This window comes from Eublepharis macularius, chromosome 3 (assembly GCF_028583425.1).
Source record: "Eublepharis macularius isolate TG4126 chromosome 3, MPM_Emac_v1.0, whole genome shotgun sequence".
In the NCBI taxonomy this organism is placed as follows: domain Eukaryota; kingdom Metazoa; phylum Chordata; class Lepidosauria; order Squamata; family Eublepharidae; genus Eublepharis; species Eublepharis macularius.
Genome location: NC_072792.1, coordinates 51588013 through 51710333, shown reverse-complemented (window position 1 = coordinate 51710333; position 122321 = coordinate 51588013). Strand labels below are relative to the sequence as shown.

Below are 122321 nucleotides of genomic sequence, written 5' to 3'. Positions count from 1 at the left end.
TTCTTACAACCCACTGTTATGTTAATAATCTGACATTTTCGGGGGGGATCCTCTGGATCCATTCTCCTAGCAGCGGTCCATGGAGGAGCCTCTTGCAGCAAGGGAAGGCCTTTTCCATCCCATAATTTCCATTTCCATAATTTTGAATCATTGGAAGTCCAGCTGATTTTCACCAAATAGCAAACAAATTGATAGCTATTTTCTATGCAGGTATTTCCCTGTTAGGAGACACAGTACTCCAAGACAAGAAACGTGATGGAAGATACTCCTCACAGTTTTGGAGCTGCCCTTTATCTGTATCTCTGTCTTTCATATCCATTTCTCATCAAAGTAAAAATGCAAAAAAAAAGTTTGGAAACTCTTTGCAAGATATATTTTCTTCACTGCAACTTTTAGAGAGATAAGAACAGGAACTTCCTGCACTATTCAAAAAACTAACTTCCACTGTTGGCTATGAATAGTATGATCAACATGATAATGATTTCAAAACTTCAGTCACAGACTAAGCTGGTTAATATTTTGTTGTCAGATTCAACAACAAGATGTTTCTTTTGTACTTCGTCTTGCTCTTGGCTTTTTCCTCATTTTCTGATGCATACAAAAACTGTAAGTCTTACTCTTCCTTAACTTTATTCACAACAATACCTTGAAATGGAATGGTTTCTCTTTTACTTTCTGCAGACTTCCACTGAGCCCTTAAATAGGGATTAACTAGATATCTATCACTATTATTTTGGTTTCGTAAAATGTACATTAGGACACCTGTCCAACCTGTGTTTGGCAGAAGCCTAGCAAATTTGATAAGGAGGGATTTAAACTAAATCCTGTGGGGGAGGGAGGAAAAAAACCTATACTAGTATGATATCAATTATTGGTGATAAGAGCACTAATAATCAGCAGGTAAGGACAAAAGTGACGCACTTGGGGCACATAAACCACAGATTCCAGTGCCTCTACACTAATGCACAATATATGGGAAACAAACAAGAAGTCTTATTACAGAAAAGGAATTATGACCTATTAGGCATTACTGAAACTTGATGGGATGAGACACACAACTGGAATATTAGGATTGAGAGGTACAACTTGTTTAAAAGGAATAGACCAATAAGGAAGCATGGAGGAGTAGCACTATATGTCAAGGATGTATATACTTATGAGAAAATACTTCAGTTGAGAGCCTCTGGGTAAAAATACAAGGAGAAATAAATAATAGTGATATTATGGTGGGGGTCTGCTACAGACCATCAGGCAGGCAGAGGACTTGGATGAGATACTCTTAGACCAGATTACAAAATTTTCAAAGAGATGGAACATAGTCATCATGGGAGATTTCAATTACCTTGATTTCTGCTGGAAGCCAAACTATGCTAAAAACATAAGGTGTAAGAAATTCCTGACTTGTCTTGCTGACAACTTCATCTTCCAGAAAGTAGAGATGGAAACAAGGGGGTCTGCTATCTTGGGCTTGATTCTCTCCAACTGGGAAGAGCAGGTTGATGAGATGAAAGTAGCGGGCACCCTGGGTAGTAGTGTGACCCATGTAATTTTGGAGTTAAGATCTTGAGAAAGGGGAAAGCTGAACATAGTCAGAAGTATACGTTGGATTTTAGAAAAGCTAAATTTAACAAGCTCAAAGTCATGCTGGGGAGAATCCCATGGTCAGAAAAAATCAAGGAGAAAGGAGTTCAAGATGGATGGGAGTTTCTTAAAAGTGAGATATTGAAGGCACAATCAAATTATTCCAATGAGAAAGAAAAATGAGAGGAACCTAAAGAAGCTAGGGTGGCTCCATAAACAGCTTTCTAAAGATGTGAAAATTTAAAAAGACACATTTAAGGAATGGAAGGACTACTGTATAACCAAGAAAAAAAACTTGCCAGTGTTTGTAGAGAGTGTGTTAGAAAGGCTAAAGCTCAATATGAGCTTCGTCTAGCAAGAGATGCTAAACACAACAAAAAAGGGGGTTCTTTGGTTATGTTTGGAGCAGGGAAAAGGATAAGGAAGTGTTGGGTTCACTGAGGGGAGAGGAAAGTGAGATTTTAACAAGTGATAAAGAGAGGGCAGAACTGCTCAATTCCTACTTTGCTTCAGTCTTCACTTGCAAGGGGAACTGTGCTTACCCTGGCAAAAAGGGAACACACGAGGAAGAAATGGAATTGCAGCCTAGGATAGACATCAGGGTAGTACGTTAACCCCTAGCTTCTTTAAATAAATTCAGGTCCTCAGGACTAGACATGGGCACGAACAGCATTACGGATGGGAAAAAACCACGAACAGCCCATTTGTCTGTTTGCGAACAAGCCGTTCGTGAGGCTCCACTCTAAACGAACAAGTGGACATTGCAAGCCTCGTTCATTGCCTTTGTCAGCCGTTCATCAAGCCAGACAGTCTGGGGCCTTTCAATCAGTTCCCCTGGCAATGGCAGGGACTGAACTCTGAACTCCTTCTGGCTTTAACCCTTCAAAGTACTTCCAGCAGAGAGCCCCGTTTTTGCCACTGTGAACAGAAAATGACAACAAAGGGAAGGACCCATGGATCATGCCTTTCCCAGGGTGCAATCTCTCTGAAACTTGGAGGGGGGGGGGTCTTCGGAGGACAGTGAGGACTATGTCCTCTGCAAATTTGGTGGGTATTGGATATTGGGAAGGTCGGTTTGTAACCCCTCAAAGTAGCTTCCACCAGAGAGTTCCGTTTTTGCCACTGTGAACAGAAAATGACAACAAAGGGAAGGACACATGGATCATGCCTTTTCCGCAGTGCAATCTCTCTGAAACTTGGGCGGTCTTCGGAGGACAGTGAGGACTATGTCCCCTGCAAATTTGGTGGGTATTGGACATTGGGAAGGTCAGTTTGTGGGGTGTTTAAAGGGCCCTGCCCCTTGCACGTGGCAGGAAAGTTTAAAGGGATCTTTAAGGGGGAACATGTTTGTGAATAGTGTCATGTTCGTTACTGTTCGTTGTTCGTGGATGGCAACGAACAATGAACAGCTTGTTCGGGTTTTTTTCCTGTTCGTGCCCATGTCTACTCAGGACCAGATGAATTGCTCCCTAGGATACTAAAGGAACTTGCTGATGTAACTGTGGAGCCTCTATCTATCATCTTTGAGAATTCATGGAATACAGGTGAGGTGCCAGAAGACTGGAGATGGGCAAATGTTGTCCCCATGTTCAAGAAGGGGGAGAAGGAGGACTCAGGTAATTATCAACCCATCAGCTTGATGGGTTGATGGCTGGAAAGGCCCTGGATCAAATCATCAGTCAGTCCCTGGACATTTAGAAAGGACAGCTGTGATTAGTAAGAGCCAGCATGGGTTCCTCAAGAACAAGTAATGTCAGACTAGCCTTATCTCCTTTTTTGAGAGAGTTGCTATTTTGGTGGATCAGGGGAATGCTGTGAACATAGTTTATCTTGATTTCAGTAAGGCTTTTGATAAGCTTCCACATGATATTCTTGTTGACAAGTTGGTAAAATGTAGTTTGGATCCTATTATTGTTAGATAGATTTATAACTGGTTGACAGATTTTACCCAAAGAGCACTTGTAAATGGTTCCTCATCTTGGAGAAGAGTGACATGTAGAGTGTCTCAGAGATCTGTCCTGGGATCTGTGTTGTTCAATATCTTTATAAATGACTTGGATGAAGGACTAGAGGGGATGCTCATTAAAACTGCATATATTACTAAATTGGGAGGATCCAGAGGAGTTAGCCGTGTTAGTGTGTAGTAGCAAAATCAAAAAAAGTCCAGTAGCACCTTTAAGACTAACCAATTTTATTGTAGCATAAGCTTTCGAGAATCAAGTTCTCTTCATCAGATGCCTGATCAAAACTGGGCAGATACAGAAGAGGAGGGGAGAAGAGAGAGAGGAAAGAACATATATCACAAAGAGACAGAATGCAATTAGCGTGGAGGCAATCAAAACGTTCCTTTGCTTGGAAATGTAAACATCTCCTTTTGGTGTGCAGTCAGTTTGCCGTATTAGTTTGTAGCAGTGAAGGTATCCAATTCCTCCTATCGAAGGCTTATACTACATAGGAATTCTGTATCTGCCCAGTTTTGATCAGGCATCTGATGAAGAGAACTTGATTCTCGAAAGCTTATGCTACAATAAAATTGGTTAGTCTTAAAGGTGCTACTGGACTCTTTTTGATTTTGCTACTACAGACTAACAATAAAATTGGTTAGTCTTAAAGGTGCTACTGGACTCTTTTTAAATTGGGAGGGGTTGCAAACACAGTAGAAGACAGAAGCAAGATTCAAGGTGATCTTGATAGACTGGAAAACTGGGCTAAACCTAACAAAATGAATTTCAACAGAGATAAATGTAAAGTTCTACATTTAGGTAGGGAAATTCAAAGGCATACTTATAGGAAGGGGAAGACTTGTCTTGGCAGTAGTGCATGTGAAAAGGATCTAGGGGGTCTTAGTAGAACATACACTGAACATGAGTCCACAATGTGATGCTGTAGCTAAAAAAGCAAATGCAATTTTAGGTTGTATCAGCAGAAGATCATGTGCGATGATGGTCTTGCTTTATTCTGCTGTGGATAGATCTCACTTGGAGTACTGTGTTCAGTTTTTGGCACCACAGTTTAACAAGGATGTTGTCAAGCTGGAACGTGTCCAAAGGAGCACAACAAAGATGATGAGGGATCTCGAAACCAAGTCTTATAAGGAAAGGTTGAAGGAACTGGGAATGTTTTGCCCGGGCCCTTTTCACACTACTTACTGGCTTCCGAAACATCGTGAAATGTAGCGCAAAAAGCACGGAAGATAGCTTCTTCTCACAAGAGTTTTGCGTGATGTTGCATGAGTTTTGCGTGATGTCTTGCAAAACTCTCGCAAGAAGACACTATCTTCCGCATTTTTTGTGCTACATTTTGCGATTTTTCGAAAGCCAGGAAGTAGTGTGAAAAGGGCCCTGGAGAAGAGGTGACTGAGAGGTGATAAGATAGCCCTATTCATATATTTGAAGGGCTGTCCTGAAGTTGTTTTTTGTTGCCCCAGTGGGTCAGACCAGAAACAATGGGTTAAAATTAAATCAAAAGAGTTTTTGGTTAAAAATTAGGAAGAACTTCCTGACAGAGCGGTTCCTCAGTGGAACAGGCTTCCTTGTGGGGTGGTGGGGTGGTGGGGAAAGTGTTAGAGATTATGGTATTTTATATATTTAGTTTAGTAACTTAGCAGAGTAACATATAGCAGAGTAATTTAGTCAGAAGCGTTTAAACCCTCACAAACCTGCATTAATTAATCCTCAGACAAAATTCATAGAAAGATAGAACTTACAGTTTATTGTAGCAGATTTCTCCATAGCAATATATTCTGGTAATAACAAGGGAAAGATCCTATCTAAAGAGTTACATTCTCTAGGCTAATACCACAGCCTGAAACTAGGCAGCAAGGTTGTAGGTGCAGGTTTGTGGACAAAGAGAAGGGCTCCATGAGAAGCATGGCGGCTTTACATCTTTTTCTCTTGGAAGAGCATGAGGGAAGGTGTGAAATCTCCCAAGAAGCACAGAGGCAAGAGAGGAGGAGTCAGTAGGCTTTCCCACCTGAGACAAGAGAGTGGCAGATTGCTAGACTTATACATTACATTCAAAGAGACATACAGTGCCCCCCAGTGTCCAAAGGCAGGCTGAGTCGCCTATTCCAACACTCCCTCTCGACTCAGAATGCAGTCAGCGTTCACAATGTTCAGGTCACTTCATAGACCTTGGTACTTGTCTCTGGGCAGCGGCTTGGTAAAGATGTCCGCTGTCATTTCTTCAGTGGGACAGTAGTGCAGCTTCACAATTCCTTGTGCTTGAAGTTCCTTCACGAACTGCTGTCACGTCCCAATATGTCTTGTGCGCGGAGTATTTCCTTCTAAAAGAGAAAGGGCTATACAACTCTGGTTATCTTCTAGCATGTTAACTGGTAAAGGTTCTGTAATGCCAAAATCTTTAAGTAACATTAAAAGCATTTGTACATCTTTGCATGCTTCTGAAGCTGACACAAGTTCTACTTCAGTGGATGAAAGGGCCTCAATTTCTTGTTTACAACTGGCCCAAATTACAGGTCCATTCCCATAGAAAAACACATAACCAGTAGTGGATTTCCAATCTGAATTATCTTTAGCCCAATCTGCATCAGCATATCCCAATAGTGTGGGATTTTTAATAGCTGGCAGCCTTCGTTTAGAATCTGCAGTACCCTTTAAACATCTCATTACTCTTTTTACTCCGGTCCAATCATTCACAGTGGGTTTACTTACCCTCCTGGATAGTATACCTACAGCTGTTGCAATGTCAGGTCTTGTTGTCATTGCTAGGTAAAGAAGCTTGCCTATGGCAGTTCTGTACCCGTTGTTCTCTGGTAGAGGCTCATTTGGTTCCTTTTCTTTCAGAAAACCTACTTCCATTGGCGTAGGCACTTGATTGGCATTTTCTAGTCCAAAACTTTCCAGTAGTTCTAGTATCTTTTGTCTTTGGCTGAGAAGGTAACTGCCATCTGGTTCTCTCTCGATCTGGATCCCCAAATAAAAATTAGCATTGCCCAAGCGTTTCACCTCGACTTCCTTGTTTAGATGAGATATAATTTCAACACAATCACTTGAATTTTCATAACAAAGGATAAGATCATCAACATAAGACAAAATAAAAGTCCATCTCTCATTCTTGTATCTACTGTAAAGACAGAGGTCAGCTTTGCCTTGTTTAAAATCTAGATCAAGTAACATTTTGGTCAGTTTATCATTCCAAGATTTGGCAGCTTGCTTAAGACCAGAAAGTCCTTTCTGAAGTTTGCATACTAAGTCTTTATTCTGTTCATCTATGAACCCTGGAGGTTGACTCATATACAATTCTTCCTCAATTTCACCATGTAAAAATGCAGTCTTTATATCCAGGTGTTCTGTTTGCATGTTTCTAGAAGCTGCTATGCTTAAAAGCATCCTGATTGTGGAATATTTTACAACTGGTGCAAAAGTTTGATCATAATCAGTTCCATAAATCTGATAATATCCTTTGGCTACTAATCTAGTTTTGTATCTCTCAACTGCACCATTCTCATTTTTCTTAGCTTTAAAAACCCATTTCCATCCAATAACATTCTTACCCTTAGGTAGTTTTGTGAGAGTCCATGTTTTGTTCTTGTGTAGAGCATCTATTTCCTCTTGTGCTGCTTCCTTCCATTTCTTTGCTTCTGGTTCAGGCATTTGTTGAACTTCGGCCCATGAAGTTGGTTCTTGTGGTGGCGACGACCTTGCAAGGTAGGTCAGTCTCTCGGCCGGAACTCCTCTGTTGACGCGCTGAGAGCGCCTAAGGTCCCAAGTCACCTCTGCCTCTGCAGCGGGCTCTGGCTCCTCAGGCACATCTACTGGCCTGGGAATTTCCGCCTTTATTCTCTCACCTGGTCGGGCTTCTGGTTGTATCTGCTCAGTGGCTGCATCCATTGCCTCATCACCGGGTTGGATATCTGTTCGCATTTGCGTAGCCATGTCATCTGGCCGATACAGCAGCAGCTGGCTGTCATCATCATCTCCCTCTGAAGAGTCACGTGTAGCAGCATTCTGGTTTCTCCTCTGTCGCTCATCAAATTACACAGCTCTGCTTATAATAACACTGTTAGTTTCTGGGTTATAAATTCTGTATCCCTTACATCCTAGAGCATATCCTACAAAGATGCCTTCTAAGGCTCTGGATTCTAGTTTGGATCTCTTTTCCTCTGGTACATGTGCATATGCTTTGCATCCAAATACTCTAAGATGTTCTATGCTTGGCTTCCTATTATGCCATAACTCATAAGGAGTTTTGTTTGTAGCTTTAGTGGGCAATCTGTTTTGTAAGTAGATTGCAGTCATGGCCACTTCTCCCTGGTGTCTGTAGGGAAGTCCTGAATCTATTAACATACATCTGACCATATTCATGATAGAACAATTTTTACGCTCGGTGACCCCATTCTGTTCGGGTTATAGGGAACAGTGAATCTATGTTGGATTCCATTTTCCCTGAGAAATCTCTGTGTGGCATGGGAAACGTACTCACTGCCATTGTCGCTTTGAAAGGCTTGAGGTTTCCTGTTGAACTTGTTAGACACCATGGAAACATAATCACGCAGTTTGTGTTCAGTCTTCGATTTTTCTTTCAGCAAATAGCACACTGTATATCTCGAGAAGTCATCAATGAAAGACTATAAAGGTTATTTCCTGTTGATGCTGGTTTAATAGGACCACATAAATCAGTATGGATTAGTTCAAGCAGTTGCCTTGAGCACCTTTGGCTTTGTTTGGGAATTGAAGGTCGAGTTACCTTTCCCTTTATACAACAAACACATAATTCATCATCATTGCCACATGCACTTATATTAATACCTGTTACCAAGTCCTTAGACTGCAGCTCCTTTATGGCTTGCGTATCGCGATGTGCAAATCTTCTATGCCATAGTTCGATTGGTTCTCCTTTTGTGGTAGCTGTTGTTGCCCTGTAGGCCTTTTCTCCTTGGCAGTCCAGTTCAAAGACTCCATTTCTGAGACTACCTGTGGAATATATCTCTTTTGCAAGAAACTGTACATTTGTTATTCTCAAAGTGTATAGAAAATCCTTTTTGTGATAGTACAGGTACGCTTAGTAGGTTTGCCTTTAAATCAGGAATGTATAAAACTTCTTCTACTTTAATTATCTTTCTAGAGAAATCATTATTACTATGAAGCATAATTGAGCCTTGGCCATCAATTTTCACACTTGTCCCATTAGCCATTGTAACGTTCTTAGATGCACTGGTATCTAATTCATAAAACAGATTAATATCTGAAACCATATGGGCTGAGGCTCCACTGTCGAGTACCCAGCACTGTGGGCTATCATTTATTTGAGCAATATGAGACACATGATAATTACTATCAGCCATTGTTTGAGGAAAATCTCTAAAATTACAAGCTCTTGCTTTTGAAAAATCTCTGTTTCTCTTTGCCTGTTGGTTCCTGCTTGCAGCAGTATAATTGTTTCTGCCCTTGTGGCTGTAGCTTCTGTTGCTAAAACACTCCCTCTGGAGGTGACCGGGCTTATTGCATTTGCAGCAGAAGGGAGGAGTCTGCCTTCCTCTAGGATTGGCTCTTTGCCAGTAATCAATTTGCCTAGGTCCTGCCCCTCTGGGTCTGACCTCTCTGACCATGAAACATGAGTTAGTCTTGCATTTCTTTTCCTGAGGATAAGATCTCTGTTCATTGTACTGTGATCTTATCTGATCTAGCACTTCCTCCAATGTAACCCCTTTTTCAGTAAGAGACTTTGCTAAACTGGAATAACTCTTTGGTAGTGAGCTTAAAACTAGAGCAATTTTCAAATCTTCATCTAGAATCTGACCAACAGTAGCTAGTTTATCTATTTGATTCAACAAAGATTCAATATGTGCATTCACATCTCCATTATCTTCCATTTTAGTCGAAAATAGCTGTCTGAATAAAGCAATTTGTAGTAGTTGGTCTGACATTTTCAAGAAATCTCAAAGTATTTCTCTAGAAAACTTTACTTTTCCCTCTTTAACTTTTAGTTTCCTGGCTCAAGTTAGCCAAAAGTTTTAAAAAAGGAGGTTTCTCTGCCTTTCAGTGCACGTTTGAGGGTAGGAAAAAAAAGCTGTCAGGCTTTTCCCTAATTTCTTTCTTTGTTCCTCGTGAGGTTGCCTGTGAGGGCATTCACGTGCTAATTAAGTCCTTTTGTTCCACCTGGCTGTTAGACCAGCAGGGTCAAGGAAAAACTTTGCAGTTTAAAACTCTTTACTTCTAGATTCAGCTTTGCAGTTCTAAAAAAAACTGTTTGCTTCTTAGATTCAACTGTGGGCTTTTCTTTGGCCCTGAGGAACTTATTCAAGACTGGGCTACCATTAACCCTGTTAGAGATTATGGTATTTTATATATTTAGTTTAGTAACTTAGCAGAGTAATATATAGCAGAGTAATTTAGTCAGAAGCGTTTAAACCCTCACAAACCTGCATTAATTAATCCTCAGACAAAATTCATAGAAAGATAGAACTTACAGTTTATTGTAGCAGATTTCTCCATAGCAATATCTTCTGGTAATAGCAAGGGAAAGATCCTATCTAAAGAGTTACATTCTCTAGGCTAATACCACGGCCTGAAACTAGGCAGCGAGGTTGTAGGTGCAGGTTTGTGGACAAAGAGAAGGGCTCCATGAAGAGCATGGTGGCTTTACATTTTTTTCTCTTGGAAGAGCATGAGGGAAGGTGTGAAATCTCCCAAGAAGCACAGAGGCAAGAGAGGAGGAGTCAGTAGGCATTCCCACCTTAGACAAGAGAGTGGCAGATTGCTAGACTTATACATTACATTCAAAGAGACATGCAGTGCCCCCCAGTGTCCAAAGGCAGGCTGAGTCACCCATTCCAACAGAAAGCACATCTGTCAATGTAGAAGGAGGTACATCTGGTGTATGAATGAGAGTTACTACTATATTGTTGCCCTTGAAAAAGCTCTATGAGTGAAACAATCGTGGCTAGCAGATTGTTGGGTAGAGTCTTCTGTGGTGGCATCCCATGCCAATACAAGAGACACCTAAAAAGGAAACTATTGAAGATTATTTTTGCATTCAACACTTCTTTCATTGCATCTTTTGGTGGGAGCCAAGGGAGGAATCTAGACAGCAAACCTATATCAAACTGGTATACTGACTATATTATTATTTTGTAAAAAGATAGTTATTATCATCTACACAGATTGTACTATCATTGATTATGGACTACTATGTTCTGCTGTAAATGTTATAGGGTTATTGTATGGATGTGATTGATGAATTTTGCATTTGAGCTATTTATTAACTCTATTTATTACAATGTATTACATGCACAGAGCACTTTAAACACTGAATATAGAAATTCACGTAAAATTTATAAAAATAAATGTAAATATTGGATAGGAGATTTTCTTTTTGGCTTTGCAGTTATATCTCTCTTTACAGCCTCTTTTTGGTTTTAAAGATTAGGAAGAACTTCCTGACAGAGCATTTCCTCAGTGGAACAGGCTTCCTTGTGAGGTGGTGGGGTGCATGAAGCTGGTGCTTGGCTCCAATGATCTTTTCTTATATGCCCAGGGCAATGTTGATTGACACTTTGGAGTCAGGAAGGTATTTTCCTCCAAGCCAGATTGGCCAGGGATCCTGGAGGTTTTTTTGCCTTCCTCTGGGCATACAGTAAGGGTTACTGAGGAAGGTGGGGGGGATAGATATGATTTCCTCTGTTGTGCAAGAGGCTGGACTAGATGACCCTTGGGGTACCTTCCAGCTCTATGTTTCTATGTCATATTTGAATCAAGTAGGAAAGCTGTCTTTAAGAATGTACCCAAGGTCCCGAGACTTAATATGTATTCAAGATATAAAGTATTGTGAAGCGCTCCAAGGTGATCTCTCCAAACTGGGTAATTAGGTGCAATATGGAAAACCAAATTCAATGGATGTAAGTTGCAAGGTGGTGGTGGTGCATAGTGGAACACACACCCAGCTTAAAGCATATGCTGATGGGGACTGGATTTATGGAGGCTGCGAGGAAAGAAATGTTGCAGTTGTAGTGGATAGCTCATTGAAAATGTCGACTCAGTGTGCAACAACGGTGAAAAAGGCAAACTCCATGCAGAGTAGTATTAAAAAAGGGATCGAAAATAAAACAGCCAATACTGTAATGCTCCTGTACGGTGTGGCCTCAATTGGAACACCCTGTACAGTGCTAGTTGCCTTATATCAAAGCTAAAAAAGCATGAAAAGGAAAGCCAAGACGATTGGAAGCACTTTTCCTACAATGTAAAATTTAAGAGCCTGGGGATTTTTTGGTTTAGAATAAAAACAACTGAGGAAGGAACACGATAGGGGTTTATAAAATTAGGGATGAGGTGTACTAAGAAAGTGTACTAAGAGAATTTTTGTTCCTCCTGTAATAGCAGAACTCAGGGCAATATGTTGAGGATAGACAAACAAAAGTACTTCTTCAAATCCATCAGAGGCTACTCCCCTTGATGACTAAGGGGCAATAAGCCCCTGAATATCACGGAGAGGAGGCAGTATCAGGGGAAGCCTTGGCCACTAGGCCCTGTTTCCTGGTTCTCTATGGTAACTGGCTCACCACTGTGGTAAAGAGGACGCTGAACCACAGGTCTTATTTCTACAGCAGGGCACTTCTTATATTCTTATTAGTTTTTTAATCTAATGAATTAATTAATTTGCAGGGTTCACCATGGAGGGCGAGGCTTTTGCTGTAAAGTGTCCTTTTGCAGAAGATCATGAGACAGTAACCTGGCACCTTTCCAAAACGAACGAGACCATCTCCACAGATGAAAAAATGCAAATATTTTCTTCTGGGGTATACCTTTGGTTTCTGCCAACATCCATCAATGACTCTGGGAATTATATTTGTGTCAAACATAAGTAAGTTGAAAATTGACAAAATCTGTTTTTGTTTCTTTTGAAAAATTACAGTTGTTGTTTTGCATCCTAGGTCTGATTCTCAAACGATCGAATCTGTGAATGTGACGATTCATCCGTACAAAGAAGGCATTTGTTATTACAATGAAGATTTATATTCTTATACTTCAGGAATCCCTGGGTCTGGAAAAATTTATTGTCCTTCTATTGATAAGTATAAGAATGCATCTGATGTCAAGTGGTACAAGGTACGTACTACCGAGACCTGGCTGAATGATACCAGATTCTTTTGGCTAGATATGTGGAGCATTAACCTTACTAGGGAGATTTGCAATTGCTTATGAAGATGCCAACCAAGATGGACAACCAAACTTGATTTGTGTCTACTTGATTTTAGGGACTAGAGGTATTACTTCAATCAATGGACTCTTTAGCTGAGCTGGCAGAGGTGATTTGGATGAGTTTTTTTAGTCATACCACATAATCTTTGGGACTGAATCATTGTTGTCAGAGACAGCTGCCACGCAGGACCTTATGACAATCTTTTTACAAATTATCCTTATAATATAAATACATAAAACATATCCATAATAACCAACAGATCAATCAACAATATTTTCTTTAGAACTAACAGTTCTGGTCACCATGTCTCAAAATGGACATTGCAGACCTGATATGGTCTGATAGAGGTTTATAAAATTTTGCATAGGATAAAATGAGTGTAGAGAGAGAACTTTTTCTCCCTATCCCAAAACACTAGAACTTGAGAGCATCCAATGAAGCTAATAGATTTAGAACAAAGAAAAGGTAGTGCTTCTTTATGTGAAATTTGCTGACAGAGGACATAGTGATGGACAGCTTTAAAAGGAGGTTGGACAGATTCAGTAACCACTAAGTTTATCAGTGGCTACTAGCCACGGGGACTCAGGTGAAGCTCCGCATTCAGAGGCAGTAAAGGCTGAATACCAGGGCCAGGAGGCAGCTTCAGGGGAAGGCCTCAGCCTCTGTGTCCTGTTATTGGCCCCTGCAGAGTAACTGGTTGCCATTGTGTGAGAGAGGATGCAGGAAATAGATGGGCCACTGGTCTGGCCCAGCAGGGATCTTCTTATGTGCTTATGATAAGCACTTTATAAAAAATAATTAATCCTCATAAATGAACAGGGCTTTGTATTTCAGGACTGTAAATACATTAATGGCTCAAGATACGTAATACAGAATTCTAGACTTTATATTTCTGGTGCAAATGAAGCAGACAATGGAAATTATACTTGCCAGTTTACATACACTCATGGTGGAAGAAAATTTAATGTATCTGCAACAAGGACCTTTGAAGTTGTAGGTAAGACGACCATGGACAAGATCCAGCTAACATTTTCTTTTAAAAAAATCAGCTTCCTTATTAATTTTTCAGCATAATTGTTAGAGCTTTGGATCTTAGACCATTAAAATTCATACCATACGAAGGATTGTCATCATTAAGATGAACATTATTAACCTTAATTACAATACTTGAATAACCTGCTTTCATTAAATTGAACTTTTTAAACTTCCTTGTTTGTGCTATATTCCCAACTGTAGATTTGTATTGCCATTCATAAAAATCAGTAAAAGTGGCAGCCTACATACAAATAAAGGGGTTTGGATACTTGGATACTACCTGCTGCTCACTGGAGAAGGATCCAGAATCCTGTAACCAGGAGCCGTGGATCAGCTGTGCTGGGGGCTAGGTAGCATCAGAGCAGCAGAGCAGCCTCCTCCCATTGATTGTCTTCTTCCTCTGTGTGTGTTTTATTCTCACTTTCCCCTATTGGCGAACCTCACATACAATTGCAAGGCACTGATTGGTTAGTGAAGATCTCCCTAGGTTGCTAGGTGATTAGAAATAAATTGGGAAAGTTGGGTTTCATTGCTCACAGTTGCTCTGTATCAGTTTTGGATTCTCTTCAAATCCCTGATGGCCAGCCTTAGTTATAGATGCTTTCTCATTCTTGGATTACAGTTTTGACTCAATCCCTTAGACCTAGACTCTTTGATACTAATGGTCACTTACACCTATGTGTTACCATCATGGCTGAATCCACACGCCTTCAGAGCGTCCCGATATTGCGCTAAATGTTCGCTAAACACCTGGAAGTATAGCGTCTTTCTAGTGCGATTTCTGAATCAAGCTAGAAAGACACTATACTTCTGGGTGTTTAGCGAAAATTTAACTCAATGCCGAGATGCGCCAAGGGCTTGTGTATTTGCCCATGTCTTAAATGGCAAGAGACTCTGAGCAGAACCAATAGTGACAAAAGGCACAGATTGGACACTTGTCAGCTTCCCTCAAGTTTTGATGGGAAATGTAGGCATCCTGGTCTCACAGCTTTGCTCTCTGACTGCTGTCCGATGGACTTTTCAACTGTCACTTGTCCAACATTCCGCCAAGCTGCCTACATTTCCCATCAAAACTTGAGGGAAGCAGACAAGTGTCCAATCTGTGCCTTTTGTCACTTGTGGTTCTGCTCTCTGCCTGGCATGTATGGTGTTAGGTTTAGTTAAATCTCTGTTGTTTTATCCGTCCTTTTACCATTTTCCATAATATAACCTTTTTTTTTTTTACATTTATAATAAATGAAATATATGTTGTGGTGTGTGATGTTTCTTTGTTCCTTGGCTTCAATATGAACCAGAGCCCAGACCATTTTGGTCTTGCTACCTTTGTAACTTTCTAGAGACTCAGCATGATTTAAAAATCAACAAAAAACAGAATTATAGCATATAAACTAAAAAATCAGTACAATGAATAAAGCATGAGTAAATCATAGGCCAACTGAAATGAGTTTTGCAACCCTTGCTCAAAGTTGAAAAAGAGGGGTCTGTAATTATTCCACAGTGCTAGCTGAGACGTTAGAATGTCTTGGGTGAAATCTCTTTAGGTACAGCTGATTGGAAGTACAGCTGATTTTATCAGCCATAATATTGGGACTCCTGTCTCTGAAAGTATTATTTGAATGATCTTGAGTGTTCCAATTTCCCAAGAAAGTAGTAATAAAGATTAGTACAATGCCCGTTTTTATGGTGTATGGTTATGGAACAAGGACCTACATTGTAGGGTGCCAGAGGCTGGCAGTGTGTTTTGGTGCACAGAGCATGTAGCATCTTCCAGTACTCTGGGGGCATTAGGAACTGTGTCTCCATAGCTGACTTCTTCATCTGCACAGACTTGTACTTGTTCACTTTAGAATGTGATGGGATCTTGGGAAGTGCTATAGATTCCTGGCTTGGCATCATGGGAGTTGTAGTTCAGAATTCTTAGAGAACTGTCATATACTCATGACACCATCAATCTGGTTAAGTGAGATCAGCCTTCTCACAAAAGAACGTTGACATTCTACTTTTATATTGCTAAAATGCATCAGTATTTTAAAACTCTTGAGGAATTCTATGGTTACAAAGTATATATCTAAATTAGGAAAGCCAGCCTCAAATCATAATCTAACACTTTTATCTTTTTACTTAAAATCCCACAGAAGACCGATCTCCAATATCTATTAAAGTTCTTTCTCCCCAAGACAACGAAGTTATAGAAGTAGAGATTGGTAAGAATGTTATTCTTTAACAGCTGTAGTTTTGAAACCTACTTTCTGTAATAAAGAGATTATTTTAAAACGTGCTCCTCTTTGAGAGTTATGGAATTCTAGTCACCCGAGGAAATGATGATCTTGAAGGACCAGAAAATAGTTTTATGGATATTATGGACCTGAAATACTGGCTGATTCCGCACATGTTGGATAATGCACTTTCAATGCACTTTATCCATCGTTTGAGGTGGATTTTTTGTTCTGCACACAAAAAAATCTGTTCCAAATGATCTAAGAGGATTGGAAGTGCATTATCCAACGTGTGCAGAATCACTCACTGTGTTCCTGTTCTACCTTTATCCATGAGCTTGTAACTTGAGTGACCTGCTCTCTCAGCCTTAAGTTTCTCGTGGTAATAGTAATTAAAATAGTTCACTATTAAGTTTGCAGTTATAATGGACTGTACTGCCTCCATGTTCAGAAGCAGTGTACCTATGAATACCAGACATAGAGGACAGTAGAAGTCTGTTACCTTCAGAGCCTGGCCATAAGCTTTCTGAGGCATCTCAGCTGCTATTGGAAATGGGATGCTGAATTAAATGCTTAGGATTGCATTGTAAATGTTGCTGTGAAGATGGTGAATAAAAATCAGGCACACAATCTTTAGCCATTAAAAGCAACTGGAACTTTTACAGCTGTTTGTGGATTGTATCTAGACCACAAATAAACCCATTAGACAGTAGTAGCTTTTCAGCTATGGCATAGAGTGGCAGTTCACCTACAGAGAACTTTGAAGGAGATTACACCATGAAATTGTGGAACTAGAATTCATTAAAGGTTCAGGACAATGGATTGCCAGGACTAAAGAGCGACCATATCACACTTATTTCATTACAGATGCTAGTTTTCTGCACTTTCTACCTCTATGCACATCTCCTTCCTCTATTCCAGCTCATTATGTTTTTCATCCTGACTCCAAGTGACCCTTCTTGGTTACACCTTCTGATCAGAATATAAGGACTGATGGATCTTCATTCTTACTTCTTTCTGACACAGTGAATTTTGACTCACAAAAGCCTACACTCTGGAACTAAGGTGCTACTGTATTCAAATGTTGTTCTGTAATTTTTAAGGTTTCTATGGATTCCTACTTTCAGGGTCTCCTAAGAATCTTTCGTGTAAGGCATTGCTTGGGCATCGAAAGCAAGACTTCGCGACAATCTTTTGGAATACCGCTGGTGACTATGGTCAAGATAAGAAGTTGTAAGTATTTAATAAGTAAAAGAGATTTTCAGAACTTGAACTGAGCCAGTCTGTTCTCACAAATGAACACTAATGAGACTCTCTTTTCTAGATATATGGTTCCCAACGAAGGATATTATGCAGAGGCCGTATTACATATCAAGGAAATCAGGAAAACAGACCTTAACATAAATTTTGAGTGTGTCATAGCAAATGATCTGGAGTCTAGAGAAGTCAATGTAACTTTATATTGCATTGAGCCATGTAAAGGTGAAGTGCCTTTTAATCTTTTTTCCTCCACTTAAGCTCTGAAATAACAATGTCCTTTTAATAGGCAAAGCCTCTAAAAACATCAACTATGATTAATGTGGCTAAACGCAATACATTTTACTTGATCAATAAGAGTATAGAAACTGAGTCCCAGGGGCACGGCCCTCCACCATGTTAGAGCCTTACATCAGCTCCGTGGGAGAATTCAGGTCCTGCATGCCAAGCAAAAGGTCTGGCATGTGGGTATTGCTTACCACTTACCAAAAAAAAATCAATCAAAAGTGTTTATTATTTATAACCATAGGCCATCACAATTCACCAAACATCGACTAATAAACAATTAAATCCATTATCACAGTTTGTATAGGTCACTAAAATTAATTACAGTATGCCAAACTATCCCAGGAGTCACGAAACAGCCTCATTCAGTACCACCTTAGATCTTATCTTTTTGGCTGCGAGTGCAAACTGAGAGACTCTATAGGACACATGATTATCAGTGTCAGATAACAAAAACACAATCTTCTCAATTTCAGAGTATGTGTTTGTCACTGATAGGATTCTGGCCAAAAATTTAGCCCTGGGTGCACTATAATGGACAATAAAGTAGGTAGTGGGAAAGGTATTGCTTACCACTTACCAGTCAGGCTGTTGTCCTGCCTTTAGAAGACATGAAAGCTAAAGGTCTTGAAGAATGAAGGCTGGGAGGAGTGGGGGAAGTGGTCCTAACCAGTCAGCCGGTAGTGTTGTCAACCTCCAGGTGGAGCCTAGTGATCTCCTGGACTTAGGACTGATCTCCAAATTAGAGAGATCAGTTCCCTGAAGAAAATGGCTGCTTTGGAGGGCATTATGCCCTGCTGTGGTCCCTCCATAAGGTTCCATCCCTACATTGTGGCATGACTGTTATCAGGAGCGAGCAGGAGCATGAACATCATCCTCATTCACCAGTCACTCCATATAAGATACTGTGCAGTTTAAGGTATTGGTTATCACATACAAAGCTCTTCACGGCCTTGGTCTGGCATACCTTCAGGACCGCCTCCCTCCATATGTTCCTCCACTGCAGCTTCACTTATCTGAACAGGGTCAACTGCAGGTGCCACCCTGCACATGGGCGAAATCAACAGCGACCTGTAGATGAGCTTTCTTTGTCGTGGCCCCTACCCTGTGGAACAACCTGTCCAAGGAGGGCAGGAGAGCTCCCACTTTCTTAGCTTTCCACAAATGATGCAAAACCAAATTATTCAAAAAGGCTTTTGTATTGTAGGGAGGGGCTTCAGATGCTCTGCTAATGAGTTAGGGACCATAGACTTCACCACGATGTTGCCTTACGTACTATCTGTTGTTTTAAATATGTGCTCCTATGTTAGCACTAGAATTCCTTATGTTCTGTTCCAGCATTTCTTCAACTCTGTATTGGATTCTTGCTAATGCTATGTCTTTGTAAACTGGTGTTTATTTACCCTGTGACATTGTTTATGAAATTGTCCTTGATACTGATTGTACTAATCTCACACTGTGCTATCTTTCTTGAGTCTCAGTGAGAAAGGCAGACATAAATAAATAAATCTCCTGGAATTTCCCAACCAAGAGTTGGCAACCCTAATATGATAGTAAAGAGACAAGAAAAGAGAAATGGTGAGGAAATAAAGGAGCCTTGATGGGAGCTAGTGGTTTCTCACTGGAAACCTCTTCTATCATGTTGCTGGGATTTGGCCAGTAGCTTTAGGTTCTGTTGGTCTCCCTCTTCCTTGGTGCTTGAGTGCCATTGATTCCCCCTACCCAGACACCTCTCAATTGTGGTATGCTGATTTTATCACCAATAGCAAGTTCCTACCTAAAACAAGCGCGAACGCCCGACTTACCAGGCAGGAGGTTTGCTGCCGATGGGGGAAAGGAGGGCCGGCGCGGCTGCTGCCTGCAGGGGCGGGCCGGCCCGGCATGCCCCGGGCTGGCCAGCAGCCAGTAGATTTAAACCTGGGCGGCCAATCAGCGTGCCGCCGGGGGGGGCGGGGCCCCGGGTGACCCTGGGGGAGGGAGTCTTCCCTCAGGTCCGGCGGCTCGGCATAAATACCGGCCGCCGCCCCCTCCTCCCGGCATTCGGGCTCGGCGGCGACAGCGAGAGGATCGGCGGCCGGAAGACAGAAGGAACCACGTGGCGTGGAAGACCGGAGGAACGCGAAGAGGGAGAGGTTTAGCTGAGCCTCTCCCTTGCGTCCTCCGCAGCGCAGCTCCCCGGCTCGTTCAAGACTAAGCTGGGTGGGAGCGAAGAACACCGGCCGCGCCAGGGACTCCCACGGCAGCGCCAGGGACTCCCTCGTGCTTGCACGAGGCCGGCGGGAGCAAGGCGGGAGTTAGCTGCGCCCCCCCCCGCACAGCAAGAGGAGGCCAGGGCCGGTGGCTTGTTCCCGAGGGAGGGAGGGCCGGTGCTGCATCTACCCCGCCCCTCACCCACGGTCCGGCAAGGGGATATGGCTCCCAAAAAAGGGCCGCAGCGGGCCTCCTCGGCAACCACAAAGGCTACATCCACCTCCACCAGGCCGGCACGGAGGCCTAAAACAGCGGACTACCGTGGGCCCAGGCCAACACAACCTCCCAAGGGAGGGCAGCCAAAGGCCAGCAAGGCTACCCAGGGCAGGCATGGGCCGGCCCAGAGCTGCAGGGGCACAGGGCGCCCAGCCTCAGCTAAGGGAGGCAAGAGCCTGCCAGCACCCCCTGTGCCAACCACTGGGGGAGGCGGGGCAGTGGGTGGAAGGAGGCGGGCTCGCTCTGCATCCAAAGAAAGGGGTGCTAACCGGAGGCAGCCCAGCAGGGGCCGGGAGGCCTCTCCCAGCTCTCTCCACAGCATCGCCAGAGCACTCGAAGTGCTCACAGCCCGGGTGGATCGCCTGGGGAACTCCGGGTCTGGGAGGGCATCGCCTTCACCGGAGCCTGTCGAGGTCCCCAGGCAATCCCGTGCCCAGAAGAGAGCCCTCAGGGCCCGCAGGAGGCAACGGGGCACACAGTCGCCACACTCCAGCAGCTCCAGCAGAGAGAGGCAGCCAGTCTCCAAGCGCAGGAGGACCTCACGGAAGGAGGGGCGGCGGCGTAGAAGGCACGAGGAATCAAGCAGTGATGGATCCTCAGGTGAGTCCTCCTCGTCGGACGAAGGGGCCCCTTGGGAGGGGTATTGGGGCACTGCGGCACATGTCCTGGGCATCCCAGGGTGGGCCCAGAGGCGCAGGGGGGCCCAGCTTGGCAAAGGAGACCCCCGGGGGTGTGGGATTCTGATCAGGGGGAGGGCTCCCCCCCTCGGGGACCCCGGGGACAATGAGGACCCCCCGGGGATTCACCTGGCGCGGAAGGTCTGCGAGCGTATCCTAGACGGGTACTACATTGACATCTTCAGCCTGCTCAGGCCGGAGGCTGAGGACGGCAGGTGCGCCCCCCCTCCAGGCGGGAAAGGAAAGGGGGCAAGAGGGAGGTGGCAGACCGCTCCTTCAACAATTGGCTGGAGGGTTTCACCGTCTACATGGGGGTGGTTCAGATTGCGTACCCAGAAAGGGGCTGGCACCTCTCCAATCACTTGAGCAACGTGCTGAGGGCCAGGGTGCTGGCGGGGGACATGGCCGTGTTGGACTATGACGAGGCCTTTCGCAAAAGAGCCTCCCACAGCCCCAAGGCCCGGTGGGACTTCATCAGCCAGAAGCTTCGCGGCAAGGGCGAAGGCCCCCGAGGGGGGCGCTGGGCGGGCCGCTGGGACAAACCGCGTGGCCTGTGCTGGGAATTCAATCAGGGCAGGTGCCAGCAGCCCAAGTGCCGTTACGAGCACATCTGTGACACGTGTGGGGCCCCCACCCCCGCCAGTCCTGTACCCGTGGGTCACAGGCTGCAGCGCCCTTTCGGGGGGGCCGGGCCTCCAGTGGCAGGGTGCACAAGGATGGGGGATCCGGCTCCAGTACTGCCCCACCTGCCGCTGGCGGGAAGTAGCTCCGTGAGCACGGAGCTGGGCCTCGCCCACACCTCGGTTCGGGTCGATGCCCTCCGCCCCCTCCTCTCCCGATACCCTAATAAGCTTGCTGCGGCCTTCCTGCTGGAGGGGTTTACAAGGGGCTTCCGCATCCCTTTCACCAGCCCGCGGGTTCCCACCTCCTCGGGGAACCTTAAGTCCACTAGAGACTTGCCGCAGGTGGTTGCAGCTAAAATAGCCAAGGAGGTGGCGTTGGGCCGGGTGGTGGGTCCCTTTCCCTCTCCTCCCATTCCCAATTTAAGGGTCTCCCCACTGGGCGTTGTCCCCAAGAAGGCCCCGGGGGAATACAGGCTAATCCACCATCTCTCTTACCCCCGGGGGTCGTCAGTTAACGACTTCATTCCTCAAGAGCTATGCACCATGAAGTACGCCTCCTTCGACCAGGCAGTCCGCCTGGTGCGGTCCTGCAGGCCCGGGGCCCTTATGGCCAAATGCGACATGGAGTCCGCCTTTAGATTACTGCCGGTTCACCCGTCAGATTTCTGCTTACTGGGGTTCAAATTCGAGGGGGAATGGTACATGGACCGGGCCATGCCGATGGGGTGCTCCGTGGCATGCGCCGCCTTCGAAACATTCAGTACCTTTATTGAATGGGCGGCCAAGGGCCACATGGGGTCCCCGCACATCAGCCACTACCTTGACGATTTCCTGATAATGGCACCCCCGGTGGCGACACGTGCGCGTCTCGGCTGCAGGCATTCCAATCCCTGGCCGCCGAGCTGGGGGTCCCTCTCACGCAGGAAAAGACAGAGGGCCCCACCACCCGGCTCACCTACCTCGGCATCGAGCTAGACTCCGAGGCAGGGCTTTCCCGCCTTCCCCTCGACAAGCTGGGCCGCTTACGAGACATCGTCTCAGGCACCCTGACCCGGGAGAAGTGCACTCTCAGGGAGCTGCAGGCCATCATTGGGCACCTAAATTTTGCCTGCAGGGTGGTTGCCCCAGGGCGCGCCTTCTGCTCCCGCCTCGCCAGGGCCTGCAGGGGGGCATCCGCACCCCACCACCATATCCACTTAACGGCAGGAATCAAGGAGGACCTCAGGGTGTGGCTAGAATTTTTGTCCCATTGTAATGGGGTCTCCCTGTGGCAGACTCCCTTATCTCCGGGCTCCGGCCTGCAGGTTCAATCAGACGCGGCCGGCAGCCTGGGATTTGGCGTTTATTTTGAGGGGAGGTGGTGCGCACAACGATGGCCCCCCTCCTGGGCCGGCTCGGGGATCCTGAGGGACTTTACCTTCTTGGAATTCTTTCCCGTTCTGGTGGCAGTGACCGTCTGGCGGGAGCAGTTTAGGGACAGGCGCGTTCTCTTCTGGTGCGACAACCAGGCCGCCGTGCAGGTCATCAAAAAGCAGTCCTCTCACTCTGAGCGGGTCTTATGCTGCCTTGCATTTAACATTTCCTTTTCCGCTCGCCATGTAGCAGGTTTGGATAACGGCATCTCGCTTCCAGATGGAGAGGTTCTTCAGCTTGGCTCCCGAGGCCAGCCGCACACCCAACCCATTTCCAGCAGCTCTGTGGGCAGTTGGCGAAGCACCGTAATGGAAGGGATCCTGAATTCAGTGGCACCATCAACCCGGCGAGCTTACACCAAGGCTGTGACACGCTTCCTGGCCTTCACCGCAAGCAACAACAAGCGGGCCCCCTGGCCGGCGTCCCGCACGTCGGTTCTGCAGTACCTAGCACACATGCGGGGCCAGGGTCTCGCGCCCAGGACCATGCGGGCGGCCCTGGCAGGCATCTCCTTCTTTAGCAGGGCAAAAGGGCTTCCAGACCCCTGCGATTGTTTTGAGGCCTGCCGGGCCATAGAGGGGTGGGGGCGGCTTTCCCCTCGCCCTCCTGACCAGCGGAGACCTATCACCTTCTCCATCCTGGGGGCACTTCTCAAGGCGGTTCCCAGCATATGCTGGACCGCCTATGAGGCGCGGCTCTTCCGGGCAGCCTTCACAATGGCCTTCTTCGGGGCCTTCCGTGTCAGCGAGCTAGTAGTTGGCTCCCGCTGGGACGGTTCGGGCAGGGCGATTGCCCTCAGGGATGTTTCTGCTTCCAGGCACATGGTGGCTATCACCGTGCGGAGATCGAAAGCGGATCAGCTGGGACGGGGGGGTTACCGTGTGCCTACGGGCCCTGCGAGGCCAGACCCTATGCCCCGTCGCGGCGGTCCGGGCCTACCTGGCAGTCCGCCCCCCCTCCCCGGCCCCTTCCTGGTTCACGGCGATAGTTCTCCGGTCACCTGGTACCAGTTCGTCTCCATTCTGCGAGCAGGACCCCAGGCCTCCGGCCTCCCCCCCACGGAATTCGCCTCTCACTCTTTTCGCATTGGGGCCGCCACAGCAGCGGCGGGCCTGGGCCTCCCCGACCGGGTCGTCCGGCGCCTCGGCCGCTGGAGGTCGAGGGCCTTTCTCTCCTACATCCGCCCCTCACAGGTCCTCGCTTGCTGACCCTGTCTTGTGTTCCTCCCGTCTCCAGGTCACCGAAGGAAGGTGTGGATTTGCGGCCACAGCATCGTCCACTGGGCCGGGAAGTATGCGGCGGCTGGATTGGAGCCCGCGGCATGCTGTGGGAGGCACTGGTACCCACCTTGGTCCACCAGGCCCGCCACCTGGGGCCACCCGACGCACTTATCATCCAGCTGGGTGAGAACGACCTGGGAAGACGGGAAGGACCGGAGCTCCAACGGGCAATGTGCAAAGATTTGGACTACCTGCGGGGGCTGTTCCCAGGGACTTTCTTCCTCTGGTCGGACTTGCTCCAGAGGCTGGTGTGGCGCTACGCGCGGCATCCAGAAAAGGTCGACGGAATCCACCAGCGGGTGGCCTGGGCCATGGCACGTTACATCATGGAGGCACGGGGCTTGCCGATCGTGCACCCGGACATTTCTTTTCGGCTGGAGGCGCTCTTTCGCCCAGACGGGGTTCATTTGTCATCCTGGGGGCAGGACATCTGGCTTCAGGACCTGAGGGATGGCCTGTTGGAATGGTTGAGGTTGTAGGAGCGTTGGCGGGAGCCCCTGGGGTGGCTCTGGTGGGGGTGGTCATGGGATCGGATCTCTTTTCGGGGATCAGGGCACGCCCTGGTTCCCTGGAAGGGGATCCCCTTATGGGATCTTGGGAGTGAGGATGGAGGTGCATGCCCAGCTCGGGGGCTGTCAGGGCGGACTCACTCCCAGGTGGCAGGGGGGATCATGCAGGGGTGTACACCCAGATGATCTCCCCCCCGAATGCCACTCCTGGTTTCCCCCCCTTAAGCACGGGTCTGAGGGGGATGGGGTCATCGGCTGGCAGGCGGGCCAGCCGATGCTATTGTGGGATCCGATCCTCATGACTGCCAATGCTCCTGTTGCTGTTTTCTGTCAATAAAGTTTGGCCATGTTTTCTTCCATATGCGCTGTGTCTGGGGTTGTTCTTGCCGCGCCACTGCACTCCTGGAACCCTTAACAATAGGCAGCAAATCTTTTAGAATGTTTAATCCCATAGCAGCAATGGTTATACAAGTTGCCTCACACATTCAGCAAGTTTTATTCTCTGGATAGGGATCTCACCAACCTCTTTATTTACTCCTGTAGTCTCCACAAAGACTTAAATTATACTCAATTGATTCTTTTCCCATCAGCGGCTACAACTGAGAGCAAGAACTACCCAGTCCTAACCCTTTCCCACCTCATCTTGTCATTGTCTTTGGAAAATGTCATTCCCTCAGCTACTTTTCTTCCCATGGAGGAAAACATGCAGGTTCCATATCTTTTTGTCTCATAGAACAGAAACCACAGCCATGTTACACTGCTTTCAAAGTGTGATCAATCATGTGAATAGTTTCTTTTAAAGAACTGGCTAGGCATATTATGCCATGGATACTATTTTTAAAAATGCCTTTGAATACTTGATACCACAGTGCAGACAACTGTCACAATGTGTGCTGTGGGTTTACAACTGAATTGAAATTTTATTAAATGTTTAATTCTTAGTAGTGCAGGTTCTCTCAGAGGCTTCCTGAGTGGTCCGCTAGTGTTTAGGCAGAACCACCTGAGCTTAACAGCTTGGAGGTGTAATATAGCTGCATGTCACTTTTTCTTGCATTCACACTAAAAATGTGTTGTGAGATAGCAGCATTCCCCCATCCACAGATGCCTCAGGATGCTTGCCAATCTAAACCACACTAGTCCTGTGTCTACCCCTTAGCTTCAGAGACTTAACATGACCAAGCCAGGCCTATTTTGCCTAATAAACCCTCTTACACAAGCAGTGTAAAGCAGCTGAAAAAAAGAATTTCTTTCAGCGAGAACAAAAAGAATTAAAAGCATTCTGGCTTGGCCTCAGAGCAACCAGCCAACTCCACACAGCATTATGAAGGGAAGGAGGATGAGCCAGCAATCGGGGAGGTTATATTTAGCTTTCCTATGACTGGCTCCTTAAAAGCTCAGCAGCAGGGCTGGCCAGTCATTGGTGTTTCCCTCCGAAAAATGCTGTGCTAGAAACAAATAGATTCCGGCTGAGGAAACCTCTTTTTACACAGCTGGTTGATCATAAAGATTATGATGTAACAAAAAGAGAGAATATGTTTATTTCTGTAAACTGCTTTGGGTTCTCATTGGGGAGAAAAATATAAATATATTGAAGTCAATAAATGTTTTGAGGCACAGAGAACTCAAGATACTATCATGTTTGTAAATATAAATCAGCCTTTTGCATTATGCCTAGAAGGTGATATAGCTACTGAAGCAGTTGCTTTCTGTACTCCACTTCTATGAAAATGTGGGCCACAAGCTCTGCGCCGCATGAATCTGATAGGACCATAATAAACACTGGCTCCATGTGTTCTAATAATCTAATATTATAAAGATATGAATTGCAGTTATTACTTCCTGACCTGATGGAAAGGTCTGTAGTTTTCTCACAAGGTGTAGATTTGTTAAACGTTCACATGCAGTGGGGCTTGCTGAAACACCTCAAGCGGTGAGAGATCAGGAGAAACCGAACACTGTGTATCAGAGAGGCCTTATTCAGTCTAGGGTTGCCATAGAGGCTTAATGAGATGTTGTTTACTAACTGATGTTATATAGTTCTATGCCATGAAAAAAGTTTCAGGAGCCTATTTAACTTCTGTTACAAGGGACAGGATGTTTCCCCTGGCAATTCAGATTCTGCCTCATTACATGATCTACCAATTGTTGTCACTTCAGCCTTATCCTTGAGCTTATATTATCAATGGAGTGCAACTGTAATGTAAACACTATGTTTTCTTCTCTTCAGGTCACAAGAACACCTATCTGATCATAGGTTTTGTTACCTTATTTGTTATTACTTCCATCTTGATAGTACTTTATAAGTTTTTTCTAGTTGACGTAGTTTTGCTGTACCGAAGACTATTTAACTGCAACAAATCTAAAGACGGTGAGTAAAGAAGCAAAATTTGTGCAATAAGCTCAAAAGTTGTTGAATGATCTTTTCCACAGCCTTCCCAGGAAGCTGACGTCATTGCTGAAATTTTCATTTGCTCTGGACCGCAGTTCAGGGCTTACAGGTGTTATATTTAATGCTTCTGCTTAAGAAATCCATTGGTCATTAAAGGGAATTGTTGCTTAATATATAATATGCAAGCTGGTTATCCCCGATCTCTGTGAAAAATCTTGCTTCTCTTTCTGACATTGTTTATTTAATTTTATGTATTTAAAATTTTCTACCATGTAATTAATGCGCTCTTGCACCATTTAACAATTAATCTGTTAAATTAAACAATTACCTGCCAACATCTTTTCCACACTGTGACACTGAGAGATCTCTGTCTTTTGGTGCTACACCTCTGAAGATGCCAGCCACAGCTGCTGGCGAAACGTCAGGAACTACAATGCCAAGACCACGGCAATAAAGCCCGGAAAACCCACAACAACCATTGTTCTCCGGCCGTGAAAGCCTTCGACAATACATTAATCAAAACTTGTTGCCAAATCCAGTATATGCCTACAGAGGCATTCAAAGGTCGCTGATTGGCCTGACTCCCTTGATTTTACACTAATCTGGGAGATTATGAGGGGGAAAGAGATTCTGATCTGCACTTGGGGAAAGGTTTGGCAAGTTGGAATGTTCTTCTGTATGCACTAACAAGCTCCTCTTTGCAAGCTAGGGAACTGGAGGTGAGATGGAAAGAAGCTGGATGCGTGAGAGGTAGCAAGTAATGCCAGGTGCTCTGTAGCACACGTGTGTCCTATGCACATGCACCAAAGGGCCAATCACAGAGCATGGAGAAAAGTCTTTTGTTTTGAGCCTTGTGCTAATCACTTTCCAGTGGCAACTTTACCCATGAGTAGATGGATTGTGACTTTTCTTATATAAAATAGAAGCTGGAAATGCAGGAGTTGGACTTGGAATATTCTTCATAGAGCCTGGTTTTGGTTGGGAGCCTAAGTATTAACCACAGGCCGGGGAAAGTGTTTCACAGCTTCTGGTTTGAAAAGAGAAGAGGGCACTGTTATGGTGGAATTCAGTCGTCACTTAATTAGCATGCTTTCGGGTTCGGATTGATACATAGATTTTCCTGTTTTGTGCCCCCACGGTGGCATTTTGTAGGCCTCTGGCTATCTCGGTGGGCCTTGACCTGCAGCTCTGGCAGAGGTATGTCAGAAAGAGAGACTATTCAGAGAGAGAATGAAGAGTGGAGCTTTTATGAAATGATTTTGAGTTCTGCTTCTTCCAGGTCCCAGAGAGGACTAACAGAAAAGTGGCAGGAATAGATGAGTCCGATGAAGGAGCCATTTTACCAATTTGTTCAATAATCCCATGTCTTTAACAAATACCTGCGACTTTAGATCAGTGTATGCAACTTTACTCACATTGAATAACCAAAATAATCTCAAGTCTAAGGAAAAAAATGCATGCTCTTTTTAATGTTCATTTTCAGTTCAGAGAAGTATGCCTCTCTAAAACATTTTTTAAAATCTTGCTGGTTTACAAACTGCCACAACCTATAATAATACAATTAACATTTGAAGGAGGCAGTTCTTAGACCTGTATTCAAAAAACTTTCATTGGCTAAGGATGAGTTGGCCAATTATAGGCCAGTGTCCAATTTACCTTTCCCAGGGAAGGTGATAGAGCATGTAGTGGCAGAAGAATTCCAGGGCTTCCTGAATGACACATCTGCCCTTGACCCATTCAATCTGGTTTCAAGCCTGGATTTTGGATGGAAATGGCTTTTGTTGTACTGTTAGACTATCTTCACCTGAATTTAAACAGGGGACAATCTTCCCTGTTGATAGTGTTAGATCTTTCAGTGGCCTTCACAGTTGGCCACTCCATTCTTATCCACTGATTTGAATATGATGTTGGTGTTATAACCACTCTTTGGTGGTTTTTCTCTTTTCTGTCTAACTGGACAGAAAGAGTCTCCAGCCAAGGTGCAAAATCAACTGGATGGAATTGGTCTTGTGGAGTGCCACAGTTCTATTCTCTCACACAAGCTCTGCTGAATGAGATCATACAGAGCTTGGGTGCCATCAATATGCAGGTGACACCCAGCTCTGTATTTCATTCCCCAAACCTCCAGATGCATCTGTTTTGGTGTTGAGGCTGTGATTAGGTGGCTAAGGCTGAGCCAGCTGAAGCTGAATCCAGACAAGACCGAGGTGATGCTGGTTGGGAAGGCTGATGTTCTAGAAGGACTGAATCCACTTGCACTAGATGAAGCAGGTCAAGAGCTGGGATGGGGAGGGGGTACTCAGGGAGCCTGCCTTGCTATTTGAAAAGCAGGTTGGCACAGTGGTCAGGAACTCCTTTTATCTGCTGTGTCTCATAAGCCAACTTTCTTGTTACCTAGATTCTACTGATTTAGCCATGTTGATTTATACTTCTGTAACCCCACAGCTGGATTGCTGCAATGATCTCTACATGGGGCTGCCCCTGAATACAACCCAGAAACTACAACTGGTCCAGAATGCAACAGCCCAACTATAGTCAGGGGCTAGCTGCCGGGAACATATGTTACCCATTTGAAACAACTGCATCGGCTGACAGTTTGTTTCCAAGTTCAATTCAAAGTGCTGGCTATGACCTTTAAAGTCCTTCATGCCCTGGCCCCATATATTTAAGGACCATCTACTTCCATATGCCCCAGTGTGGCAACTACGATCCTCAAGCAGCCATTTGTTAGCCATCCCACCCCTTAGAGTGGCCTTTCTGGCACTGAGTAGAGCTTGGGCCTTCTCTATCATGGCTTCTGACCTAGGGAATGAGGTCCCTGAGGAGGTGAGGAAGATAATCAGAAGGAGCTACAGTGTAAGCTTATTTGCCAGGGCTTTTGAGGGAGTGTGAAGGACAGGCATCTTTCAAGGGAAAGGGAAGAGATTTTATCTTGGTTTTAATTTGAATTTTTTTTGGTAATCATTTTGTAAGTCTTCTTGAATTATGCAGAAAGGCAGGGTATAAATGGGTTTTAATAAATAAATATATAAAATGCTAATCATACAAATGACTGCACATGTACCCTTGAAGTAAGCCTTTAAAAATATCACACTTACAGCTTTGTGCTTATTTCTCATTCTGTCTCACAGATGGGAAAATATATGATGCATACGTTATCTACCCTACAACTGGCACCTATGGAAGTAATTTTATGAGCTCTTTTGTTCATCAGATTCTACCAGAAATGTTAGAAAATCAGTGTGGCTATACATTGTGTATTTATGGGAGAGACGTTTTGCCTGGAGAAGGTAAGCAGCCAAAGCAACGTTCTGAAGTTAACTCATGATCTCTCAGAAGACACAGGCCTCTTCTCTGCTGGTTTGTAGACTGTGCCTGTGGAAATTCAGCTACAAGCTGCAACACAAATTTGTTACCTTATTACCAAAGGATAAACTGCATCCCCATCGCACAAGTGGCTACAGAACAGGGGCAAAGCTAATCAGCTGATGAATTTGAACAGAAAATATGGACATAATCCAAGCAGTAATTTACCTGGGAGTTCAATTCAGATAAGTTCACCTTTGTGCTGAAGTTCCTAACATTCCTGATTTTGAGCAAAGTAACAATTGACATATAATAAGCCTAACAGTGCAATCCTAAGCAGAGTTACTCCAGTCTAAGCTCATTGAAATCACTGTAAGTCTACTAGTTCAGCAGTCTGTGCGCAAACACTGCTCCACCAGATAATCTGACTGGTTGGCATTGTCAATTTTGACAGCATAGAAGGGAGAGTTTGAATTCTCTCCAGTGATCTGTGCATCAATTCCTGATTTGGTAAATAGACCGCTTTTTCTGGAGTGAGGTAATGCAAATGTAGGCTCGTTACTGGAATATATGTAAAAAACAAAAGGGTTACACCAGTCTCTGGGGTGGGTGGGAAAGGCAGTGGTGCATTAGAAGAGAGAACAAATGTCCTCAGCGAATAGTCCCCTATACATTTCACTTTAGCTTCATCAGGACTCAGGCGCTCTAATAAAGTAGGCTGCCTAAACAATTTACCTATATATGTGTCGTCAAGTCACGACCGACTTAGAGTGACACCAGCAATGGGGGAAGACTAGTGAGAAGCAGAAGCAGAGGTGGTTCATACTGATGCTTAGCGTTTGAGATGTGGTAAGATTGGGCTTATACCATGCTGCCTTTCTCCCCCTAAAATAATTTACCCCCCCACATTGCCTTCCTGAAGACATCAAGTGAAGGCATTCATTCTGGTAGGCCTGACTTACTCTAGTAGGCCAGAGGAATGGATCACAAAAAGATTGCCTCACGGCTGCCATACAAACAATCCTAGGAAAGAGTACCACCAGGAACAGGCTATATAAGGAATTTAATTGGTCCATGGGGGTATACCAGGAGGTGTGGTTCAAGAAGCTGACAGGTAAATACCTAGACTGTAATAATGATCTTATTCCTGAAGAATCGCAAACCTTGCCTGACTTTATCTTTTTTTTTTGAAAAGTTTTTTATTGGGTTAGAACATTATTATTTTTACATTACAATCAATTTTCCCCTAATTTTTCATTTCTAACCCCCTCCCTTTCCCCCCTTTTGTTGACTTCCAACAGCTTTCCCACCCTCTGTCCCTTTTCCCTTACTTCTATTAAATTCCTCTGTCTAAAACAGATATACATTCTCCATTATATTAAGCAGTACATCCTTAACTACTTTTCTTGTTATATACCCAAACTGTAAGTCTTTGTTTCCATCTTGGATAAACAATTTATCCCATTTTCCAGTTTTGAATATTTCTATATAAACCTATATATCATAAACCATAAAAATTTCCCACATTTAAATCAAACAATTTGATTTGTTCTCTATATATTACTCATTTCATCTTTTTATGGTAATTCTATATACCTCAATTTAACTCTTCTGTACATTCAGTTTGGTGCATATAAATCTTGTCAAAGAAAGAAAATATTGTTAATTACTCAATCCTCATGTTTAAACCTTATCATTAATTATTCTCTATCAATGTTCTATCAGTTAACCTATACATATCTATATATATCTCAATCAATTAATCTAACTGCTTATAAATTCACATTTCTCTTCCTCCCCCGGTAAAGTCACCCCTCTCTTTTATACTTTTATTATACTTCAGTAGTTCTCAAACTGCCACAGTTTTCCTCCCACCTCCCATTTCTTCTCCAGATATTGTTTCAGCTTCTCCCAGTCTGTGTTAAACTGCCCTGAGTCCAGATCTCTCAGTTTTCTTGTCATCTTGTCCATTTCAGCCATATACAGCAATTTGTAGATCCAATCTTCAATAGTTGGCACTTCTTGTACTTTCCATTTCTGCGCATACAAAAGTCTAGCTGCTGCAGTCATATAAAAAATCAACGTCCTATGATGGGCTGGAATTCCCTCCATTCCCAAGTTTAGCAGTAGGAGTTCTGGGTTCTTATTTATTTGAAACTGTAAAATTTCACTCATTTCTCTTATTATTTCCCCCCAGAACTGCCTAGCTACCTCACACGACCACCACATATGATAGAGGGAGCCCTCATGTTTCTTACATTTCCAGCATTTATTAGAAGTGTTCAAGTTCCCTAGCGCAATCTTCTTTGGTGTCATGTACCAACGATAGATCATTTTGAAAATGTTCTCTTTAATATTAATACATGTCGTTGTCTTCATTGTAGTTTTCCACAAGTATTCCCATGCCTCCATTGTTATTTCTTTATTGAAATTTATAGCCCATTTCACCATCTGTGTTTTAACTATCTCATCCTCAGTGTACCATTTCAACAGTACTTGGTATACCTTGGATATTCTTTTCTTGTCTTCTTTAAGAAGGGTCTGCTCTAGTTCCGAGTTCTCTGTTCGTATGCCCCCTTTTGCAGAGTCCGAATTGTATAAGTCTCTAATCTGTCTGTACTGGAACCAATCATAGTTAGGTGATAGTTCCTCTTGCGTCTTTATTCTAAGTTTAGATACTTCTATTTTAGTTATTTCTTTGTATGTTAAACATTGTTGTTCATTATCAACCGCTCTCGGATCTATCACCTCGTATGGAACCACCCACAAGGGGGTTCCTTCTTGTAGGTAAATTCTGTACTTCTTCCAGATTGTATATAAACTTCTCCTTACAAAATGATGTAGGAACATCGAGTTGACCTTTACTTTGTCATGCCATAGGTATGCGTGCCATCCAAAAATTTTTTTATATCCCTCTAGGGCTAATAGTTTCTTATTCTTTAACGTCATCCACTCTTTTAGCCAAACTAGGCAGATTGCATCATGATAAAGTCTCAAGTTGGGCAGTTGCATTCCGCCTCTTTCCTTTGCATCTTGTAGAACTTTTACTTTCACTCGAGGCTTCTTGCCTGCCCAAACAAAATCTGATATTTTCCTCTGCCATTTTTCAAATTGTTTAGAGTCTCTGATGATTGGTATTGTCTGTAGCAAAAACATTACTCTTGGTAACACATTCATCTTAACTGCTACAATCCTGCCCAACCATGACAAATTCAGTCTATTCCATTTAATCAAGTCTCTCTCTATCTGAGTCCATAATTTTTCATAATTATTCTTGAACAAATCTATATTTTTTGCAGTCAGCTCAACTCCCAAATATTTCACCTTACTAGTTACTTCACAGTCCGTTGTTTCCATTAACAATTGTTGTTTCTGCTTAGTCATGTTTTTGCATAATATCTTTGACTTCTTTTTGTTAATGAAGAAACCTGCCAAGTCACCAAACTCCTTGATCTTATCTATCACTTTTGGCATGTTCTCCAATGGATCTTCTACAATTAACATTATGTCATCAGCAAATGCTCTAACCTTGTATGAATAGTCCTTTATTTTTATTCCTCGTATTTCCTCATCTTGTCGTATTTGTATCATCAGAATCTCCAATACTAAAATGAACAACAATGGAGATAACGGGCAACCTTGTCTTGTTCCTTTACTAATCGTCAATTTCTTGGTCAGTTCATCATTCACTACAATTGCTGCAGTCTGGTCTCTGTGAATTTCTTTAATTGCTCTGATGAATCTTTCTCCCAATTGTAGCTTTTCCATAGTGGCAAACAAAAAGTCCCAGTTTAAATTGTCAAACGCTTTTTCAGCGTCTACAAAGAAGAAACCAACCTCTTTATCACAACGCTTATCATAATATTCAATAGCATTGATCACTGTCCTTAAATTGTCTCTTATTTGTCTGTCTGGCAAAAAGCCTGCTTGTTCTTCCTCTATGACTTCCGAGAGCCACCCCTTCAGTCTCTCCGCCAATATCTTCGCAAAAATTTTATAATCATTGTTAAGTAATGATATAGGCCTGTAATTTTTCACGTTAGTCAAATCTTGGCCCTCTTTTGGGATCAATGATATATTCGCTTCGCTCCAAGTATCTGGAATCCTTTGATCCCTGAAAACTCCATTCATCACCTCTTTTAGGAATGGTGCCAGTTCATTGGCCATTGTCTTATAAAATTTAGCCGTAAGTCCATCTGGCCCTGGCGCCTTTCCTAGATTTGCGGATTGTATTGCCTTACTTATTTCCTCATCGGTTACTTCACTATTCAACTTATTTCTCCAAGCTTCCGAGATCTCTGGAAGTTTAGTTTTCTCCAAATATGATGCTATTGATTCTTTGGTTACTTCTTTTTTATTATACAGCTTAGCATAGAATTTATAAAAGGCTCTACTAATGGTAGTCTGCTCCAGATACGTTTTATTTTCTTCACAGATTTTATTTATTATTTTCTTTTCCCTTTTCTTCTTCAATTGCCATGCCAAATATTTCCCAGGTTTATTAGCACCCTCAAAAGCTTTTTGATTCAGTCTTTTAAGGTTCCACTCCAATTCTTTATTACTCATTGCTGTTAACTGTTCTTGAAGAATTTTGATTTCCTGATATATTTTCTTTTTCCCTGGTCTCTTTTTTAACTGTGCTTCTTTGGCCTTTATTTTCTCCTCAATCTCTTGTCTTTTCTCCTCTTTCTTTTTCCTTGCTCTGCCATTTAACCTTGCCTGACTTTATCAATAGCCATCTCAATGGCAGAGGTCAGTACATAGCTGTAAAACACACATCTATCAACATGTTTCAGTAATTGTTTCAGAATGGCTCCTTAGTCATAACATTACTGAAATCATATGCAGCTTAGTGCCAGTATCTGCACTGGATGCTTTTTCCTGAGAACAAGATCCATTACAGGCAAATTTTGCAGCCCACACCACGCCTCCTTCAAGTTGTGTTCCTGATTAGTGCTTTAGAGCCAAGCTACACGTGACGCCTTACACAGGTTCTACACTTGTCAGCTTCCCTCAAGTTTTGATGGGAAATGTAGGCATCCTGGTTTTACAGCTTGGCTCTCCATTACAGCTGCAAGACCAGGATGCCTACATTTCCCATCAAAACTTGAGGGAATCTGACAAGTGTCCAACCTGTGTCAGGTGTCACTTGTAGTTTGGCTGTCAGTTTTGCCTCTTTTTTTGCAGAGTAGTTAGTGTAAGATGAACTAACTTCATCATAATGTTCCTTACAACATCCGGACTATTTGCAAGTAAGGATCCCAGCTGGCTACTTAGCATGCAGGCTGGGATGCTTACAAACAATTATTATTTTGCTTAAAGCTACAATTCCTTTAATGACTCTGCTTTTCTGTGCCTTTAACAATAATTAGGTCAGGTTTATTATTACAGTCTTCGACCAGCACATATAAAACCATTTGCAAATCAGTTTAAAAACAGTTAAGACTGGATACAGGAGAAGAGCAATACATAAATATAAGAGTAAAATAAAAATAAAATCGCTTCTTGGCCTTTTGGCTAAGAACAAGTGTTATATCTGTTCTTATCAGTAACAATAATCTGAATAACAGTTTTCCTATCCTAGTATTATAAAGATGAAGAGAGTTTTTATAGCCCAACCTCTAACTTAATGTAGGAAACCAAAGCTAGAGCACCCTGGATGTATGGCTCTCCACCTGCAGAAATTGTTTCCATTGTCAACCTGCTCTTATTGTTAGGAAGTTTCTACTAATGTCCAGTTGAAATCTTGCCCACTTGCAACTTATACCCATTTTATATACTAATAGCCAAGTGGTGCTGATCTACGGATACTTAAATCCAGAATCTGGAGTCATGAACGAACAAGACAAATATTCCTACCCACATGAAAAATGCTTCAGGTTTGCAGAAAAATCTGAAATCTTAAAAATAAAATAAAAATCCCTGAACCCTTCTTAATGCCTAAGCCTCCTTAGGGTAAAACTGGTCCCTAAGCTGAAAATTATTTTTTAAGAAGGCCTTTTAAAGACCTGGCCTTTCAAAGCAAGACAGCCACTAGCACTCAGAAAGAGTCAAGCACAACTCAGCCAGAGAGCCCCAAAATATCACTAACCACAGTGATAAACCAACCCCCTCCCCCAACAAGTAGCAAGTAGCAAAAGCAAAAAATTCAAAATGCAACCCCCCCCAATGAAAAGGAAACACCAAAAATAACAACTGCAAAAAATTAATTAAATGAGGAAAGCAATCCTCCCCACAGGAACAGTAAGCTAGAGCAAACGAAAACAACTAACAAAGCATCCTCGAAGAGTAAAAGCAAAAATGAACAACCGTAAAAAGACCCAGGAAAAAGAAGTCTCCCTGCCCCCACATGCCACAACAATCACTCAGCAAAGTAAACTCTTAAAAGAACGAAGCCAAAACAACCCCCTCAATAGTAAAAACAATTTATTAAATCTAAACTTTAACTTCACGTAACAGTAAGGAAGGCAGTGGTAAATTCAAAATCCAGAGAGCTGGAAGAAGCTCAGCAAGCTGTCACAGCATGTCTCTCTATTTTCCAGAAATCTCCCACAAAATGGAGTCTGCTCTGAGCCATGTCTGCTTTGTATGTCTTCATGGATTTTGAGAAAGACTCTGTCTCACAAAAGAATCCTGTAATCTGCTAGCCAAGTAGAACTCCTGCACTCATTGGTCACTCAATCACTCACTCCCCCTCCCTCCTGCCTCAGACCCCCCTCCCTTGAGAGAAAAAAGCCCAGGAATGCCTGGGAAAGAAAAAAAAGAAATAAAGAGAAGAGGCCATCCTCCTCAAAAGTACTAGTACAAAAGAGCGGGTAACCGCAGGAGGAAAGACATGCAAATATACCCAGTGAAGAGCATTTAATAGCATGGAATCATTCTCTTAAAGGGCAATATGCCTGATCAATTGTTCAATCAATAAACATGAGAATCATACAATTATATCCACAAATGGTAACTGCCAAAATAAACCAATATAATTATACAATAGTTGCTCTATACCTGTCTCTTTGCTGCCTCTTGACTATTCCTACACTAAACTGTGGTGCTTTTGAATTATTTGATGTTATATATTTGGTGTTGAAGCCGCCCCTGAGGAGGTCCCTCTGGACGAAACATCAGGTCACCTGCTGTCCCTGTATGTCGGGCGGATGGGCGATGTCTTGGGCGACCCATTTACATTCCACACCACCTGCAAAAAAAGCAGCACACCATAAGTATATTTAAATCAAGAATTCTTCTATACAAGTTTCTATATACATTTCTATGTAAATTGGACACTTACCTGAAGGATACTAACTTTTGACATCCATCTTGGATCTACCCTGTACCTGTTGAATGAACTGGCAGCTCATGCCGCACAGGAGACTTATTTTTATCGTTGGACATTTGGTATAGAGCACCTATTGTATAATTATATTGGTTTATTTTGGCAGTTGCCATTTGTGACTATAATTGTACGATTCTCATGTTTATTGATTGAACAATTGATCAGGCGTATTGCCTTTTAAGAGAATGATTCCATGATATTAAATGCTTTTCACTGGGAAATTTAAAAAAGCAAAAGGGAGAAGCAGTTAGACGTTTTAAAACACCTGGAATGAGTTTTATCCAGCATTCAGCTAATTTTGATCCAAATAGATTCTCTGGTTCGATTTGGTAGAGCTGAATAATGCCAAATTGGCATATATCCAGATGTATATTCAGTATAACAATACCAAATTGCACATGCCTGCATATAATTTGTCAGGAAAGTATCATCCACATTCCCTCCCTGGTTGGGTTATCTATAGCAGTCAGGAACCGAAATGTATTTTGGCAGAACCATCTTCAAGCAGGACCACTTCTGAGAAAGGTGTGGTATCTCAATACTGTCCAGAAGCTATGCTTGTGTGAGCCAGCGTGGTGTAGTGGTTAGAGTGATGGGCTGGGATCTGAGAAACCCAGATTATATCCTCAGTCTGTCACGGAGGTTTACTGGATGACCTTGGACCAGTTGCACTCTCTCAGTCTAACCTACTTCACAGGGTTGCTGTTGTGAGGATAAAATGGTGGGAAGGAGAACAATGTTGTAAGCTGTTTTAGTTCCCCATTGGGGAGCAAAGTGGAGTATAGATACCAACGAATAATACAGGGAAGCCCATCTCCCTAAACTCACATGAGTGTGCGTTGCCAGGATTTACTGGGAATGAGTGATTGGTTCTCTGTATCAGAGGCCCAAGCACTCACAAACCATTCAGGCTGAAAAAGAAGTGACCTTCCTATGTCCTCTGTTGGACTGGCAGGGTAGCTTCCTATCCCATCAAGGTAAAGAAAGATGAGTCTGCAGCCAGACACCGAGTCTTATGAAACCAAGTTAATAGAGTTATAGAATTTAATTGTAAGCAGCCAGAAGAAAACAGGAAGGTGGACTGTGAGGGCCCTGTTCTTCCTTTCTCTACATTCAATGTTTGGTAGTGGACAATGAATTAGCATGCCCAGAAAGATTTCTTGCATATTTCTTGCTTTCTGTGTATATTGGTAGATGCAATGACTGCCATTGAGAAGAGAATACAAAAGAGCCGGAGGCTGATAATTCTGATGACACAATGTCTGACCACGAGTGACCATTTTGCGTACGAGCACCAGATTGCCTTCTACAATGCTCTCATCCAAAGCAACACAAAGGTGATTCTGTTAGAAATGGAGAGAATTGGAGACTACACACAACTTCAAGAATCTCTCAGGCATCTCATTAATCGGCAAGGAACTATCAAATGGAAAGAAAAATATATGCACCATCCATTCTCACCTGATTTTGCATTCTGGAAACAAGTGAGATACCAAATGCCAGCGAGGCATAACCCTTTGGTCATTAATCCCTTTGGATGTGTTTCTTTGTAAAATGATCTGCATTTTATTTCTGAAGGAATTGTGTTTTTTGTTTCAAATACTGCAGACCTGTTCCCTTCTTTTTTCAAATTTCAATGGAAAAAGCAAAGCCTTGATTTCTAATAAAGAGAATCATAGACTTATGGTGCTTCTTTGTTTTCGGGTCCTCCCTTAAAAACAACACCTTAACTTGAGCTTCAAGAACGCTGTGGTTGTTTTGTAACATGTGCTGTTAGATATGGCCAGCAGGTGGTGCTCTAACACAAATCCCTGCCTAGTCAAGTCCACTAAATGAGCTTTCTCAATTTTATAGGCCCTTTTGATTTTTTAAAAATCCTACATGTCCATATGAATTCCTATTTCACATTAGGTATGTTTGGAAGCAAATATTCCCTGAAATATATAGCCCCAAACACACTGGGCATCAACTTCTGGATTAAGATCTTTTGTTTATGTATGTATTGAACAAATTGTTATCCTGCCTCTTCAGGGGTTCTTTCTGTGGTAACAAACCTAATATCTCTTGACTTCTCTTACTTTGTTATTGGTCTGTATATGCAACCTTCTTTGTGGATAACTGTTAAAATAATTTGGCTTTTATATTTATACTGGTCTTAGCTGGAAAACTCCTAATAATGATGGTTGTTGTGGGTTTTCCAGGCTGTATTGCTGTGGTCTTGGCATTGTAGTTCCTGACGTTTCGCCAGCAGCTGTGGCTGGCATCTTCAGAGGTGTAGCACCAAAAGACAGAGATCTCTCAGTGTCACAGTGTGGAAAAGATGTTGGCAGGTCATTTGTATCTACTCAGGAGGGGTGGGGTTGAGCTGAGTCATCCTGTAAGAGTTTCCCAGGGTGTGGAATGCTAATGGCGGGAGGCTTCACTGTCTCCTGAGGAGGTTCTTTTGCATATGGATTGGTGCTTGATGTGGTAATCTTCTCTGCAGGGCTATTGTCGGGTGTAGAGTGTTTTGTTAGCCTGGTGTTTTTCAGAACTGGAAACTATGCTCTGTTAATTCTTAAGGTTTCTTCTTTCCTGTTGAAGTTTTGCTTATGCTTACGAATTTCAATGGCTTCCCTGTGCAGTCTGACAAAGTAGTTGGAAGTGTTGTCCAGTATTTTGGTGTCCTGGAATAAGATACTGTGCCCTGTTTGAGTTAGGCTATGTTCAGCCACTGCTGATTTTTCAGGTTGTCCAAGTTGAGGAAATTAATCATCTAAATCACGCACTTCAGGCAAATGGCTACTCCAGAAATGAAATCCGAAGAGCAATCAAACCCAGGATGAATCAAACAACCAAGGAAAAACAGTCTCCTACAGGAAAAGTGTTTTTGCCATATATCAAAGGACTTACTGATCAGATGGGAAAGCTTATGAAAAAGCATAACCTTCAAGCAGTATTCAGACCCACCTGAAAAATACAACAGATGCTACGATCAACAAAAGACAGTAGAGACCCCCTCACCTCTTCAGGAGTATACCGTATACCCTGCAGCTGTGGACAAGTTTACATCGGGACCACAAAGCGTAGCATCCAGACAAGAATAAAAGAACATGAAAGACACTGCAGACTTGGACAACCTGAAAAATCAGCAGTGGCTGAACATAGCCTAACGCAAACAGGGCACAGTATCTTATTCCAGGACACCAAAATACTGGACAACACTTCCAACTACTTTGTCAGACTGCACAGGGAAGCCATTGCCTGCCCACTATCCAGGTGAAAGATCCCACAATCACATGCTTGGCTCCCCCTAATTGGTAAGTGTGTCAGTTTTCAAAGCTAGCCAGGTGGTGGAAGCAGGAAGAGATTTTTCCTTGACTGAGCTGAATACCCCCAAATTGGTTGTGGTTCTTGGGGAGTGTCCCATACCCAAGTTAGAGTCCACACAGGTCTAAGGAAACGTGAAAGGAAGCACATGTGGCAACAGAATGAACCAGAATAAGCACCAGCCTTGCTACCATAATATGAGTAGAAAACAGAGCTTCCAGGTAGGGTTGATCGTCCACACCATCTTCCTGTTTAACATGGAGAAAAGTTTGATCTGATCCCTCAATTCATTGTGGACAGTGAGCCTCCTGGTGGTTGAAGCAGGCTATTGCACATGTCTGGTAAAATGGATGAGCAGAAATGAACTGAAAGGAGGAGTCTTATCCTTTTCTTGCTGGTGCTTGCCAAGCTGCCTTTTCTTTAAAGCTCATTCTCTGGTAGGAAGTTCCATTTTTCTTCTCTTTGTACACCAAACTCTGTCATTGGTTTAAGATAAGGTTTGATTTATTTTTTGCAAGCTCGATGGTGCACCTGTAATAGCCCGCCCAGGGGACTGCTATTTTCTGCAATGTGGAAACAGGTTCACACTGGTGGTTCCAGGATGTGCAAATGCCGTGGGTGGGTGGAAGGAAGTCCACTGCAGTTAAAGATCAGGTTGCTGCATGCCTGAGAAGTAGGAAGCCTCCAGCCCACATCTGATATGCAGTCTTTGTGGTGGCCACAGGACCTTGCATTGTGTGAATCTGCTATAGATACACACGGGAAGATGCCTGACTGGGAGCCAAGCCATAAGTGATGAATGACACTTGAACGGCAAGTGAACAGACTCACGTGTATTCCTCCCTGTTCACTTGCACTCCACTTGTGCTCCACTTGATCACTACGTGGAGCGCACGTGAACAGGGAGGAATACACGTGAGTCTGTTCACTTGCCGTTCATTCGTCACTTGTGGCTTGGTCCTGGAGCTCAGGACTGTGTTGTACCTGCCCAAGCTCTGCTGTACCCTGGACTTCCTGTACACTACTGGTCTGACACTAATCACTGATTTGGTAAAAAAAAAAAAGTTTATTTACAGTGGTTTAAAGATTAAACTCTACACTCCTTATAATGAAACTCTGCTCAGAGCAGCTTAGTTTTAAAAAAATAGTTAATTTAAAATCTAAAGCCCAAGGTTTAACGAAAGTTTTTTTAAAAAAAAACTTAGGAAACTGTTACAGGCTCCTATAAAAAATAAACAAAGTGTTACAAATACGACTAAGTGCCTGGGGTTAAAAAGCTTAAAGCTGTGTGTGTGTGTGTGTGTGTGTGTGTGAGCAAGGATCCATGGGACATTCAGATCCACGTCTGTCTGTCTGTAGAGAAGCAGAGCTTGTTTCACAACAAAAATTCACAGTTGAGGGGGAGTAGATCTGTCTGTTGCAATCAGAGGTATGTTTTCTGCCCGGCTATCTTTTGCTTCCCTGTCTGTTTATAACCTGACTTGTATGATTTTGACTGTCTTACATACTGGGATGCTGTTAGTGAAACAAGTTCACCTGAAATAGGTATTTATCATAACTTTATGTCTGGTCAGTCCTGATTATGTTTATTTTTACTTGTATTTTTAATGATGCAAGCAACGGGTTTGATTTTAAGAGCAAGTGGGCAACCTCTTTCTCATCTCCTTTTCTTGCTGAATGTTCATTTTCCCAAGGTGCCAGGAAAATCATAAGGGATCTATAAGTGTTTTCCAGGAGGGATAAAAACTGGAGGGGGGTGGTGATGGCTGGAGAATGGGAAGAGGGGGAAAATTAAAAAGCCCCCCCATGCAAGTAGCACAAAAAGGGGTGGGTGGGACAGCTGTTCTCAGTGCAGCACAGAAGGGGGTTCAGAGCCCCAAGGACCCTAACCTATAGCAGCTGGAGTGGACAGTGACTACAAGGTCCGTTGCTTTGAATTGCTTGGGACTTAGATCAGAAGGGTCAATTTTACATCTCTCAAGGCAGAATAAGGTGCCTGTGGGGCCCATCCTGCCACAGCTACCATTTGAATGGGCAGGTCACACCATTAAACAAAAAAAACTGGAACTCTGCTCTGCAGATAAAGGGTAGACTAGTACAAATGTATATGGATTTCACGTGAACTGACTTAAGGTTAAATCAGAGCTGATGCAAGAGATCCACGATTAGGATCTCTGGTGGTTTTGCAAAAAGCTAAATTACAGGGCTTGTGTTTTGTTTTGTTTTGCCCAGAGAACTTAATGAAGAAGGTTTTTTTTAAATTGATAAGGAGACATGAAAGGAATCTTTTCTTAATCTTCTGCATATCTGGGGGCTGCTATTAGCTTTTTAATAATTGGTTGAGCCACTAATGAGCCTGCGAAGCACTTCCTGGACTGCTATCTTAGGGCTCTCCACATGTTGCGCCTGGGGCTTTCACAATGTCCTTCATGGACTGCATCTAAGGTCTAGTTTAAATGTGATGCTGGTGGAACAAAAGATCTGACTTGTGTGACTTTGCATTCATTCACATTCTCCTTTTAGCCAAACTGCCATCTGTGCATGGTGTGAGTTAAGCAGTGTCCCAGCACAACATCCAGCCAGGCCAACATGATATGTTGTCCTAACCCAGCATGCTTTGCCTGGGTGGCAAGAAACTAGGCAAATGCAAAGTGGTACCTGTGAGCTCTTTTTCTTTACTTCTCCAACCTGGTGTTTGAACCAGGCCTTAAGTTCAGAAGAGAGGCTGTGCTGAGAGATGTGTGTCTTTTCAAATCAAATTACAGTGGCACAGAAGCCCCAGTTTGGATTTGGGCTTTGTGGAAAAGGTAGAAGGACTTGGATTCTCTCACTCCTTCATGGTATTTCAGATCAAAGTACTCCTCTCCCACATAGTCCCCTCTCTTTCAAGAACAGGCTGATTTTTTCCTACCTCCTTTGAGGATCTAATAATAGCACGAGATAAGGAAGAGAATGAATTGTGTAGGGGCAGGAAGATTAAATTCATCATCTCACCATAGCCCCAATCCAAACGGGGGCTGCATTGGGCTATAATTCCTTTTTAAAAGGTTCACGATCTTCACTGTGGCCCTTTACACACTGCTTACCTGCTCCCGGGACGTTGTGAAATATCGCGCAAAAAAGGCAGAAGATAGCGTCTTCTCACAAGAGTTTTGCGCGATGTAGCGCAAAACTCTTGCAAGAAGACGCTATCTTCCACCTTTTTTGTGTGATATTTTGCAACGTCCCGGGAGCAGGTAAGCAGTGTGAAAAGGGCCTGTGTTTAATCCAGCTACCCTTACTGCCTTCTCTCCACCTTCCCTTTCTGATTCACATACAGCCTGAGAAAGAGTTCAAAAGCAAGCGGATGTCAGGTCCAGTGTATATTTAAACTGTACTGACTCCATTTTCTAATGTTTCTAGTGTCTAAGTGCTTTCCCCGCAGGTGCACCAGTTCCCAGGCAGCTTTCCCACCGGAGGAGACTGTTTTGTCTAACACCGTTCCACCAGGCATTGGCCTTGACGGAGAGCAGCTTCCCAAGACTGAAAGATGTTGTTTTGAGAACTGTGGGGGGAGGCTGATGCAGATGGGAACTGTTACTCTGTACCTCATGCTTTGCCCTTCATTGGTAACAATGACTGTGTACCATCCTGAGTCTCCTATTCAGGACAGTGGACTATAATGGACCTTTTCTGCAGTAAAGTTTCCTTATTCAATCAATGGACTCTTGTTTGCTTTTGAAAGGGAACCTGTAGGAAGAGCCTTATCTAGCCACAAGCTGACATTTTGTTACCAATCATGCCTGAGTCGGGCCCAGCGGAATCCAAGGTAGTCCCGGACAGGGATCCTTTGTTTGATCCGTATGCGTCCCCCGACAGTCAAACAGCGCAACCCCAAGAATCTCAGGTGCCAGCCGGGGCCGGAGCTTCGACGTCTACACCGCCTCTCATTGACCTCGGCAGTGAGGGGACAAGGCCGACGGCTGCCGCTCTCCCCTTGATCTCGCTACCCACCCCGTCGGATTGGGGAGCCAGACCCCGAGAAACGCGAGAGCGCCGGGCCAGAGGGCTACATCCAAGAGTTTCGATGGACGGACGCCAAAGCCTAGAGACTGTCCCTGAGCTGGATAGCAGCCAACCGTGGCTGTTTTGGAACAGGACGGCCGAACAGACGGACGGGAACACATCTCGCCGCGGCGCCCTGAGTTGGGATTATTCGGAACTTGCCCCATGGAAAGAGCCAACGGAAGTTCCTGAACAAAGTTGGGTGCAAATGCAAAGTCGCACCCATGCTGTAGATTCCGGCATCTCGGCAGTGACGGGCCTAGCCAAAGGAATTCTAGCAGCGAGATCGCGAGTCGATCAAGGAGATCCTCCGCCCTGGGGGCCGTTTTCCCCGGTGAGTACAACCGAGGGAGGTTCCGTGATGGGGCAACCGGGTCCTAGCCGAATGCAACAGTTGGAAGCTAGGCTGATCGATATGGAGGAAAGTTTGGCTCATGCCATTCACCTAATCTCAGCGATGGGGGCAGGAGAGAGAACGCCCGATTCCCGCGCCACGCGCGAACAGAGGCCGCGGCGCTTCCCAAAGGCCCGCCTCAGAGAGAGGACTGGAAGCGGAAGAAGTTATGGAATACGACCCCGCTTCCCCAAACGCAGAAGTCAATCCAGAAAGCCCCCAGTCGGGAAACGAGATGGATCTGTCGTAAAAGGGCCCAAACGACAGATCCGCCCCAAGCCCGTCCCTGCACGGAACCGGCCACCTGGGTCCATCTTATTCATGCCAGTGACTTTACTTAACCCGGAGAGGAAGATGCACATCAGAGTGCAAGCCCTCATCGACTCGGGTTGCTCGAGAGACATTATCGCCCCGGCCCTAGTCAACGGACTAGTTCTACCAACTCGTGAATTGCAAAACCCAGTGATTTTTGAACAAATGGATGGCACCAATATGAACCCTGTTACCACTGAAACCATCCCAATAATCACCGGCATGGGCCAACACTGGGAGAAAAGGTCTTTTGTCATCAGCGCCACTGCCAAATACCCGTTAATTTTAGGCAGCAAGTGGCTATGTGATCACAACCCCTACATAAATTGGGCAGAAGGGTGCATCACCTTCACTCACTCCAACTGTAAAAACCATCGCTGGAACCAAAACTGGGGTAGTGATCCAACGCACACCGAGAAGGCTCTTCTCACCCAAGAAGAAATAAACCAAATTCCCGAACCGTATTGGCCCTTTCTGAATGCCTTCTCCGAAGAAGAAGCTGATACTCTACCCCCGCACCGACGAACTGACTGCGTGGTGGAAATTATACCTGGAGCCTCATTGCCCAAAGGACGACTCTATCCCATGAGTCTCCATGAGCGAGAGGAGCTCCGAAAATTCATCGACACCAATCTTCAGAGAGGGTTCATCCATCCAGCCAATAGCCCCCATGCCGCTCCGGTACTCTTCGTGAAGAAAAAAGATGGGGGACTTCGACTGTGCACGGACTTTAGAGGACTTAATGCTGTGTCTACCAACAACGCCTATCCCATCCCCCTCATCCGAGATCTTCTCAACGTCGTGGCCCAAGGTAAGATCTTTACAAAATTAGACTTAAAAGATGCTTACTTCCACGTCCGTATCAAGGCAGGGGATGAGTGGAAAACCGCATTTAATACACCCCTCGGACAATATGAATATTTAGTTATGCCCTTTGGATTGGCGGGAGCCCCGTCTGTATTCATGTCCATGATAAATGAAGTTCTACACGAATTCCTCTATAAAGGTGTAGTGGTGTACCTTGATGATGTATTAATTTATTCAGATTCGGAGGAGGAACACGTTCAAATGGTGCAAAAAGTCCTGTCCACTTTGATGAACAATAAACTTCCCATTAAGCTGTCCAAATGTGAATTCCACAAAACTGAGCTCACTTACCTTGGGTACTGTATCTCCCAAGAGGGGTTAAAAATGGATCCAGCCAAAGTACAAGCGATCCAAGAATGGCAAACCCCCACCACCCGCAAAGAAGTGCAGTCCTTCTTGGGCTTTGCCAACTTCTATAGAGACTTTATAGCAAACTTTGCTCAAATCACGCTCCCCTTAACCGAATTGTTAAGGACAAAAAATAAAGGGGACCAGGCTAAAAAACCCTCCTCCAAAATACAGTGGACATCCGATTGCCAAACTGCTTTCGAATGCCTAAAAGAACAATTTGTAACGGAACCCATCCTCTGCCACCCCAACGAAAATTACCCTTTCATAGTGCAAGTCGACGCCAGCGATACGGCGATAGGAGGGGTATTATTGCAGAAGGGGGAGGATGGGAAACTACGGCCTTGTGCATTCCTGTCAAGGAAATTTTCAGAAGCAGAAAGGAATTGGAATGTGTGGGAGAAGGAGGCTTTTGCAGTGAAAGCGGCCCTCACTAACTGGAGACATTGGCTGGAGGGGGCGCGATATCCCTTTGAGGTCTGGACAGATCATAAAAATTTGGAGGCCCTTCGCAGCCCTCGCAGACTGAACGCCAAACAATTGCGATGGGCAGAATTCTTTTCCAAATTCAACTTCACTTTAAATTACCTCCCGGGCAAAACTAACTTTCTTGCAGACGCCCTATCGCGCATGCCCCAACACAAGAGCAAACGGGAGGAGACTATAGACACGGTCTTCTCCCCTACGCAATTGGGAGGCGTGGTAACTACACGCAGCCGCGCAAAACAGCCCCTCCCGCATAACCAGGAGTGGAAATCGAAACTTAAAGCTGAGGTGGAAAAGGAGGGGGGCAAAGCGCCTAAAAGCAAACTGGCTCAATCCCCACAGGGGGACTGGCTAGCTGGAAGCAAATTTTATGTCCCAGACAGCCTCCGACGGGAGGTATTACAACGATGTCACGATGCCCCCACTGCTGGTCATTATGGGTATCTAAAAACGTTGCATCTAATACAACGGCAATTCTGGTGGCCGGGCATGCGCAAAGACATTTCCCAATACGTTCGCTCCTGCCCCATTTGCCTCAGCGCCAAATCCCGGAAAGGGAAACCTCCAGGCCTCCTACAACCATTGGAGACGCCTGACAGACCGTGGGAAATAATATCTATGGACTTTATCACTGATTTACCCCTTTCGAAAGGACATAATTGCATTTTAGTCGTGGTAGATCTGTTCTCCAAACAAGCTCATTTTATTCCATGTACTGCTATACCCACTGCTCGAAAACTGGCAGATTTATTCTTAAAACACATCGTAAAATTACATTCTTTTCCGTCTAAGGTGATTTCGGATCGCGGCGGACAGTTCGTTGCCAACTTCTGGCGGGAGCTTTTGCGAATGTTGAATATTGAGCAGGGAATCAGTTCAAGCCACCACCCACAAACCGACGGACAATCCGAAAAAACTAATCAAATCTTAGAACAGTTCCTTCGTTGCTACATTAATTTCCAACAAGATAATTGGGTGGACCTTCTTCCTTTAGCCGAGTTCTCGTACAACAACAGTGTGCATGCTTCCACTGGGGAAGCCCCTTTCAAAATTGTATATGGAACTCACTTCAATCCCTTCCCGTTGGACACTCCCCCCCGCCATTCCTCTAATTCGCCCGATGTATCTTCCTGGTGGGGGGAGGCCAAGCAGCAATGGACTCTCATTAAAAAACACCTCGAGAAAGCCAAACTGGATTACAAAAAATACGCAGATCGCCATCGTGTGGCCGAATGGGATTTACAACCTGGAGATCATGTTTATATTTCCACCAAAAACCTGAAATTAGCTCAGACGAGCCGCAAACTAGCATTAAAGTTCCTTGGACCTTTCCCTGTCCGCAAAGTAATTAATAAAGTGACTGTTGCTGTGAATCTACCCAAGAACTTGCGCCATGTTCATGATACATTTCATGTCAGTCTCCTTAAAAGAGCTCCCACCGACGACAAGTGGCACATCAAAGCTCCACCCATTCCTACTTTGATAGACGACCAAATACACTACGAGGTGCAACAAATTTTGGACTCTAAGATCAAACGAAATCAGCTTTTTTACCTCATTAGGTGGAAGGACTTTGATTCTGGATACGATGAGTGGGTGAACTCTGTACATGTTCATGCTCCTAGATTAACCAAAGCTTTTCATACTCGTTACCCATATAAGCCAGGGGGGGATCTATTTTAAGGGGGGCAGGATGTCAGGTCCAGTGTATATTTAAACTGTACTGACTCCATTTTCTAATGTTTCTAGTGTCTAAGTGCTTTCCCCGCAGGTGCACCAGTTCCCAGGCAGCTTTCCCACCGGAGGAGACTGTTTTGTCTAACACCGTTCCACCAGGCATTGGCCTTGACGGAGAGCAGCTTCCCAAGACTGAAAGATGTTGTTTTGAGAACTGTGGGGGGAGGCTGATGCAGATGGGAACTGTTACTCTGTACCTCATGCTTTGCCCTTCATTGGTAACAATGACTGTGTACCATCCTGAGTCTCCTATTCAGGACAGTGGACTATAATGGACCTTTTCTGCAGTAAAGTTTCCTTATTCAATCAATGGACTCTTGTTTGCTTTTGAAAGGGAACCTGTAGGAAGAGCCTTATCTAGCCACAAGCTGACAGCGGAATGCTTTGTGACATTTAGCAGGTCCTACACAGGATTGTTTTCCAGGTGTCTGTGCTGTACAGAGTACAGACACCTCTTTATAGCCAGACTTTTAACAGAGTGCCAGCACATCTTGGGCATTGGGCTGGGAGGGGACAACATTGTGAGTACCGGCAAGTCTTTTTTTAAAGAAACAAAAACACTTGTCCTATACAGGCATTATCCTTCTGTTGCTGCTTGAGGTTTTGTGTAAGGGACCCACAGAATTGCCTGAAATGTTCTGTGTGCCTCTGTGCATGTGGACTTGAAAAGATTTGTACCAACTGCTTCCAATTTGCAATCTCATGCCCAGACCAAAGCAGTTTTCTCTTCCTGCTCTAAATTAGCACATTTTAATTTTTACGTATTATGGATGGATTCCTTTTATGCACAATGGAAAATCAACATATGGCGGAGGGAATGAAACCAGGTGGAAGCAAAACCACTAGAAACAATGACAGGCAATAGTCACATTGCCTGATTTCCTGTTTCTAGACCAGATGTCATTTAAACATCATTATCTCGTAATTTTGTGCCATACTAGTGGTGAAAGCTTCTTACAGCATGCTGTTTAGCATGCTGCACGTCCACCTTTAGATTTCTATGATGTGGTCTTCAGGGTCTACTTCCAAGGCCTTCAGAAACTTCACCTGCTGAGAATGGCAGGGACTAGAGTTAGAGACCAAAGTTAGTTAAAGAACTAGTCAGGTGACCAATTTATTTTCAGGCCTAATAAATTGCTGGTTCTTACCTTTAAAGATGTGTTTGGACTTAGAGTAGGGCTGCCAACCTTCAGGTGGGTTTGGAGATCTCCTCGTCCTGGAATTACAACTGATCTCCAGGCTAAAGGGATCAGCTCCCAGGGAGGTAATGGCAGCTTTATAAGGTGGACTCTGTTGCTTTGCATCCCTGCTGAGCTCCCTCCCTTCCCCCAATTCTACCTCCCCAAGATGATTGGCAGGTCTCCTGGGAGGGTGAGGGCTAGAGAACTTAGTTTGGTAATCCCTGTGCATGCACGAAGCACACATCTCTGCCCCTTGCTGTGATGACATCACTTCCATCAGTGGGGGGTGGGTGGGTGGAAGCACACGTGCACCCTGCACTACGGCTGATTTCTTAAGAATGCTGTATTTTGGGCCAGTTCTTAAGGAAACGGGCTACGACTTGAAGCACATATGGGCTCCTGCCCCCATGTGACGCTGTCGCTTCCAGAAGTGATGCCATCACAGTGGGGCATGGAGGCATGTGTGCCTGTTTGCATGAGCCAGTTTGGTGTAGTGGTTAAGATCGTGGTTCTCTAATCTGGAGAACCAGGTTTGATTCCCCACTCCTGCACTTGAAGCCAGCTGGGTGACTTTGGTTCAGTCACAGCTTCTAGGAGCTCTCTCAGCCCCACCCGCCTCACAGGGTGTTTGTTGTTGTGGGGATAATAATGGCATAATTTGTAAACTGCTCTGAGTGGGTGTTAAGTTATTCTGAAGGGTGATATATAAATTGAATGGTATATCGAGTGGAATGGCGGTATGTAAATTAAATTATTAGTAGTAGGTGATTGCCAGGTGGCTTGCCTACAGCTTGCCAAGGGGCAAAGAGATGGGATTTTGCCCATCACTGGCAGGCACCTGGCAAGCCTACTCCCAGACTCCATCCCTATATCTCCAAGAATTTCCCAGATTGGAGCTGGCAACTCTAGCTGTGGTTGGGCCAGACCTGCCAGACCATCAGACGAAAGAGGGACAGATGCGGAAGGGCAGGGTGAACTCTTGGGTTTGTGCATGATTAAACATGGCTCCTGGGTTGCTAGGTGTTTGGTTTTCACCCAGACAGTCTGGTGCTTTCTTGGACTGCCTGAGTGAAATGGAGTAAGAATACCAGACACCTGGCCCCACATTTGTAATGATCTAAGAGGAGAGAGAAGGGGCAGGACTGTAGGAAAAAAGCAGACCATTTGCAAAGACCTGAGCATTTGCAGACCTAATCAAGTGCAAAATTAGGCCCTTGGAAGTTACTGCTGGGCCAGAATGCCATGGCTCATTTTCTGACTGTCCTGCATGAGCTACACCTGCTCCCATTGGAATTCCGGAACAGGTTCAAGGTTTTGGTTTTAAAGCCCTTAGCAGACTGGTACCAGCATACCTGAGGACCATCTCTTACCCTATATTCCCTGGAGACTGCTCCATTCAGTGGACAAACATCTTCTAGTGGTCCCTGGCCCAAGGAGGTCTGCCTTGCCTTGCCCAGGTCCTGGGCCTTTTCGGCCCTGGCCCCAGCCTGGTGGAACTCTCTGTCTGTGACAACTCAGGCCCAACAGGATTTATTCTGCTGGGCCTGAAAGCTGGAGATGTTCCACCAGGCCTTTGGTGGTTGAGGCAAACGGGCCTCCAACTCAGCCTCCTACCAAAGGAGAGGGTGTGTCCTCTCCCTGGTTGTTGTTGTTCTCATCGGATGATTACCAGTGGCTCTCGTGGGTCCAAAATATACGGGACTGTGCAATGTGCACTGCTGAGGGTGAATCTGTAAAATGTATTTGCTTTTTTGCTACTGGTTTTATCTGTTTTATTTGATATCTTTTAAACGGATGTGATCTGCTCTGAGCCTGCTTACAGGAAGAATGGACTATCAATTTAATAAATAATTTACAAGCTCCACAGTGGTTGCTAAGTGACTCACTGCAATGAATCAACCTTCTGCAAAGCCTACCTCAGCTTCTGTAAAGCATATCTCTGCCAGGGCAAAGGATAGCTCAGATTGGCAAGCTCAATGACAAGCTGTGCAAGGAAGGGCACCTGAGCAAGCCAACACTTTTGTACTTTACAAGGGAAAAAAATCTCCAGCTGACAAGAATGGGGAAAGGTGAATGGCAACCGTCTGCATTTTGAATTGGCTGGGAGTGCTCTTTGCTCCTCCCTTGCAAGGGTTTGATTGGAAGGGAGAAATGCCATTTCCAAGAAATCAATACAGAGAAAAAATGTACTTATGTTGATCCAGAGGAGTTTTTTTACAACAAGCATTTTTGAGGCTACAGTACCCACCAAATGAAGTGAGGAAACAAATCGACAGGGCTAGACTAGTACCCAGAAACAGCCTGCTCCAGAACAAACCTAAAAGAACTAACAACAGAACACCACTGGTTGTCACCTATAGTTCCCAGCTCAAACCCATCCAACGTATCATCAATGATCTACAACCCATCCTGGAAAATGATGCCTCTCTCTCACAAGCCCTAGGTGGAAGACCTCTCCTTGCCTACAGACAGCCCCCCAACCTTAAATGACTTCTCACTTACAACCATGAATTGGCTAGCAGAGTCACCAACACAGGTACCAGACCCTGCAACAAACCCAGATGCCAGCTCTGCCCTCATATCTACCCAGGAAATACAATTACAGGACCCAATGGCATCAACTACACTATCTCTGGCTCTTACAGCTGCTCATCCTCCAACATGATATATGCCCTCATGTGCCAACGATTTCCACCTGCTCTGTACATTGGACAAACCAGCCAACCTCTGCGCGAAAGAATAAATGGACACAAATCTGACATTAAAAATGGCAACATTCAGAAACCAGTGGGAGAACACTTCAATCTACCAGGACATTCCATCGACTTAAAGGTCACTGAAGTTCAACAGAAAACTTTCAAAAACAGAATCCAACAGGAAGCTGCTGAATTGGAATTCATATGTAAATTTGACTCAGTCAGGCTTGGATTGAATAGACACTATGAATAGTTATCTCATTATCAGAAGCTACTGATTGCATCTACTCCCTCCTCTCCTCTCCACTTATATATCTGACCAGTTTCTTCTTACCCTCCATGCATCTGAGAAGAGAACTGTGATTCCTGAAAGCTTATGCTACAGTAAAGTTGATTAGTCTTAAAGGTGCTACTGGACTCTTTTCAATTTTTGTACTTATGTTGCATGGCTGGTAAGCGCTGGAACTTGAAGAAAGAACAATGGATATTTTCAGGGAGGGTTTTTTAAATTGCAAACTTCTTGAATTTCCATTCTAGATAATCAAGGTAATTATTTGAAACAGCTATTTCTTTGTATATTTCAGCTTGTGCGCTTCATTTTGCATACCGCTACTGATGTTGCATTCTGGGAGCTGCAGTTCAGGGAATGCTCCTTGTACCCCTTATGGACTTTAATATAATAAAGTGGCCTCCATTCCCATCCTTAGCTGAGCTCTAGGGTTTTATTTTCTTATTAAAGTACTTATATAGAATTGACCTGAAGAACCACCACCATCTCACATCCTATCATTCTAATTCTATTTCTTACCCTTCAAGATTCTCTGCCCTGTGAAAAAAGCCCTTTTTAAAATGCCTGGAGGTCAGAGGCAGTCCAGCTGCTGCTTTCTTCCGCTTCTCCGCAGTAGGACCTGAAACATCTCTCACCATCTCTACACCTCTGTTTCCTCCCCACAACAGCTTTGCAAAGGAGGAGAGGCCAGAAGTGTGGGACCCGGGTGCTTTGTGCTGGCCAAGCACACAGCCAGATGCCAAAGGCTCTTTTGAACTCTTGCAGCAGCTTCTCCAGACACAGCTTCAAAAGTTATGCATGGGAGGGCATTCTCCTGCCTTCTGTCCCCATCACAGCAAGGCCTCGCCCAGTGGTGTCAATAGCTGCAGAAGGTGTGATGATGTAACTTCTGGAAGGAGTGTGCACAAAAATCTTTCCTCATGTGAATACTGCCCCCCTAACCTGTGTGCAGTATTTTTGCAGATACCATCTGGCAACCTTATATGGCCCATAAAAGTGGCAAAACGGCATACTAGGGAGAAGGCTCCAGGCTGTGGAGGAGAGGCTTGGGAAGGGAGGAGGAAGAGGAACAAGGTGGTGGCAACCTCCTGAGGCTTTTTGCTCGCACTGAGGGCTCAGCCAGGACCATGGAGGAGTGGACGAAGTACAAGGCAGATCCTGATCCCATGGGTCTCCATTGTTAAATAAAACTTGTAGTATGTGCTAGTACAAGTTTATAGTATCAATTTATTATAATTTTATTCCATTCTTTCCCCACCAAGTTACGCATATGCTTGAAATGAATTCAGAAAGAGTGTTGGACAACATTCCACTTGCCAGACACCTTCTATGACAACATGTTAGCTGCAATTTTAAGTTATTTTTATGAAAAAACTTGTACAGGAGAAACTATAAAGTTAGTTGAACCTCTCCTCTTTCCCCATTCTGGCTTTCATAATTTTAACAGCCTGGTTTATTATTTAGCACCATTTTAAAAAAAAATCCAAGGAGTTCGGAGCAACTTAATCTGTCCTGCTTTGTGATAACCCTGGCAGGTAGATGGTGACTAGGATAAGGTTACCCAGCAGATTTCATGAGTGATTCTTCTCCAAAACTCTTTATCCGTGCTGGCATAAGTCACTGTAGTGGAGTTATGGGTTCTTTAGAACTTACCATTGAAACAAGAAGGTCTCAGTGACCTTGCCGAAGTTCCACTCCAACCAACATCACAGCAATGCCCTTGAGCTTCGTAAGTGCACTGAAATGCAAGTGAAGAGCCCCTGCCATCAGATAGAACTGAGATGCATGGCGGCCGGTCCTTCCAGCCCTGGTGTATGGACATCATACCCATAGAAATTAGAGATGGGCAGGAACCGAAATACAAACCAAAGTTTGTGATGAACCAGGTCAATTCGTGGTTCGTGAACCAGCAGTTTATCAGAGCCCATTTCTGATGAACCTCCATGAACTTTAGGCTGGTTCATTTGTTTCTTTTTTGGTTTATCACTGCAGACAGCCTGGCGCTGATCAGTTTCCTAGGCAGCAAGGGATGGACTTCCTGCAGGCCTTCTGCTGACCCGGAAATGACCTTCTGCTGACCCAGAAGTGACGATTTGCTGGCCTAGATATGACGTTTTCATGAACCAAACAAACTGGTTCACAAACTGGGGCAGGTTCATGAAAGTTCGTGGTTCATGGTTAATGAAATGTGACAAACCACGAACCACATGGTTCAGGTTTTTTTCCTGTTCGTGCCCATCTCTAGTAGAAATTATTGTTTGCATAGTTCTAGGTACTCCAAGGAGGCAATGCCAAAACTTTGTTTTCTTACAACCCACTGTTACGTTAATAATCTGATAATTTGGGAATTTTCCTATGAGGAAAGAAAATATCCCTAGATAAGAAATGCAGTAGAACGTGTTCCTCACAGTTTTGCAGAGATCCTTTATCTGTATCTCTGTCTTTCATAACAATTTTTCATGAAAGTAAAAATGCAAAAAAAAAAAATGTCTAGGAACTGCAAGACATGACACATTTCCTTCACTGCAACCTTTAGGTAAATAAGAACATGAACTTCATTTAAGATTCAGAAAACTGACTTCCACTGTTGTCTATGAATAGCATGATCAGCAAAATAATGATTTCAAAACTTCAATTACAGATTAAGCTGATTATTAATTTTTTTGTTGTCAGATTCAGCTACAGGATGGTTGTTTTGTACTTCATCTTGCTCTTGGCTTTTTCCTCATTTTCTGATGCATACAAAAACTGTAAGTCTTACTCTTCCTTAACTTTATTCACAACAATACCTTAAAATTGAATGGTTTCTCTTTTACTTTCTGCTGACTTTCACTGAACCCTTAGAGATTACCTAGATATTTATCACTATTATTTTGGTTTCTTAAAATGGATTTTTGCACACCTGTCCAACAAGTAGAATTGAATAAACTATGAAAGCCATCTTTAAGAATGTACCGAAGGTCCTGGGACTTAACATGTATTCAAGATGTAAAGTTTTGTGAAGCGCTCCAAGGTGATCTCTCCAAACTGGGTAATTAGGTGCAATATGGAAAACCAAATTCAATGGATGTAAGTTGCAAGGTGGTGGTGGTGCATAGTGGAACACACACACCCAGCTTAAAGCATATGCTGATGGGGACTGGACTTAGGGAGGCTACGAGGAAAGAAATGTTGCAGTTGTAGTGGATAGCTCATTGAAAATGTTGACTCAGTGTGCAACAACGGTGAAAAAGGCAAACTCCATGCAGAGTAGTATTAAAAAAGGGATTGAAAATAAAACAGCCAATACTGTAATGCTCCTGTACGTTGTGGCCTCATTTGGAACACCCTGTACAGTTCTAGTTGCCTTATATCAAAGCTTAAAAAGCATGAAAAGGAAAGTCAAGACAATTGGAAGCACTTTTCCTACAATGTAAAATTTAAGAGTGTGGGGATTTTTTGGTTTAGAATAAAAACAACTGAGGAAGGAACACGATAGGGGTTTATAAAATTAGGGATGAGGTAAAGAAAGTGTACTAAGAGAATTTTTGTTCCTCCTGTAATAGCAGAACTCAGGGCAATATGTTGAGGATAAACAAACAAAAGTACTTCTTCAAATCCATCAGAGGCTACTCCCCTTGATGACTAAGGGGCAATAAGCCCCTGAATATCACGGAGAGGAGGCAGTATCAGGGGAAGCCTTGGCCACTAGGCCCTGTTTCCTGGTTCTCTATGGTAACTGGCTCACCACTGTGGGAAAGAGGACGCTGAACCACAGGTCTTATTTCTACAGCAGGGCACTTCTTATATTCTTACTAGTTTTTTTAATCTAATGAATTAATTAATTTGCAGGGTTCACCATGGAGGGCGAGGCTTTTGCTGTAAAGTGTCCTTTTGCAGAAGATCATGAGACAGTAACCTGGCACCTTTCCAAAACGAACAAGACCATCTCCACAGATGAAAAAATGCGAATATTTTCTTCTGGGGTATACCTTTGGTTTCTGCCAACATCCACCAATGACTCTGGGAATTATATTTGTGTCAAACATAAGTAAGTAGAAAATTGACAAAATCTGTTTTTGTTTCTTTTGAAAAATTACAGTTGTTGTTTTGCATCCTAGGTCTGATTCTCAAACGATCGAATCTGTGAATGTGACGATTCATCCGTACAAAGAAGGCATTTGTTATTACAATGAAGATTTATATTCTTATACTTCAGGAATCCCTGGGTCTGGAAAAATTTATTGTCCTTCTATTAATAAGTATAAGACTGCATCTGATGTCAAGTGGTACAAGGTACGTACTACTGGGACCTTGCTGAATGATACGAGATTCTTTTGGCTGGATACATGGAGCATCAACCTTGGTAGGGAGATTTGCAATTACTTATGAAGATGTTGTCTCCTTTGCCATGAAACTGGTACAGAAGACAACCAAACTTGATTTGTGTCTACTTGATCTTAGGGACTAGATCTTCTACTTTCGCCAATAGACTCTTTAGCTGAGCTGGCAGAGGTGATTTGGATGTGTTTTTTAAGTCATACCACATAATCTTTGGGACTGAATCACTGTTGCCAGAGACAACTGCCACTCAGGACCTTATGACAATCTTTTTTTAAAAAAAATCCTAATTATGTAAACAAATCAAGAATATCAAACAAATTGACCAAAATATTTTCCTTAAAACTAACAGTTCAGTCCTTAACCCAAAACCTGCTCTAAATCTTATTAATCATCATTAGGACAGATCTAGTTAATAATCTTTGGGTCAAAGATACTTAGTCCTATCATATCTTAAAACTAATTTTTAAATACAGCAGAAAGTCATTCAACCTAAATATAAGACAATATTGCAGTTTTGGTCTGCTCTGGCTTTACTGCACTATAATAGTTTATAAATGGCCTCCATCTTTGCATAAATAAGACATGAGAGTGAGCTTTCTTTCTAGACAGCTGTCAGGAAATGGAAATTTTATCTTTTTTTTTTAATAAATTTTTATTGGGTGAGTTAATACATAAGTCATTTCATACATAATCTATTATCCCCCATATCCTAATTTCCCCCACCCACTCCTCTGTTACCAGAACTGCTCTTTATTATAATGGGGAATTAGCTATAGCAGTCTGTAACCTTTAATATTAAGCGAGGATCATAACCTATGTATACGGAGGTCCCGATCCCAGACACTCTAGTGAAAAAGAGGCAGACAAGGAGTAAGGTCCAAACACGTGTATTGAGTGTAGCGTAAGCCTAGCTTGCACAATCATACAAAGAACATACAAGGTCTAAGAAATATAGAGTGGGAAATACAGAGACGTTCGCATTAGCGGGTTCCCAACGATGATAAGGGAAATACTCACAATCCTGGAGCGAAGCAGAGACACAGCAGCGAGGGTGGCCCAATGCCAGCACTGGGACCACAGACGGACAGCAAGGAGGTCTGGATAGGGAATGGCCGAGGCACCGAGTGGTCTGAGAGACCAGCTTAAATACCCCAAAACGTACCCTGGGGCTGGTGCTGTACTTGGTGGTTCTCACAGATTAAAACAAAGGGTCTAATGGGCTACTGAATGGCTTGGATGGGCCACTTTGGTAATCAGATTGTGATAAGTGACACCTCAGGAAGAGGGGACAAAAGAGGGAGGGGGAAATCCAAGTGGGCTGAAAGGATGTTCCAGCGGACAGGGCTTGTCCTGATGTCATCAGCCTTGGAATGCGGAGGTTTCTTTGAGATGCATTCTTTAAGTGCTTGGGATGGTCGGCACTTAGTTCCTTCTCCGGGGCGGCTCCTAAGATATGCAGAGCGGGGCGAGGTACTCTCGCTGCGGACGTGGTGTGCCCGCTTCGCCGAAATGGCTTCCCAAAGCAGTCTCTTCCTCTGGGTCTTCTGGGTGCCTGAGAACATGGATGCCGGCTGGGCATAGCTGGGGCTGGATAGCAGGCTGCCCGGTAGCGAGGGCAAGCTCGGCGACCGGCTTGCGGGAGGCTCCAGGCGGGAACTGACCAGGGAGCGCCTAGCCAGGCTCGCTGGAGGTTTCCCCGGCTGGCGCCCGGCTGCTAGCAGCGGCTTGGGCCCATATGAGGCAGGCTTCCATGGAGGCAGCGGGAACAACACTTTAAAACACAGTCCAAGGCAGGGAACAGGCACGGTCCGTGGCAGATGGCAATGCAGGCACGGGGCACACTTGTAATAAAGTCCAAACGCACACTAGGAAGTCCAGATACAGGTCAGGGCAGGACTGCCCAGAAAGAGAGTCCTTTGTGCAGTTAACCAAACATGGAGTCAGTAAACTACACAGTCTATTGCAGCAGCAAGATAATTGACACGCAGGCAGGAAACTGACACGTGTATCAAAACACACACGTGCAAAGCAGTCTTTGGTGCAGCAGTAAAACAGCAACGCAGGAAACTTTAACACAGTTCATAGCAGGCTTTAAAGCAGGGGAGGGGGCCTACTTGGCAACACTCTCCCTTTTTCTTTGTAGACTTCCAACAGTTTTCCAACCCCTTATCTAATTATATCTACTATATATTGTTATATTATTTAAAATAAAATGTTATTTCTTAATACCATTCTCTTATCTTAAACTCACAAATATATATTCCCTCCATAAAGATCACTTTACCCCCCCCCCTTTAAAAATTCTCCAATATACATAGTTTCCCTTTGACATCCCACTTCTTTTCCAAATACAATTTAAATTTCCCCCAATTAATATAGAATTCTTCAGACTCTTGTTCTCTCATTTTCTTTGTCAGCTTGTCCATCTCAGCCATATACAACAATTTTTGGATCCAATTTTCTATTGTCGGTATTTCTTGAGTCTTCCATAATTGTGCGTATACCATCCTTGCCGCCGTTGTCATGTAAAACATTAGCGTTCTATCTTAGATCGCAAACTCTTCTAAACTTATGGTTAGCAACAACAACTCTGGGTTTTTGTTCACTTTTTTCTGCAATATTTCTGACATAACCTCAACAATATTCCCCCAGAATTGTTTAGCCAGTTCACAAGTCCACCACATATGATAAAACGAACCTTCTTGTTTTTTACATTTCCAACATTTGTCTGACATTTGACTATTCCCATAAGCTAATTTCTTAGGTGTTAAATACCATCTATATATCATTTTATATACATTCTCCTTTATATTAGTACATGTTGATATTTTTAATGTATTTTTCCACAAGTACTCCCATGCATCCATTGTGATGTCTCTATTACAATTTATAGCCCACTTTACCATTTGCACTTTAACTGTTTCATCCTCAGTAAACCACTTTAACAAAATTTTATACATTTTAGATATCATTTTTCCCCTCTTGTAATAAACATTCTTCTAGTTCCGAGTTTTTTGTTCTGAATCCTGATTTCCTGCGATCAGAAACATACAAATCTTTAATTTGTCTATATTGGAACCACCCATAATGAAATGGTAGTTCCTCATTTGCTTTAATTATAACTGCTTTTTGCTCCAATTTCAAGATTTCTTTATAAGTCAACCACTCCTTGCCATTATATTCCGTTTTTGGGTTAACAACTTCAGACGGTACAATCCACAATGGGGTTTCTTCATTTAAGTATCTCTTATATTTTTGCCAAACAATGAATAAATTCCGTCTCACATAATGATGTAAAAATATAGCATCTGCCTTGACTTTGTCATACCATAAATACGCATGCCATTCAAATATTTTTTATAACCTTCCAACGCCAGTAGTTTATGATTCTTTAATGTCATCCACTCCTTCAACCAAACTAAACAAATTGCTTCATGATATAGTCTCAAGTTAGGCAATTGTAATCCACCTCTTTCCTTGACATCATACAAGATCTTCATTTTCACTCTTGGTTTCTTGCCTGCCCACACAAAATTTAATATCTTCCTCTGCCATTTTTCAAATTGCTTTTTATCTTTTACTATTGGTATTGTTTGCAGCAAAAACATCATCCTTGGCAGCACATTCATTTTAATCACCACAATTCAACCTAACCATGACAAGTTTAATTTGTTCCATTTAATCATATCACGATCTATCTGCTGCCACAACTTGTCATAGTTATTCTTAAACAAATCAATATTCTTTGCTGTGAGCTCAATCCGCAAATACTTTACTTTGTGTACTACCTCACAATTTGTAATTTCCATTAATTCTTGTTGTTTTTGCTTAGTCATATTTTTACATAGCAACTTAGATTTGTTTCTATTAATGTAGAACCCAGCAAGATCTCCAAATTCTTTTATCTTGTTTAGCAACTTCGGCATATTTTGAATTGGATCTTCAATTATGACCATCACGTCATCAACAAATGCTCTTACTTTATATGAGAAACCTTTAATTTTCATGCCTCTTATATTGTCATCATCCCGTATTTGCCTTAATAGAATTTCTAATACCATTACAAACAACAATGGCGATAGTGGACATCCTTGTCTCGTGCCTTTTCTTATCTCCAATTTTTTTGTTAATTCGTTATTTACCACAATTGCTGCACATTGATCTTTATATATTGCTTTCACTGCATAAATAAATTCCTTGCCCATCTGCATTTTTTCCATAATTGCAAACATAAAGTCCCAGTTCAAATTATCAAATGCCTTCTCTGCGTCCACAAAAAAAAAGCCAGCCTCCTTCTCTGGATGTTTTTCATAATACTCTACTGCATTAATTACCACTCTCAAATTGTCTTTAATTTGTCTATCTGGCAAGAAGCCTGCTTGTTCATCTGCAACAAATTCTATCAACCAGTCTTTTAATCTCTCTGCTAAAATCTTAGCAAAAATGTTATAATCATTATTTATCAAAGATATTGGTCGATAGTTTTTCACATTAGCTAAGTCTTGCTCCTCCTTTTGTATCAGTGTTATATTCGCTTCATTCCACGTTTCTGGCAGTTCTTTTCCTTCCAATACTCCATTATCTTTTGCAAAAATGGTGCAATGTCTTTGGCCATTATCTTGTAAAATTTCGCTGATATTCTGTCAGGTCCTGGTGCCTTTCCCAGTTATGTTGCTTGTATTGCTTCGGTAATTTCCACATCTGAAATTTTAGCGTTTAGTCTTTCCTTCAATTTATTAGGTACATCTGGTAAATTTATCTTTTGCAGATATTGATCAATCTGGTTAATGTCTATAGGTTTCTTTTGGTATAAATTAGCATAAAATTTATAAAATGCCCTACTTATTGCTTGTTGATCAATTAGTTCCTTACCATCGTTCACAATTCTACTTATTGATTTTCTCTCTCTCTCTCTTTTTTCAATTGCCACGCTAAATATTTTCCAGGTTTGTTGGCTCCTTCAAAAGTCTTTTGTCTTAACCTTTTCAATTCCCATTCCCGCTCTTTGTTTTCCATTGCTTTTATTTGTTCTTGTAAAATTTTTATCTCCTGTTGCAGTTTCTTTTTTCCTGGTCTTTTCCTTAATTGTTGTTCTTTTTGATTTATCTTTTCTTGCATCTCCTTTAATTTCAATTCTTTATTTTTCTTATCTCTAATATTTAAGTCAATCAATACTCCCCAGATAACTGCTTTGTATGCATCCCATACCTTCTGGATTGGCACACCTTGGCCCACATTAAACTGAATAAAATATTTGGTCTCTTTTTGAAGAACATCCAGATTAATTCTGTTTTGAAGAAGGTCTTCATTCAGTCCCCATCTTAATTTCTTAGGTCTCATTCCAAATCTCCATAAAATAGGATTATGGTCTGAGCTTATTCTTGGCATTATTTCCACATCTTTTGTCTGTATAGCGAATTCTTTAGACACCCAGATCATATCTATTCTTGATAGAGATTGGTGACTTGCTGAATAGTAGGTATATTGCTTCACTTTTACGTTGTATTTCCTCCAAATATCTTCCAAGTTTTCCTGTTTTTCCAATTGAAAAAAGGATTTAGGCAATCTTCCCATTTTATTTTTAGTAGCCTTCATTTTTTTATCCCATTGTAAATCCACAACACCATTAAAATCTCCAGCTAGTATCACCTAGTCATAAGTCATTTGGTCTAATTGTGCCACTATTTCGTTAAAAAATTGTTCTTTTGATCCATTCGGTGCATAAATCCCCACAATTAAATTTCTTTTGGAGTTCCAAATAAATTCTACAGCCAAATATCTGCAATCAGAGTCACTAATAACCTCTTTTGGCTGTAAGTCTTCTTTTATGTAAAGTACAACTCCCCTCTTCTTTTGCTTTGCTAACGCCACAAATTCCTTCCCCAATTTCTTATTTTTTAAATATTTAGCATCCTGATTTTTTATATGGGTCTCTTGCAAACAAATTATATTACAATGTTGTTTTGCCAGCCAATGAAATAAAGCCTTCCGTTTTGAAGGTGAATTAAGTCCATTTACATTCCACGATATTAATTTACATTCCATATTCAAGATCTGGCTGGTTTTCTAAAGTCTTTTTCGTTTTCTGCCATAAAAACCTCCAAATCATGCTGTGATTTGATGACTCTTCTCAAGGTTTGAAATTCAAAGCTCAGACCTTCCGGTATTTCCCATCTATTCGTTATATTCAGGGTTTTTAGAATCTGAGTTAGATCCCTATATTTCTTCCTCTCCAACAAAATCCTCTTTGGTAATTCTTTCATGATACTCACTCGCTTCCCCTCCATCGCTAGTAGGCTTTGAAACTGCTTGCTGATAATTTCTTCTTTCATTCTTTTTGTGTTTAACTGGACAATAATGTCCCTTGGCAGATCCTTTTGCAGTGCATAGCTTGAGTTAATTCTGTAGGCTATATCTAGGTTAGCTGCAATTTCCTCTGGTTGTCTGTTTAAAAATTCTGCTAGTATATCAGTAATTTGCTCCTGGGTTTATTTTGTCTTTGTTTCAGGAACGCCCCTAAATCTCAGTTGTTTTTCCATACCTTTACATTCCACAACAGCCATCCTGTCATTTAACACTGAGGTCTCCACTTTAAGGCTTGTAGCTAAACTTTCTGTTTTTTCTCTACCTCCTGAACTTTCTGTTGGGTAACTTGGAGCTCCTTTTTAATCTCATCAATATTTTTTGCCAACTCTGCCACTTCAGATTTTATTGCTTCTTTGATGTCACTTAGCAAAGTCTGTTGTGCTTCTTGTAAAGTCTGTTGTGATTTTTGTATGGACTCATTAAGCTCCTTGTTGCCCTCTGTTACTTTTTTGTCCAAATTTTCAATTGCCGTCTGCCAATTTTTCGACATCGTTGGGCTTGATTTACTACCTGCCCACGAGTCTGATCTCTTTCTAAGCTCCTTTTTTTCTGTTTATTAATTTTGTTTTGTAGATGTCTTTTATAGTTCAATACAGTTCCAAGCTTTTTCTGCTGCGCCAATCAAAATGTTGGGTGTTTTTTCTCAATGGTATACTCTATGGTGAAGCTTTAACCTTTCCCTTGTTCAAAATGGTGTCCTTCCACTTCCTCTTCTGGTCCGCCGATCCTTCTAGTGCTTTACTCGCTGGTTCTCTGACGCATTTCCTGTCTCTCTTCACACGTCTCACTGCTCTCACACCTAAACAAGCTGTCCTCTCGCGATACTTCTGCTGTTCCCACACTCTTTCCCTCCACGTCGCTATCTCCCCAGACCACAGGTATGTAAACAAAATCCTTTTTCAGTTCTTTTATGCCTTAACGATTTTTAAAGTCTCAAAAAAAATTTCCAGATGGCTTTCATAAAACTTCTACTTTGTCTAGCCCTATTTCTCCATGTTTAAACTTTAGTCCTTAAGCCAAATTTGCATCTGTAGGGGGAGATAGTAATCTTTACCTCTTAATTTCTTCTCCGGGTTGTAATCACTGTTTCTTTTGCCAATCCTGTTCAAATTTGTTCCTGAGGTTTGGGTACAACGATCTTATGCCAATTCGTTGACTCCAAAGCTGCTGCAGAGTTAGAAGCTGCCCTTCTTTGAGGGGACCTCAAGGCAGGGGGAGAGTCCTTGATTCAGAACCCCCCCTGTGCCGAGATCACTCACTCTCAGGGTCACAAAGTGTTCCTGCCCGCTGTCTGCCTGAAAGCGGGGGGCTGCAGGTGGTCGAGGCACCTCGCCAGCCAGAAAACCAGCAACTCGGATGGTCCAGCTCCTTGGACCACTTCAGCTCACCATAACACCAAACCGGAAGTCAGGAAATGGAAATTTTATCCATGATTATGCTATACCAACACTTCCTTAACCACATTTTTATATTTGGTATCTTTATGTTCACTGTTTTGCTATGAGAATCTTGGGGCTGATAATATACTTTCCACTAAATACCTGTGATTTTTTTTACAGTTTTTTAAAAAAATTGTCCAAACAAAATTAACTGGTTTGTATGATATGTTGCACTTTATCACATTCAAAATATCATCATTTGTTTTGCAAATATTGCTTGAAAGTAGGACAGCTCCAACATATGTACATAAATGTTCCCTTCTTTGGTAGATGACCCCAACAGAGATTGCTAGAGTTTGAAACATCTTACAAATCCTAGCTGGAGTATAGCACCATCTGTAAAACAGTTTTAAGCCATTTTCTCAGAAGGCTGGCAGAGGTTTCTTGTGGTTTTTTAAATACATGTATTTAAAACTCCAAAAAAAAAAAAAGGCTGGCAGAGATACCTAATATATCTTTTCCCCTCAGGATTGACTTGCAATTTCCTGTGATAGGTCAATTTGCCATTTTACTCTGTAATCTGTCTCTTTGTGTTCTAGCTCTATTCACATCCCATAGAATGTTGCTAACAGTCCTCTAGATGATTTGTAGAAGACCATCGTATCCTAAAAGATGCTTAATGGCTTGAAAATACCAGTTAGCAAGCCTGTGTTTTGAAAATAATTTTTAACCTGCAAATACCGGAATCTCAACAAAGGTTCTACTTTTTGTCCAGTCTCATCCCAGGACTTGAATTTACCCTGACATTGATTTAACAAGATAGATATATTTAAGATATAGGAAATATTATAATAATAATAACACCAACAACAAGATCTGTTGTTGCACTTTTAGAAAGTCCGTGAAGCAGCTTAAATCTTGCTTGAGAAGTTTCCCGTTGAAGTGCATGTCCAGATTACTTATTAAAAGCTAATAGCATTAGCAGAGAAAAACTAGGCATCCGTTTATTTTTATGTTTGCTTCATGTGGTTATCAATGAACACCTAGCTAAATTCAATTTTAACCTATTTCCAATCATCCTATTTCCTTAGGCTAAATCCATTTTGTCAAAGGTACCATCAAGCCCAGTTGCTCCATTTGCCAAATCTTTTCCAATTGCTTCCCCCAACACACAGGACTTTATGGGAATCTGACAGCCAAAGCATTTCCCCAATTTTTATTGGTGCAGTCCATGCTGCAGGTCATACACGGGACATACTGTTCTGCACTAACCTGAGTGTAAGATGAACTGTGCCTTGTTCATGAACAAATAATTTTCCAGCAAAGGTTTAAGATTTTATTTGTCAAACTTCAGTGGTGGACTGGTTCTGGTAACAAATCCTATAGAGTTAAGGTCTGATTTAAAAGTGACATCTAGCAGGATAATGTTTACCCATGTGGCTGGTTCCACGTTCAGATAAGACACTGTACTTGTACCATGAGTACTAACTGGGGTTCTAAATCTTTGATATACTGATGCTTGATAAAGAGCAGCATTTTAGGCATACAGCATAAATGCATCATGGACTGGCATTTTCCTACCAGGTATCAAGATTTAGGTTGTGTCTTGCTGTATTCTTTGCAAGAGTTAGTCATATTACTCTCACCAACTATTACAGTAACGATGGGCTGAAATTTGGTATAGAGAAGTGAGTTTTGCCATTTGCATCATGGGCTTTAGGTACCCTTTACCACTGCCCTAACACATGCATGAACAGTAGCATCAGAGTAGGCAGCTAAAACATACACTGGAGATTTGTACTGAATCCTGTCACATATATCTTAATGCCTATTTGAAGGTTATACTTGGAGGTTTATTTTATTTTATTAATGTCATTTATAGTCTGCCTTTCTCACTGAGGCTCAAGGCAGATTACACAGTGTGAGATTAGTACAATCAGTATCAAGTACATTTCAGTACAGTATCAAGGACATTTCCATAAACAATGCCATACGGTAAATAGATACAAGTTTAAAAGACATAGTATTAGCAAGAATCCAATACAGAGTAGAAAAAAAACTGAAGCAGAACACAATCAATTCTAGGACTAACATTAGACAACATGGAGCACTAGTGGTACATACGAGTACATATTTAAAGCAGCAGATAATATGTAAGGCAATATAGTGATGAAGCCTATGAACAACAACAACAACAACAACATTCAATTTATATACCGCCCTTCAGGACAACTTAATGCCCACTCAGAGTGGTTTACAAAGTATGGCATTATTATCCCCACAACAAAACACCCTGCAAGGTGGGTGGGGCTGAGAGAGCTCCATACAGCTGTGATTGACCCAGGGTCACCTAGTTGGCTTCAAGTGGAGGAGTGGGGAATCAAACCTGGCTCTCCAGATTAGAGTCCCACGCTCTTAACTGCTACACCAAACTGGCTAACTAACTCATTAGCGAAGCATCTTCCCTACAATACAGCCCTCCCATTTGAGTAAAAAGCCTTTTTGAATAGTTTGCTTTTGCATCGTTTACGAAAAGCCAGGAGAGTGGGGGCTCTTCTGACTTCCTCAGGCAGGTCATTCCACAGGATAGGGGCCACCACAGAGAAAGCCCGTGTATGAGCTGCTGCTGACTTCACCTGTGTGCAGCCTGGCACCTGCAGGAGATCCTGTTCAGATGAGCGAAGCTGCTGTGGAGGAACATAGGGAGGGAGGTGGTCCCATAGGCATGCCGGACCAAAGCCATGAGGAGCTTTGTATGTAATAACTAATACCTTGAACTGAGCACAGTAACTGATTTATTCATTTATTATTTATTATATTAGATTTTTAGTCCACCCTGCCCACCGAGCAGGCCCAGGGCAGAGCACAACATTTTAATTTACATAAAAACATTTAAAAGCATATAAAAACATTAAAATAAAATTTAAAACACTATATACAATAAAAACTTCTCCTCAGATGGCAATGGAAGAGTAATTTCATTTCAGACATGGCCCATATATCCATATCTATAGATATATATAGGGTGGTGGACAGATATTTTCAAGTCAAGTCAAGTATGGCCAGCCTAGCCTCTACCATATGCCTGGTGGAACATCTCTGTCTTACAGGCCCGGAGGAAGGATAATAAATCCTGCCGGGCCCTGGTTTCATCAGACAGAGAGTTCCACCAGGCCGGTGCCAGGACAGAAAAGGCCCTGGCTCTGGTCAAGGCCAGATGAGACTCCCTAGGACCGGGGACCTAGGGTAGCCAATGGAGCAGCTGTAGGATGGGAGTGATGTTCATGCTCCTGCTCGCTCCTGATAACAGTCGAGCTGCAGCATTTTGCACTAATGGGAGCCTCCTAGTTAACTTAGATGGGAGACCTATGTATAGAGAATTACAATAGTCAAGCCTTGATGTTACCATAGCATGGATCCTGGTGGCCAGGTCAGTCATGTCAAGATAAGAAGCCATTTTCCAGGCTAGAGTCAGGTTGTAGTAAGCATTTTTTGCTGCTGCCTTAACTTGTTTTTCTAATAATAACGCTGGATCCAGTATAACCCCTAGGTTCTTAACCGAGTCTGCAAGGGTCAGATGAACTCCATCGAAAGTGTGGAGTATAATGTTCTTCAAGACCTCCACTTCCCCAACAAGCATCACTTCAGTCTTGTCTGGATTTCAATTTGTTGTTTTTCAGCCATTTCACTACGGCTGTCAGGCAGTGATCTAAGATTTCCACTACATCCTGTAGGGACCTGGATAGCGAGATATAGAGTTGGGTGTCATCTGCATATTGATGACATCCAACGGCATAGCTGCAAACGAGTTCTCCTAAAGGTTTTATGTAGAAGTTGTGGTGAAGAAAACTGACTTCCCTTAAATTGGCAAAGCACTGCCTACAAGAATTATTTCAGATGGTTTATTAAAGGCTATATGTCCTTGTGCTGTTTGCTGTGTTGTATTTGTTTTTAAAAGGGGGCACTAGAACACTGAAGGAGTTGGAGCACGTTCCTTAAGAGGAAAGGCTAAGGAGTTTGGAGCTCTATAGTTCTGAGCAAAGGGCGGGGTTGTATGGGGGTTGGGGAGAGACATTATCAAGGTTATAAGATATGCATGGAGTGGAGAAAGTGGATGGGGAGATCTTTTCCTCCTTCAACCATAACATTAGAATTTGTAGGCATCCAATGGAATTGATGGGCAGAAGAATCAGGTCAGATGAAAGGAAGTACTTCTGCCATGGATTATTGTGGTGGCCACCACCAGTCTAGTTGTCTTTAAAAGGAGATTAGACACGTTCATAGAGGAGAGGTACTTCAATGGCTATCAGTCATGATGATCATTCAATGGAACCTTTGTGTTTAAAGGCAGTAATCACCTGAATATCAGTGTGGGGTGGCAACAACGAGAGGCTTTGCCATCTGTGCCCTGCTTGTTAGACTTCCAAGGGTATCTGGTTAACTACCATATGACATAGTTTGCTAGATTAGACCATTAGGCTATTCCTAGTCATAGTTAAAGTGGAGCCAATATCTCAAGTGCCTTGCCGTGCAATTCCAAGCAGAGTTGCACCTTTCTTTTGAAATCAACGGGCTTAGATGGGTGTAATGTAACTATGCTTATGAGAGACTATTGGCATCTTCTTATTATGAGTGCTTTGACCAGTTCTATAATATCTTTCGAAAGTCCTGTTCTTGACTGTATGCACAATAGATTTCCAATCTAAACTATCAGAGTGACAGATTTGAGAGTTAGATATCATAGTTAAAACATTTTTAAACATTTGTTTTGATTTTGGGTTGTTTTATAATAGGAAATAAAAATATGATTGCTTTTCTTTCTGATAATGAGTTGCCACTTTTAAAAATCATTAAATGGAACATTTTCTCATAGTTTTTTCATTATCTTTAAAATTCACCTATATTTAGGGTTAGATTAGATAACATCCAGGATCCAGTCTTAGGGAGATATTGGTGTATCTGTGGAGGGGATTGCTAGGGGATCTAGTGAATCTTTCCCCCCAATCACAGTGAATCTACCCGTCCCCCATCAGGCATATGAGTATTTGCATGGGTGGGTAAATGTACATATTTTTAAAAAGCGTCTTAGAGACATATTGAATGTAGTCTTAAGACAGCAAACATGTAATATTTTAATTTTTTGACATCATCATCAAACTCTATGATGGATCTTACTAGGAAAGGGACTGAAAATAAAATGGCCAATATTATAATGCCCCTGTATTGATCTATGGTAGAATACCGAGAATAGTTCTAGTTGTTGTATCACACAGGAACCACACTGCAGAACTGGAAAAAAGCACAGAAGAGGGGAACTAAGGTGATTAGGGGTTTAAAGCACCTTTCCTACGAGGAAAGATTGAAGAGTCTGGAACTATTCGGTTTAGAAAAGAGACACTTAAGGGGGTACATGATAGAGGTTTATAAAATTATGCATGAGGTAGAGAGAGTGTAGAGAGAGAACTTTTTCTCCCTATCCCAAAACACTAGAACTCGAGGGCATCCAATGAAGCTAATAGATTCAGAACAAAGAAAAGGTAGTGCTTCTTTATGTGAAATTTGCTGACAGAGGACATAGTGATGGACAGTTTTAAAAGGAGGTTGGACAGATTCAGTAACCACTAAGTTTATCAGTGGCTACTAGCCACGGGGACTCAGGTGAAGCTCCGCATTCAGAGGCAGTAAATGCTGAATACCAGGGCCAGGAGGCAGCTTCAGGGGAAGGCCTCAGCCTCTGTGTTCTGTTATTGGCCCCTGCAGAGTAACTGGTTGCCATTGTGTGAGAGAGGATGCAGGACTAGATGGGCCACTGGTCTGGCCCAGCAGGGATCTTCTTATGTGCTTATGATAAGCACTTTATAAAAAATAATTAATCCTCATAAATGAACAGGGCTTTGTATTTCAGGACTGTAAATACATTAATGGCTCAAGATACGTAATACAGAATTCTAGACTTTATATTTCTGGTGCAAATGAAGCAGACAATGGAAATTATACTTGCCAGTTTACATACACTCATGGTGGAAGAAAATTTAATGTATCTGCAACAAGGACCTTTGAAGTTGTAGGTAAGACGACCATGGACAAGACCCAGCTAACATTTTCTTTTTAAAAAATCAGCTTCCTTATTAATTTTTCAGCATAATTGTTAGAGCTTTGGATCTTAGAGCAGAACCACAAGTGACAAAAGGCACAGATTGGACACTTGTCAGCTTCCCTCAAGTTTTGATGGGAAATGTAGGCATCCTGGTCTCGCAGCTTCGCTCTCTGACTGCTGTCCAATGGACTTTTCAACTGTCACTTGTCCAACATTCCGCCAAGCTGCCTACATTTCCCATCAAAACTTGAGGGAAGCTGACAAGTGTCCAATCTGTGCCTTTTGTCACTTGTGGTTCTGCTCTTAGACCATTAAAATTCATACCATACGAAGGATTGTCATCTTTAAAATGAACATTATTAACCCTAATTACAATACTTGAATTACCTGCTTTCATTAAATTGAACTTTTTTAACTTCCTTGTTTGTGCTATATTCCCACCTCTAGATTAGTATTCCTCTTCATACAAATAGGTAAAAGTAGTAGCCTTGATACAAATAAAAGGTTTTTTTAACTTGGATATTCCCTCCTTCTCACTGGAAAAAGATCCATAATCCTGTAACCAGAACCCGCGAATTGGCTGTGAAGTGGTGGGGGATAGGGAGCATCAGAGTAGTGGAAGAGCCTCCCCCTCCCCCACCCTGACCATCTTCTTGCGGTATACATGTTTTATCCTCCCTTTCCCGTATTGATCATCATTTTGTGTTTTTGCCTTATTCCCTGTTGGGATTCTTCTGTGTGTATTAGTTTCTATTCCTCATCCCCTGCTCTCTTGTGTCTGAATGCATGCTTGGCTCCGCCTCCTATGGCAGACATTTTGTGCTGGCACCTGCCACTCCACCTCAGAATTCCAAAGGTGCTTGCAGAATGTGATGGAATCTTGGAAAGTGCTATAGATTCCTGGCTTGGCATCATGGGAGTTGTAGCTCAGAATTCGTAGAGAACTGTCATATACTCATGACATCAATCTGTACCAATGTTCATACACTCTTACCCAGGCTTCACACAAAAGGATGTTAACATTCTACTTTTATATTGCTGAAATGCATCACTATTTCACATCTCCTGAGGAATTCTATAGTTACAAAGTGTATATCTAAATTAGGAAAACCAGCCTCAAATCATAATCTAACACCTTTATCTTTTTTCTTAAAATCCCACAGAAGACTCTTCACCAATACCTATTAAAGTTCTTTATCCTCAAGACAATGAAGTTATAGAAGCAGAGATTGGTAAGAATGTTATTTCTTTAACAGCTGTAGTTTTGAAACCCGCTTTCTGTAATAAAGAAATACAAAGTAAAAAAAATATGGTTGTTGGGGGTTTTTCGGGCTGTATTGCCGTGGTCTTGGCATTGTAGTTCCTGACGTTTCGCCAGCAGCTGTGGCTGGCATCTTCAGAGGTGTAGCACCAAAAGACAGAGATCTCTCAGTGTCACAGTGTGGAAAAGATGTAGGTCATTTGTATCTACTCAGGAGGGGTGGGGTTGAGCTGAGTCATTCAGTAAGAGTTTCCCAGGGTGTGGAATGCTAATGGCGGGAGGCTTCACTGTCTCCTGAGGAGGTTCTTTTGCATATGGATTGGTGCTTGATGTGCTAATCTTCTCTGCAGGGCTATTGTCGGGTGTGGAGTGTTTTGTTGGCCTGGTGTTTTTCAGAACCGGAGCCCATGCTCTGTTCATTCTTAAGGTTTCTTCTTTCCTGTTGAAGTTTTGCTTATGCTTGTGAATTTCAATGGCTTCCCTGTGCAGTCTGACAAAGTAGTTGGAAGTGTTGTCCAGTATTTTGGTGTCCTGGAATAAGATACTGTGCCCTGTTTGAGTTAGGCTATGTTCAGCCACAGCTGATTTTTCAGGCTGTCCAAGTCTGCAGTGTTTTTCATGTTCTTTTATTCTTGTCTGGATGCTACGCTTTGTGGTCCCGATGTAAACTTGTCCACAGCTGCAGGGTATACGGTATACTCCTGCAGAGGTGAGGGGATCTCTGCTGTCTTTTGCTGATCGTAGCATCTGTTGTATTTTTCGGGTGGGTCTGAATACTGCTTGAAGGTTATGCTTTTCCATAAGCTTTCCCATCTGATCAGTAATTCCTTTGATATATGGCAAAAACACTTTTCCTGTAGGTGACTGTTTTTCCTTGGTTGTTTGATTCATCCTGGGTTTGATTGCTCTTCGGATTTCATTTCTGGAGTAGCCATTTGCCTGAAGTGCGTGGTTTAGATGATTAATTTCCTCATTGAGAAAGCGCGGCTCACATATCCGTCTTGCACGATCCACTAATGTTTTCATTATGCCTCTTTTCTGTCGGGGGTGGTGATTGGAGTTTTTGTGTAAGTACCGATCAGTGTGAGTTGGTTTCCTGTAGACCTTGTGACCTAACTGAAAGTTTGCTTTGCGGATGACCAAGGTATCCAGGAATGAGAGTTTTCCCTCACTTTCTTTCTCCATTGTGAATTGTATGTTCAGGTGGATGTTGTTGAGATGATTCAAAAACTCCCTCAATTCCTCCTCCCCATGGCTCCAAATGATGAATGTATCATCCACAAACCGGAACCAAACACTGGGTTTGTGGGGTGCTGATTCTAGAGCTGTTTTTTCAAAATGTTCCATGTAGAAGTTTGCTATAACTGGGCTGAGTGGGCTCCCCATGGCCACCCCATCCATCTGTTCATAGAATTCGTTGTCCCATTGGAAGTAACTGGTTGTCAGACAATGATGGAATAAGGCTGTTACATCCTCTGGGAAAATCTGATTAATCAGTGCAATAGTGTCTTTTACTGGAACCTTGGTAAACTAAAAGAATCTTCGAAACCACACAGGCGAACCGCATTTATGACCGTCTAGAACAGGCCCTCTTACGTGAGAGAATCCACACTACCCGCAGAGAACTTGCTGCCACAGACAAGGAGCTATTTTGCTTGCATATCAACACCAGCCATAAAATGAGAAGTCAGGATTGGGACAAGGTCGATAATCTCACCTACAGGAAGATGGAACAAGTGTTTACCAACCACACATCCAGACAGAAGCAGAAGTTTAACAAACTACAGGAAAAACGAAAGACAAGCCCAATGCTCGACAATGCACGCATTGTCATCAATCTGACAGACCGTCAACTCTCACCAGAAGAAACCTCCATCTTGGCAAAGGGAGGAAACTTTGCAGTCACCCCCACCAGAATTCCTGTGGAAGACATCATTGCAAATGTAGAAGCTGCCATCCGTCATCTACCTGAAGAGGAAGCTGAGGAAATAAGAGGAGAGACAGCCAGGATTCTACGAAAGGCAAAGCTTCCCACCAGCAATATAACACGCAAGGAGAGAAATGCCATCAAGACCCTCAATGCAGATCCAGACATCATCATTCTACCAGCTGATAAAGGCAATGCTACAGTGATCATGAAAACGGAGGAATACAAAAAGAAGATTAAGGAACTCCTGGACCCCTCCACCTACAAAAAACTAAAACGAGATCCCACTTGCAAAATCACCAGGCTAACAAATGCGCTGATCAAGAATTCCTCACTACATCCCGACATGCACAGAAAACTATGCAAGACTGAAGCACAGCCACCTAGACTATATGGACTCCCCAAAATACATAAAGATTCAGTCCCACTCCGACCCATTGTGAGTGCCATTGGTTCACCGACATATGAACTAGCTAGACATCTGGCAGATCTCCTGCAGGACCACATCGGGAAAACCTCGTCTTACATCAAAGATTCAGCAGATTTCATCAACAAAATCAGTTCTCTGAAACTCAATCCACAAGACATACTTGTCAGTTTTGGATGTTGTATCCCTGTTTACCAAGGTTCCAGTAAAAGACACTATTGCACTGATTAATCAGATTTTCCCAGAGGATGTAACAGCCTTATTCCATCATTGTCTGACAACCAGTTACTTCCAATGGGACAACGAATTCTATGAACAGATGGATGGGGTGGCCATGGGGAGCCCACTCAGCCCAGTTATAGCAAACCTCTACATGGAACATTTTGAAAAAACAGCTCTAGAATCAGCACCCCACAAACCCAGTGTTTGGTTCCGGTTTGTGGATGATACATTCATCATTTGGAGCCATGGGGAGGAAGAATTGAGGGAGTTTTTGAATCATCTCAACAACATCCACCTGAACATACAATTCACAATGGAGAAAGAAAGTGAGGGAAAACTCTCATTCCTGGATACCTTGGTCATCCGCAAAGCAAACTTTCAGTTAGGTCACAAGGTCTACAGGAAACCAACTCATACTGATCGGTACTTACACAAAAACTCCAATCACCACCCCCGACAGAAAAGAGGCATAATGAAAACATTAGTGGATCGTGCAAGACGGATATGTGAGCCGCGCTTTCTCAATGAGGAAATTAATCATCTAAACCACGCACTTCAGGCAAATGGCTACTCCAGAAATGAAATCCGAAGAGCAATCAAACCCAGGATGAATCAAACAACCAAGGAAAAACAGTCACCTACAGGAAAAGTGTTTTTGCCATATATCAAAGGAATTACTGATCAGATGGGAAAGCTTATGGAAAAGCATAACCTTCAAGCAGTATTCAGACCCACCCGAAAAATACAACAGATGCTACGATCAGCAAAAGACAGCAGAGATCCCCTCACCTCTGCAGGAGTATACCGTATACCCTGCAGCTGTGGACAAGTTTACATCGGGACCACAAAGCGTAGCATCCAGACAAGAATAAAAGAACATGAAAGACACTGCAGACTTGGACAGCCTGAAAAATCAGCTGTGGCTGAACATAGCCTAACTCAAACAGGGCACAGTATCTTATTCCAGGACACCAAAATACTGGACAACACTTCCAACTACTTTGTCAGACTGCACAGGGAAGCCATTGAAATTCACAAGCATAAGCAAAACTTCAACAGGAAAGAAGAAACCTTAAGAATGAACAGAGCATGGGCTCCGGTTCTGAAAAACACCAGGCCAACAAAACACTCCACACCCGACAATAGCCCTGCAGAGAAGATTAGCACATCAAGCACCAATCCATATGCAAAAGAACCTCCTCAGGAGACAGTGAAGCCTCCCGCCATTAGCATTCCACACCCTGGGAAACTCTTACTGAATGACTCAGCTCAACCCCACCCCTCCTGAGTAGATACAAATGACCTACATCTTTTCCACACTGTGACACTGAGAGATCTCTGTCTTTTGGTGCTACACCTCTGAAGATGCCAGCCACAGCTGCTGGCGAAACGTCAGGAACTACAATGCCAAGACCACGGCAATACAGCCCGAAAAACCCCCAACAACCATCGTTCTCCGGCCGTGAAAGCCTTCGACAATACATAAAAAAAATATGTTTCTCTTTGTGAGTTATGGAATTCTAGTCACCTAAGAAAACAGTCTTGAAGGACCAGAAAATAGTTTTATGGATAATTATAGACCTGTAATACTGTGTTCCTATTCTACCTTTATCCATGAGCTTGTAACTTGAGTGACCTGCTCTCCCAGCCTTGAGTTTTTCTTGGTAAGAGGGAACTATAAGTAATTAAAATAGTTCACTATTAAGTTTGCAGTTATAAAGCACTGTACTGCCTCCATTTTCAGAAGCTGTATACCTGTGAATACAAGACAGAGAGGACAATAGAGGTCTGTTACCTTCAGAGTCTGGCCATAAGCTTTCTGAGGCATCTCAGCTGCTATTGGAAATGGGATACTAAATTAAATGGATTTTTGGTCTGATCCATCGGGGCTCTTTCTAGGTTTCTATGACTCTTCTCACTAAATGTTGCTGTGAAGATGGTGAATAAAAATTAGGCACACTATCTTTAGCCATTAAAACCAAATGGAACTTTTACAGCTGTTTGAGAATTGTATCTAGCCTAGATCATATCAGACAGTAGTAGCTTTTTAGCTACAGTGTAGAGTGACAGTTCCCCCTATAGAGAAGTTTAAAGGAGATTACAACATGAAATTGTGGAACTAGAATTCATTAAAGGTTCAGGACAATGGACTTGCCAAGGCTAAATAGCAACATGGGATTCCTATTTCATTACAGATGCTAGTTTTCTGCACTTTCCACCTCTATGCACATCTCCTTGCTCTATTCCAGCTCATTATGTTTTTCATCCTGACTCCAAGTGACCCTTCTTGGTTACACCTTCTGATCTGAATATAAGGACTGATGGATCTTCATTCTTACTTGTTTCTGACACAGTGAATTTTGACTCACAAAAGCCTACGCTCTGGAACTAAGGTGCTACTGTATTCAAATGCTGTTCTGTAATTTTTAAGGTTTCTATGGATTCCTACTTTCAGGGTCTCCCAAGAATCTTTCGTGTAAGGCATTGCTTGGGCATCGAAAGCAAGACTTCGCGACAATCTTTTGGAACATCGCTGGTGACTATGATCAAGATATGGAGTTGTAAGTATTTAATAAGTAAAAAAGATTTTCAGAACTTGAACTGAGCCAGTCTGTTCTCACAAATGAGCACTAATGAGACTCTCTTTTCTAGATATATGGTTCCCAATGAAGGATATTATGCAGAGGCCGTATTACATATCAAGGAAGTCAGGAAAACAGACCTTAACATAAATTTTGAGTGTGTCATAGCAAATGATCTGGAGTCTAGAGCAGTCAATGTAACTTTACATTGCATCGAGCCGTGTGAAGGTGAAGTGCCTTTTAATCTTTTTTCCTCCACTTAAGCTCTGAAATAACAATGTCCTTTCAACAGGCAAAACCTTTAAAAATATCAGCTATGATTAAAGTGGCTGAAGGCAATAAGTATTACTTCAAGGCTATACTAATTATATGAGCACACTGCCAGCCCATTAGGGCCTAGCATCAGTCCCTTGGGAGAAGTTGGGTCGTGTGTCCTGAGCAGGGCTTTTTTTCAGCAGGAACGCTAAACGGAGTTCCAGAACCTCTTGAAAATGGTCACATGGCTGGTGGCCCCGCCCCCTGATCTCCAGGCAGAGGGGAGTTTAGATTGCCCTCCGCACTGCTCGGTGGCGCAGAGGGCAATATAAACTCCCCTCTGTCTGGAAATCAGGGCGCGGGGCCACCAGCCATATGACCATTTTCTCCGAGGGCAACCTCAGAGAAAATGGTGCTGTGTCTGTGCTTTAAAAGGGAAACGTTTGTGAAGCAGTGTCAACCTCTGAAAGAAGCCAGCAAGCTAGTGTTATACCAAGTCTTTTGTGCCTCACACCAGTGAAGTTCCTGTACAAAATCCTTTCTGTTTCTTCAGTTCAAACACCTGCCTACTTGCCTTTTGACTTTAACCTACCATAAATAAACCTTCTGTTACCTTTTGAACCTCAAAAAAAAACCCTTGAGGGAAGCTGACAAGTGTCCAACCTGTGTCAGGTGTCACTTGTAGCTTGGCTCTCAGTAGATTTTTTTTCTATCAGTAGCTGCAACTGAGAGCAAGAACTACATCAGAGGGAAGGCAGCCTAATCCTTTCCTTCCTCATCTTGTCATTGGCTTCTGAGAATTGCCATTCTCCCAGCTGCTTTTCTTCATGTGAAGGAAACATGCTGATTCCATATCTTTTAGTCTCATAAAATGGAAGACACAGCCTTGGTCGAGATTGTGGCTGTCATGTTACACTGCTATCAAAGTGGGGCCAATCATGTGAATAATTTCTTTTTAAAGAACATGCTCATTATGGATACTGATGTTAAAATGCCTTTGAATTAGGGTTACCAGGCCCCTCAACCTCTGGGTGGGGAATAGGGGCCTGGCACTTACCTTGGGGAAGAGGGGGTGTGCGTGCAAAGCATGCATGCCCCCTCCCCACAGGCATGATGACATCACTTCAGAAGTGACGTCATTGTGCAGCCCCTGGGAGCATGTCCAGGCTCTGCAGGGGCTCCAAACATGCCCGATCTGTGCTGAAACGGGCCTGTTTTTGAGGCGCTGCAGAGCGCAGGAGCGCTCCTGTGCTCCGCAGCACCTGAAAAACAGGCCTGATCCGTGGCAGAACGGGCCTGTTTTGGGGTGCTGCAGAGCACAGGAGTGCTCCAGCACTCCGCAGCACCTGGAAACGGGCCTGATTCATGCCAAAATGGGCCCATTTTGGGGCTCTGCAGAGCACAGGAGCTCTCCTGCGCTCCACAGTGCCCGAAAGCGAGCCCATTTTGCCATGGATCGGGCCCGTTTCCAGGTGCTGTGGAGCGCAGGAGCACTCCCATGCTCTGCAGCGGCCCCGCAGCTTGGAGGTGTAATATAGCTGCACCTCACTTTTCCTTGCATTTACACTAAAAATGTGCTGAGAAACAGACTGGTCAGCCCACAATGTCTAGTTGGTTGGTGCTGTCCATCCACAGATGCCTCAGATGCTTGCCAATTTTACCCATACTAATCCTATCTACCCCTTAGCTACAGAGATTTAACCAGACCAAACCAGGCCTATTTAGACTAATGAATCCTCTTATAAAGGAACTTCTCTCAGAACAAAAAAACCCCCAAACCTGCTTGTCCTCAAAAAAATTTCACACAGCTTTATAAAGTGAAAGAGGATGAATCAGTTTTAGTCAGAAAACAGCAACTGAAGGATTCTATATGTAGCTTTCCAATTATTGCCCCCTTAAAAGCCCAGCAACAAGAAAGCCAGTGGTTGTTGTGGGTTTTCCGGGCTGTATTGCCGTGGTCTTGGCATTGTAGTTCCTGACGTTTCGCCTGGCGAAAACCCACAACAACCATCGTTCTCCGGCCGTGAAAGCCTTCGACAATACAAGAAAGCCAGTCACTGGAAAATGTGAAAAATTCTGTTCTAGAAACAAATAGGTCCTGGCTGAGGAAACCTCTTTCTCCACAGATGACACAATGAAGTTTTTCTTGGCTCATCATAAAGATTGTGATGCAACAAAAAGAGACAATATGTTTATATTTGTAAGCTGCTTTGGGTTTCCAGTGGGAGAAAAATGAAGTACAAATATTGAAGTAAATAAACAAAAATTTTTGAGACAGAGTTCAAGATATTATCACGTTTGTAATTATAAACGAACACATTGTATTATGTATGCCTAAAAGATAATTTAGCTATGGAAGCAGCTGCTCTCTGTTCTCCAGATATGTGGGCCACATGCTTTGTGCCACATAAAACTTATAGGACATTAATAAAGACTGGCTCCATGTAAAGCTTTAATATTACAAGGACATGAATTGCAGTTATCACCGTCAGACCTGATGGAAAGATTTCTAGTTTTCTCACAAGGTGTAGGTGTGTTGGAGGTTCATTTGTAGTGGGGCTCACTGAAACACCTCAGGCTATAAGAGATCATCAGAAACTGAACACTACTGATCAGAGATGCCTTATTCAGCTTAGGGTTGCCAACTGCCTGGAGGGGGGGGAAAGGTTCTGTTCCATTAATAGAGGCTTTAATGAGATATTATTTACCAGCTGATATTATATAGCTGTATGCCATGAAAAGTTTCAGGTGCCTATTTACACACATTAAGCCTTTGTTTAAAAGGACAGGACATTTTTTTCCTGGCCACAAAAATTCTGCCTCATCACATGACCTATTAACTGTTGTCAGCACAGTCTCATCCTAGTTCTTATATTATCAATGGAATGCAACTGTGGGTTTAAAGTAAACCCTATGTTTTCTTTTCATCAGGTCACAAGAACACCTACCCAATTACAGGTTTTATTACCTTATTTGTTATTACAACCATCTTGATGGTACTTCCTAAGTTTTTTCTAGTTGATGTAGTCTTGTAGTATCAAAGACTATTTAACTGCACCAAATCTAAGGATGGTGACTAAGGAAGCAAAATTTGTGCAATGAGCTCAAAAGTTGTCGAATGATCTCTTCCACAGCCTTCTCAAGAAGCTGATGTCATCGCTGAAATGTTCATTTACTCTGGACTGCAGATTAGTAAGATCAGCAATATGGTATTGTCTTGTGACTTCAGATCATTATGACAGCAACCTGCACCTGCCATGGAATGTGATGATGGAACAATACAGAAGATCACTTGCAACACAGTAGCTTAGAGCTGTACTTTGGAAAAGTCTGTAAAAGGATTTAAAGCTCCCCATGGAACCTTGCAGTACACACTGGAATGTTATATCTATGGGGTAGTTTTCTTGGATAAGTGGTCAATTTTTCTCTCTTTCACAGTATAACACTGGGTGAAATATACTTTATTAAGAAGTCCCTTCCAGTGCAATCTGAAGCAGAATATGAATGACCCCTCTTTACTCCCCCACTGTGAGGCAGATTTTCCCACCAAAATTCAGTTTGCCTGCTTTGGCTGAGCAGCCCCAAGTACTGTGTTAATCCTTGTGGTTTGAAAGTCTGTTTGTCCCAGCCTGACAGTCAGGTATAATTTTGGCTTATTAGCCCTGCCCGGGAACTTGATGGGGAAGGAGCTCTCTTCCTTTTTGTTGGAAATGGCACTGGAGACCATCTAACGTTCAAAAGGAAATAGCTTTATTTAACAGGGATTGGATAGGTATAGTCAGGGAATTGAAGTGCTGAGGTAAAATTTTGTTGGTAGTACAGAATATACTTTTGAGTAACAGGCAAAATCGTTTTCTTGAAACTTAGTTTCTTATATTCTTGATCCTTAGCAGTGAGACGTGTTTTACTTAATACTTTAGTTATAGCAACAATGTTTCTTCACAGAGTTTCCTGTGACAGCTCAAGTTTCCTAGAGTTAGTTTAAAACTGTTTTCCCTTCACAACAGACCTAGGATTCTGAGACAAAACCCCTCTAGAAACTAAGAAGATATAACTCTTCTTCTTTTGGCTTGAAAAGGAGCCTAACCTACTACCCAGTCACTCTGGCCAAAACATACTCCCAGTTCTATGGTGTCTGTGTCAAGTGGGCTTCAGCTTCTGCTGACACTTATACTCAGAATTCTTAAATTGAATTCTTCTTCGGTACAGTGATATTACAGTAAAGGCAAAAGTTTCCTCTTCCCTCACTCCAGAGGGGTACCTATCTGACCTTCCCTGTCAGACTCACAAAACTCCTTCTCTAACAATCCTGACAGAAACCAACTATCAGCTCTTCAGCTAGGTTCTAACTGACCAATCAGAGAGGAGGGAACAACTTGCCACTCAAACTGTCCATTCCAGGCAATAGTTAACTCTTTCCCTCCCAGCTCTATGATGGCGCTGCACTTAGGAAACCACTTTTAAAGATCAGTTACACCCTTCTAAATCCACTGTAGTCAATGTCCATTAGATTTACAAGGGCATAGGATTACCTGATAGAACTCTATGCACACAGTCATATAGGGTGCCAGATCCTCACATTGGAAAGAGAATTTTACCATATTTTTGTACTCAAGGGGAATTAAAGGAAGCAAAGGAGTGGTAATGTTTTCTCCCCATGCATGGATCAGCCACTTGATGAATGGTCATGTGTATTTCACCTGATGTCACAATTAGACATGGCCACGAACCAAAAAAATTTACCGATCCAGAGGATTGTGGTTCGGTGCAGACCACGATCCTGAATAAATGATCTGCAATGATCATCTCCCATTCCCAAACTAGATCATGGATCGTGGAGCCTACAGCGGAGGGACACCCCGCTGTTCCCAGCGATACAGGAACAGTGGCTGATGCCAAGCTCAATTGTACTCTCAGTCTCTCTCCCCCAAGGCTAGCAAGTGGCAAGCAAGAGCTCTGTCCCACTCCACTGCTCGCAGAAAGTAAAACCCAGCCTGGAAGACCATGGCTATTTATAAGCATGGGTCCCATTCAGCAACACAGGAGGTCTGTGTTTGGCTGTCAGAGCTGCCTATAAGAGTTTGCAGGGATGAGATTGGAGTGCCCGTGGCTACAGAACACCCCCTTCCCCCTCCCTCCCCTCGGTGTCTTCTCCCAACTTGTGACTGCTTTGCTGCTCCATGGTTGGAAGGAAGCCCTGCTGATCAAGGAAAGCTGGGCTTCCATTCGGGTTTCCAGGGCAACAGAAGGAGGGCAAACAGAGTTCAGGCATTCCCCTGGCTCCGTTGCCAGGGGAATAGATTGCTGGCGCCTGAGTGTCTGGATCCCCGAACTGAGCCCGAACGCCCCGATCCAGGCCTCTCCTGACCACTGGATCATTGGCCATGGCCGATCACGATCCGCTGGGTCACAATTGCACGATTGCCATTATCGTGGGTTTTTTTCGTTCGTAATGCGGATCGTGTCCATCTCTAGTCACAATATAAAAGGGATGCATATTGCACAAATATTCTGAAAAAAGTCTCCTAAATGCCAGTATAAACATCTATGAAGTGCTTTAAATCTTTTTTACAGAATTTATATTTAATGTTCCTGCTTAAGAAATCCACCAGTCATCAAAGGGTCTTTTTATCCTGTACACAGCATGCAGGCTCTTCATCTTTGTGAAAAAAACTTGCATCTCTTCCTCATATTGTTTGTTTAATTTTATGTACGTTCTACCTCATGTGAGTGATACATTTCTGTGCAATGTAACAATTAATCAAATAAAACGTGTTGCCATATCCAATACATGCCTACTGAGGCAAAAGTAGCCGTTTGGCCTGACTCTCTTCACACTAACTTGGGAAATTATAGGAGTGAGAGGAGATTGTGAATATCTGCAATTTGGGACTAGGGATGAGCCAAACTCTGGGCATGAGGAAAAAATTTAGCAAGCTGGGAAATTTTTCTGTATGTACCAACAAACTCTTCACAGGCCAGGATACTGAAGACCGGATGGAGCTGGATATGCAGGAGGTGTGAAAAATACTTTTATAGCAAGTAATGCAAGTAATATGTTCCCACATGCACCAAAGGACCAATCACAGAGGATGGAGGAGGAAAGTGCTTTGAGCCGTACGTTAATCACTTTCTAGTGGCAGCCTTGTCCAGGGGGAGATGGTTCATAACTTATTTAAACTGCAAGCTGAAAATGTAGGAATTGGACTTGAAATATTCCTTATGGAGCCAGGTCCTGGGTTTTGGAGTGAGCATTAGCAGCAACAACAAAAGAATGTGGACAAATTGGAACGGGTGCAGAGGAGAGCAACCAGGATGATCAGGGGCCTGGAGATCAAGCCCTACGGGGAAAGACTGAGGGGCCTGGCAATGTTCAGTTGGGAAAAGTGGAGGTGGAGGGGAGACATGATTGTTATTTAAAAGGCTGTCATTTAGAGGAGGGAAGGGAGCTGCAACAGTTGTAAACTGATGAAACTCAAGTAATTCTTTGCTTAACAAGTAAGACACTTTAATGACATATGACCTTTCAGGAGATACATGCCTCTTCTCTGCTGGTTAAGAAAATTGCATTTGTGGACTGTGCATGTGGAAATGGGGCTGCAAGCTGGACCACTCATTCTGGTAGGCCACACCCGTTCAGAGAAGCTATTCCAGAGGAATGGACCATACTAACACACACCAACAAAAGCCTGTAACCTAGCTGTTGCCATACAGACAATCCTTAGAAAGAATACCACAAGAAAAAGGCTGTGTGAGGAATGTAATTGGTCCATGGGAGTATACCAGGATGTCAACATTGCCAATCCCTTGGTGGGGAGGGGGATACCCTGCCACTGGCCCCTGCCTCCCTACTCTGCTCACCTGGCCAGCAGGGTTGAAAGACATCTGGGTGGGAGGCACATGTGCAAAACGTATGTGATTCCACATTGTGACAGAAAATGATGTCATTTTCCAGTATGACTCAGAAGCTATGGTCGTACTGGGAGGGTGGGATGAATTGCTAAAAATTGCCCCCAAACATGGTGTTTGGGGGTGATTTTTAGTAAACTGCCCCCCAGTGCGATCTGTAGCTTCTGCATCACAATGAAAAATATTATTTTCCAGTGTGACGGGTGGGCGTGGGAGCATGTGCTCAGAAGGTAAGTACACACTGCCTCCAGGCAGAGGAACCTGGCAACCCTACAGGAGGTGTGGTTCAATAAGCTGCCAAAGAAATTCCTAGACTGGAATAACAGTCTTATTCTTGAAGAATTGCAAATCTTGTCCGTCTTATCTATAGCTATCTCAATAGCATAGGTCAGTCTATAGCTGTAAAACATACATGTTTCAACAGCTCCTTAGTCAGAATGGCTCCTTAGTCCTAAAGTTACTGAAATCACATGCCGCTTATAGGGCCAGGGTCAGGCAATTGTCTAGGGCGCCAGGGGAGGAGGGTGTCGCCCAGCCTAGGCCTCCCCCTTCCACCAGCCTACCCGCCTACAGTGTCAGGGTCCTTCATGGCAAGCAGGAGCACCAGAAGGTGCTCTTGGGCAGCAACATTATTTGCTGCCTAGGTTGCCATAAGTACTTGGGCTGTCGCTGATAAGGGCCCAACTAGACATTACAATTTTTAAACATTTCCCTTTGTCAGATGACAGCTACTGGACCCTAATTTTCCCAAGTTCCACAGGAGCCGGATTCAAGTTCAGACCACGAGGGGAGGTGCTTGCTTCAGCATGTCTCCCCGCTCCGCTTGTGTTGTTTTCCAAAACTGAAATGGCCCAGGGCACTATTTTCCCTATTGGTGCACTGCACAGTGAGGGGAACGAGACTTTACGTTTTAAACATGTAACGTTTAGCTTGGATGTTGTTTTGCTAGAAATGAAGCCAATCAATTGAGGATGAATCTGCACTGGATACTGTTTCCTGAGAAGAAGAACCTTTAGAGGTCACACTGCACCTTATCCCAGTTGTATTCCTGATCAGCACTCTACTTTTGCATTCTGTTACAGGGTAGTTAGTGCAAGATGGACTCGTGCCACAAGTAAATTGGATACTCTGTATCAAGAAGCATTTGGCTCCCCACAGACATCAAAGTAGTTGGTCTCCCATTATGACTGATTCCTGGTTCCTTGAAATATATTTGTAATTTGTCAGGAATGCATCAGCTCCATTCTCTCCATAGTATGGTTATCTGTAGCAATCAAGAACCAAAATGTTGTGTTTTGGCACAACCATCTTCAAGCAGGTTGTGAATAGATACAAAATGAATAATACAGGGAAGCCCATCTCCCTAAGCTCAGATAACAGTGAGTTTACTGGGAACGAGTGATTGGTTCTCCGCATCAGAGGCCCAAGCTCCTGCAAACCATTCCAACCAAGTTAATCGAGCTATAGAATTTAATTAAAAGCAGCCAGAAGAAAACAGGAAGGTGGACTGTGAGGGCGGGGTCTTAGTTTCTTTGCATACAATGATCAGTAGTGGCCAATGAATCAACAAGCCCAGAAAGATTTCTTGCATATTTCTGGCTTTCTGTGTATATTGGCAGATGCAATGACTGCCATTGAGAAGAGAATACAAAAGGGCTGGAGGCTGATAATCCTGATGACCCAATTTCTGACCACGAGTGACCATTTTGCATATGAGCACCAGATTGCCTTCTACAATGTCCACATCCAAAACAACACAAAAGTGATTCTGTTAGAAATGGAGAGAATTGAAGACTACACACAACTTCAAGAATCTCTCAGGCATCTCATTAATTGGCAAGGAACAATCAAATGGAAAGAAAAATATATGCACCACCCATTCTCACTTGATTTTGCATTCTGGAAACAAGTGAGATACCAAATGCCAGTGAGGCATAACCCTTTGGTCATTAATCCCTTTGGATGTGTTTCTTTGTAAAATGATCTGCATTTTATTTCTGAAGGAATTGTGTTTTTTGTTTCAAATACTGCAGACCTGTTCCCTTCTTTTTTCAAATTTCAATGGAAAAAGCAAAGCCTTGATTTCTAATAAAGAGAATCATAGACTTATGGTGCTTCTTTGTTTTCGGGTCCTCCCTTAAAAACAACACCTTAACTTGAGCTTCAAGAACGCTGTGGTTGTTTTGTAACATGTGCTGTTAGATATGGCCAGCAGGTGGTGCTCTAACACAAATCCCTGCCTAGTCAAGTCCACTAAATGAGCTTTCTCAATTTTATAGGCCCTTTTGATTTTTTAAAAATCCTACATGTCCATATGAATTCCTATTTCGCGTTATCTATGTTTGGCAGCCAATATTCTCTGAAATATACATCCCCAAATACGCTAGGCATCAACTTCTCGGTTAGCTTAAGATCTTTTGTTTATGTATTTATTGAACAAATTGTTATGCTACCTCTTCAGGGGTTCCTTCTGTGGTGAATAAACCTAACGTCTCTTGACTTCTCTTACTTTTTGGGGGGTTTATACATATAATCATTGGCTGATTCTGCACACGTTGGATAATGCACTTTCAATGTACTTTATCAATCGTTTGAGGTGGATTTTTTGTTCCACGCACAAAAAAATCAGTTCCAAATGATCTATAAAGAGGATTGGAAGTGCATTATCCAAAGTGTGTGGAATCACTCTATATTGGTCTTAGCAGGAAAACTAGTGATTTTTTAAAGGTAATTTCTTTTTCCGACTCAAATTCTCCCCTCTTATGATACCATTTACCCAATCAGATGAACAGTGAAATTTAACCCTCTCCAGCATCGTGGTCTCGATCCTAATCCCTTCCCACCTCAGCTTCTATATATGTAAGTTTTAAAATTGGATCTTAGCTCTTCGATTCCTCTAGCTGAGTTGTAAGGGTTGAATGCGCAGTCTTTGAAACCGACCAATTTGGATCCTTCCCCGCCTCCTTTCTTTCAATGGAAAGAAAACGGCAAGGAATTCCTACCTGTATCGCTGACGCTGGCAGACGTTGTGGGAGGTTAACCCTCCACACCTCCTCCTGTTCAACACGGAGCAAAGTTCGACCCCATCCTCCAATTCGTCTCGGCCACTGAGCCCCCTGCCGATAGGAGCCCGGTATTGCCGCTTCGGGTAGAAACTGCGGGTGGAAAAGGACTGAAAGCGAGAGCGTTTCCTCTTTGCTGGTGCTTCATCTCCCTCGCCACATTCCCTTTCCTCTAAGCTCTCTCGCTGAGAGGAAGTCCCGTTTCTCTTCTTAACCGGGACTCGCCGTTTTACACGCCCAACTCTGTCGTTGGTTTAAGGTAAAGTGCCGTTTATTTTATTTTATTTTGGGGGAGTTCGATGATGCACCTGAAATAGCCCGCCCGGGAGCGGGCGCTGTTTGCTGCGGTGGGAGAAACAGGTTCACACTGGCCGTTCCAGGACGTGAAAACGCCGCGGGCCGGTGGAAGATGAAGCCCGCCCGCCGCAGTTAAGTCTGGAGTCTCCGCATGCCTGAGAAGCGGGAAGCCTCCAGCGCACGTCTGATGCGCCGCACTTGTGGCGGCCTCAGGGCTTTGTATTGTGTGAATCGGCTAGCGATGTGCGCATTTTAAAGCCTGACCAGAGCTCAACGACTTACCTGCCGGAGGTCTGCTGCACCCAGGACTTCCCGTACACTACCGGTCTGACTCCAATCACTGATTAGAGTATATTTAAAGTGGTTTAAAGATTTAAGCGCTGCACCCCTAATAAAGAAACAATGCTCAGAGGTGCTCAGTTTTTTTAAAAAAAAGCATAGTAAAGAAAATAGCAAAAAGACTCACTTCCTCCTAGTTCCTGGGCTGTTTTTTTTAAAGTTTATTGACTTTACGCAGGAGCCTTGTGTAGCGGAAGGGGGGAATATCAAATCACCAAGACTTCTTCTGCCATGGCAGTTATCAAGCTGCCATGACCGTTGAAAACTGACTTGATAAAACTATGGAAATTAGCAATTATTCTTCAGTCAGAAATGTTTTAGTGAGGATAGATTCTTAAGGATGTAAAATTCTTCTGGAATCCATGATATTTCAGGTTGTATCTTTATGAAGGTGAATATCTAGGGTCCTCCTGAGCTTGCTTAGCTTACGTACAGAATTTTGATATATATTTTTTTCAGATTGTTTGGTTTTAAGAAAACCCTGTTGGTCCATACGATCAGGTTCATTCAGATCAGGGAGTCCCCAGCATTATGTTGAGTTGCCTCTAGTTTTTACATTCTGGTAACAGAAACATCCATTTGTGCGAACTAGGGTTGATCTGTTGTGCTCAGCAATAATGTTTGCTATCAAAACATAACATGATGCTTTTCAACACACCTTAGGGTTGTTCAGTTAATGCTACAGCACTTTGAATAAAACTGAAGCATCGCGATTGCCAGGTGAGGTGCTAATGACTTCAGAAGGAAATGGCTGCTCAGTGCCCACAAACATGATATGTTATCACATCCTATAAAGTGTATTTAGGAATGTTGTTTAAGGCTGTAGTTCTGGGCACATTTAATAGGGAATAAGTAAACCCTGTTGGACAAAATGGATTGTACATCACATAGATGAACCTTTACTCACAGCAAGTGAAAGATACCAAATGTTAATGATGTAAGCCTTAAGGACATCACAGTTATGATGAACAGTTAGGATGAACTGAGGAGTCCCAAGTTTTTGTATGCTGTTGAGTTTTATTTATACCCCTACCTTTCTGCTTGCAAAAGATCGACACCTGGTATAAAGAAAAAGGCTTTGCTAGAACAAGAGAGAAGTGGTGAAGTATATCATAGTTGTGAAGAAAATAAGAGTGAGTTTTGTAAGAACACAGGCTATGACATGGAAGTCCAATTAGATACTCAAAGAGAGTGTCACGCTGTGATTCAGTGGTGCTTTGAATGCACAAGATCCCAGGTTCAATTCCTGGTTTAAATTGTTTCCAGTGTGTTAGCCAGACCTTGAAGAGCCATTGCCAACAAGAGCAGACAAAACTGAGCTAGATCAGCCAATGGCTGATATGTTTGAAGGTCAATTTGGCTTAGTATTGTGAAGTGATTAGATTCAAGTTCCACTCTGCCATGGAAGCTCCAGTCACACACACACACACACACACTGTCAGGCTAAATAACCTCGCAGAGTGGTGTGTGACAGAGAGAGTAATTCAATATGGACTGGCATGGAGTATAGTAAGAAAGTAGCCAGTGAGTTATCTTCTGTTTTGTGCACTCCCCCCCCCCCAAGACAGTACCCAGTAAGAATTTAAAGTGACTTTCACCCCTCAATAGAAGACAAAGTGCTAGCCTTGTCTATTTTTTTGAGGTAAAAAACAATTCTCCTCAAGCCTCCCTGCTTTGTTGCCACGACACAGGTGACCTGCTGTGTGGTTTTTACAATCTTGAATTAAACACTGGATTGTTCTGCAGTGGCTATCTGATGAGGAGAATTTAAGAAGAGCCTCATTCTGTTCTCCTGTGAGAAATTTAATTCCTCCCTGTATCCCCCTCTCTATGCTATATCCTCATTCCTGGCAGCCCCCATATCCTCTCTGCTTTCCATGGTTCTCCTTCCCACCAACCAACCTTCCCTGCCCCTCCATCCTTCAGCTTTATTTATTATTTATTTAGCCTGCCTTTCTCCTTAGTGGGAACCCAAAACAGCTTATATTGTTTTTCTCCCCTCCATTTCAACCTCACAAGAACCCTGTGAGTTAGGTTACATGGAGAGTGAATGACTGGCCCAAGGTTATCCATTCCTGGCAGAGTGAGAATTCAAATCGGAGTTTCCCAGATTCTAATCTGAAACTCACTACATCACACTGACTTTCATGTGGTGGCTGCTGGTGAATAGTAGTGAGTCACTTGGTGATTGCTACTGGGCCTGGTTGGGCTACCATAAGTCATGTGGTAGTGAGTACCCTGGTGGTTGCTGCCAGTGAATCCTCTGTCCAGGGCTGGAAGGTGAGGAGCAGGGGTGAACTGGGAGGCCAAAAAAGCCCTGGAAAGGGCCCTGCCCACTCCCCCTGCCTTCTACTGACAGAAACCCAGGGTCTGAAGGTTATGGCTGCCTAGCAACCTCCACAATAGCCACTGAAAGCATTTGTTTCTTAAAGGTACAGGCGCTGCTTTTATTATTGGGACGGGGTTAACCCCAATATAATTTTTTTTAAGATCAGATTTTTCTGCAGACCGCAGTCATTTTTCAAGTTTGTTTTAAGATCTATTTTGTCTGTTGTTGGCTCCAGTCTCTGAATTTAAGTTTCCACAGATGGGTTCATATGGAAAGTTAAATATACTGATGATTGACCCCTGCTTAATAGATATGTGAAGTAAAATGTCCAAAGACTGGGAAATGCTACTTCTAGAACTGAACCCCACTTGCTAATTGGGGTTTATCTAAGAATGAATACCCCTTTTCCTAAGGATAGTTTCTTGCATGTCCTATTGTTTTTAGCAGAACATGCTTTGAAGCATGTGTGGGGATTTTCAGTCTAGAAGATATTTAAAAAACATAACAGTAGTACTGATATTCAGTATAGTCGTTCTTCCAAAAAAGTGAATAAGTATGAAATTATTAAAGAAATCCTTAGAAACGAGCAGTCTATAGTTACCACCACGTTTTTGCAAATATTCTTTCTGTTATGCACCACTGTAACTTTCCAGTTAAAATTCCTTCTCAAACGCTCTTACTTGTGTGAACAAAATCCTGGGTCTGTATGTTCTTTTAAACTGAAAGCAAAAAGCCTTATATGTATCTTGAGATCCCGGCTGCTGATTTGTTTCTAGATCCAGTTCACGGTGTTGGTGCTCACCTTTAATATTCGTCATGATCTAGGGCTCACATACTTGGAAGGCTGCCTCTCCCTGCATGTTCCTGTGCAGTAGCTTTGTTCTTCTCAGCCAGGTCTGCTGCTGTTAGTACCCCCCGTGTCCAAGGCACATTTAGCAACAGTCTGGGATCAAGCCTTTTCAGTGGCTGCCCCATCACTCCGGAACAGCCTCCCCGAAGAAGTCAGGACTCGTAGCCTCCTGGCTTTCCAACAAGCCTGCAAAACAGAGGTGCTTCACAGAGCTGTTGGAACAATGTGAGGCCAGACTGGGCAAAGGGGGGCTACCCTGCTGGGGCGGGGGTGAGTCAGTGCTCTTAGATTGGTTTTGATGTTTTTTAAATCTGTTATTTTAATGTTTGATTTACAATACTTTTTTTATATTGCTATGACCCACCTTGGATCCTGAGATGCTCAACAGAAAGGTGGGCTTATAAAAAATTTAAATAAATATTTTTCAGAGAAGAAGATACAACTACATTTATCTGAAAATGTATTTTGGAAGCCTGTCAGTTTTGCTACTGCTGTGCCTTGGTATTGTCAGTTCAGGTAAGATTGATTTACCCTTCTGTCTCTCTTTTTCCAAATAACATATAACAAGCTAAGATGCATCAGATAAGTCAAAACTCCAATTCAGCATCTAAACTTCTGTAAAATTGTCAAGGTTTTTTTTTTTTGCATTGTATGAAAAGTTGTTGCTTAGTTACTGTGGAGCATATGGCTATCTTTTCTAAAGTGATTGTGGAGAAAATGCATTTTTGCAGCATTAAAATACAGCATGGGACACTCCCCATCTTGGTACCAAGTACTGGGACAGTTTGCATTCTTTGCCTTGTTATTTTGTGAGCATCTTGGGCACCTGTTGGCTAGTGTCTGTGTCATTGCTGCTGATGGCCAATGCAAATTCTACCAACTGCTTGCAACATTTTGTGCCTTTACGAAGCAAAAAAAATCTTAAAGAAATATTAGTAACCCCAATACTACCTCTAATTAATGGTTTAATCTTCTTACGCTGCAGATTTTATGACTCTCTTTTGAATGCAACAAAAGGCTTGGACACTAGCAAGGACCTCTGCGTCCCTCTCTCAACTTGTAATGCCATTTTGTGTGATTTTTTTTTCTCATAGAAGAATAGTGTATGTTTTAAAATATAGTTATCTGAAGACTGGTATCTCCTCTTTCTGCTCCATGATTGTTCATTCCTCTTTTTAACAATAAAAGAGGGGAAAGTAGAAAGGACATTGAGAGTTACATGAGGATAAGATATTTCAGGCCTAGTAATAGCATACCTCTAAGAATAAACTGCATTCATTTGCTGTGACCTGGAAATACTGTACTGATGTCTCTCCCCACCTTCCCACAACTTTTATGAAGGTGAACTTTGTTTAATCCGCTCCTCCATTAACATACTTGAAGAAGAACATTTCTCAAATTGTTGTCCTACTGGAAAGCAAGATGAAGGATATAATGTAACCTGGCATAGAGAAAAAGAAGGAAAACGGACATTAATTCAACAAGGAAGAAGAATAGTTTTAAATGGGACTTCTTTGCAATTTTGGCCAGCTGTGCTAAATGACACAGGGAAGTATATATGCACTCTCAGGTAGGTATGATGCAGGGATCATTCTTTGCATTTAGAAAGAAGCACCATCCTTGTATGTCTTTGATTTTACCAGGTCCTGCAGACAAAGTCAAGCTTGTGCTTGACTCTCATGTACAAATTAGTGAGTCTTAAATATGCTTAACTTTGCTTTTATTTCCATCTCCAGTGGAACACTATCCTGTCTTAAAACTGCTACTGCTACTGCCAGTGCAGTCCTAAGCAGAGTTACACCCAACACCCAACAATGGGCTTAGAAGCATGTAATTATGTTTAGGATTACACTGTGTTCGGAACATGGACTACATACGGTCCAACAGATACTTGGAAGGAGGCCCTTTTGGACAAAGAGAAATTAACTTCTTAGTAAGGATCCTAGGATTGGGTAGTTGGTCTTCCAGGAAGTGATCTTGTTTAGTGTTCTTTCCTATGTCCAGAGGAAGATCAACAGGAATCTATTAATTTAAAAATTACCCAGCTTGTCTCCAAGCAAATAACTATCTTGTGCAAAATGAATGTGGAAGACTGTGGGCTCATAGAGTTGAGATTGCACTTCTTAGTAATAGAAGGTCAGTTGCAACTTCATAGCATGAGTTAAGTATCTGAATTGCAAAATGTGAAAGTCAGTTGAAGTTAGTGACTTGATTTGCCATGATGGGAAAGGAACGCTGAAGTAAGAAGACCAAGGGGAAACATCAGGGAGGTTTATAAAATTAAAAGAAGAGAACCCGCAAGGATTTGCAGTGGCATTTTCCTTCCCCCCACTATTTCCTCTTGCCCTTTCCTGAAAGCTTCCATAATCTCTCCCCTTTTCATGTTTCTTTCTCTCCTTCCCATCCACCAGCCAACCTACCTTTATCTTTATCTTCCCTCCTGTCTTCAGCTTTTCCTCCTTTACTCCCCCTGGCAGACTCTCCCCAGGAAAACTCTGCAGTTTCAGCTGCCAGGCTGGGCTACACCCAGTAGTGCAATAGTGAATCTGCAAGGATTTGCAGATGGTACCTTACTTTTCCCTGTATTCCCTTCCCCACCAACACACACGCTAGTTCTTTCTGGCAGCTTACATATCCTTACCTTCCCCTACTTCATTCTCTCCTTACCACCCACCTACCCACCTGCCTCCCTTCTTCAGTTACATTTAGTATTTAGTTACTTCATCTATAAAAGGTAAAGGTCATCTCCTGTGCAAGCACCGAGTCATTACTGACCCATGAGAGGATGTCACATCATGATGTTTTCTTGATAGACTTTTGTTATGGGGTGGTTTGCCATTGCTTTCCTTAGTCACCTACACTTTACCCTCAGGAAACTGTGCACTCATTTTACTGACCTCAGAAGGATGGAAGGCTGAGCTGGCTACCTGAACCCGGCTTCCACCAGGATCAAACTCAGGTCATGAGCAGAGCTTGGGCTACAGTACTGCAGCTTACCACTCTGCGCCACAGGGCTCCAACTTCATCTATATACTGTGTTATATCCATAAAGGGGACCCAAAGCCCATTTTAACCTCAAAACAGTCCTGTGAGATAGGTTAGGCTGAGAGTGTGGCCAAGATTATCCAATAACACCATGGCAGAGTGGGGATTTGTACCTGGGTCTCCCAGATCCTACTTTGAAATTCTAACCAGTACACCACACTGGCTTTTGTGGGTGGCTGTTGTTGAATAGTAGCAACAAGCTGGGCCTGGGTGAATCATGCAAGTCACTGGTATCAAGTCACCCAGTGGTTGCTGCCAGGTCTGGCTCCAATAAGGCCTTCCTCAAAGGTCAAAACAGCCCTGAAATGGGCCCTGCCCACTTCCCCCATCTTTTGCTGTTGGTGACCAGTACTGTTAATAGTTGCCTAGCAAGGGCCAGTGAAGGCATTTATTCTTAAAGAGGCAGGCACTACATTGGTTATTAGGGGTGGGATATTAAATCCCCAATGTATTTTTTTTTTAGATTTCAGATCTTTTTTTAGATTTCAGATTTTTCTGCAAACGTAGGGCTTTTCTCAGGTTTGTAAAAAGGTCTGTGTTATTTGCTCGTGGCCCAGGACAGGTCATCAGATTTAAGTATCCACACATGGGGCTACTTTGTGAATTAGATATATCAATGCATCAGGTAGAGAAAACGAATACAATGAGTACAATGCATCAGGTGGAGAAAATGAAAATGATCCCTCACTCTCTTCCATAATACTAGAACTTTGGGGTTCCAAATGAAGCTGATGGGCAATAGATTCTGATTAAACAAAGTAAGTACTTCTTTTATTCAATGAGTAATTAAATAGTGGAATTCACTACCTGATGACATAGTGATGGCAACTAGCACAGATGGCTTTAAAAGGGATTAGACAATTTTATGGAGGATAGGTCCATCAGTGGCTACTAGCCATGATGATTAAAATGATTCTTCACATCCAGACTCTAAATACCAGAGCCAGTTTGGTGTAGTGGTTAAGAGTGATGGGACTCTAATCTGGGGGACCGGATTTGGTTCCCCACTCCTCCCTTGAAGCCAGCTGGGTGACCTTGGGTGAGTCACACGTATCTGAAGCTCTCTCAGCCCCACCCACCCCACAAGGTGATTGTTGTGGGTATAATAATAACGTCAAGGAAAGGTCTGAGACTCAGTAGCCTGTTTGTTGGCCCTCATGGGCAACTGGTTGTCACCAAGTGAAACAATGCTGGACTAGATGCCCCATTGCACTGATTCATTAGGGTGGGTGCTATGTTCTGAAAACTCTATTTCCCAAGGTTTTGTGAGATATTAGAAGATATAAGCAGATGTTCCTTCATTCATATTTTTAGCCAGTCAGCACCAGAATGTTGTATGTTTTTGCCACCTTAAACTTTTAATTAAACCATTTCTATGCCACCTTTCAAGCTGAACCAGAGTTCCCAGCATGGTGAACATCAAAACATTTTGACATTTTGACAACATTTAAAACATAAGTGCATGTAAAATATTTAAGCAATTCAAAGAAATACATAAAAGCAAATACATAAACACTTAAACAGAGATAACAACACTCTTTTTAGCATAGTCGATTTTTGCCTGCATTTGGCCCCGTACCTCTTCAGGTTTTCTTCCAAATTCTGGACAATTAATTCTCACTTCAGATTTCAATGTGGCTTTTCAAGGATTCTCTTCTGAGTTTTCTCTTCATGCAGGAAAGCATCCAGAATTCATCCAGAATTGTAAATCATCCAGAATTAGGAAGAAAACCCAAAGAGGTATAGATCCTGAGGAGTTAGCTGTGTTAGTCTGTAGTAGCAAAATCTAAAAGAGTCCAGTAGCACCTTTAAGACTAACCAATTTTATTATAGCATAAGCTTTCGAGAATCAAGTTCTCTTCATCAGATGCCTGATCAAAACTGGGCAGATACAGACAGTTTTGATCAGGCATCTGATGAAGAGAACTTGATTCTCGAAAGCTTATGCTATAATAAAATTGGTTAGTCTTAAAGGTGCTACTGGACTCTTTTTGATTCCAAAGAGGTATGGAGCCAAAGAAGGTACAACCAGAAAAGCCAATAACAGTTAGTGGAGGAACACCAAGCCAATCAAAAAAAGCCTTCAGCCAGTGGTGGAAGACAATGATAGAAGGAGACAGACTAATCTCCCTGGGGAGGAAGTTCCAAAGTTTCCAAAGTATCTAGATATTAACAGTTCTTTAAACACATGTTGAAAAACAAATGCTGCTTTTACCTCCAGAAGTCCCAGTTTTACATAAAGGGTTCATGTGATTGTGACTGGCTAACTCAGAATGGCCATTTCCCCTCTTTTCTGACTCTGGCTCCCTGCTCATGTCAAATAGGTTGCCTGATTTTCACAACAACAGGAGAATGTTCGGATTTCAATATGATGAGTAAAACTGGCTTATTCATAAGCTTTAAAAATGGGTCTGTACAGTAATATAATATGGAGTAAGAAAATGATTCACCTTGAGGAGTTATGTGCTGTGCATATGAGCTTGTAAGCATGAGGGACACAAAAGATACATCATTGCTACAAATACAAGATTGTCCTCTGTTTCGTAAGGGTACTGCCATTGCCCACATCAATGCATGCAGGAAATTCTGAACAAATCCACACCCATCATACCCAGGGCCTGCTAAACTCTTGTATAAACAGCTGCGGTGTAACCTTCCTTAAATGCTGTTGTCCTTGAAGAAGGCTTTTGCCCAATGCAATGAATTATTTCTTTGTGTGTGCCACTTCGACACAACCCCAACTTAAATGACGTGTTTTTTGTTTTGTACACGCCCTGTGTTAATTACTTTTCCACTTCTATAGTTCCACTTCTATAGGTGGGATAGAGTTGACTGTACACTGAAGGTCTTATCAGAGTTTTGAGACAGGGTTGCTAACATTCAGGTGGATCCTGATGATCTCCTGGAATTACAACTGATCTCTAGAAGACAGCGATCAGTTCCCCTGGAGAAAATGGATGCTTTGGAGGGTGGGCTTTATGGCATATACTTTGCTAAGGCACCCCCCAAAGCCTCCACTCCCAAATCTCCAGGAATTTTGCTGCTCAGAGTTGGCAACCTTAGTTCTGAGGAGCTTTAAACTTTCCTGTTCTTAAGTGGCCTGTTCTTAAGTGGCAATACATTAGATTTTTTTTACCTATACAGGAAAAGCAACTTGGTATCTGATTTTCTTTTCTCCTTCCTTTCTGTATTTTGTAAAAGCTTATGAAGCCATCTAGAGCGATGTCAGTGAGACCCCCTCTCGCTCACACAGGCCTTCCACACTCCTTGCCATCTACGGTCCACCATCACACACCACCTGTCTAGCCTCCACTACAGCAGACAAAGAACCCTGACCCCAATCCTCACAGGGTTCTCTCTCCCTTCTCGGGTTCTGTACCAGACAGGCATCCAGTACCTTGTGTTTGCCTTCCCCCACCCAGCTACAGCCCAGGGCTATTGCAGAACAGGGAACTCAGGTTACTTTCCCTCAGTATACACTGCCACCATTTAATGCACTAGGTCCTTTCCACGTGACTAGAGCATGTGTGCGTACGTGTTTTATTTCCCCACCAGCTAACAACTTCAGTCCAGCCAGGGTTAAACCGTTCACATAGGGGTGAATGGATTTTAAATTAAAAACCAAACAGAGAATATTTCAAAGTAGAGATGGGCATGAACCAAAATACAAACCAGAGTTTGTGATGATCCAGGCCAGTTCGTGGTTTGCGAACCGGCGGTTCGTCAGAGCCCATTTCTGACGAATTGTCACGAACTTTAGGTTGGTTCGTTTGATTTGTTTTTTTGGTTCGTCACTGCAGACAGCCTGGTGCCAATCAATCAGTTTCCTAGGCAACAAGGGATAGACTTCTTGCAGACTCCTGCTGACCCTGAAGTGGCCTTCTGGTGGCCTGGGAGTGACAATTTGCTGACCTGGATGTGATGTTTTCACGAACTGAATGAACCAGTTCGCAAACTGGAGTAGGTTCGAGAAAGTTTGTGGTTTGTGAAATGCAATGAATCACGAACCACATGGGTTTTTTTCTGGTTTGTGCCCATCTCTATTTCAAAGTATCAGAACAGATTTGTAATCGGCAATCTCTCTCTGCTACTTTCCCTCAACAGAGTCAAAACTCTTCTCTCTCAGCAGCTCCCAAGAGCCTCCTTTTTCCTCCAATGGACTCATTGGCTCAGCATTCTGCCCAGTTCCATTGGCTGACTCCCAGGATAGGTGGAACTGAAGCCAGTCCTTTCTGTCACACCATCCATTTATCATTTCTATTACTATTACTCTTTCATCTTCTTGATAAGGTTAGCAGTGCTGCTGGGGCGACATGCAAGTGTAAGCGTCTTTAGTTGTCTCTCTGTTTCCTTCTTTGCTTGCTGCTTGTGAGGTTCTGCTGCCTTTCTTGTTTCATAAATTGTGGTTAGCCTTTTGTGTTTAACTAATACTATGAAGCAATAAACTTCCTGAGTTAAAACGGGGATGATGTGGTCTCATGCAGTTTAACGTGTGTGTGGCAGGAAGTGTGCAAATTCACAAATTAGGATCTTGCAGATTGCATACACGGATGATAATGGAGTGTGAGGTTTGCTGAGCCATATAGAATAAGTTTGCCCGGTGAGGCCTGGAGACCTCCGGGAATTACAACTTACCTGCAAATAGGATCGTTAAGAGATATTCTCTTAACTGTTCTTTACCCAGTTTCTCCCTGAAAGCCAACAATCCTTTTCTTCTATTTAGGATTTTGGAGTCAGTTTATAATCCCTTCTTTTTGATAAAAGACAAATTTGTAGAAAAGAGGGGCAGAAAGGGAAGTTCTGCAAAATTTCAGAATTTCACTCTGTAGATGCTTAGAGGCAGGCAACATCTTCCTATCATCCTACTAGGGCACCGCCCTGGGTAGTATAACATAAAACAACTGCAAGGGTGAACTTACAAAAGAGTGTCCTGATTTCTCTTCAAAGAGAAATGAAAGAGAAATCCTGCTTTTAAAAGAGGAAAAACCCCAAGGAATCAATGGCTATTGATTAAAAGCTAATTCGGAAAAAGAAATTCTGTACCCAATAACAACACTATCTCCAGATGACAGAGTTCAGTTCCCCTGGAGAAAATGGCTACTTTGGAGGGAGGACTGTATGGTAATATACACCATTGAGGTCCCCCTCCTCCCCAAACCCTAGCTTCCTGTGGCTCCATCCCCACATCTCTGGGAATTTCCCAACCCAAAGTTGGCAAGCCTAATGCAGGGGAGCATCAGCAAAGGGAGAGGCTTAGTGGTGGTAGGGGTACCTGACGAAAGGCTTGTACCAATAAAACTACCTCTGCTGGCTGGAGCAATATAATGGTTGATCTAGAGAAGCCAACCAGTTACCCCTGGAAAGCTCACAGCAGAACAAGCTGGCTGTTTAGGGCACCTCTGAATATTCTTCAGAAGCTTCAGGCAGTTCAAAATCCAGCAAGTTCGCTTGCAGGAGTAACTTACAGTGAACGTATCTCAACATTTTTTAAATAGTTACACTAGCTACTGATTATCGTTGGGTTATTTAGCTCTAAAGCCAAATGGATTGGAACTAAGAGATAATCTTCTCTCTTATGCGGCTGCTTCATTCAGGTGAAGTGTAACAGTGCTGTGGACAAGTCTTTTTCTCTCGTGAAGTCTTAACAGTGGAGTGCCCTCTCCACAGTAGTTAGCAGTGTGCCGGGTCTCTTGTGAGTTTCTCTCTTCCTAAGCCTGTTGTTGTGTCATTCATAGTGGTTGACCTCCCCTCATTTTGGCCTACTGGATCCGTCTGTCTTTGTATGGGTACTTTTCTCCTTACTAATTTTAACATAGTTTTCTGGATTTGTTATCCTCTTTGGGAGCTACTGCAGCTTCATTGATTTTAACATAAGGTGGTTTTATTAATTTTAGTGTTTTATTATTTGACTGTTGCAGGCTTGTGAATGATTTGTTATTTATTGTCACTTTAGGTCTTTTTAAATGGGAGAGAATCTCATTTAGGGATATAAATATACTCTAAATAAAATAAATAGCAGCGGGTGACGCAGTTTCAACAGACAACCACAGTACAGAACCTCCAGGCAGCCTTTCCCAGTAGGAATATTCAGCCATCTAGATTTTCTTGATGAAAACCACCAATTTAGTCCATTTATGTAGGGGGAAATTTTCAGTCTTTTTAAAATTATTCTGTGAAAACCATGAACATCTAGCTGTGAGCAAGTGAGTAATCTTTTTCAAGATCTTGGGTAAAACACATATAGTTTGAGGCTTGAGTTATTTTCCCACCTCTCGTGGGATATATGTATCTTGGTTTCTGTGGCTATCAATAATTGGGTCACAAGGGCCTCTTTTTTGTAACTGTTCATGATCTGAAAGGAAGTCCTTGTTCAGTGAATCTTTTAGTGCTGAAAGGAAGAAAGTGTGGGTGGATCTCTAGTAATTCTGAACCACCTATAATATTTGACACTGTAAGGTTTTAAGACTGTTTAATTTTACGGATTTAGAAAACAACAAGTGCAATCCTAAGCAGAGTTCCTCCAGTCTATGTCCATTGATTTCAGTGGGCTTAGAATGGAGTAACACTGTTTAGGATTGCACTGAAAATAGATGAAATGCATATCAAAACACTTGTATGTCTTCTAAATGTAATATAACCAAAGGAGTTGCATGCAGTCTTCAAAGTACTTGCATTGACTGAGAGCCTTACTAGAATGAATTGGGGAAAGGGATGTTAACAGAACTGGGGGCACCTCATGAGGTATTAGCTATTAGCATGGAGATGCTGTCATTACAGAATATAGGAACTCTCTAATCAAGAAGCTGTTGCCAGACTGGATGATATTGAAGGCAACTGAAATCACTAATGGGCGTGCTTTTAACATGGAAGAATAATTGAAGAGAGGTAGCCATGTTAAGTCTGTTGTGGCAAAAATAAACAGGAGTCTTGTATCTAAAACTTATTTGTCTTTAGGATTCCCCAATTCCTCTTTATTATTGTAAAATAAGCACCATCCTAAGGAGAGTTACTCCAGTCTAAGCCCATTGATTTCAATGGGCTTAGACTGGAGTAACTCTCCTTAGGATCGCACAGTCTTACCTTTGAATATCTATGATTTGTGTAAAGAGTTTTAAAATGAAATATAATCAAAATGGGAGGAAGATCTTAGTCAAGTAATCCCAGGGGCAGGCTGGGCTTGGACTCAGGTTGCTTCTAAAAAAGTTGATTTGCATTTAGAAGAAAATGATGCTAAAGTTCACCTCATCAGTTTATCTCAAGTATATGCTAATCCCTTTATTCTTTTAATTTTTTTTTAGAAATATAGAACAATATAACATAAAATTAGATCTTATCAAATGCTACATATAGAAAAAAATTATCCTAGAACTTGTAATTTCAAAACACAATATTAACAAACCATTTGTTTGATTAACTTCTTATATTATTAGATAGATTTGGAGAAGATTTTTAGTCTTCCAACTGGGGCAAAAATTATGCAGTGCAGCTAACCCTTTTTGATTGTGGAATGGCACCTAAATGTGGAAAATTATTTTTCACAATAATATAGTTTGTCAGAACTCAAATGTTTTTTTAAAAATCAAGTGTTTGTGATGCATTCAATCATATACATTTTTATGTGCTAAAATGCTTTTAAGCTTTAATGTTGTATGATGTTTGCTTCTCTGGTATAACTTCAGTGAATTGTGAAGTTGTTTTTGTCATTATGGAATAAGCATCCTGCTTAAATGCCTCTTAAAATCCCCTTGATATATTTTCTTTCCCTTCAGTAACAGAACACACAGCGTCAGCTATTCTTGGGACTTGAATGTACTCCCCCAAAATAAAGGAAGTTGTTTCACTGCACAGCTTGTGTCATCTGGTTCGCCTGCAATTGTTGGAGGACATTATCCGTTTTCATGCAGTGCTGCACACTATAGTGGAAATGTTGTCAAGAAAACATGGTATAAGGTACTATGTGAAACAATTTCTGAATTTTTTTGAACGACAGGAAACCTGATGAAGTCTAGATGACACGCCTTTAAAACATCATCAGTGTTGTTTTATACTGCTGGCTTTTGCTGTAATAAATAGAATGGAAAAAAAAACCCATCATCTGCTACAGGGCGGGTCAAGGTCTTGCACATACGCTGTGGAGTTCTCGACCATCTCTCATTATGACATGGGACGTTATGTTTTGCTGATACATCCATCTTCACACCTGGCCTGTTCCAGTGGTGCAAAACAACACAAGATCCTGAACTGATTTTTAACGGCCTTGTTTTTAAACCAGTTCAGGATTTTTCTACGTATTGTAAAGACTGTGGAAGATACTATGAAAGGCAAGCCCTAGGCTGCTATAAGCTTAACTGGGAGCAAGACTAATTGAATAAACTGGGATTTATTTCTGACTAAACATGTATAGGATTGCATTGTTACACTGCAGTCCTAAGCAGGTTTACTCAGAATCCTACTCAGATCTATTCACAGTGCAGTTCCCTCCCAAGAAAACAAAAACAAGAGATACTACAATGAAATTGTAAATTTTATTATAACCACACCTTATAGTTTTCAAATCAATGTCATATTTGGGGGAGAATAATGCAAGCCTTTAGGCATTTAGGGTGACTAACAATGTAATCCTAAGGAGAGTTACTCCCTTCTAAGTCTACTGACTTCAATGGACTTGGAAGGGTGTAATTCTGCCTCGGATTCAGTCAATCAGTATTTATTAATACAGTCTAGGACCACACAGAACATCCAAAACTGTTCCTTTGAATAAAACACATAAAATTACAGCAGATAAAACATGGTTTATACATAATTTACACATAAAATTCTTTGGAAATAAATAATATTTGTTAAAAATCAGATTATACTTCTTACTATTTCCTTATGAATTTTACACGCTGCAGCGAGAAATCTAGCACAGGGAACCTAGGATTGCACTTTAGGGCAATCAGTACAAAACATTTTGCTTTAATTTTGAAATGGATCAGACTGTATTGGTTGGAGAAATAATAATATGAATGGCCAGCAATGACCTTCCACAGAGCCAGAACTCTTTCCTTGTTCCCTTGAGATAAATGAATGCTTTAAACAACAGTCTTGGCTGCAAGACGGCATTGCTTAACAAGGCTTTTACCATTCTTGCCAAGTTGAAATGCTGTTGATTTCCTGAACTTGAGTTATCTATGATAAACAACTGCCAGATGATTAAATGTTTCTGCAAATAAATGTTGGTTGTATTTTATTTTTATTTTATTTTATTCATGTTATTTATTATTATTTATGTTATTTATTGCATTATAAATTTCAAGTCTATGTTGTATGGGGGGAGTCATGGAAGCTAACAGAGGACTCCTATGTAGGTTTACCAACGTTGGATTGGTAAATTCCTGGAGATTTGGGGTAAAGCCTGGGGGTTGGGATTTGGGAGAAGGGAGGGACCTCAGCAGGGTATAATGCCGTACAGTCCACCCTCCAAAGCAGCCATTTTCTTCAGAGGAACTGATTTTTGTAGTCTGGAGATCAGTTGTAATTCTGGGAGATCTCCAGCCACCACTTGGCAACCCTGCTTCAATGCCCATTGACTTTCGTGTATAATATTGTCTGAGGTGTAGTGGATAGGGGTAAGCTCACTTTTAAGATCACCCTTCAGTCCTGTTCAGTTGCTAGCACATGAGAGACTTTGGTAGTTTCAATACCTTGTCTCTTTATTGCTTTCAACTGAGAGAGAACACTTTCAGGTGGAGAATACTCACACAGGAAGTCTGCAACCAACACACACACAGAACCAGACCTAATGCAGACTCTCCCCTACAAGCCTTGATGGGGGAAACAGAAACTAGCTCTTGAGGGTTTACTTGAAAAGTAAGTATAAATATATACATCACAAAACGGACTTAAAAACTGCTTAAGATGGCACTGTAGGATAGTAAACAGAAAGGTTATTGGCTAACCGGGTTTGATTCCCCACTCCTCTGCTTGAAGCCAGCTGGGTGACCTTGGGTCAGTCACAGCTTCTAGGAGCTCTCCCAGCCCCTTCCAGCTCACAGGGTGATTGTTGTGGGGATAATAATAACACACTTTGTAAACTGCTTTGAGTGGGCATTAAGTTGTACTGAAGGGCGGTATATAAATTGAGTACTATATTGTTGTTGTTGTTGTTGTTGTTGTTGTTATGTTTATGTTTATCAAAAACAATTTAGTGCAAAGTAATAAATGGGTTTGTTTGTGATTGGGCTAAGGTTGCTAACTCTGGGGCTGAGAAATTTCTGGACTTTTGGGGTGGGCCTGGGGCGGCAAGATTTTGGGTGGGACATCAGTTGAATAGAGACCATATTCCAAAGCACTGTTTGCTCCAGGGGGACTGATCTCTGTCATCTGGAGATCAGTTGGAATTCTTGGAGATTTCCAGGCCTACCTGGAGACTGGCAACCTTAGATGGTGAGGAGGGATTGTCTCAACACTAAGCAACATGCATTGATGTGTTTTTGCATTTCTAGGTTTATGTTCAATAATAATTTTTTTAAAAAATGTCTTAACTTGAACAGAACTGCCTCTTTAAAGAAGAGGAGGAATTGTATATAAAAAAGCTAACAGTTGAGGACTCTGGGAACTATACATGTGTGGTGTCCTATCTTAATGCAGGAAAGCTATACAATGCCACCAACACAATACAAGTACAAGTGATAGAAGGTAAGGCTGGATTCAGAAGATAATGTTGTTTGGTAAAGCTGCTAATATTTTTGATATGTCTTACTGTATTATTATCAAAACGACATAAATAAAAACACGAAATATACTATTAATGGAGTATAAGAAAACAGGGATGTATAGTGTTCTTCTATATTGGAAAGTCCTTCTCCAGCTAGCGGATCTTCTGAGCAGATGGTCATGGGATGGGGTTGGTGATGTGCAGTTGGTGATGTGCAGTTACTTAGGTACTGTTGCAGGAAGTTTACGAATTGTGAGTTGGATCCTGTGACTCTCTTCTGCTAAGGTGGATCCTGTGATTCTTTCTTGTCAAGGAAGAAAGATGTCCTCCAATGAAAAATTAATAACAACAACATTCAATTTATATACTGCCCTTCAGGACAACTTAATGCCCGCTCAGAGCAGTTTACAAAGTACGTTATTATTATCTCCACAACAATCACCCAGTGAGGTGGGTGGGGCTGAGAGAGCTCTGAAAAAGTTGTGACTGACCCAAGGTCACTCAGCTGGCTTCAAGCAAAGGAGTGGGGAATCAAACCCAGTTCTCCAGATTAGAGTCCTGCTGCTCTTAACCACTTCACCAAACTGGCTCTCAGAAAAAGTACTGTTTCTGATGCAGAAAAGCTTCCTTTGGTGGGGAAATATTTTTCTTTTTTGAAGGAAGTTAGAGGAAGACTTAGTGGAAGGTAGTAATAGGATCCAACACATTTGTGAAAGTGTCTGACCCCAGAAGTCAGCAAGGTAGGGCACTTGCTTATAGGGTTGCCAACCTCCATGTTGGTCCTAGAGATCCCCTGGAATTACAACTGATATGATATTATACTTGCTGAGGATCTCTCCCCTCCCCAAATTTCACCCTCTCCTGGCTCCCCCTCCCAAATCTCCAGGAATTTCCCAACTTGGAGTTGGCAACCCTACTTGCTGGCCACAGCCTAATTAAGGAGTCCAGACTCCAAGGGCCGTGCCGCCATTTTGAGTATCAATGACAGTGCCAGATCTTGTTAGATGAAGTGTGTGGTTTGTCTGATCTAACAGTGAACACTATGGGCTGTGCCTAGAATCTCCTGTGATACTGTGTTGTTCCTAGCTGTACATACTGATTTCTTTTACCTCCTCATCAGACAGTTCTCCCTCACTTCCATACCACTGTGAAGCCTCTTAAGGACGCTGAAAAATTGAGCCAGCCTTGGATAAAATCGCTGTACCAGCACACCCAATGATTTCCCCTCTCCCATTGTTTCTGCTGATCTTTATGGATCATTCAACTGGTGTCTTCACAGGAACAGTTGTTTGGTTAACTAATTCTGATGTAAATTTTCCATCTATATGTACTTGCAGGATCATGTGAAAGTGCCAAGCATGTACTGTTTTTCTGTTTGGGACAATATTGATTACGTAGTTACATTCTGTTTAGAATTTTTCCACATCAAAAGGGCTCACAGAAACCTTCCTCCAGAGCTACTAAAAATGTGTATTAAGTGGTGTGTCTAAGAGCCAAGCTACAAGTGACAAATGACACTTGCCTGGCAAGTGAACAGACTCACGTGTATTCCTCCCTGTTCACTTGCCATTTCACTTGCTCTCCACTTGCTCTCCACTTGATCAAGTGGAGTGCAAGTGAATGGCAAGTGAACAGGGAGGAATACACGTGAGTCTGTTCACTTGCCAGGCAAGTGTAATTTGTCACTTGTAGCTTGGCTCTAAGCCACAAGAATGTGTGTGCTTGATTGTACTGATGCCGATCCTGAATCAAGTCTGTCAACATTTGTTGTTAGCAATAGAAAATAAGTAGCGGGAAAAACTTTAAGCCAGATTTTTTTTTCTCTTCAGAAGATGCTGAATATACAAAGCCAACAATAATTGGACCCGACTCTGAAGAAGTTGAAATAGAAATAGGTACCTCTCACTATTTCTAACAATATGATGAATCGTTGTGTGTTTATGTGTGTATGTGCTGGGGGTTGTATACACTTTATTTGAAACAGTGGGCTTCTCCTTTTCTTAACAAATATGTATAGAAGGAAAGGACACCTTGGTGAGTTCATAGATCCCAGGTGGATGCAGTCAGGAGGGCTGGAAACTTACTTACTTACTTACTTTAGACTGAATCCAGCATTAGCCCTCTATCCATGCTAAAGGAAGCTCAGTAGTAGCGCTGTATGCTGTCCTTGTAAAAGGAGGGGAAATACAGAATTTAAGAAAAACAGAATAAAAGTACAAGGTCTAAGAATTTACAAGATTTTTCTGATCTTTATACTTTTGGGGGTTGGAGGAGAGGCATGCCAAGGCTTGTGGTTCGTAGGCCTCCTTCTGACTAATCCTTATCTTACTAGTTAATTGGGTAGACAGGGGTTATCGTACTCTGATCAGAAGGGGGGACTGTATTCAAGTGTTCTTTCCAAAAAGGTCAAGAGTAGAGATGGGCACGAATCAGAAAAAAAAAGAACCGTGCGGTTTGTGGTTTGTCGCATTTCACAAAGCACGAACTTTCACGAACCTGCCCTGGTTTGCAAACTGGTTCATTTGGTTTGTGAAAACGTTACATCCAGGTCAGCAAATCATCACTTCCGGGCCAGCAGAAGGTCTGCAGGAAGTCCATCCCCTGTTGCCTAGGAAACTGATTGATCGGTGCCAGGCTGTCTGCAGTGACAAACCAAAAAACAAACCAAATGAACCAGCCTAAAGTTTGTGGTGGTTCGTCAGAAATGGGCTCTGACAAATTGCCGGTTTGTGAACCACGAACTGGCCTGGTTTGTCACGAACTTTGGTTCGTATTTTGGTTCATCTCTAGTCAAGAGCAATGAACTGTTTACCAATTTTTGTACTCAACACATTGGGGATAGTGTCAGAGCGATGGATGGCTGCACAGATGCTATGACTTCTGGGCAGTGTGCACCAGTAGTTTGAGACAAAGAAGACATTTTTCTAGGCTGTTGAGGATGGATGGATCTCCACTGTTCTTGTTGTGAAGAAATGGAACTGTTTCCACCATTTTGTGTTTACTTCTTGTTATGTTTAATGTTTAAAATGATTGCCCCTGGGGAGGAAAGGTGTTAATTTGTTACAGGCATAGTGTTTGTAAGGTCAACCTAGAAAAAAGAAATCAGAAGAGTGAGATGCTTGAGAGTCTGGAGAAATGAAACTTAAGAAAACAACTCTGGATCCCACAAAGGGTTTCCATGAACGGAAAGAGGGATGTTTTTTCTCCAAGTCCCCTGCCCCACGGCAGACTTCTAATTCCTCTTTCATGCTCTTTCTGGGGGTTCCTTGTCCCCCAGAGCAGTATTTGGGGGGCATTTTAGTGAGAAAGTAATGGTCCACAAATACTTGAGTCAACTGATAGAACTGAAACTTGGGTGTTCTCACTAATTGGTTAAAATTTGGTCAGGAGTACCAGATCTAAACAAGAGGAAAAGGAGGCCAAGGAGCAAGGGTTGAAATGGGAGCATTAGAGTGCTATAGAAAAGAGCTGATAAAAAAAATCTTTGCTGAATCATTTATTTATATTTATATTATTATATATATATATATTATATATTATATATTTATTTATAATATACAAAAAGGGAAGGAAGCTGACCAAGAAGAGAAATAGGTTGAGCTAAAAGTAATGGCTTTGTTTATAGGGAACAGCTGGGTGCCTTTTCCTTTTGATTTTCTTACCCTGGATGCTTTTAGGAGTTTGGCACATACTAATTAATTACTTTTTAATTTAATTTGTTATTGATGCTTTTAAAAATATTTGATACAAACCTGATTTTGTTGTGTCTCTGGAACTGTCAGTGAAATCAGAAACTTGAGTTACACCCTTCTAAGCCTGTTGACTTCAGTGGACAAACAGTGCAATCCTCAGCAGTTACTCCAGTCTAAGCTTATTGACATCAATGGACTTAGAATGGTGTAACTCTGCTTAGGATTGCACTGTTAGTAACTTAGTAACTTACCTTAGGAGTGCACTGTCAGTTTCCCACCCTAGGGGTGAAGTTGTGAGTTCACTGGATCCCATGAAAATGCTTTTTAAGTTTTGGAGGCAGCCAGGAGAAAAATAGAGATTTTCACCTAGTTGTAGCAGTGAAAACCACAGGAGGGGAACAGTTGGGCAGGGTCTACTGGAGCTGTTTTGCCTCTTTTTCCCTGTTGCTGACATGCAGGCTGGGCCATAACTCTCCTTCACTTGGCACAGTACTTGTCAGCCATTTAGAAGCCAAATCCTTATGTGGCTAGTTCTGCAGCTTGTGAAAAGCAATTTTGATCAGCTAGGATCCTGACAAAATCTGCTTTTCTCACAACTGAAAAGCAAAGTGCTCATTAATTACTTAATGTAATTTCTTTTAATGGCCCCACAAGGGCTTCTGAAGTAGAATTCAGACCTTTCACAGTCCCAGTCACTTGTTTCTGTTTGCTTTCCTTTATTACTAAGATAGTAGTTTTTAAGTGGTGCGCGCCACTAGTGGTCTGGAAGATCTTTCTGGGTTTCAGATTAGATGGTTGGCCATGGATATAAAGGACAATGTGGCAATGGGTTTGGGTAGCAGTTGGGTCTTCGATGATGGTGAATTCCTTCTTATAATAATGGAGGGGGGCACTACTGTGAATTCATCAATGTTGATTTTAACATATGTTCTGCTTAGGTAAAGAGAAGATGATCAACTGCACAGCTTTCTTGGGTTACTCTAACAATTCACCTAATGTTTCGTTTTATTGGCTACATAACAAACAATGGTTAGATAACTGTTTAGCTATCACGGATAGTGTATCTCCATGTGAAATGGACGGCTATATTACATAGTAAGTAATGTTGATAGAAAAGTACCATATTTCCATAATTGTATAGTGTCCTCCTTGACATTTTGGCATATTACAATTGCCATTTTGAGGTCTCATCCAATCAGCTGGGATAAAATAGGGCATATCAGTAGTAATGGACACAAACTGGTTTGATAGTATTTTCTGCCTCAGAACCTCTGGGATGGAGAGGGGGTTTAGAAATCTCCAACAGAATTCTCACCACTCTCATGAATCTAGGGATTTTTTAAAAGCCGTAACAATTAAGCAAACGCTGAAAGACTGGTTGATATGCAGCTGTGGTTCATGAAGATGCTTTCCTTTCCCATATCCTCAATAAAGGAAACAAACCTGTTCAACAAAGAGATTACATTACAAAAAAATCTTTGCTCAGACCTGCTGGAATTGGTTTGGGCCAGCTAGTTTCATGTCAAAGGCCCTACCATCTTGGAACACCATATGCTTAGATTAGCCCATTGGGTGAAACCTATTAGTAAAGGTGAAAAGCTGTTAAAGTAATTTGTGGGAAAGGCATATGGCATTCTGTAGGATGCTAGAATAACATCTCTACTTATTTGAATTACCCTTTCCTGGTTATGATTTTCTCATTATGCTCTCCACATGCATTGTGAGGCTGCGTCTTTTGTTACCATTTCTGATGTTACTGTCTTACTCTATTTGGAGATAAAAAAGATGGAAAATAATTTTCTTCTGCAGTTTTGATTTGGAGATATACATTGTACATCCCCAGAAAATCCCACTCTAGATGACAGTAATGACTACTGTCATTTACTCTACTCCAATAAATGTTTTTTTAGCATAAAAATCTGCCAGGTTCTGGTGAGGCCTGGAAATGACAGACTCTCTACTTGGAGAATTTACAATCTGCATTGTCTGGAAAAGGCTAGGATGGAATTTGGGCAAGACAGAAACTGAATATGAGGAGTAGAGATGTGAACGGGAACATAAAATGATCATGGAAGAGCAGTATGATGAAGCTAGGAAAAGCTTTGTTAACAGAATGGCTTACAATGATTATTTGCCAGATTATGACTTTGTGTAGTGTAACAAACAATGCTATACCGTCAACTTGCATCAAGTGTCATGTGCCAGTAAGCCATGGTACATTTAATACCACATGGAACTTTCATATCACTTGGTGACTTCCAAAAGCCTCAGTTCACATACTTGCCTACCAGTAACCAAGGAATGAGTAATCAAGGAATGAGAAATTATGCTTTTAAAGGCATGTATGAACTAGGCAGGCGGATCTTCATGAGGTACCTAAAGGAAAAGAGCAAAGCAGGCTCATAAAAGGAGGAGAAAAAGCTGTTCTAAGGAAAGGAGTGCCTAAAGGCACAGGCAAAAAAGCAAGTAGGGGAAGATGATGGAGGCTTTTACTATAAATTAGTTTATTTGTCAGAGAATCAGTTTTGTTCTTCAGTCATAAGAGATTATCATTCCGTTTTCTTCAGAGATATGCCACTGAAGATTTGTGTCCCAAAATTATTTTAAGAGAACCATTTTGTGGAAGGAAGATCCCTTATAACTCCTCCCTTCCCCCTTTTTTTGCAGTAATGAAGGAGCCAAGTTCTTTGCCTTAAAGCAATTGTGGATTAAAAATTTTCAAGAGGAGGATATCAATTCTATATACACCTGTACTTTATCAACTGCAAAAAGTACAAATGCCCAAACAAAAACATTTACACTGAAGAAAGGTATGTATGATTTACATCCAAGAAACCAACAGCAAACTTTAACTACAGACTTGTGGATTTGTGTAGTTTTTGTTCAAGGAAAATAGCTGCTGTCCATGTGAAATATGAGTGGAATTCTTTATAGCAACCGTAACATACTGCTACTGTGACTGAAAGCAGGGCAGAACAAATGGCTGTATATAACTCTGTTTGCCTTTGTTTGTTTGTTTGAGCCCGCAATGCAGGCTCAGAGTGGATCACATCCAGATTTAAAATACAATACAGTGTACAATAAATAGGTAGTGCAAAACGAAAACAATTAAAACTGGTAGCAAGAGTTCAGAATTTGTTGATTTACACTTTTCCTTTTCTCTCAAAAACACATTGAATTGTGATAGTACCCAGTATAAGGAAGCAGAAAATGACGCAAAAGGAACTTCCTAGATATGAAGCTCTGCTGTAACTTTTTGAACCACTGATTGTTTTTTCCTGTGGAACTAGGCACATACTCGTATGTTGAAGTATTCCAGCCAAAGTGCTGTAGTGCTGAAATCTTGTAGCTGTGCTGAAATCTGTTCTTAGCTGCCCACTGTTCCCCCGCCCCTCTTCAGCTCTTCTTTCCCAAGTGTACCTTATCAGTTTTTAACCCAGCTAGGTTTATGATGTATGATGGAACTACTCAATCAGTAAGTCAGTGACAAAATACGATATCATTTGAATGATAACAACATTTGACTGTAACAGCAAAGATTCCTAGTAAAACAAAGCTATTCAGTCCATCAGCAAGCACAGTAAATATGACAACAAAATATGATATCTAACAGCAAAATTCCTAGTAAAACAACATAATGCAGTAGGACCATGCAGAGTGAACTTGTAATTCTACTTGTTTATAAAGCTCCTACAGTAATACTTCAATCTGTTAACTTCCGTTTTAAAACTGATTGACACCAGTTTTCGTGAACTTCTCTTAAAGAGATTGCTCTTTCCCTTTCTTGTGAACTTAAACAACCCCTCAAACAAATACTACATAACCTAAACAATACGCACAATCAATTATTGTTAATTAAGTTTTGTATGATTTCTGGCATTTTTCAATTAGTCTGATAAATTCTACATTTTCTTAGTGAACAGCATAGTGTTTTTATAGTGGTTCTGAGCGTCTGTTGGGTGATTGGATATCTCCATGTAACATCTTTGCAATGTCTCTTGAAGCTGGGTGATGGATCACCTAGATTTGTGTGTTGATTTGTTTCCTGATGATCTAAAACATCTTGATCATCCACTTCTTCTTCCATATCTTTTTCTGTGTTGATTGTTGAAGAGTTGTCCCAGGTTCCTTGTGGAATATGTAGCAAGTGCTTCTGTTTCATCTGAGTTTGTGCCCTTGTAATGTAACTACATCATATGAAAGTAGAACTACCTTCCTCCTTGCAACCACTGTTTGCTATGATAATATGGTCATTTTTATGTAAAGGAACTTATATTATACATTTTGTTTCACCTGATTGTCCTCCTTCCATCTCTGCACACTTCTTGAATTCCCCATAACCATTAACGTGGGCAGGCTTGTCCTCAGTTTCCGCCATTCCTGGCGCCATGTTATGTTTATGATCATAAAGAGTACTCAGTGAGTGATAGGGGTGCCAGGTCACCCAGAGACCAAATGAGGTGGGGGGAGCAGGGCAACAGGTATTACCCCTCATGCACATATGCTCCCATGCCCACCCATTGCACCAGAAAATGACATCATTTTCCAGCATGACAAGGAAGCTGTGGGTCACATGGGGGGATAAATTAGCTAAAAGTCACCCCCAAACTCCCCCCCCCCCATAGCTTCCTTGTCTTGCTGGAAAATGATACCATTTTCCAGCACATTGAGGAAGCGTGTGTGTGCTCTGCATGCATGCCTCCCCCAGATGCCTTTCACCCTCTCCTAGCCAAATATGCAGAGTTGGACGGGTAGGGGATCACCCACCCCAGAAAGGAGATGGCAACCCTAGGGGTGCATTTGTAATTCAGCTTGTTTCTTAAGCTCCTGCAGTAGGCCTTGAGTCTGTTAACTAAACAACTCAAACTTCAGTTTTAGTAACTAGTTCTTGTGAGCTTCTCTTAAACGTGTACAACCAGTAGCTCCTCACAGAGGTAATCATAGCATGGATCCATGTGCCCTACCGTGACCCTTTGTATGAGAAAAAACTGCACTTTCAGTGAGTGAAATTGTAGTAGGAAGGCAAACTGGTAGGAAGAGCAAGCAAAACCATGAGATGGATTGTAGAATTCCCCCCCCCCCTTATGCAGCAAAATATTTTTCAGTATCATTTAATGCATTGTACCTGGAAGCTCCGTCTAGACAAGATGGAAGTGCTGTTGGTTGAAAAAGTGCCAATGAAGGGTTAAGGAGTCTACCTTTCCTCAGTTAGTGAACTAGTCATGGCCTTTCATTGAGAAGTAAGCCTTATCCACGCTCTAATCATGTCCAGGTTTATAAAGTGCTGTACGTGGCACTGCTTTCGAAGACACTCTGAAAACTTCAGATAGTGCAGAATGCAGCACAATAAGGTTATTTACCATATTTATTTATTTCATTTGCATTTGCTCCATAGTGGGGGCTTGCATCATTCTCCTTCCTTCTCTTTTATCCTCACAACAGCCCTTTGAGGTAGGTTAAGCTGAGAGTGTGTGACTTGCTCCAACAGGCTTCCATGGCAGAGTTGTGATTTGAACCTGGGGCATCCCAGACCCAAGTCCAGCACCCATTACACCACACTGGTATTACCTATAGTAACATGTTTTGCTAGTTCTGACAGTACTTCATTGGTTCCCGGGTTGTTTTGAAGCTCAGTTGAAAGGACTAAATCTTATTTGTAAAGGCCTCTTATTTGTAGAGGTCTGAATGCAACATTCTCGAAAGATTGCCTTCTTCCCATAAGAAGGTGACAAGTGTATGAGGCCCTGATCTCTGTGACCCCTGCCTCCTGAAGTAAGATGCATGGTAAGCAGAAAAAGTGCCTCTTCTGTAATAGTGGTTTATTTGGTGCCTTAGAGCGGAACTACAAGTGACAAAAGGCACAGGTTGGACACTTGTCAGCTTCCCTCAAGTTTTGATGGGAAATGTAGGCATCCTAGTCTTGCAGCTTGGCTCTCTGACTGCTGTCCAATGGACTTTTCAACTGTCACTTGTCCAACATTTCGCCAAGCTGCCTACATTTCCCATCAAAACTTGAGGGAAGCTGACAAGTGTCCAACCTGTGCCTTTTGTCACTTGTAGTTCTGCTCTTAGATGAAAACTTTTATTATTTGCAGAAGCACTTTGCTGTTCTTTTGATAAATGTCGTGTCTCTGTGTTTTGCTATATAGCCTCAGTGTTTAGCTCACTTTGATGCTGTTGAATTTATTTTACTGCTGCTAAATTTATTTTTAAAAAGTTATCACTGTTTTATTGGTTTTAATTTTTTAGACCTTATTGTATGCAGCTTCAAATAATACAGTAGTAATTAAAATTGTGCTGTAGAAATATACTGCACATTTGTCAACAGAATATTATGGCATTAATAAGCATTTTAATTAAAATATGACTATTGGGAGGATCCTGCCTGGTTAAATGTAATATTTCTTTTTTTCTCCCAGTTAAATCTTCAGATGTCTCTCAGTACACTTTTACTACTGGGATGATCATGGCGATACTGTGTCCTCTTGGTGCTCTTGTGGTGATAATCCTGTGTGTTGTATTCCGAGTTGAGCTTGCCTTAACATACAGGGATCTAGCAGCAAAAGATGAAACTTTGGGAGGTAAAATACGGCTTGTGTGTACTTGTAATACACAAGATCACACCTTTTACAGTGGCATCCTGAGCAGAAAATCAGTAGAAGTTAACGGGCAAAGAAAGCTATAACTGTTTAGAATGGTGCTGCTAATCTCTGAATAACTTTCCTTCAACTAATTCCTCGTTGAATAGATGACCTTACCTTTCAATGGGCTGCAGTTTTCACTGCTGATATATAGCATCTCAGGAAAAGCTTTACAAAAGAACAGGCTTTCTGATGCTGTGGCATCGTCAGATTGTAAAAGTATTTGCTAGGGACTTTGTATCACACATGCAATTTGTGTCCCCGGATGGACACTGGCTTTTATCTGTTTGTGACCAAAGCGTAGGGAGAAGTGGCCGTAGCCTCCCTAACACTGCTATGACTGTTTTCACATCTTCAAACCACCCCATGCAATTGCTACTGGCTATGATGTAAAATTTGCTGCTGATAATCTTGGGATAAACTCTAATACCTTCCATGCCGCAAGCTCCAGTGCAGCACAGGAGCTAAGAGCCAAACTAGCCATTATATGTGACATGAGTTGAAACACAGGTGCCTGACCTGACTCACTATTATACATAACAACTTGTATGGGTTTACTTGCCTTAAAAAAATGCTATGTTGCTCCACTGGCCTCCAGAACTCTGCAAGGGGGAGGGGGAGGAAGCTTCAGTTTCCTTCCCATGCTGTTTCCCCAATGGAAATGGCAACGGGGGGCCCTGTTTGTCCCTTTCTCTTACTCACCATCAGAAAGGGGCAAGCACCAATCCCCATGGCCCTTTCCACTGTTGAAAACAGCAAGAGAGGGAAGTCAAAAGTTACACACACACACTGCAGTGCTCTGGAGCCCAAGGGAGCAACAGATAGCTTTTAAGGTGAGAAAATTCACTTCATATGATTTGTTATGTGTGACAGAGAGTCAGGTTGGGCCCCCGTGTCCTGACTCATGTCACATGTGACATCTAGTTTGGTTCTATGGCAATCAAAGCCTACGTATGTTGACTCTTTAAACACCAGCTGGGTTATTAATAGTTCAGCTGATAGGGCATGTAGTGTGGAGTGATATCTGGCTTCATGTCAAGATCACTGATCTAAATTGTTAAACATTAATGAAGAAATTAATCTCCCCCCCCCCACCCGCACATGCTGGCTTCCTACCATTCCACTTCCTTTCACCTGTGGAGCCTCCTTCAAACTCCAACCTTAAGTAGGATAGATAACAATGTTTCTTTGTGAATGGTTTTGCTCAATGCATCATCCCCGCAACACACACTTTTGTTAGTGAAGAAATGTTTATTCAGTTGTATGGAATGAGGTTGCCATTAGGAAATCTGTGTGCAAATTGTTCTATGGGTCTGAAATGGCGTGGAGTGTGTTCCTGAGGGTTTTCCCAATTAGCTTGAATCTTTCGGGATTCTACCTCCTCAGGAAGCCTTCTGCACCATCTAGTGGGGTGGGAGGGGTCTGAGCAGAGGCAAAACTTACCTTCAAAAGCTGCAGAGTGAGGAGAAAGTAGACTTTTTAACTATATCACATTGGGTAAATACATTGTTCTTTTTTGTTTCAGATGGAAAAATATATGATGCTTTTGTGTCTTACTTGAAAGACTGTATACCAATATGTGGTGAAGAGAGAGTGTTTGCACTGGACATTTTGCCAAAAATATTAGAAGAGCATTTTGGATATAAATTGTGTCTCTTTGAAAGGGATATTTCTCCTGGAGGAGGTAGGCTGCAGGGAAATCTTTAGCATTATATAACTCTGTTTTTGCAACAAGGGGCAAGACCTCTCAGCTAGAACAAGCCTTCCTCAGAGATTAAAACAGAATGGTTTGTACCATAATTTAATGAGGCCAAATTTATCTACCAAGCAAGCTGTTCTTGTGCCATGGTTAAAAAAAAAAGAATTACTTCACGAGGATTTTTTAGATTATATCTGAATCAAAGGAACTGTCATGAGCACAGAGATAAAAGCCTCTGAGAGGAACAATTAAACAATTGGTTAATTCTCAGTAGGTAATGAATCTGCAACTCTGTGGCCCTGAAGCACAAAGTGTAATATTTTTGTGTTCATTCGTAAATATTACCAGAATGATTAATGGCTTAGAACAACTTTAATGCACTAACTGGAATGTCTTGTATAGCAGTCTCTAAGCCTTGTTCTAGAACTAAGAGCCATTCTTGTGCCTGTCACAAGAATGCCACCACCATTTTAAATTCATTTTAAAATGCTGTGATGATTGGGACTGCAGCAAGGCACTCTTCGCCCCTCCCCCACGCCTTCTCAAGTGCTGAAGCAACTGTGTGTGTGAAGGAGCGTTACAGCCACTTGAGTCACTTGATGGGAGAGGAGAAAAGAGCATCTTAGCCCATACTTCTGGGGGTCCAATCAGGATAAGATCCTCACAGCATTTTTAAATGACTTTAAAATAGTGGTGGCTTCCTCACGGTAGCTACAAGGATGCCCTTACATCCAGTTTGGCCCCAAGGCCTTGCTCTCTTAAAGCAAGTCCTCAAACTTCCAAGCAAGGCCAGCCCAAGCATTTTGGGACCCCTCGGCTTGGTCACTCAAGTCATCACCACCACCCCCGGCAGGAAGACGGCATCTTCCCTCCTTTCCCTCTGTTTCAGAGAAGCAGGAAGACTCTGAATTCTTCCTTTCATGCAGTTGTTAAAGACCTGCTTCCAGGTTCTAACACTGTTAAACATAAATTAACATCTCTAAATTATAAATGAAAAATCCTGTCATGGCTTGCTTTATATCAACAGTTTGCACCACCTTTCTTGACTTAGAACATTATAGGCCCTGCCAAAAAATGCTAACATTCTGGAGAAATGGTTTCTTTCTGCTGTAGTATTCTAAGGAAGTTTTCCTCTTAGTAACTTTAGAATAGTATCTAGTCCCCATGTGATGGGCTGTGTGAAGGAATAATCTAACTGAAAAGTGAAGAGAATGATACTTACGTTTGCTGCCTTTTAAAACAAAATGGAAGGAAGAAGAAGGTGTGTACTTCAGAAAGAGGTAGTGTTTGCTAATCTGTCCAAAATGAGCATTATGCGAGCAATGAATATTATTGCTCTACATTTGGTAAAAGGTTCACACTTCCTTAGAGGAAGATGTACTTTACTTTTGATAGTGTCACAGAAACACTGTGAAGTTGTGGTTCTTAACTGCCTTTCTTCCTGGAAGTTACTTCATTTCTGAATATATCAGAGGTCTGATTGAGCTTTTGTTTTCAAAATTGAACCTGGGTTTTACAGGTGGCTGAAACTTGAGTTTGACACGAGATAGTATTTTCTGTAATCATTATCCCCTTTACAAATAGTCAATGGCTATTTACATTGTAATGTCCTTTTAAGTCAATGGAATTCTACCAGTCAGAGAGGGTGACCAAGCAATTGTTCCTTCAGAATTAAAAAAGAACAAAACTGGTCAATATTGTAGTAAAACAGCAGTCTCATGGAACAACAGGAACGTGTGTAGTGTGCTTTCCTGGTATATGAGATAGGAACATGAGGATGTAATGCCTTGAAAAGGCTTGTGTCTTTAGTGCAAATGCAGCCACCCATCCCTAAACCAACCAAGTTAAGAGGGCAGCCAGGACTGCAGGCCTGATGTAATACAGGCATGTTAGCTATTGCTTCTACCTGTGCCACTTACAGCACACTTGTCACAGGTGATTGCTCATAGGCTATATACAAAGAGAGAGAGAGAGAGAGAGAGAGAAAAGGCGGGGAAAGATAAAATGAGCTTTATTTTTTTTAAAAAAATTGTTCATGTAACTATGGTGCTTACAAAGTTTTTCCTGTCTGCAGTTCTTTACATTGCATTGCAACTAGCCCACAAAATTATGAAATTTCCCACGATTTCTTTTCCTCTGTTGTTAACAGATAGAGGAAGGAACGAAACATAGTTTAACTTACGCCTGGTTCAGACTTTTTTTTGCCCATCAAATGATACTATCTGTTTACAATATGGCAAGCAGCCTATCTTGGATAATGACAACTAGCAATATCTGTGGTTTCAGAAACTGTAAAAAATCTCAGTAGATCTCAGTATTACTGTCAACTGGTGATTATTATTATAATTGCTGGTTTTATTCTGAATCTGTGTACAGAATCTAATAAATCATTTAGAGTCTTTTCATGTTAGTTAGAGATTGCTACAGATAAACATAGTTACTAGATCATTTCAGATGGTAGCTATGTCGGTGTATAGTAGAAGAACAATATTTGGGTACAGTAACACCTTAAAGACCAAGTAGATTTCCAGAGTATTTCAGTATTTTAAACTAATACCTCCTCCATTTACAGCTATCGTCGATGATGTCCAATCATTTATTGATGGAAGTCGAAGATTAATCATTATATTGAGCAAGAATTACGTATCTGACAAAGTCATGTTTGAACTTGAAGCTGGATTGCATAAGGCCTTAGTTGAACGGAAGATCAAAGTAATATTGATAGAATATATGCCTATAAGTGATTTCAATTTCTTGCCTGATTCATTGGAGCTTCTTTCATCCAGCCACAGGGTAAAATGGAAAGGAGAGAAGTCTCTCCCATTAAATTCCAGATTTTGGAAGAGACTCCGCTATGCAATGCCTGCAAAATCTTCATCAATGAATGCACTAGCTTATTTTCGTAGGTTACATTCTAGGTAAAAATTGATAAAAGAGTTTGCACTGCATCCCATGTGGGTTTCCTGATGAGGAAACCCATTTCTGGGTTTCACTATGGTTAAGGTTAGTTGTTTTTCCTCAAGACAGTTTCAGGTGGGTAGCTGTGTTGGTCTGTAGTAGAAGAGCAAGATTTATGTCCAGTAGTAACTTTTTAAGACTACCTTGATTTCCAGGGTATGAGCTTTCAAGAGTCAAAGCTCTTTTGAATCTAGGAAGCTCATACCCTTGAAATCTAGTTGGTCTTTAAGCTGCTAGTGGACATGAATCTTATTTTTCCTCAATATCTCTTGAAATACCTCAGTATATCTAGAAGGGATACTTTCCTTTGTTTGACAGTTATTCAGTTGTGTATAATAAACATATTTGGGATGACAATAAATAAAAAAATGGATGTATTCATAGCATGGCTGCCACTGTTCATATTCAGAAAATTCACCACAGGAAGTATAAATCATACTTTTGTTGTTGTGGATATATTTTATGTACATTGTTGTGAAGAAGATTTTATTATTATTAATGTTATTTATAGTCTGCCTTTCTTGTTGAGAGTGAAGGCAGATTACACAGTATAAGTCAACACAATCAGCAGCTGGAACATTTGAATAAGAAGATGTCGTTTGCAGAAATTTGAAAACAGGCAGGAATCCCAAGAAATTCAATGCAGAGCTGATACAACGCTGAAACAAAACATAAGCAATCTGAAATGCCATATTAAGCAACATAGAAACTACTCAGTAGGAACAAGCTTTCAGCAACAGATAGTAACCAGTAGTATAATCTACAGTCCCTGTCCCTTTACCAGAGGATCTGTCTGAGCCATTTCTTACAGCACAGCCCTATTACCTGTGTAAAAAAGCCCTTCTGAACAATTCAATTCTGCATGGTTCATGGAAAGCCAGGAGAGTGGAAGCCGTCCTGTCTGGCCCAGGCAAGCCATTCCACAATTCTGTGTCCCCAAAAACTTCAGTTGGTACTTTGTTTAGTTTAAAGAATAGTATGAAAAACAGGCTTCTTTGTATGCTAAAGAGTAACAAGTAATTTGTGAGCATTTTTTAAAAAGAATATGTTTTTTTAGAAATACATGTTGCATTTAGAGTAAGTTTTAATGCAATTTATAATAATTGATTAGAATTGTGTATTAGACCAGTTATTTCATTTTGGAATATTGTAAACAATGTTTTTGTTTGTTTGTTTTAAATGGCCATATTTAAAACAAATGCTTTTGGACATTTTGTATATATAAACTACAATGTGAAGGCTTCCTTTTATGTATGAATGAATTTGTTCATTGTTTAGTCATAGTGAAAATTTATCAGAAGAAACTATATTTTTGTAGCGGTTTTGTCCCTTTTATGATGAAGGCTTATGCCAGAACAGGAATAGGCTGGAGCCCTGTAGTCATTCTTCATTTTCCAACTTCTTCAGAGTTCTTACTGTTCATCTTCTGAAGTCAGTCTGAAATCTAACCTTTTGAAGTTAAAATAAGAATGCAGTTCCCCCGAAGTCAGCTTGTAGTTGAAGTTGACCTTTGGCTTGTGGCCTCCCATAAGCCCCACCTTACTGCCTGTGCTCTTTGACATTTATATGAAACCAGCGGATGAGGTCCTGTAGAGATTTGGGGTGGGTTGTCACCAATATGCACTTCGAGTGGATCTCAGGGAGGCTGCAGAAACCGCAAACTGGTGCCTGGAGGCAGTTCTGGAATAGATGTGGGCTAATAAACTGAATCCCAAGAAGATGTAAGTGCTACTGGTGAGGAAGTCTGTCCCAGGACTGAAGATGACACCATT

At 42.3% G+C, this 122321-nt stretch overlaps 1 protein-coding gene and 1 pseudogene across 1 annotated transcript; both read left to right on the top strand.

The window, feature by feature from the left end:
* The first annotated feature begins 35694 nt into the window (after positions 1–35694).
* On the top strand, positions 35695–35820 carry LOC129326808 (U2 spliceosomal RNA; annotated as a pseudogene).
* Positions 35821–42187: 6367 nt separating this feature from the next.
* On the top strand, positions 42188–120962 carry IL18R1 (interleukin 18 receptor 1). Its single transcript, XM_054974367.1, has 16 exons — positions 42188–42265; positions 55864–55940; positions 57022–57220; positions 57291–57465; positions 71164–71326; positions 72519–72587; positions 77648–77753; positions 77845–78002; positions 80961–81025; positions 105396–105540; positions 107389–107454; positions 110190–110346; positions 111919–112061; positions 115671–115832; positions 117418–117576; positions 120164–120962. Exons 2-16 carry the CDS (start codon positions 55877–55879, stop codon positions 120511–120513), a joined length of 2181 nt encoding a protein of 726 aa, XP_054830342.1. The 5' UTR covers positions 42188–42265; positions 55864–55876; the 3' UTR covers positions 120514–120962.
* Positions 120963–122321: the final 1359 nt, after the last annotated feature.

Excerpts from the sequence above, each read along its gene's own strand:
- IL18R1 (XM_054974367.1), top strand. The coding sequence starts at position 55,877 with ATGGTTGTTTTGTACTTCATCTTGCTCTTGGCTTTTTCCTCATTTTCT. Across the intron at positions 55,941-57,021 it reads TTCTGATGCATACAAAAACT|GGTTCACCATGGAGGGCGAG; the intron begins GTAAGTCTTACT and ends ATTAATTTGCAG. Across the intron at positions 57,221-57,290 it reads TATATTTGTGTCAAACATAA|GTCTGATTCTCAAACGATCG; the intron begins GTAAGTAGAAAA and ends TTTGCATCCTAG.